This window comes from Zingiber officinale, chromosome 6A, assembly GCF_018446385.1.
Source record: "Zingiber officinale cultivar Zhangliang chromosome 6A, Zo_v1.1, whole genome shotgun sequence".
NCBI classification, from domain to species: Eukaryota; Viridiplantae; Streptophyta; class Magnoliopsida; order Zingiberales; family Zingiberaceae; genus Zingiber; species Zingiber officinale.
In genome coordinates this window covers 12,799,073-12,914,823 of record NC_055997.1, presented here as the reverse complement: position 1 = coordinate 12,914,823, position 115,751 = coordinate 12,799,073, and the positions used below count along the sequence as shown (strand labels likewise).

General features: G+C 38.2%; 5 protein-coding genes, 1 long non-coding RNA gene and 1 other non-coding gene across 7 annotated transcripts in view; 4 read left to right on the top strand and 3 right to left on the bottom strand.

Moving 5' to 3' along the window:
• Positions 1 to 22,293: 22,293 nt before the first annotated feature.
• On the top strand, positions 22,294 to 22,969 carry LOC121994621 (40S ribosomal protein S15-like). Its single transcript, XM_042548594.1, has 4 exons — positions 22,294 to 22,309; positions 22,511 to 22,575; positions 22,625 to 22,759; positions 22,832 to 22,969. The coding sequence occupies exons 1-4, from the start codon at positions 22,294 to 22,296 to the stop codon at positions 22,943 to 22,945; spliced, it is 330 nt and encodes a 109-aa protein (XP_042404528.1). The 3' UTR covers positions 22,946 to 22,969.
• Positions 22,970 to 23,327: 358 nt separating this feature from the next.
• On the top strand, positions 23,328 to 23,885 carry LOC121993731. The gene is made up of 3 exons (XR_006115379.1): positions 23,328 to 23,380; positions 23,558 to 23,703; positions 23,793 to 23,885. It is a non-coding gene; the product is annotated as an uncharacterized LOC121993731 (long non-coding RNA).
• An 8,965-nt stretch (positions 23,886 to 32,850) lies between these two features.
• Positions 32,851 to 32,937, bottom strand: TRNAM-CAU. The gene is given in 2 exon segments: positions 32,851 to 32,886; positions 32,900 to 32,937. It is a non-coding gene; the product is annotated as a tRNA-Met (tRNA).
• A 7,232-nt stretch (positions 32,938 to 40,169) lies between these two features.
• Positions 40,170 to 44,854, bottom strand: LOC121995857 (peroxisomal membrane protein PMP22-like). Its single transcript, XM_042549630.1, has 7 exons — positions 44,695 to 44,854; positions 44,516 to 44,614; positions 43,471 to 43,572; positions 43,301 to 43,376; positions 42,011 to 42,081; positions 41,832 to 41,917; positions 40,170 to 40,589 (listed from the first exon to the last, which is right to left on the bottom strand). The coding sequence occupies exons 1-7, from the start codon at positions 44,764 to 44,766 to the stop codon at positions 40,535 to 40,537; spliced, it is 561 nt and encodes a 186-aa protein (XP_042405564.1). The 5' UTR covers positions 44,767 to 44,854; the 3' UTR covers positions 40,170 to 40,534.
• Positions 44,855 to 45,746: 892 nt separating this feature from the next.
• LOC121995856 (50S ribosomal protein L28, chloroplastic-like) lies at positions 45,747 to 48,024 on the bottom strand. Its single transcript, XM_042549629.1, has 2 exons — positions 47,659 to 48,024; positions 45,747 to 46,370 (listed from the first exon to the last, which is right to left on the bottom strand). The coding sequence occupies exons 1-2, from the start codon at positions 47,927 to 47,929 to the stop codon at positions 46,138 to 46,140; spliced, it is 504 nt and encodes a 167-aa protein (XP_042405563.1). The 5' UTR covers positions 47,930 to 48,024; the 3' UTR covers positions 45,747 to 46,137.
• An 8,155-nt stretch (positions 48,025 to 56,179) lies between these two features.
• On the top strand, positions 56,180 to 64,690 carry LOC121995854. The gene is made up of 23 exons (XM_042549628.1): positions 56,180 to 56,732; positions 56,883 to 56,988; positions 57,093 to 57,194; positions 57,375 to 57,434; positions 57,508 to 57,586; positions 57,730 to 57,877; positions 58,576 to 58,699; positions 58,834 to 59,014; positions 59,257 to 59,285; positions 59,392 to 59,540; positions 59,892 to 59,994; positions 60,089 to 60,184; positions 60,272 to 60,312; positions 60,431 to 60,554; positions 60,688 to 60,750; positions 60,862 to 60,921; positions 60,999 to 61,160; positions 61,698 to 61,771; positions 61,836 to 61,929; positions 62,142 to 62,281; positions 62,352 to 62,432; positions 64,296 to 64,401; positions 64,496 to 64,690. Exons 1-23 carry the CDS (start codon positions 56,341 to 56,343, stop codon positions 64,568 to 64,570), a joined length of 2,589 nt encoding a protein of 862 aa, XP_042405562.1. The 5' UTR covers positions 56,180 to 56,340; the 3' UTR covers positions 64,571 to 64,690.
• A 47,809-nt stretch (positions 64,691 to 112,499) lies between these two features.
• Positions 112,500 to 115,751, top strand: part of LOC121995853 (DNA-directed RNA polymerase II subunit RPB2) — a 9,213-nt gene continuing 5,961 nt past the window's right edge. The window contains exons 1-7 of the mRNA XM_042549627.1: positions 112,500 to 113,048; positions 113,980 to 114,201; positions 114,296 to 114,586; positions 114,689 to 114,886; positions 115,367 to 115,431; positions 115,500 to 115,586; positions 115,661 to 115,751. The exon at positions 115,661 to 115,751 is cut by the window's right edge and continues 30 nt beyond it. Coding sequence (XP_042405561.1) covers positions 112,815 to 113,048; positions 113,980 to 114,201; positions 114,296 to 114,586; positions 114,689 to 114,886; positions 115,367 to 115,431; positions 115,500 to 115,586; positions 115,661 to 115,751 — 1,188 coding nt within the window. The 5' untranslated portion in view covers positions 112,500 to 112,814. The remainder of the gene's footprint in view (positions 113,049 to 113,979; positions 114,202 to 114,295; positions 114,587 to 114,688; positions 114,887 to 115,366; positions 115,432 to 115,499; positions 115,587 to 115,660) is intronic.

The window sequence follows — 115,751 nt, the reverse complement described above, 5'->3', positions numbered from 1 at the left end:
GCAGTAACCGGCGCAGGTATCTGGGGTGCCAAGTACGTAGTAGCAGGCGCGGCTAGAGGGGCTGCCGGGTATACTGCGGGTACTACTGCTGGGGGAGGTGCTGAATATGCCGACGGTGGTACCACTGGTGGTACAGTCGAGGTAGGTACCTCGGAAGTCGGAGCTATCGGGGTCTGATAAGCACCCGTACCCACAATGACCTGAGGAGTCTGCCCCTGACGGACAGGCTCAACCCTAACAGACCTCTCTGAAGACTCTGTCTCAGGAGAATCTAACGGCCTCTTACGTGGCCGCCCACGTCTCGGTGCCGGTACACGTGTAGGTGGCATATCTGTAAAGAAAATGTTACCCAGATATTACTACAGGTATAAGAACTGAAAAATTACCTAAATTACCTATTTGCCGTCTGGAGATATCCTGTCGCTGCTTAGCCCCAAATAGAACCTCGTCAAAATACCTCGGAATTCCGAAACGAGTAAGTCGACGAAAATCCATACAAATCCAAAATACCGAGAAATGCTCACGAAAGTAAGCCTCGTAAATCTGAAACCCGACAAGTAGGTATCGCAAAACTTTGCTCTGATACCAAATAAATTGTCACGCCCCAGGTAGTCCCTGTCCGAAGAAATTTCGGCAGCATCTCCCCTGTACGGGTGACAATATGAATCTCAGTATACATATATCAATACCTCGGCCACACTCGGCCGGAACAATACAGACAAATAGTAAAACAATCCACGCAGTTATATTCAATATTTCTACACAGATATAATATGAACAACCCACGCAGTTATATACAGAAAAGATGATATAGAAATCAACGAAGATATACGTACACATCCTACTCCACTACAACGAAGAAACGAAATCCACGAAGTAATGAAATATTCGCAGCGGAAAGCAAAAGTAGTAAACCCAATGTGCGTCATAAAGTCCACAATACAAAATCCACATCACGAGTATATAAGATGCAAAAACAAAACAGATCCCGATAACAGGCAAATCCTCGCGATAAAGGGGCTAGCGACTGGAATCTCTCCTGACGGCCTCAACCTGAAAAATAGTAACAACGGGGTGAGTTCAAAGAACTCAGCAGGTAATCCAATAGATATGTACAACAACATATAACTACTAGCAACATCCTATGGTACAGTACACTAAACCATAGAGCCTACAGTACAGTCTCCTAACAGTACAACCTACGGTACGGTCTCCTAACAGTATAACAGATATGCATAGCTGAAATAAACTGTAATAACCAGCAAAAGGCATAAAGTACAGTCTATAGCAAGAATGATAAGAAAATGCATAACTGAAATAAACTGTGCTCACCTGCGAGGCTTGGGCAACTGACTGTCAACATACAGAGATAAAAGTAGTCAGAGCAAAAGCATGTATCCTGTATGCATGTCAATCATATGCAATCACCAAAATGCATCAATCATAACGAATGCAATCCGTGCATATGATGCAATATGACATGGTCACCCCTGTCAACCAGTCAGCCATCTCACACACAATGGTGAGACCGAGTGGGTAGGGCTGTGACACCGTGCACTCTGCCGTCACTACCCCTGATGAGTGACCGAGTGGACGGGATGCTGTCGGAGTACACCTATCCTCCTACCTCAAACATAGTGAGGGAGCGCAATGCTCTCAACTCCCGATACGCGATGACGGGGAGGGATCCCGGCTGCAATCCTGCTGTATCGTGCTACCCATGAGCACCCCAGCGGTGCACCACCGAGCAACCTGCCATACACACCCTGAGTGCTGTGCCACTACCCATGCAGTGAAACACGTTGTGTGCAGGCCTATGTAGCCGGCCGACGAGCTCAACAATAATGGAGTCGTCAATCGCCCAGCATGCAATCATGCAGGATGGTGCATGATGCTACAGTATGTCATACCTGAACATAGCCTCCTCCATATATGTGTGTGCCCAAAAGGTAAACGCACATATATAACCATGATATAAACAGCATAAATCCAAAGACATCACATATAACAATGATGTAAGTATCATGAATCCAAGAGCATGTATCACACATGTAAAGCAACTAATCCAGTAGAGTAGAGCACTATAGATATGCATCTCTATGAACATATATACACATGGCAAGAGATAAAATATCCAATCCTAAAGTAAAGCAACTAGCAGATGAAGCATGTGATAGGTATCAACTAGCTAAGACCAAGAGAAAGAATAATCTACTATCTTTCACTAGTAAGTATATATAAGCTAAACATATCATAAGACATTATCAAAAGATAAGTCAAAGGGTACCCGCCTCCAATAGAAGGTACAGTCAATCCAAATCCGAAGCCGAGACGCCCGTCTCGAATCAGAGTCCTGTGTCAAACAATATATATATGTTTTATTTAGCTAAATCCAAATGAAATAGCTAAATAAAATTCCTAAAACTAAATTAGGGCAAAACCCTAATCAACACAACCTCAACTTACCAATTTAAATCTAATGGTCGATTAGGGTTAGTTACCTAATCCCTAATCACCAATTAGATTATAAGTCCAACGGTTGACTAGGGTTAATTACCCTAACCCTAACCATTCCATTAGATTTATTCTACACAATTAAATCTACATAATTTAACAACTAATTACAACATGTATCAACTAATGATATACTAACATATCATCTCCAATTTATTCCTACACATAAATGGCTAATCAATCACACTTAACCTAATCCATCTAGAACAATATCATCAAACTAATATTCAAATTCGAAACATGATCTACAACAAGATCAATTATCCTATCCCTTACCTCAAATCCAAGGTGATCACCAATAGATCACAATCAAAGGTGTTGCTGCCGGAAGGAGAGGTTGCTGGTTTGTAGGTTCTGCCGAAACCAATGAAGTTGCTGGAAGCCAAGATCGCCTTCACAAATCCTCACTGGATCGGATCAGTCGGATCAAGCAATGAATCAAGCAAGAAGATCACAGATCCAAACACCAACCGAATTAACAACCTAACCTTACCTCAATCGGTTGTCTCCAAAAGAAATTGCCCAATCCGTGACCTAAATCAACCTCAAGAAGAGGAGGATCAAGAACAGAGGAGGATCAGTCTATAGAGAAGAAGGTCTAAGCCCTAAAACAGCTGTCTGATGCTTCCTCTAATCCAACAAGAAGAATCAATGAAGAACATCACCCAATCGATCGAAATCTGGTAACACCTTACCTTAAGGATCGTTGCTAGGGCACGGCCCTGTTGCCGCAACGTCTGATCGGAGCCAACCGAAGAGACCTAGGGCACAGTTGCACAAGGAGAAAGGGCTCGGGTGAAGCCAGCCCCTCTCTCGAACCTCCGGAAGAAAACCCTCACCGGCGATCGGGTGGATCTCGCTCGATCCAGTGGCGTCGGCAGGTAGGCGTGAGAAGACGCGATGTTGTGAAGCGGCCCAGAGAGGAAGACACCGGTCGGACCTGAGCTCAATGGGCGTCGATGCCGGTGGAGAAAGATCGCCGGAGCTGGAGCCTAGCTTCCGTCGGCGTTGCTTGTCCGCGAGAGAACAGAGAGAGGAAGAGGGGAGATCGGGGAAGTGAGGAGGAAGCTCGGGTTCGGGATCGGCGTTTTAAGGGAAAAGAAATAAAAAAAAGGAAAGTATTTATATTTAAAACTTTTCCTCACTTAAACAGGTATCCCAAACAGGCTTTATCCGGACCCGGAGTTGATCCCCTCAAACCCCGTCTTACGAGCTCCGAAAAATTCCCAGAAAATTTCTAAAAATTCCAGAAAAATATTATAAGGCTATTTATGAAATAACCCTATTTATTTAAATTTTCCGAGATCTCACAGAAGAGGAAGTGCAAAGTGCGCCTACAAAGCGCCTATTGCGCACGTGCGCACGTGGCGGTTGGCGGGCTCACAGGTGCGAACACCTGCTCGCCCTGGGCTAATGGGTAACCTGTCCTTTTATTTTTGTGTTAATTCCATTAACACATCTTCATTAATAAATAGAGAATACACATCGAGAATTTCCGATGTGGGACTATTCTCCCATGCACTTTATTAATGAATAATAAATGTTATTTTGGGCTGACTTTAAACATTAATTTCTCATTCACCCTTAATCGGTTTTGAGCAAATTAATAGTCTAAATCTATCTACGCGAATCGTAGATTTCAATTTTGAAGTCAATTACGACTTTCAACAATTGATGGCTTCCTTCCTCTAAATCGTTTTGGTCCATTTAAGGCCCCAATATCCAACAATCCCCCACATGAATGGAAATTAATGCAATGCGTGTATGCATGCTGACATTTTACAAGAGTCCAATCGATAAGTCACTGCATCGGGAGAGGTAGCTTGTGGCTTTGAACCTTCCGTAGTGAAATGCTATCGAGTATACTAGGCTGCGTAGTGAACGTGATGTCTTGAACTGCTCAGCTGTTGGTGTATACTTAGACAATAACACCCACACAGAGATCTATCTCACCTACTTTAGGTTCTCATGGTTGGTTCCGTTTCGGCCATGGATACCATCTTGGATTCATGAGTGTTTCATTGAAGCGGCCTGTCTTCACACTCACATAGGTGACACTTCTATCAAGAGTATCCTACCATACTCCACCTTATCAGGTATAGAAGTCACTAAAAGCATAAGCTTAACCTCACTACATGAGGTAGGACAGCACAAATTCATCCTAGGATTGGGATAGAGATAAACTATCTAATGTGCTGGACCACAACTTCTGTAACTTCGTTGTCCCATTGAACCAAGATCTTGGGATCTCCAGTCAACAAGGTTGGGTTACCGCTACAGTCGTTTTTAGTTGTAGATTTTTTTAATCCCTCTTGATGAGCAGTATACTTGATCTCGACTCAACCCCTTCGTTAGAGGATCTGCCAAATTATCTTTGGACTTAACATAGTCGATTGGAATCACTCCATTCGAGATCAACTGCCTAATGGTATTATGTCTACGATGTATATGTCGTGACTTCCCATTATACATATTACTCTGTGCCCTTCCAATCGCCGATTGACTATCACAGTGGATTAGTACGGCAGGCACAGGTTTCACCTAGCTAGGAATATCTTCCAAGAAATTCCGCAGCCATTCAGCTTCCTCAGCTGCTTTGTCTAGTGCTATAAACTCGGATTCCATAGTTGACCGAGCAATGCAAGTCTGCTTAGTGGATTTCCAAGATACTGCTCCCCCACCGATCGTGAATACGTATCCACTAGTGGATTTGGAGTCTTTTGTATCTGATATCCAATTAGCATCACAATATCCTTCCAACACAGCGGGATATTTTCCATAATATAATCCATAGTTCATAGTATATTTCAAATATCTGAGAACTCGCATCAATGCTTTCCAATGGGTGTCGTTTGGATTACTCGTAAAACGACTCAGTTTGTTGACCGTACAGGCAATATCCGAACGTGTGCAGTTTGTGAGATACATCAAACTGGCTATTATCCGAGAATATTCCAACCGCGATAAGGTCTCACCATGGTTTTTCGCTAAGTGTTGACTTAGATCCATAGGTGTTTTTACTGTAGAGAGATCGTATGCATTAAATCTTTTCAATACTGACTCTACATAATGGGATTGTGTCAGAACTATCCCTTCTGATGTCCTGAGAATTTTAATTCCCAATATAACATCTGCTTGACCCATATATTTCATATCAAAATTTTTGGTCAACATTTTCTTTATAGTCATGATTATATCATGATTACTGCCCATTATCAGCATATCGTCTACGTATAGACAGATGATTACATAACCTTTAGGTGTGTCTTTGACATAAATGCATTTGTCACATTCATTTATTCTGAATTCGTTTAACAGGATTATTTTGTCAAATTTTTCGTACCATTGTTTAGGCGCTTGCTTAAGTCCGTACAACGACTTAACAAGTCGACACACCTTTTTCTCATTTCCTGGAGCCACGAACCCCTCGGGTAGCTCCATATAAATTTATTCTTCCAACTCACCATTTAAGAACGCAGTTTTAACATCCATTTGATGTATTTCAAGGTCATACAGTGCTGCAATGACTATTAGCACTCGTATGGACGTAATCCTTGTCACCGATGAGTAGGTATCGAAATAATCAAGGCCTTCCTCTTGCTTGTACCCCTTGGCTACAAGTCTGGCCTTATACTTGTCAATTGATCCATCAGCTTTATACTTGTGTTTTAGTATCCACTTACAACCTAATGCTTTATTACCAGAAGGAAGGTCTACTAATTCCCAAGTATGATTATTCATGATGGATTCGATTTCACTATTGACAGCTTCTTTCCACATTGGAGCATCGGGACTAGAGAGAGCTTCACTTAATGTTCTTGGGTCCATTTCCGACATGAAAGTCATGAAATCTGGGCCGAACGATTTCTCAGCTCTAGCCCGTTTGCTACAACGTGGCCCTTCGCTTTGATCGTCAATAGTCCTTTTATAACAGCTAAGTTCGGTAACATCATTTTTGTTTGAACTTTCGTTGTTATCACTTTCAACGTTTCCCTTTTTATTTGGGAATACGTTTTCAAAGAATATCGCATTTCGAGATTCTCTGGTTGTTCCTACATGTATATCAGGAATGTCTGATTTGTGAACTAGGAAACGATATGCACTACTATTATGGGCATATCCGACAAATATCGCATCGAACGTTTTAGGTCCGATCTTTACTTGCTTTGGTTTAGGTACTTCAACCTTTGCCAAACACCCCCACACTTTCAGGTATTTGTACGATGGCTCGCGGCCTTTCCATAGTTCATATGGAGTTTTATCATTTTTCTTATGAGGGATTCTGTTGAGAATGTGATTTGCCGATAATATTGCTTCCCCCCACAAGTTTTGAGGTAAGCCTGAATTTATCAACAAGGCATTCATCATTTCTTTTAGTGTCCGATTTTTACGTTCGGCAACACCGTTTGATTGAGGTGAGTAAGGTGCCATTGTTTGATGGATAATGCCAGATTCTGTACAAAATTCATCAAACGGTGCACCATATTCTCCACCTCTATCGCTTCGAATTATTTTAATTCGTTTGTCAAGTTAGTTTTCAACTTCTGTTTTATAGGTTCTGAACGCCTCTAGGGCTTCGTCTTTACTTCTTAAAAGAAAGACATAACAGAACTTTGTGCTGTCATCTATAAAAGTAATAAAATATTTTTTACCTCCTCTAGTTTGCACAAATTTCAAGTCACATAGATCACTATGTATTAACTCTAGAGGAGTTGTTGTCCTTTCCACCGAATAAAAAGGTAGTTTCGTCATTTTCGCTTCCACGCGCACTTCACATTTGTGTGTTCCGTCAACATTGACGTTTGATAATAAATTTAATTTGACGAGACGTTTGAGAGTATTATTATTCACATGTCCGAGTCGATCATGCCATAAATTAAAACACTCAACAACATAGCTGGAAGCATTTATTTTATTACCATCAAAATTTCGGAGTACAGGCATTACAACCATTTTGAATAGACCCTTTTCTAGGTACCCCTTTCCTACGAAGACACCATTCTTCGTAAGTACAAAGTTGTCTGACTGGAACACTAGCCTAAATCCGGCCTTGACCAATGCCGCTCCAGAAACTAGGTTCTTACTGATGTCGGGAACATGGAGTACATCAATGAGTGTTAGCTCCTTTCCGGACGTCATCTTCAGAACAACCTTTCCGAGTCCAACAATTGGCGACGTCGTGGAATTACCCATATAGAGCTTCCTGCCATTTATTGGAGTATACTTGGAGAACATCGCTTTATCGGAACAGATATGACGAGTTGCTCCAGTATCAATGAACCACTGCTTCAGGTTGGTATCCACCAAGTTGGCTTCAAATACAACCGCAGTGAGATCCAAGTCCTCAAGAGAGGTTGCGACATGATTCGCAACATCCTTTGGCCCCTTAGTTGGCTTCTTTGGGCGTCTGCAGTCCTTGGATAGGTGTCCTGCCTTTCCACAGTTGTAGCAGGAGCCTTTGAACTTCTTTGCTTGAGCCTTCTTTTTGAACTGCTTCGGCTTTTTGGCGTTCGGCTCGACCAGGTTGGACATTTCGTCTATAGTCCATTTGGTTCCTCTAGAGTCGGATAACTTTCGATTATCCTCCTCTATTCGTAGCCTCAGGATCAGGTCTTGCAGCCCTATTTCCTTTTGCTTGTGCTTTAGGTAATTCTTGAAATCCTTCCATGACGGAGGGAGCTTCTCAATTACCGTAGCAACTGCGAATGTCTCATTCAGCTTCATGCCTTCGGCGTCCAGATCATGCAGTATTAATTGCATATCTTGGACTTGAGATGAGACGCTTTTTGAGTCCACCATCTTGAAATCCAAAAACCGACCGACGATGAATTTCTTCAATCCAGCATTTTCGGTCTTGTATTTCTTCTCAAGGGATTCCCACAAAGATTTTGCCGTCTCCAGAGAATAATATACGTTATATAACGTGTTGTCCAAGGCGTTGAGTATATAATTGCGGCACAGAAAATCTCCGTGAGACCACGCATCGCTAGCAGCCTTACTACCTTCCGTAGCGGCTGGCGTGTCTTCGTGCAAAAACCGTACAAGGTTTAGCGTTGTTAGATAAAACAGCATCTTCTGCTGCCATCTTTTGAAGTCGGTTCCGGTGAATTTCTCCGGCTTTTCTCCGTGCAGAATGGTTGTCGGAATGGCGGTCAGAACGGCCGTCGGAATGTCGTTGGTAGCCATATCAGTTTGCAGGAAATATCGTTTACGACTGTTGATCCCCGGGTAGCTTCTGGAGTATGCAAACTGATCATCGAGGCTAGTGTTCGACACTATCTCCGTAAACGATATTGCTCCGCTACGGTGCTTAACGGATTGTTGCAATTCGTTCCCAAGATACAACGACGACGAATGTCTCGAAATCGTAGCACTTCGACTTCCGAGACCAGCGAACCTTCTAGTAGACTTCTTGGACTCTTGAATTCACAAGATGAGATGAATGCTTGAGGAAGAGAAGAGAGGATTGAGTGATTGAGTGATTGAGTGAATTTTCCATCTGGAGGGTTCTATTTATACTGAGTGAAGAGGTTGATTGTCCTTTGGGTGAGTGGATGTGTTCCTTGGGCTGGATCGATCTAGATCATCCATTCTGAAGGGTTGTAACCCTTCACCAAGCCCACTTCAATCTCATCCATCAGATCTGAGGAGTTGTGACCCTCAGATCCCGCCTATTGTCATCAGCCATCGGATCTGGATCCATTGATTCGATGCTTCAGATCAAGTCTCATCCCAAGCCGTCAGATCGTTACTCTTTGCGATCCAACGCTCTAGATCGCATCACAAGCAATCCATCATACCTATTTGATCAACGGTAGCCATCCATTCCCTAAGTCAACTGTCCAGTCATCTCCCTTTGCCCACGAGGATGCCGCATAGGTGCTGCCACGTCAGGTACGAGCCTGACACGTCACCCGAGTGCCACGTAGGCACTGTAATGTCACCTGGAGCATAAATTTAAGCTCCTCAATGCTCCTCGCGAATACGTGCAAAGTGCGCCTACAAAGCGCCCATTGCGCACGTGGCGGGTGGCGGGCCCACAGGTGCGAGCACCTGCTCGCCCTGGGCTAAGGGGTAACCTGTCCTTTTATTTTTGTGTTAACTCCATTAACACATCTTCATTAATAAGTAGAGAATACACATCGAGAATTTCCGATGTGGGACTATTCTCCCATGCACTTTATTAATGAATAATAAATGTTATTTTGGGCTGACTTTATACATTAATTTATCATTCACCCTTAATCGGTTTTGAGCAAATTAATAGTCTAAATCTATCTACGCGAATCGTAGATTTCAATTTTGAAGTCAATTACGACTTTCAACAATTGATGGCTTCCTTCCTCTAAATCGTTTTGGTCCATTTAAGGCCCCAATATCCAACAGGAAGTTGACCAAGGAAGAAGCATATACACACATATATAAATAAAATATTTTTTTTAAACAAATAGAGATAAGAATTTCAAGATGGGTGTGCAAATGAAACAAAAAATATTGATGTCCAAGTGAAATTAGATTTAGCTCCAATGTGTGGTTAAATAAGAGAGGGCACATTTATTGGTGAGGCTTCCAATAGGTTCTATAATTAAAAGAGTATAATCAATTAGAGTTGAAAGTATAAAAGGTAGAGATAGACTAGAGAAAACTTTTAGTTAATGGAACAAGGATGATTTGTTTAATTTGAATACTGATAGTGGTAAAATCCAATGGAAGGATATGGTCTACATAGACGACCCAAATTACTTGGGACAAACATGCCTTGATGATGGTTGCCAAACAAGAGTGCACTTGGTGTACATGCAAAATCATAATCATGACACTACATTAGGCAGTGGACAAATTGGTTTTGCAACTTATATATGCAAGCATAACCAACTAATGCAATTTCTGCATGCTAAGGCAACCCTGAAAACTAAGAGCTTTTTCTATCTCAGAACACCCTCACCGTTTGAAGAAAAAATTTAGTTAGGATTATTCTACTCAACTCCCTCTACTAATATTCAAGAAGGCCTCTAGGAACACCAGATCTTTAATCCAACCACATGTTTATTTATAATCAAGGAGGGTTCTGTTGGATATTGGGGCCTTAAATGGACCAAAACGATTTAGAGAAAGGAAGCCATCAATTGTTGAAAGTCGTAATTGACTTCAAAATTGAAATCTACGATTCGTGTAGATAGATTTAGACTATTAATTTGCTCAAAACCGATTAAGGGTGAATGAGAAATTAATGTTTAAAGTCAACCCAAAATAACATTTGTTATTCATTAATAAAGTGCATAGGAGAATAGTCCCACATCGGAAATTTTCGATGTGTATTCTCTATTTATTAATGAAGATGTGTTAATGGAGTTAACACAAAAAATAAAAGGACAGGTGACCCCTTAGCCCAGGGCGAGCAGGTGCTCGCACCTGTGAGCCCGCCACCCGCCACGTGCGCACGTGCGCACGTGCGCAATGGGCGCACGTGCGCAATGGGCGCACTTTGCACTTCGCACGTACGCATCGTCGCGAGGAGCATTGAGGAGATGACTGGACAATTGACTTAGGGAATGGATGGCTACCGTTGATCAACGTTGATCAAATAGATATGATGGATCGCTTGTGATGCGATCTAGAGCGTTGCATCGCAAAGAGTAACGATCTGACGGCCTGGGATGAGGCTTGATCTGAAGCATCGAATCAATGGATCCAGATCCGATGGCTGATGACAATAGGCGGGATCTGAGGGTCACAACTCCTCAGATCTAATGGATGAGATTGAAGTGGGCTTGGTGAAGGGTTACAACCCTTCAGAATAGATGATCTAGATCGATCCAGCCCAAGGAACACATCCACTCACCCAAAGGACACTCAACCTCTTCGTTCAGTATAAATAGAACCCTCCAGATGATGGAATACTCACTCAATCTTCTCTTCTCTTCCTCAAGCATTCATCACATCTTGTGCATTCAAGAGTCCAAGAAGTCTACAAAAGGTTCGCTGGTCTCGGAAGTCGGAGTGCTACGATTCCGAGACGTTCGTCGTCGTTGTATCTTGGGAACGAATTGCAACAATCCGTTAAGCACCGTAGCAGAGCAATATCGTTTACGGAGATAGTGTCGAACACTAGCCTCGACGATCAGTTTGCATACTCCAGAAGCTACGAGGAGACAACAGTCGTAAACGATATTTCCTGCAAACTGATATGGCTACCAACGACATTCCGACCGTCGTTCCGACCGCCATTCCGACAACCATTCCGCACGGAGAAAAGCCGGAGAAATTCACCGGAACCGACTTCAAAAGATGGCAACAGAAGATGTTGTTTTATCTAACAACGCTAAACCTTGTACGGTTTTTGCACGAAGACACGCCAGCCGCTACGGAAGGAAGTAAGGCTGCTAGCGATGCGTGGTCTCATGGAGATTTTCTGTGCCGCAATTATATACTCAACGCCTTGGACAACACGTTATATAACGTATATTGTTCTCTGGAGACGACAAATCTTTGTGGGAATCCCTTGAGAAGAAATACAAGACCGAAAATGCTGGATTGAAGAAATTCATCGTCGGTCGGTTTCTGGATTTCAAGATGGTGGACTCAAAAAGCGTCTCATCTCAAGTCCAAGATATGCAATTAATACTGCATGATCTGGACGCCGAAGGCATGAAGCTGAACGAGACATTCGCAGTTGCTGCGGTAATTGAGAAGCTCCCTCCGTCATGGAAGGATTTCAAGAATTACCTAAAGCACAAGCAAAAGGAAATAGGGCTGCAAGACCTAATACTGAGGTTACGAATAGAAGAGGATAATCGAAAGTTATCCGACTCCAGAGGAACCAAGCGGACTATAGACGAAATGTCCAACCTGGTCGAGCCGAACGCCAAAAAGCCGAAGCAGTTCAAAAGGAAGGCTCAAGCAAAGAAGTTCAAAGGCTCCTGCTACAACTGTGGAAAGGCAGGACACCTATCCAAAGACTGCAGACGCCCAAAGAAGCCAACCAAGGGGCCAAAGGATGTTGCGAATCATGTCGCAACCTCTCTTGAGGACTTGGATCTCACTGCGGTTGTATTTGAAGCCAACTTGGTGGATACCAACCTGAAGCAGTGGTTCATTGATACTGGAGCAACTCGTCATATCTGTTCCGATAAAGCGATGTTCTCCAAGTATACTCCGATAAATGGCAGGAAGCTCTATATGGGTAATTCTACGACGTCGCCAATTGTTGGACTCGGGAAAGTTGTTCTGAAGATGACGTCCGGAAAGGAGCTAACACTCATTGATGTACTCCATGTTCCCGACATCAGTAAGAATCTAGTTTCTGGAGCGGCATTGGTGAAGGCCGGATTTAGGCTAGTGTTCCAGTCAGACAACTTTGTACTTACGAAGAATGGTGTCTTCGTAGGAAAGGGGTTCCTAGAAAAGGGTCTATTCAAAATGGTTGTAATGCCTGTACTCCGAAATTTTGATGGTAATAAAATAAATGCTTCCAGCTATGTTGTTGAGTGTTTTAATTTATGGCATGATCGACTCGGACATGTGAATAATAATACTCTCAAACGTCTCGTCAAATTAAATTTATTACCAAACGCCAATGTTGACGGAACACTCAAATGTGAAGTGTGCGTGGAAGCGAAAATGACGAAACTACCTTTTCATTCGGTGGAAAGGACGACAACTCCTCTAGAGTTAATACATAGTGATCTATGTGACTTGAAATTTGTGCAAACTAGAGGAGGTAAAAAATATTTTATTACTTTTATCGATGACTGCACAAAGTTCTGTTATGTCTTTCTTTTAAGAAGTAAAGACGAAGCCCTAGAGGCGTTCAGAACCTATAAAACAGAAGTTGAAAACCAACTTGACAAACGAATTAAAATAATTCGAAGCGATAGAGGTAGAGAATATGGTGCACCGTTTGATGAATTTTGTACAGAATCTGGCATTATCCATCAAACAACGGCACCTTACTCACCTCAATCAAACGGTGTTGCCGGACGTAAAAATCGGACACTAAAAGAAATGATGAATGCCTTGTTGATAAATTCAGGCTTACCTCAAAACTTGTGGGGGGAAGCAATATTATCAGCAAATCACATTCTCAACAGAATCCCTTATAAAAAAAATGATAAAACTCCATATGAACTATGGAAAGACCGCGAGCCATCATACAAATACCTGAAAGTGTGGGGGTGCTTGGCAAAGGTCGAAGTACCTAAACCAAAGCAAGTAAAGATCGGACCTAAAACGTTCGATGCGATATTTGTCGGATATGCCCATAATAGTAGTGCATATCGTTTCCTAGTTCACAAATCAGATATTCCTGATATACATGTGGGAACAACCATAGAATCTCGAAATGCGATATTCTTTGAAAACGTATTCCCAAATAAAAAGGGAAACGTTGAAAGTGATAACAACGGAAGTTCAAACAAAAATGACGTTACCGAACTTAGCTGTTATAAAAGGACTATTGACGATCAAAGTGAAGAGACACGTCGTAGCAAACGGGCTAGAGTTGAGAAATCGTTCGGGCCAGATTTCATGGCTTTCATGTCAGAAATGGAACCAAGAACATTAAGTGAAGCTCTCTCTAGACCCGATGCTCCAATGTGGAAAGAAGCTGTCAATAGTGAAATTGAGTCTATCTTGAATAATCATACTTGGGAATTAGTAGACCTTCCTTCTGGTAATAAACCATTAGGTTGTACGTGGATACTAAAACGTAAGTATAAAGCTGATGGATCAATTGACAAGTATAAGGCCAGACTTGTAGCCAAGGGGTACAAGCAAGAGGAAGGCCTTAATTACTTCGATACATACTCACCGGTGACAAGGATTACGTCCATACGAGTGCTAATAGCCATTGCAACACTGTATGACCTTGAAATACATCAAATGGATGTTAAGACTGCGTTCTTAAATGGTGAGTTGGAAGAAGAAATTTATATGGAGCAACCCGAAGGGTTCATGGCTCCTGGAAATGAGAAAAAGGTGTGTCGACTTGTTAAGTCGTTGTACGGACTTAAGCAAGCGCCTAAACAATGGCACAAAAAATTTGACAAAGTAATGCTGTCAAACGAATTCAGAATAAATGAATGTGACAAATGCATTTATGTCAAAACACACTGAAGGCTATGTAATTGTCTGTCTATACGTAGACGCTAATAATGGGCAATAATCATGATGTAATCATGACTACAAAGAAAATGTTGACCAGAAATTTTGATATGAAAGAATGGGTTCAGCAGATGTTATATTGGGAATTAAAATTCTCAGGACATCAGAAGGGATAGTTTTAACACAATCCCATTATGTAGAATCTGTATTGAAAAAATTCAATGCGTACGATCTCTCTACAGTGAAAACACCTATGGATCTAAGTCAACACTTAGCAAAAAACCATGGTGAGACCATATTGCAGTTGGAATATTCTCGGATAATAGGCAATTTGATGTATCTCACAAACTACACACGTCCGGATATTGCCTGTACGGTCAACAAACTGAGTCGTTTTACGAGTAATCCAAACGACACCCATTGGAAAGCATTGATGCGAGTTCTCAGATATTTGAAATATACTATGAACTATGGATTACATTATGGAAAATATCCCGCTGTATTGGAAGGATATTGTGATGCTAATTGGATATCAGATACAAAAGACTCCAAATCCACTAGTGGATATGTATTCATGATCGGTGGGGAGCAATCTTGGAAATCCACTAAGCGGACTTGCATTGCTCGATCAACTATGGAATCCGAGTTTATAGCACTAGACAAAGCAGTGAGGAAGTGAATGCTGAATTTCTTGGAAGATATTCCTAGTTGGGTGAAACCTGTGCAGTACTAATCCATCGTGATAGTCAATCGGCGATTGGAAGGCGAGTAATATGTATAATGGGAAGTCACGACATATACGTCGTAGACATAATACCATTAGGCAGTTGATCTCGAATGGAGTGATTGCAATCGACTATGTTAAGTCCAAAGATAATTTGGCAGATCCTCTAACGAAGGGGTTAAGTCGAGATCAAGTATACTGCTCATCTAGAGGAATGGGATTAAAAATCTACAACTAAAAACGACTGTAGCGGTAACCCAACCTTGTTGACTGGAGATCCCAAGATCTTGGTTCAATGGGACAACGAAGTTACAGAAGTTGTGGTCCAGCACATTAGATAGTTTATCTCTATCCCAATCCTAGGATGAATTTGTGCTGTCCTACCTCATGTAGTGAGGTTAAGCTTATGCTTTTAGTGACTTCTATACCTGATAAGGTGGAGTATGGTAGGATACTCTTGATAGAAGTGTCACCTATGTGAGTGTGAAGACAGGCAGGCTGCTTCAATGAAACACTCATGAATCCAAGATGATATCCATGGCCGAAACGGAACCAACCATGAGAACCTAAAGTAGGTGAGATAGATCTCTGTGTGGGTGTTATTGTCTAAGTATACACCAACAGCTGAGCAGTTCAAGACATCACGTTCACTGCGCAGCCTAGTATACTCGATAGCATTTCACTACGGAAGGTTCAAAGCCACAAGCTACCTCTCCCGATGCAGTGACTTATCGATTGGACTCTTGTAAAATGTCAGCATGCATACACGCATTGCATTAATTTCCATTCATGTGGGGGATTGTTGGATATTGGGGCCTTAAATGAACCAAAACGATTTAGAGGAAGGAAGCCATCAATTGTTGAAAGTCGTAATTGACTTCAAAATTGAAATCTACGATTCGCGTAGATAGATTTAGACTATTAATTTGCTCAAAACCGATTAAGGGTGAATGAGAAATTAATGTTTAAAGTCAACCCAAAATAACATTTGTTATTCATTAATAAAGTGCATAGGAGAATAGTCCCACATCGGAAATTTTCGATGTGTATTCTCTACTTATTAATGAAGATGTGTTAATGGAGTTAACACAAAAAATAAAAGGACAGGTGACCCCTTAGCCCAGGGCGAGCAGGTGCTCGCACCTGTGAGCGGTGCGCAATGGGCGCTTTGTAGGCGCACGTGCGCACGTGCGCAATGGGCGCTTTGTAGGCGCACTTTGCACTTACGCATCGTCGCGAGGAGCATTGAGGAGCTTAAATTTATGCTCCAGGTGACATTGCAGTGCCTGCGTGGCACTCGGGTGACGTGTCAGGCTCTTACCTGACGTGGCAGCGCCTATGCGGCATCCTCGTGGGCAAAGGGAGATGACTGGACAGTTGACTTAGGGAATGGATGGCTACCGTTGATCAACGTTGATCAAATAGATATGATGGATCGCTTGTGATGCGATCTAGAGCGTTGGATCGCAAAGAGTAACGATCTGACGGCCTGGGATGAGGCTTGATCTGAAGCATCGAATCAATGGATCCAGATCCGATGGCTGATGACAATAGGCGGGATCTGAGGGTCACAACTCCTCAGATCTGATGGATGAGATTGAAGTGGGCTTGGTGAAGGGTTACAACCCTTCAGAATAGATGATCTAGATCGATCCAGCCCAAGGAACACATCCACTCACCCAAAGGACACTCAACCTCTTCGTTCAGTATAAATAGAACCCTCCAGATGATGGAATACTCACTCAATCTTCTCTTCTCTTCCTCAAGCATTCATCACATCTTGTGCATTCAAGAGTCCAAGAAGTCTACTAAAGGTTCGCTGGTCTCGGAAGTCGGAGTGCTACGATTCCGAGACGTTCGTCGTCGTTGTATCTTGGGAACGAATTGCAACAATCCGTTAAGCACCGTAGCGGAGCAATATCGTTTACGGAGATAGTGTCGAACACTAGCCTCGACGATCAGTTTGCATACTCCAGAAGCTACCCGGAGACAACAGGTTCTATGATCAGTCTGACTTGAAGATGGGTTTGATCTCAATTATTTAGTTATGAGATATCCAAAATATTTTTTTTTTCTATTGAGAAGATTTCGGAGTCATTCAATCTCTCTCGACTCATTATAATTTTCAAATAAGATTTCAATGAGTTTTAACTTTAAAATCTCCTTTCAACTAATATTACGGTCATAGAAATAGTCGGTAAAATTTGATAGACAATCATGTACATAAAGAAAACATCCATTTTCAATGCAAGTTTTAAAATTTTAATGACCCTAAATTTATGCGGGTATGTTTGCACTTTTCAAAAAAAAAAAAAAGATTTTTGGTCGATGAAAAATTATATAAGTATCCGGACCAGATTCAAGTGCCCCGAGCTACGAGGGTCACCCATCCTTGTCGCCTATATTCATTTTTTCAATTAAATTGGGCTGGATCCTAAAGTCAATTTTATTGTGCTATCTTAATTACTAATAATTTTTGACGAAGTATATTAAAATAAATTAATTAGAGTTCTACCCAAAGTGGAACTAAGTCAACTCATCATATTTATTTTAAAAAAAGTTACCATGCCAATCAGGATACAAACTGCACGTGGATATTTTAGGTCATTTCGAATAAAAAAACACAGGTATATTAAACGAGCATTATTGCAGTACTTGCACGCACCGTGATAGGCTTTCTGAGTTTGTTTATGTTTCTAATATTATTATTTTGAGGCATACAGCATCATTAGCAACTTTTTACCAAACGAAAGTAACCATTGTCAAAGATTTTAGATTTGTACTCCCTAGAATTTGAGATGCAACAGGAACGTCAAGCATGCAATAGTGTCTATTTGACACAGACTTAAAACCTCTAATATTATTGAAGTGAAATCGTCACCTTAACGACAGCTCATACTTTTAGAAGAGAATAAATAATGAGAGATATTTATGTTAATACAGTGATCCTTTGTAAAAGGGAGATCAGACATTCAACAAGATATTTTATTTCCATTGAAAATTGACTTCAAGATATATTGAAACAACTACTTATGTAGGTACCAACTACCTCACACTTTAAAATTATGATCCATGATGATGTGGTGGGAATGACAAGCGGCACGTATTAGTCCCAGGACTTGAATCAGGACCCAGTCAACTCATATCCCGATTAGCCCAATTCAAGATAGAGCTCAAGTCAGGGGCGCCCAGCTCATGGCAGAACTTGTGCCAAACTAGCTAGTGCCAATTGAGCTCAAAGGAAGGCCTAATTCGAAGGGTAGACGTAGGCAAACATGGCATAGGCATCTCCTCAAAATATGAGAGAACGTGGCTAGACGTGCTAGATGTGGCGTAAACACGATATGAGGATGTGTAGGACAAGCACATGATCTCTGCGAGATGCCCAATCAAGTCATTTCCTACTCAGTTCAAGTTGTATAAAAGGATGCTCGCTCTCATTAGTGGAGATAGACCGATAATATAATATATTTTTTACACTTTGTTTGTTCATCTTCTTCTAGTTGTTTGTTCCACTATTCATTTTTTATCATCAAAGGTTTACTTGAGTGTTAGATGGGTTTCACCAACACTACAAAAATAATAGCAAATAACGACTGAATTTTCCTTTGTAATTCTATCCATATGCGCTTACCAATAAAATAATTGTGAAATATGTGATATTGGAAATAATTGGGTCGAAAATATAATTTATCAACGGAAATGATATTCAGTTGGTATTCACCGACAAAATTTAAATTCCTATCAGTAAATTTTAATGACAGAACAACTATCTCATCAACATACACAAACGACGGGTAACAGAATTTACTGACTGATTCAAATTCAGTCAGTAAAATTACTGATTCAGTCAATAAATACCGACTGAATTACTGATTTAGTTAGTAAATACCGATTGAATTCGTATTTTAGTTGGCATTTACCGACTGAATAGGCAATTCAGTCGGTAAATAACGACTGAATCAATAATTCAGTCAGTAATTGACTGACTGAATGAGTAATTCAGTCGATATTTATCGACTAAATCTGTAATTTAGTCGGTATTATATACTGTGCAAATTTGATATTTTCCGACGGAATGGTGATTTTCGTCAAAATTCACTGACGAAATAATGATTCCGTTAGTAAAATTTACTAAAAATTTTAAAAACCCCACTTATATTTGCAACGTATCTTGTATACAATTTTCATATCAATAAAAAAATATCACAAACGATGGTAACACAAACACAATTCACACATAAAGCATAATCCATACAACATACTCACGAATACAACATACTCACTGTTGGTACAATCGACCTATGCTTGATCGATATGATCATGATTTTGATGTGTGTGTCAAAGAGTTTAAGTTAAACTTTCATATGTGTTTGATATGTGTGTTTGGGTCTTGGAGGACTTGGTGAAACACACATGAGAAGCTTGATGCAGCTAAGCTTGGGAAACTCATCTTAGGGCTCAGATCCTTGAGTCGGTGAAGGATGATGTGGAAGAAATTCGAGGGGCCGTCGGACGAGGAGCAACGGAGTGGAACCGAGGGAAGCGGACTTCAAGGCAACATGAAGGATGACACGGAGAGGAGCCACGGGCTCGGGTGCATCTGAGGGACGAAGGCCGAGGAAGAGGACTTCAAGGGCGACTCCGGAGAGGATGAGTGTGAGTGGGTAACAAGGTGCAGTCCAATCCGTTGCAACTTTTAGCAGTCGACTGCACCAGTCAGGTGCAGTCGACTGCATGTTTTAGCAATCGACTGCACCAGTTGACTGTATGTTTTAGCAGTCGACTGGCAACGATCAGAAGCATTATGTTCGCTCAATCGACAGCGACCAGTCGACTGCAAAAACTAGCAGTCGACTGGTAAATGATCGTTGGCTAACCGTTGGTGCTGCGAAGTAGCCGTTGGCTACCTCCAACGGTAGCACCAGTCGACTGATGGTTTCGCTAGTCAACTGGTGCCGAGATGAGTTGATATGATGATCAACTCTCTCCTCTTATTTATAGGAAACTTTGGGGCTTAAAGGAGGTTACTCATGCTTGTTGAATAACTCTCACTACAAGAAAAACCCTCATAGACATCGGTGGAACAACAACGATTTTAAGCAAAAACCGATGTCTTTGAGTATTTTACACCGATTTTTCCAAAAATCGGTGTCTATGAGTGCAAATTTTCGCTCATAGACATCGGTTTTTTAACCGATGTCTATGAGCGTCTTTTTTTTCATTAATAGACATCGATTTTAACCGCGGTTTTTAAAACCCGGTGTCTATGAACCAAAATTTTGGCAGACTTTCATAGCGCGATTTCTTTTGGGCTTCTTCTCGCCCACCATAAATCGAAACCCTAATCTTCTGCATCCTCCTTTTAGGAGTTACCATTTGAAAGACGAGCAATGGATCTCTCGACGGCGATGTGGACGGCGGCGGTCGTCGGCGCTGTCGCGGTCTACTGGTTCGTGTGGGTGATGGGCTCGACGGAAATGAAAGGCAAGCGGGCAGTGAACCTTAAGATGAGATTGATCATGCGGGATAAGGTGCAGGACAAGTACAAGCCTTCTTTCTCCGCTCCAAGGAGGGCCAAGCACCATTAAGTGAGAGCTAGATCCCCTCGTTTCCCCAATCCGATCGCCATCCGAACTCCTAGGGTTCGACGTCAGGCGGCTCCTTCTTGTTCCGGCGGCCTCTCCGACCCTTCCTCTCCCCCTGCGTATCTTCCATTCTTGATGCAGGACAAGGCGGCCGCGGAGGACGGCGAGAAGGAGACTTTTTCCTCTTTTCCGAAGCAGTCGCGCCACTGCGAAGTCGAGATGCCCCTTACTGATTCCGAGGAAGACTCTTTCCTCTTTCCCGTGGAGGAGATCGTCCAGTACCCTCTTACGGGATACGTCGCTCCCTCTTCCATCAGCTTCAGCCCCGATGGGCGCTTGATCTCCTATCTCTTCAGCCCCGATGGTACCCTCTACCGTAAAGTCTTTGCCTTTGATGTTGCCTCACGGCGGCAGGAGCTTGTGTTTTGCCTGCCTGATGGAGGCGGCCTCGATGAGAATAATCTCTCGGCTGAAGAGAAGCTGAGGCGAGAGAGGTCAAGGGAGAGGGGATTGGGAGTCACGAGGTACGAGTGGAAATCGAGGTCGACGTCCTCTTCTTGCTCCGCTCCAGGGAAGCCCACTATCATGGTGCCATTGCCAAATGGGGTCTGTGCTCTGCCCTATTTCCTGATTTAATGAGCAAGTGTTGACATTCAGCTAATAGGTCAATTGTATTTGAAGCAATTTCTGTTTTGAACATTAAAATACTTCATCACAAGTAGCTATTCTGCGTGCCTTTCTACCTGTTGATCTTAAACTTTCTTCTTTGATTATGATATATTAAGTGATCGCTATCTGTTTCATCAGGTATATTTCCAGGAAATATCAGGCTCAAAGCCAGAGCTCAAGCTTACATGTTGTCACCATCGGTGCTTTCTTTGTAAGCTTACAATTCAATTTTAATTATTATTCCTATTTTTCTTGCATATAAAAATATAAGAATCCAAAACACATCAACATACTAATTTTAGCTGGAAGTGTAAATTTGTTTTTTCTTGCATTTCTTGGTGGGAATATGAGCATTTATTTTGTTTAGTGAAATTTCTTATGAAAGTTTATTATCAACTTAAATGGTGCAATCATCAAGGTAGTTTTGCTAAGTGATACATTTTCTTGTTTAAATTAGGTCTTCTAAACCTTATTACATACATTAAAATATGCATAATGGTAGTTCCTTAAAAACTGCGAAAAGTGTAATTGCTTCTGAGATTATTCATATGCATACATATATTGTTTATGGAAGTGTGGTTATGTGTGTCTAGTTTTGTGGTGATACACATCTTTGGATAGGCTGCTTCAAAGTATTTACCATGTCACTGTTCCTGTAACACAGAGTTTGTCTGGTTACTAGAATTTACCAAAACCATGAAGTTGCCAAAAGGTATTTGTTATTTATCCTGTCTCTTAAGGTTTTAGATAGTATTAAACATTATTTCATTCTGACTCGTGTAATGGTTCTATAGCCTAAATGTGGCATCAAAACAACACAAGTTAAATAGCTGGGTGGTGTCTAAGGATTTCTATATATTAATATCTGAATTTAGCACAAATTTGTCATTCATATTAATATCTGAATTCTCAGTATCTGATTCTATAACCAATTTAACACAAAATTGCTGTTCATATCAATATCTGATTTCTCAGTATGTGATTCTATTAACTGAATCACCTTGTTTATTGTCGACACAATATTCAGAAGCGAGATGCACCTCCTGGTGAAAAGCCAGAGCCTGTGAGGACGCATCTTAGGAACATGATCATAGTCCCAGAGATGATCGGCAGCATCATTAGCGTATACAATGGAAAAACCTTCAATCAGGTTGAAATCAAGGTAACTATTTTACTAGGTTTAACTAGTGCATAATCAAGATTGTTATCTTATTTTTGATTTTTCTGACATCAGCCTGAGATGATTGGTCATTACTTGGCTGAATTCTCAATATCATACAAGCCCGTGAAGCATGGAAGGCCTGGTATTGGTGCTACTCACTCCTCCAGGTTCATCCCTCTCAAGTAAAAAAATCATGTTCGGAGGATAAAGATCATGTATGCCTCTCGATTATCTTGAGTTCTTGTATTCTGCAATAAACCATCGGTGCTTTCTTTGTAAGCTTACAATTCAATTTTAATTATTGTTTCTATTTTCCTGTGTTGGTAAGAATTCTATTGTAATGTTTATTCCTATTTTTCTAATTCTCTTTTCTCTGTTCTCATTCCTGAGTTGCATTTTTCTTTTTGCTGTTGGAACATCCATTAGCTATCTGATGTGTAATTGAGTATTGCTTTCCCCTATTTATATTAAAAGCATTTATATTAGTTTGTCACAGGCTTTTTAATGCACAGTAGCTTCTAATTGCCTTGTCCTTTTATTATTAGATATATGGGCACTGTCACAGGAATAAGTGATCTAGATCCTGTCCGATGGCCAAATTCATATTGGCGCTCTGTGAAGGTATATATACTGAAGTTTTCTGACTTTCTTCTTCAGCAAACCTGCCATGTGATAACCATTTTCTGACTTTTATAGTAACATGTAAAAGTGTTGCAATCCATTAATGTTTCTTGAATGTCACCGCTAAGTTCTTAATTTGCCACTTCCTCTTGAAACTGAATCTGGCTTTTCTTGTAGGTTGGCTGGGATGAGTCAACTTCTGGAGAGAGGCAGCCAAGAGTCTCTTTGGGAGATTGAGCCTTTAACAACGTTTCCAATGTATCCATCTTCCTTTCCACTTAGGCTCAAGCGCCCTTGGCCTTCAGACTTACCCTCACTACATGGTACTTATCATGTTTGCTTGCTGAATCTTAACTAAACAGGTATGAACTCCTTGTTACTGCCATCTCACTTCTGTCAACTATATGTTTAGGTGGGAGAGATGATCTTATGTGGCTTCGAGATGGAGACAGAGCAATCCAGTCTTTGAATTTCCAGGGATTCTGTAATCAGACGTTTACCGATGGCTATTTCAAAAGCTGGAAATGTGAGTGGCTGAAGGGGAAAATAACACTAGGGAAGATTTAGTTAAATCTTTGCACAGAGCAAGAAGGATAACGTTGGCACCAGTAAGAAGAATATTTGTGTACTATATATTACCTTTTGATGTTGTAAGAAGAATAGTTATATGTAATTTGTGGATACTGACTTGATGTGCACACTATTTATTATCTTTTTATGTTGTAAGAAGAATATTTATGTGTTGGTTATATGGATATTGACTTGGTATGTTTAGATACATCGGTGCATTTTTATTTGTGATTTTCTTAGTGAATTAATAATATTAACTTAATTTTATGATTTGCTTGGTGATAATATTGGTTTTTCACTATTTCGGAAATCAAATTTGTGTCGTTAAACAATATTGATATTACATCGGTTTTCCACCGCTGCAAAACCAGTGTCATTAACTAATATTACATCGGTCATATATTGCTGCCAAAACTGGTGTTATTAACATATAATATTACATTGGTTTTACACCCGATGTCGTTAAGTGATACTACACCGGTTTTAACCCGATGTCTAAAATGACAGATCTTTTACATCGCCTTCATAGACATCGGTCGAAAATCTAATAGACATCGGTGGAAAACCGATGTCTATGAGGGTTTTTGTTGTAGTGTCCTTAGCAATTGTCCAAAGCTTCCAAGTCATTCTCTTCCTCCTAATCTAAGTCTTCATCTTGTAAGAGGAAGAGAGCTTTGTGAGAGGTTGTACTCCACCGAGAAGGAGTAAGAGTTAGCCGGAGATTGCCGGGGATTGATCCACTGAAGGGTCAAGGGTTCGTCCACCTCAAAGACATGCCGTGGAGTAGGAGCAAGCAATCTCCGAACCACGTAAAGGAATCATGTTAGCGTTTGAATTCTTGTTTATATTCATTGTTTTAGTTTTCGTATTTCTACTACGCACTTACATCTTGTAGAGAAGAATTCAAATTGGAGGTGGCCTAGCTATCCAACCCCCCTTCAAGCCGGCCATCGATCCCTTACACTCACAACATACAAAAAATCAAACTATCCAAAATTCAATACAAAACACAATCATAACTATCCAAATATTCAAAATTTAGTACAAAACACAATTATAACTATCCAAATACAAAATACTCACAGAATCATAACTATCCAAAAGTGAATGATAAATATCTAATGTCAAAAATAAAATATCCAAAATACTTACCATGATACATCTCCTACACATATATCCAAATATAATTCTATAAAAGTCAAATACAAGAAATTATGATCAGAATGAATTGATGCAAATGTAATATATAATTCAAAGATTGTAATATATAACTAATTTTACATGTAAAAAAAAGTACTTAGATTATATTTTAGATATCCAATGATGATGATGTTAAATGTATCAACACATACTACTGAAAAAATGTAATACAATTGAAGATAAATATCTAATAATATCCAAATAGAATAAATATATTTCTCTAAACTTATGTATAATAAATAAAAACAATCAAGTTGTAGTTAAACATACCTCAGAATAATCTAATCATCAGTAGGATCTGATAGGTCTCGAGTCTCCTGTGACTCAATACCATGCTATGACTGGGGTTGCTGTGACTGGTCCTATCTAACAATGACTTCTTGCATCTGGGCTAATGTCTGCTCCTGAGCAGCCCACCTCTCCTCCCACCTTTGATTAATCGTAGTCATTTGAGTCTTCAATTCTTGATTTTCTTTTCTTAATGACTCCACCTCAAAAGAAGAAGAAGAAGAAGAGGAATTAGCATGACTCCTAGGAGTCCTCAACCGATCAAAAACCACCTTGGTCTGAGAGCCAAGGTCGTAGAGGGAGAAGTTCTTTGTCCTTCTACCCACAACATCATAATAAATATCATTTATTTTCTTGGTATGTTGACTAGTTCTTTTAATTTTTCACATGATTTTACAGTGTCCTTAGTTCATCCAGGCACATTCATCACAGTGTTGAAGATATTATCAAAGAATTTTTTTTCTCAACATGTATCACATCTATATTATGTTGAATGAATAGATACTTTCAATAAGGCAACTCCCAGAAAATGCTCCTTTTATTCCAACCATACTTGAACAACCTAACAAGATATTTATTTATCTCATCAGAATTAGGCTGAGAAATTGGGAGAAATTCATAACTATTTATTTGTTTAATGATTTCTTCACCTGAAGCATGGACTGTTGGGGGAGGTTTTCTGACTACAATATTCTTTAAAAAAAAAATTCTTATTTCGCCTAAAAGGGTGATCAACTAGTAAAATTTACAGTGATTATTAAACCAAGATACATTCCCACTATAAGGTAATAAAAATGCATCAGACTCTGTCATGCAATGTGGGCATGTTAATTTACGAGCTGTGCTCCATCTCGACAACATTGAGGATGCTGGAAAATCATTGATCGTTCATAATAAGGCAGCATGCAATGTAAAATTAGTTTTACTTGTAACATCATAAGTCACTAATTCTACATTCTATAATTCATTCAGCTTGGCAATCAGAGGTTGCAAGAAAATATCTATCTTATCTTTAGGATTGGTTAGACCAGAAATAAGCATGGTAAGAAACATAAATTCATCTTTCATGCACATCTATGACAGTAAATTATACGGTGTTAATATGACTGGCTAAGATGAATAATGTTGTTCCGATTGACCAAATGGTTGAAATCTATATGCAGAAAGTCTCAATCTCACATTACGTTGTTCCATTGCAAAGTAGGGAAATACAGTATCAAGATATTGTTGGTGCAGCGGGACTGACAATATGGGGGTGAATTGCCTGCAAACAAAAATTATACCCTCCTCAAGAACTTTTAACTCAAATATAAGCAATGATTAAGAAATTAAACAGAACTAAAATAGAATAGAAAAAGCAGATTCAGTGATTGACTTGGTTACAACCGAGACGGTTGTTAATCCAAGGCGGTTGGAAAGCACACTAACAAAGTCTCCTTCTCTGAAGGCGGAGAAGCCTTTTACACTTGGAGAGCACAGAACTATTGCTTGGAAAATGAGAGTACAAGAGTTGTACTGTTTAGCTGTTCGAGACCCGTTTATATAGGGTTTCCAAGACTTATCTGATCACCTGATCTTCGGGATCAGGTTTTGACTTCGAGAGGGATCGGTCGACCGATCCCCAGGTTCAGTCGACCTAACCTGCTGTACCTGCCTAGTCTTCCGTCCAGGTGCAGTCTTCTCTGGATCAAGCTTAGGTTCGGTCGACTGATCCTCGCGTTCGATCGACCGATCAACCAACGATCTCCACTCGATCTGACCCAATCAAATCGCTCGACCAAGTCTTTGATTATCTTCGGTTCGGTCGATCGATCAACCAACTGCTGGTTGCTGACGTGGCTGGAACGCCTAGCTGCTGAAGATAGGGGTTCGGTCAACCGATCATGGGGTTCGGTCGATCGAACACTTGTCAAGTTAACTCCCGATTGACTTGCTCTGGTTCGATTTGTTTGGGTGATTTCGCCAACCGGAATAGGGCTCACCCGAACCCAATTCCCAACCTTCTCCTCGAGCAGTCTTCCGTCCCGGCTTTACATCCCTCGAACGTTACGCACGTTCTTCACACACACCGGTGTACTCTTCCGCAGCTGTCTTGTCCTTCGGACGCACCGATCCCGTCCTTCTCGCTAGCTGTGTCTTCCTCTCGACTTCCTGCACTCCTAAGCTTCTATACACTTAGACGTAGGGATCAGACAAACAAGACCTGACCTAAACTTGGTTGATCACATCAAAACAACTACGTGGTCCAATAGATATTTTCATGCAGGGGAATCACAAGGATGACACATTATACCTCCTTCGTGCTCATGCTCATGATGCCACATCATGTGGCAAGCTGTAGCGGCAGATGCATACTAGCATTAAAGTCTAGCAATTAACGGAAAATAATACATCACTTTCCAAGTAATATTTTTCTTCTTCTTCCTTGGTATGCGAGTACGATGCTTAAAACGAGGGTAAGTACAGATTTTGCATTCATTCATATCGCTGTCATCGTTTCAAAATATCATGTAGTTGTTTATACAATAATCAATCTTCTCTACAAGCAAACCTAAACCTCTGATTAATTTCTTTATTTCATAGAAGCTATCAGTCATTATGTTATCAGCAGGGAGCAACTTTGACATCAATTGATAGATGTCATCGTAACATGTTTCAGAAAAATAATGTTCTACTTTCATATTCAATAACCTTGCAGTAGCTGATAGTTGAAAATGACCAGAAGGAATATTTTCCTACACTTATCTTTCATTAGCCTTTAACATTTTATATAGTTACTGATATTCAGGTATTGGTATTTCATATATATTGGAATAATCAACTGCATTCATCACATCGTGAACCATTGATTGCATTGCAATATCAATATTAGTTGATGCTTCAGGAGCGGAACAGTTGTCCTAGATGACGAACCACCAGAATGCCCAATTGATTCATATAAATAAGGTTCTCCGTGATAATATCAATTGTAGTAATTTGACATAAAATCATTTCTACATATATGTATTTTTACAATATCCTCATCATGAAAAGTTATATTTTAACATTTTTTATGATTGCACAGACACCGTAACTTGGCACCATTCATACATTCTGAATGACTTTTAGCAAAATTCACAAACTATTCAACTTCAGTAATAAAATCATCTCTGATAAATCTATTTTTTAATTGATTGTACATCCAAGCTTTGTTCATATATATTGTTACCTAATGAGAATATAATTTGAAACATTATTAATTAACTTGTATCATTTGAAATAAGCTTAAATAAAATATTATGAGTTTAATTTTGAAATAAGCTTAAATAAAATATTATGAGTTCAATTTCATCTCACGATCTTCGTAATACTACCAAAAATCCCCTCTACACTAAAGTAAATGAATGATAAACTTAGAATATAATGGTTTTGCTTATGGTATCATTATAAACTTAGAATTTTATGGTATTGCTTAGGGAATCAATATAAACTTAGAATTTCTAATAAATCCCTATTATTGCTTAGGGTATCATTATATGAAATAACAATACATATAATGAAATTAATTCTACTAAATAAAAGATAATGCAAGTAAAACAAATATAATCTATAAAACAATGGACTTGCAAACTGTCAAATCCATCTGAACATCACAGCTAAGGTGGTGTTGGTTCTCTCCTAAGAATCGGAATGAGAATGAGTATCATAATATTGTGGAATGGGAATGAGTATGAGCTTGAGTATCATTCTTAAAAATAATATTTGGTTAGTTGAAAATTTTCAATCGGAATGAACCTAAATTTTTTTTTTACCCTTAGAGGAAAATAAGAGAAAAAATTAGATGGAAGAGAAAGTTGAATGTGAGAGAAATATATGATGAGAGAGAGTGATGAGAGAGAAAATATAATGAGAGATAAAGCGTGATGGGAAAAAATTAAGAGAGGGAAAATGTGATGAGAGAAAATAAGGAGAGAGAGTGTGATAGAAGAGATTGAGAAGAGAAAAAAATATGATGAGAGAGAAAGTGTGCTGAGAGAGAAAAGTGATGGGAAAAAAATGAAAAGAGAGAAAATGAGAGATTGAAGAGAGAAAGTATTATGAGAAAATGTGATGAGAGAGAAAGTGTGATAAGAAAAAATGAAGAAAGGGAAAGTGTGATAAGAGAAAATGATAAGAGAGAGTGTGATAGAAGAGAATGAAGAGAGAGCAAGTGTGATGAGAGAAAATGTGGAGAGAGGGTATGGTAAGAGAGATTGAGGAGAGAAAATATGATGAGAGAGAAAGTTTGATGAAAAATGAGGGGAGAATGAAGAGAGAGAAAATGATGTGAGAGAGTGTGTGTGATGAGAGAGAATATAGAGAGAAAATGTAGAGAATGTGCGATGAGAGAATGAGGAGAGAAAAAGTATGATGATAGAATGAGAGGAGAGAAAGTATGATAATAGAATGAGAGGAGAGAAAGTATGATAAGAGAGAACAAGGAGGGATAGTGAAATGAAAGAAAAATTGAATAAATATACTAAGGGTATTTTTATCCAAAACTTAATTTTTATTCCCATTTCATCAAAACTCAAGGGAGAGAGTGGACTTCATCCATATCCAAGTTTTTGGATTTCATTCCAAAATCTTGATTCCATTCCCATCAACCAAATACAAAGTTTGGGAATCAATCCATTCCCTCATTCTCATACCTCTAAACCAAACAACACCTAAGTTTTGTTTATCTCAAATATTTGAGATCCTCTGCATGAGTTTAAAGAGGTTCAAACAAATAGATATTATCCATAAATATGCAATGAAACAATTAAGGACCTTTACAGCTAAGCAAGCGCCTATAGCCGGCATTGAGCAGGCCCCTGTGGCGGTCAATTATGGCCACGAGATGGCTCCTGCGGTAACTAGTCGATGCCGTGAACAGGCCCTGCGGCTAGCCATGAGCAGGACATTGCGGCCAGTTGACCGCGAGCAGGCCACTGCGGCGATCAGCCGGCCGCGAGCAGACACAGTGATGGTTGGTCGGCCGTGAGCAGGCCATTGCAATAGCCAGTCGGCCGCGAATAGGCTTGCGACAACTGACAGCGAGCAGGCCTGCGGTGACAGACCGCGAGCATGCCTGAGATTGGTTCGCATGCGTGTGAGAACTTCACAAGAAGAGTGGAAGGAGGAGGAGAGGAGCATATATACTCCGAGTTGCCGGTTGCTGGGAAGAGGAGAGGAGGTTGTCGATCGCCAAGAACGGGAGAGGAGAGGGGTTGCTGATCACCGAGAATGGGGAGAGAGGTTCGCCGATTGTGGAGATAGGAGAGGAGTTCGCGTTCGCGTGAGAAAGCAAGCCATGCCCTAATTTCTATTTGGGTTTTCCAACAAAATTTCAATTATGTTGGCAATTACCGACTGAATGTCAAATTTAGTTGGTAATTACCGACTAAAATTGATATTCAGTCGGTAATTTCCGACTGAAATTGATATTTAGTCGGTAATTTCTGACGAAATTTCAATTCTGTCGGAAAGCCCCGAAACCACGCCCACTGTATTATGGATTTGCCGACTGAATTTATTTCATCCGATAATTACCAACTAAAATTAAAATTCAGTCAGGGATCTCATCATTATTTACATGATTTTTTGTAGTGCAAGGTCCTCCCCGATCCCCCTCCTCTCTCCCTAATCTTTTCTTGATATTCTTAGGGTGTGTTTGGTTGGGGGTTATCCTTGATAACCTTGGTTATCCATCCAAGGTTATCAATGAAACCCCTGTTTGGTTTAGGTAATCAATGATTCTCGAGTAATGCTCAATGCCTGACACGCTAATAAAATAGGCATGTAACCCGGAATCAGAAAATCTCCGAAAACTAAGGTTTTTCTTAATTCTGGGGTTAACGAAATTTTTTTACGTAAAATATACTCAAATAAGAAAAAAATATGATAAAAAATAAAAATGTAAAGAAAAAAATATAAAATATAAAAAATAAAATAAAAAAACTTTTAAAAAATGTAACAAAATTGTAAAAAAACCATAAAATAATAAAAAATAAAAAATAATAAAAAAAGGAAAAAATACATAAAAATAGAAAAAAAACGTAAAAAATAATTATAAAAAACATAAAATATATATATATAAAAATATTTTTAAAAATTTAAAAAAATTTAAAAAAATTTAAAAAAATGAAAAAAAATAAAAAACACATAAAAATAAAGAAAAACATGAAAAAGAAAAAATAAAAATAAACTAGAGTTTAAAAATAATAATAATAATATATGATTGATTTTATAACTAAGGGTAATATAATAAAATATTAAACTAGATTATTAATTAAAAACTTTCAAATAAATAATTTTTTATTGCAGTTGAACCAAATAACATTTGATTATTTTTTATTTCCTATAATCTTAATTATGTGATTATTTAATAATTACATAATCAAAATTATACATGATAATTTAAATCAAACATACTCTTAGTGTTTAGAGACAACTCAACGTCACCGAAAATTCGCACCATAATCATTGGTTATTGTCGGAGTCTGGCCGATTCTATTATTATAATATTATCATGGACAAGATGTTTATTTTATATCTTAATATTATTAAATTGTAATTTATAAATTGTCAGATTAATTATTCTATTATTATAATTTTAATAGTTCTTATATTTTTTTGTAGGTTATCATGGATATTTAAACCAATTTAAATATATGTATATACCCATAAATGCCTGACGTATTTATACTCAAACTCCATTTGTCATAAGTAAGCACAGCTAAATTTAGTGTGTAAGTGAAAAATTTTGATTAAAAAAAAATCAAATGATAATCATAGTTAATTTTATTGACTATTTCTAAAAATGATCGGTCTGATCCTATGAAAATTTTTCAATCATCAGGATAAATCGAGAAACGCACGTGACGATCAATCCAGAAATCCAGCATCTTTTGATTACACTTTCCATTTAGAAGAAAATTTTCTGTAAATATGTTAATTACGCTTTTTATTTAGAAGAAAAATTTATACAAATACGTTATAGCTGAGGTTTGAACCATGAAAATAAGTAGAGGAGTATTTATGAAAACAATACGATAAATGAAATGGATTAAGTAGAGGAGTATTTGTGAAAACAATACGATAAATGAAATGGATTAAGTAGAGGGGTATTCGTGAAAATAAATCGGATACAGTAGAGTTTGGATGTCTCTGTTGTTTTCCTTCATCTTTTTATCCACTTTTGACCAAATTGGGTATTTTGACCAAATAAATCTAAACGCTTGGCATAAAAAATAAATAAATAAATAAATAAAAGTAAATCTTTGCTAATTAATTTTGTGACCTAAAACTCTCTACTTTCTGGCACAAAGTTATATTGGTAAAAAAAATATATATATATTCATTCTGGCTGACATAATTTCCCTACAAAAAAATTGACTAGTATAAAAAATTGGGGTGAGAGAGGCTCGAACTCTCGACCTCAGGATTTCTCAAATAAGCTATGAGACCTACGCGCTAGCCAACTGCGCCACCACCCCACTTGTGTGTAAGTGACAAGATGTTTTATTTTATATCTTAAATCAAATTAATTTGTGTCAGATTAATTATTATATTATTATAATTTTAATTGTTCTTAGATTTTTTTGTGAGTTATCATGGATATTTAAACCAATTTAAATATTTGTATATACCCATAAATGCCTAACGTATTTATACTCAAACTCCATTTGTCATAAGTAAGCACACCTAAATTTAGTCTGTCATTAAAAAAATTTGACTAACCAATCAGTTGAATATCTGATATCAATTAAAAAATATAAAATTGAGCATGTGATTGAATTGAGCCATGCCAAGTTCGAATCTAACACGAGCCCATGCCAAGTAAAAAGGTTGCAATTGATGGGTTATCTAATTATGTCAAAAATACATTTTTTCTAGAAAAAAACCAAATATGTACATTAATTTTGTATCTAAAAGTCTAAAATATTTTTTTTAAAAATAATGCTTTCAAATACAAATTAGTTACGAATATCAACAATGTTAGTATAATATTTACTTACATGGTTCAAATAATATTAGCATAAAAACTAATGCGTAAAATGAATTTTACTATAAATAGACTTGTATTATGAATATTAATTTGAAGAAATACAATAAAAAAATGTTTTATGAATGGTGAGATATTTGAGAATAAATCTTTATCGGTGAAACTCATAAATAAATTGAATTGTTGATGTTGAGAACAATAAAATAAACCATGTAACTAATTTGTTCACTAATAAAATTTTTGAAAAATATTAGACAAAAATCAAAATGACAACATCATATTAGCGTATTTTTTTAAAAAATAAATTAATTAAATGAATATTATAGAAGTTACGTACTCATTTTTATCTCAATCATAGTTAAATTATCTTCATTTAAATATCATAAAATCTCTATTGTTCATTTAGTAAAATTCGACAATTTATCAGCGCTTCTAAATTTTAAAATTTACTAAAAAGCGTACGATACTTTACTATTTATCAAAAAGTGCACCTTTTCAAGTGCAATTCTATTTTACCCTTCTGACAATCTGACTTTTTCTATCGTTTTTCTTTTCTCCCTCTTCTCTTTTTCACTAGCATGCAGAATATATTAATAACATTACATAAGATTTAGTCAATTTTTTAATAACATTTTAATACATATGAAGAAGCAAAAATAAACAATGGATAGTATATTTGAAATCCTTGTACTTTCAGAAATCCACTAGAACTGAAATGAGTGTAATCGGAGCTCTCTAGGTCCACCAGTGGATTTTGACCGAAATTCACTAATAGACCCAGAGAGCTCCAATTGCACTCATTTCAGTTTCTATGGATTTCTGATGTTGCAAGAAGTTCAAATATATTGTCCATTATTTATTTCAACTTTTTATAGATTTTAACATGTAAAATCAAAGAATTATCAAAAAAATCCATGTTGGGCCTGATATGATTCCATATCAGACCCAATGTGGATCTTTTTGACGATTCTTTGATTTTACATGTTAACATCTATGAAAAGTCGAAATAAATAATTAGTATCATATCTGAACTCCTTGCAACCTTAGAAATCCATAGAAACTGAAATGGATGCAATCAGAGCTCTTTAGGTCCATTAGTAAGCTTCGGATTTCAGTTCCTATGGATTTCTGATATTGCAAAGAGTTCAAATATGGTGTCTATTATTTATTTCGACTTTTCATAGATGTTAACATGTAAAATCAAAGAATCGTCAAAAAAGTCCATGTTGGACCTGATATGGAATCATATCAAGCTCAACGTGGGTCTGATATGATTTCATATCAGGCCCATGTCAGGCCTAATATGATTCCATATTAGGCCCAACGTGGTCATTTTTTATGATTCTTTTATTTTACATGTTAATATTTATGAAAAGTCGAAATAAATAATGGGCATCATATTTAAACTCCTTGCAACCTTAGAAATCTATAGGAACTCAAATGCGTGCAATCGGAGCTCTCTAGATCCATCAATGGATTTTGACTGAAACCCACTAATGGACCTAAAGAGCTCCTATTACACTCATTTCAGTTCAAGTGGATTTCTGATATTACAAGGAGTTCAAATATGTTATCCATTGTTGATTTTGATTTCTTCAAATGTATTAAAATATTATTAAAAAATTGACTAAATCTTATATAGTGTTATTCATATATTCTGCATACTGGTTAAAAAGTGAAGAGAGCGAAAAATATAGGAGAAAAGAAAAACGGAAGAAAAAAATCAAATTGTTAAGAGGGTAAAACAGGAATGACACTTAAAAATGTGTCCTCTTTGGTAAATTGTAAAGTAACGTATGTCTTTTAGTAAATTTAAAAATTTAGGTGCACACCAAGTAAAATTAGAATAATATAAAGTCATTATTATAAAAACTAGCAACTAGCTTTTAGTTATAAAAACTAACAACTTGTTGGACCCCGTGGTAGTTTTAATGTGATCAACCAAGTTGGTTAGGTCCTGCTGTATTTGATCCCTGCGTCTGAGTGTGCAGGAGCTTAGGAACACAGGAAGTCGAGCGGAAGACGCAGCTAGCGAGAAGGACGGCATGGGAAGGGAGCTGACGGGCTCGGTGCGTCCGAAGGACGAGGAGCTGCGGAAGAGTACTCCGGTAGGCGTGAAGAGCGTGCATGGCGTTCGAGGGACGTGAAGCCGGGACGGAAGGCTGCTCGAGGAGAAGGCCGGAAATTGAGTTCGGGTGAGCCCTATTTCGGTTGGCCGAAATCACCCAAACAAACGAAGCTTCGGAAGACAAAGTGAAGAAGAAAAGGAGTCAAAAGAGGCTGGAAGTTACTGTAGCAGAAATTACTGTAGCAGGAACATTGAAGGCGCCTTGAATGGATTGTTTAAGGCGCCTTGAGCAGGCCAGTTTGACCGTTTGCGCTGCGGATAAAGTTTTATCCGCAGATTGAGTTGGAGGCGCCTTAAACCCTGTTGGAGGCGCCTTGGACTCTCGGGATAAGATTTCTAGGGCCTATATAAAGGCCCCTGGAGCTAGGAATTCAACAAGAACTCAAGCAATCAACTGTGTAGTGTTTCCTAGCAATAGTTCTGTGCTTCCAAAGTGTAAAAGGCTTCTCCGCCTTCAGAGAAGGAGAATTTTTCTACTGCGCTTTTTCTACTGCCCTGGATTAACAACCTTCTTAGTTGTAACCAGGTTAAAATCCTGATCTTCTCTGTATTTCTTTATTTAGCTTTTATTGCTTTATTAATTTATCACTATTGCACTAATTGAGTTGAAAGTACGAGGAGTGTATAGTTTAATTTTTGTTTTCAGCAATTCACCCCCCTCTTGTCGGCCTCCGCTGCACCAACAAGTGGTATCAGATCCTGATCGCCTCAGAAGGACTAACCGCCAACTGAAGCACTACGATCAAAACGATGGCCGGAGCGAACATCTATCCCCCGAAGTTCGACGGAGACTTCGCCACCTGGAAGCGCAAAATGGAGGTATTTTTTAAAACCGATTTTGATATTCTTATTACAATGAAATATGGTTTTGCAGCGCCGAAAGACAAAGAAGAAAACACATGGAGCAAGAAGGAACAAGCCGATTTCGTCGCCAACAAAAAGGCAGAGTTCCACCTGCTCAGTGTGCTGCCGCTGCAGGAGGTAAATCGGATCGGAAGCTACGACTCAGCGAAAGATCTCTGGGAGAAATTCACGAAGGTACTTCCGAAGCGAAGCGCGACATCCTCCGGAACCAGTTAACGAACCTCCGGATGAACCAAGGCGAGAAGGTAGCGCAACTCCAAGCGAGAATCAAGGAGCTGATAACACAACTAACGAACCTTGGAGAAGAGGTAACCAACCGGGATTCTATCCAATATGCGCTCAATGCCTTCCCGAGAACTCCAGAGTAGGCCTCCTTAGTAGATGCATACTACATCTCTAAGGACCTCGAGGTAAGTACGTTAGAACAATTATTTTCAACTTTTGAACTTCATGAATCTCGAGTTTCAGAACCCAACGGAGCAGAGAAGACAAGTCAGAACATTACCTTAAAGGCAAAGATGAACAATTCTGACTCCGAAGCCTCAGTCGACGAATCTGAAGCGGCACTACTGGTAAGACGCTTCAATAAGTTTTTCAGTTCTAATAAATTTAAATCGCAGAGGCATCATCGAAAGAAGAGGACGGTTCGTTGCTACAACTGCAACTAAGAAGGGCACATCAAGGAGGACTGCCCAAAATTAAAGAGAAAGGAGAAAGAAAAGGAAAAGCCAAAATACAAGAAACCAGAACCCTCCAAGTACAAGAATCTGAAGGCTACTTGGTCAGATTCATCAACCTCTGAGTCGGACATCGAAGAATTCTCAGGGTTAGCGCTATTGGCGAACCATCAACCGGAAGAAGACTCAAGCTCAGAGATGAGCATCGATGAAGGGGGAGGAACATCAGAAGAAGAAAGCAGCAGTGAAGGGGGAGTGTCACCAGACCAGGTAAGTAAGGTACGCAATCTAACCCCAACTCAATCTTTTAAATTTATCAAGTCTCTTTCTAAAGAGTTAGATCAATTAGAAAAAGAGAATGCTGAACTAAAGTTGAACCTAGCAAGAGCATGCCCGTTAGAAATGTAGGATCATCTAAAATCAGAAAATAAAAATTTGAAATTAGAAATTGAAAAACTGAAATTTGATGCATGCTTAAATCAATTTCCAACTTCAAAATTAAAAATTTATAGTAAATTAAATTGGTATATAAGGAAGCATCAAGGTCAACTTAGAAAAATACCAAGAAACTATGTACCCCTAGATTTTTGAATAATCCTATAGGAAGGAACCTCTATTAGGTTCCAAAATCTGTGCTTAATTAATTTTTTTTAAAAAAAAATTAAAAGCTTACAGTGAGAAAATTAAACATTGAAATTCTTTATGGAAGCTTTGTTTAAGGAAGTGATTATTGCTCCAATAACCAAGAAGGCCTAGTGCCTCGCCACGACCTGGAAGCTAAAATATTGAAAGAAAATGTTTAATTAACTTTCTGAAAAAGCATTAAACAAGAATTAAATAATGCTTTGAAAGTTTATCAAATATTTGTTAAAATAAACAAAAATTCCTTAGAAATTTTTTTTAAAAAAATTCTAACTTAATTTTTTTTAATTAAAAATTTTCTTCTGGAAAATTCTAATAGTTCATTCACTTGACTTAGAAATTTTTTTTTAGGAACATTTGAACATTTACTTAGGATTTTTTTTTCTTAGAAATTTTTTTTAGAAAATTCATTTTAATTTAGCAATTTTTTGACAAATTCATTTTTAACTTAGAAAATTTTCAAAAATTTTTATCTTACTTGAAGATTTTTAAGACCCCATTTTTTGCTGTGATCAAAGGGGGAGAGAAAAGTACAAGTTCAGGGGGAGTTAGAGAAAACTTAAATTTTTTTTAAAAGGTGTTGCAATTTTACTAATTGCAAAAAATTATTCTTAACTTGTTAGTTTAGTAATTTTTCTTTAAAATTACTGTTTATGTCTGTTTTTAACCCTAACTTAAACTTGGGTTAATGCACATCAAAAAGGGGGAGATTGTTGGACCCCGTGGTAGTTTTGATGTGATCAACCAAGTTGGTTAGGTCCTGCTGTATTTGATCCCTGTGTCTGAGTGTGCAGGAACTTAGGAACACAGGAAGTCGAGCGGAAGACGCAGCTAGCGAGAAGACGGCACGGGAAGGGAGCCGACGGACTCGGTGCGTCCAAAGGACGAGAGAGCTGCGGAAGAGTACTCCGGTGGGCGTGAAGAGCGTGCACGGCGTTCGAGGGATGTGAAGCCGGGACGGAATGCTGCTCGAGGAGAAGGCCGGAAATTGGGTTCGGGTGAGTCCTATTTCGGTTGGCCGAAATCACCCAAACAAACGAAGCTTCGGAAGACAAAGTGAAGAAGAAAAGGAGTCAAAAGAGACTGGAAGTTACTGTAGCAGAAATTACTGTAGCAGGAACATTGAAGGCGCCTTAAACACATTGAAGGCGCCTTAAACATATTGAAGGCGCCTTGAATGGATTGTTTAAGGCGCCTTGAGTAGGCCAGTTTGACCGTTTGCGCTGCGGATAAAGTTTTATCCGCAGATTGAGTTGGAGGCGCCTTAAACCCTGTTGGAGGCGCCTTGGACTCTCGGGATAAGATTTTCAGGGCCTATATAAAGGCCCCTGGAGCTAAGAATTCATCAACAACTCAAGCAATCAACTGTGTAGTGTTTCCTAGCAATAGTTATGTGCTTCCAAAGTGTAAAAGACTTCTCCGCCTTCAGAGAAGGAGAATTTTTCTACTGCGCTTTTTCTACTGTCCTGGATTAACAACCTTCTTGGTTGTAACCAGGTTAAAATCCTGATCTTCTCTGTATTTCTTTATTTAGCTTTTATTGCTTTATTAATTTATCACTATTGCACTAATTGAGTTGAAAGTACGAGGAGGGTATAGTTTAATTTTTATTTTCAGCAATTCACCCCCCTCTTGCCGACCTCCACTGCACCAATACAATTAACTTTTACACGTTTTAGAAGTTATATGTTAATTTCTATACTGTGGATCATGATTAAATAATATTCATTTAAAAATTAGTAAAGGTTACGAAATCCAAATCATTTATTTTACCTGCTGAAATATTATTTTAATTAAAATATTATTTTAATTAAGTTATCACTCAAATAAATAAAATTTTATGATAAAACCAATGTTATTAAAAGTAACAACTAACTTCTAAGATGCTAACTTTTAATGGTCAAATGATTAAATAATCTATTATAGAAACTAGTTATTAATTTCTACCTAATTAAATGAACAAATAATATAAGGATATTTAGACGCATCATTTTAAATGAGACGTTATTTTAACTTTAATAAAAAATGGGACACACATAAAAAATGAGACGCCCATATAATAAAAACACAAATGATAAATGCCCATTTTATTTTTACCCAAATATATTTGAAAAGAAATAAGAAATTATTAGTAATAGAATCAGTACAGTTTTTACTTGAATAAATAATATAATAATATCTTTTAGAAGAAAGAAAAACGATACTGAAATCGAAAATATTCACTGAACAAAGATATCAAATTGTAATAATCCAAAATACTTGATACGAATGTTACCCATTTATGCAGGAAACAATATCGATAACAATTGTTCCTTGATGAAGGTCTCCAAAAAGGATCGTTATAATTAAATCCTGTTCAAATTTTACTAAACAAAATAAATTAGCTGACAATAATTTTATAATGATTGAATATGAGAAAATAAAATGAGAATCCACATGATATAAAGATCGAATACAATATCAAATACTAATAGCCCCGACCAAGAATGAAGCTAAATGAGTCTAAGTTGGGCCAAGTTTGATCGAATTATAGCTTAGTTGAGTTTAGCTTGACTGAACCACCCGAAGATATAGCGAGTCGCATCAGTTGTTTGAATCCTGTTCGGGAACTAAACTCCACTCAACCATTAGTCGACCGGAGTTCATCCGACTCAAACCCAATTTTCAATCAAGGTTAAAGGAAGATTACCTTAGCTTAGACATAACACAAGCTATTATAATTCTACAATAGATAGAAAATTAAGTTGTAAACAAGAAGTCGACCTTCTGATCCAATTTTATGCCTTCTTTACAGTAGCAGCTGATCGTGCTTTTAGGTTCAGAAAAACACCCCTGCAAAAACAGACATAAGAATAAAAATCAACCTCGATTATAATATGACATCAAAAATAGATAAGACAATTTTTATATTTTTTGCCAAAAGAAAGGTAGAAGAAACACAACAAAGGAGGCATGGTAAAACAATTTTATGATTTATAATCCCTGTGCTTTCAAGTAAATTAAAAGGCAAAACCCAGACAAGAATATGTTGAAATGAAGTTAAAGTCACAGGGGAGAGATTCAACAGCCAAGGCAAATGCAAAACTCTATAAGTAATGAAAGGAAACTTTCATGGGGAACTTTTTGGTGTCACATCCAGAATTGAATGGAGAATGAGATATTTATTAATAAATGTAATATAACTTTAAAGTTTTCATCAAATCTGTTACAATTTTTTTTCTAGCCTATCACAACATTTAAGTTTCATAATTAAATTTAGCATTTGTCGTTAATCCATCTAGTTTCGATCAAAACAGTGATTTAACATCCACATAGCACTTTGGCAACCCAGCAAGTTGCATATAAGTTCTTCAAAATCTAGCACATGACCAAAGTTATGTGAGGTGAGAGAGATAAATAACAAGAGAAGCAAACTGTGCTAGAGTTTTTCACATTATGTGAGAATTTGGAATATCTACATTATTTGATTTGATTATGTTTTCATCATAATTTAGGATTTTCCACTATGTCAACTGAAACTCCAAAGTTATACTAGTGTCATTTACCTCTAGCCATCAAAACTCTGTGAACAGATTTTTTTTTTTTCAAAACATAAGTTGAAGATTTCTAAGGTATCCAAATGATCCGTTTATTGTATTGATTAATATTTTGAATTAATTATATGAAAAATAACTTTTTGCTATTTCATTCATCTGTGCCTATTGTAGAGCTTGGAGGATGTGCATTCTTTGACTAAATTGACAAAATCATGTGTAATTGAGTACTGAAGGTATACACCAAAGACTTAAGGAGACCAAAATAGAACTGAACATACTAAAAGTGCAATCTCTTTGCTGACAATGCAAGTTGCAAAAGAACAAACAAATGTCACCATATCATAAAGTGAGTTGTGTGGGACTTCGGTTGCACACTATTAGTAGAAGCGAATTGAGCATTAAAGAAATGGCTACACGTTTTGGGATCTTTGATTGCTAGAGTTAATAAACCATCATTTTGATCCATGATGATCAAACATTTACAACAGGAACTCTTTAAGTAGATGTATATTAATTTTATGGATAAAGAAGCACAAACCAGCAGGAAGCAACAAAGCTGTGGAACAGGACGCGTAGCTGGAGAGGCATGTACTGATAGTTTATCCACCCAACTATTGGCCAAAACTGTACATATGCAAATAAAAAATCCAATAAGAAATACAGTAAGAGCATGAGACATGGCGGCATATTAAAGAATACAATTCTAAAGGATGATACCTTCCATGCAGTCAATTGGATGGATGGGTAATCATTCCTTATTTTCTTGCTCACTAGGCTAAATGACCTTCCTGCACTTGCAAAACATGTAAAAGCTTGACTAAGTTCATCTTTGAAATCACAAAGTACCTAATGTTCACAGAGGTTTCAATAGTAAACATCCAATAACGCTGCAGATGGATAATGAGAATATTCAAATAAAAACACCGACAAGAAATTTAGGTTGATATTGAATTGTAGCAAATGAAAAAGACTACTTGAAGTAAAAGAAAAACATGCATCCAAAAATCAAATAATCTGCATAAATTTGCACTTGAAACAGTTACAAGAATTGAAAGAAATAAAGAGAGTAGTTACGTTGACATCATGAAATAAAAGTGCTAGTGGATTATTCTTCTAAGTTATTTGTTTGTATGCTTGTAGTTTTCCAGCAATAACTATAGTTGGTAGATCTTCAACTGCTGGGGATTTCTTCTAACTGTAGGTAGATCCATTTGGTCACATTATTGATATGAAAATGATTCAATGTTGACATCATATAAGATAGATTCACTTTTATCACCTCATTGATATGAAAAAAAAATCACCACTTATCACCTAAATAGGTTGAATGTTCTTCCTGCACTCGCAGAACAAGAAATGGCTTGACTAAGTAATAGACTTCACAAAGTAGCAAATGTTTTCAGAAGTTTCAACAGTAAACGTCCAAAAAAGTAGTTAGTGTAAAACACCAAAAAGAACTTCAGGTTAATACTGAACTGTAGCAAATAAAAGGGCTCCTTGAAGCAAAAGAAAATCATGCATCCAAAAGTCAAATAATATGCATAAACTTGCTTTTGAAACAGTAATTTAAATTAAAAGGCATAAAGAGGGTAGTTATTATAACATCTTGAAATCAAAGTAGGTCCTAGTTGATTACTCTTGTAAATAGTTTTCCAGTATTAACTAGAGCTGGAAATTGTTCAACTGCAGAGAATTTGTGCTTAAAAGATAAATAATCTTTGTCACATTATTTATAACAAAAACATTCAATACGTATAAGCCAACTAGAAGTTTTTGATCCGGACAAAAAATTGAGAGTTATAGACACATGACCATCAGCTATCTGGGAAAAAGATGAAATAAGTTTATTAAGAGAATAAGATTCAAAAGTGAGTTAAAGGAAAACAGAGTAATTAGTAACAAGCATAGAAAATTATAACAAAAAAAGGTTTCAAACCAAGAGTAATTAATTTAATGGAAAAGTTATATGGCGATAACTTCACGTAGGGAAGGTCATAGAATGCAAACCTTCAACAACTAATCCATAGTATGCCATAAAAAACATGTTATTCCACGGTGAGGTTGTTAGTTGTTCCAAAATTACCTGATCAGATAAATTTCTTAATGAAAATCTAAAAAAACACAGATATATAATCAGGATATCAAATTACTTGATGAGAACATATACAATAAGCTACCTTTTTGGCAACAGTTTCATTTCCTTTCTTTCCCTTAAAAATTTTTTCCATAAGTTTGTGGAGGAAGTGGCCGAAAGGTCCAGCATAGATAAAACCATAGAGCTGCAAAATGTTTACAATTTGCATAAAGTGAAAGAACAAAAAAAAATGCTATCAAAATAAGATAAACTTCATTCGGGGAAAAAAAATCATAAACTTCTGCAGCTTAATCAAACAAAGATTATTGCTATAAGATACAATTGTGCATTTATTAAATATCAAGAAACATTAATCATGGTTGCACGACTTTAAATATGTTCAAGTAAAAGAAACTGATGAAGACAGTTAGGTTGGTTACAAATGCACTCTTAATGGTATTCAAATAAATTTAAAACTAACGGCCACTTTGAAGAATGTACAGCATATTTTGCAGGTTAAATTTGAAAAGCCATAGACAGTGACAAACAATCTTGCTCTTCACTTTCTACTGCTTTTTTCTACACATAGACGCAGTTCATTCCACTTTATCAATTGATCAACATTATAAAGAATGGACAATGAATAGCAAACACCAACTGAATAGATGCATTATAAATCTTCACTTTCCTCCTTCTTGTAAGTCATGAACAATCTAAAATGAAAAAATTGTGCATACTTTATTGTGTATTTCACAATAAATTAAAATAACGCCGACAAACTTATAGAAAGGAAACATACTCACTACAAAAATTGCAGCGCTGAATGCTTATAGCAGCACAATTGAACTTGTCCACAGAATTCATCCATCAGCAAATTAAAATTTGAGACAGATATAAACTACTCCCGACGAAACCAGCAGAGAGCAAAACTAGTAGATTTTGCAAAATGATATAAAACAAACAAGTTCTCACTTCTACTACTGATGGAACATAAGAGCACAGAATCAATAAAATGAGGTTTCAGGATGCCTATAGTTCAAAATGATATTAAATGATATATTTTTTCCCCTTTCTGAACAGAAGTCCCGAATTTACCAAAGAACAAAAACAAATCCAATGAAAAAAAGGGGGGAAAACAAATCATTTACCATGAGGAGAAGCAACCTTCTCAACTGGAGCTTCTTGACCCCGGATATCTTCTGCGCGATCGCGTCGCTACACCCGGCCAAGATCCCTGAAGTGATGGCCTGCCATGTATCAAACACGATGATAAGAAGAACAAAACCGATCAAAAAAAAGGAACAAAGTTTGAGACATCAACCCGTACCTTCGTTCTGAGGGGATGGAGCTGTAGTTGCCGAAGGTAACGCTGCCATGCCACGAGCACGATCTCCGACATGACTGCGATGGAGCGAAGCGAAGGGGAAGAACGGCAAAGTCAAGGAAAGAGAGGAATTTTAAAAGACTTGTGAAAATTATAGAAAGGGAAAATTTTAATTTGCCCCTCTAAGTTCGCTTCTCTCGGTCAAAATGATCCTTGTCATTTCATGCTAAACATTAACGCTTTTAATTTGTCTAATGAAATAATAAATATGTACTCATAAAAAAAAAATCAAATCACATATTAAATTAGGAATCATCTTCCATAATCTAACTTGTTGGCAGTGACTATCAAATGGATCAAATTTTCTTTATAAGTACAATTAGTACAAGGATGAATTCATAATTTATTTATAAATTGACTTTCAATCAAGATTTGATTCCCTCAAAAATCAAAATAATAAAGATCCATCTCCAAAGTCATTATTTTTCTTTCTTTCTATTCATGTATGGAAACTATATGTTAAACTAAATTCAGTGTTAATGGTAGGGTGTGAAAATTGAAGGGAGGTAATTTTTTGATATTGTGAAATGGTAAATTACTTGGACTGAAATGAAATTTGAGGCAAGGACGGTTGTAAAAAGAAATAAAATATTAAAACGGACAGGTGAGATTGAGAAGGTTAGGCGATATTATTATTTATTTGCATATATAATATCAAAAAATTGAAGGATTGATTTGTTACCATTATGGTTATTTAGAAAAAAATAAAAATTGAGATAATTAATTTTATAGCTATTTAGAAACTTTTAATAGAATTTTTAAATATTAAATTATATATTTTGATAAGTACACTATAACTTAATCAGTATTAGTCAAACAAATATTAAAGATACACACACAAGCAGAGAAATACGCCATCAATTTACAAGATCTTTTTCCTTGATCCTTCTGATGGATATCAGACCTATTGTATATACAAACACACACAAACAGATACATCAATAACTATACTCCTACAACAACAATATCAACAAATACAACAATAAAAGAAAACATAAAAAAAACATCTATTTTGATGTTTTATTTAATTGCCAAGAAAAATACCCTACACAAACCAAGCAGCACTGAACTCATCCTTGTACAGTGATGTCATTTGAACTACAATGTAAAACATGCTTCGACAAATTTATTCCAGACATGTTTCAGTAGCTGAATCTGAATTAGACTATTTGTACTTGTGTGGAACAATCTCTGGAGAGATAATGTCTATCCTAATTAGTAAGACATGCATCACACAAAGCATTTTGAAATCTTTTTGTCCTGGTAAATTTACAGCCAGTTGGAAGTAGAAATGACAATAGCCAATGAACTAAGAAGTGAAAATCACCTCGACGATTTTATTAAGCGATAAAAGGGAGTAAAGGCATGGCCATTGGTAATTCAGGTTCATTCTTTTCGGAGGTCAATTCCAGCCTTCTTAGCAACAGCATCCAGACCATTCTTCTCAATGGTCTTCAGTGCCTTTGTTGACAAGCGTAGTTTTACGTATCGTTTCCCTGCTTCCCACCAGATCCTCTTGTACTGCAAATTGACAAACTGGAGCTTCTTTGTCTTGTGGTTTGAGAAGGAGACTTTATTTGCTCTGTTAGCCTTCTTCCCGGTAAAAGGGCACACCCGGCCTGAAAGCACAAGGAAGATTCATTTGTCATCTGAATGTAGGGCCAAATTATCCACGAGGAATACCAGGTTAAGGTGCCACAGTAACACTTGGCTTTTGTAATTCACTTTTGGCTCGAAGAAATGACTTCAATTGCAGTGTTAAATAGAGAAAATTAATAACTCGCGCTCGTATTAGTTTGTAAAATAAATCACATGGGATAGACTAAAAGACGAATTTGAAAGAAATGTGCTTATATAACCAACATGTAAATGATAGCAGGATATAATTATCTAGACAACAATTTTCGTTCAAATAAACCAACAAACTAACAACTTCAAAGTAAATCGCCTAACCAGATAGGGATCTGATCAAAGCTCTTGGAATGGCTTGAGACTGACTGTATTGATCTGAATCTAGCGAAACTCATCGGATAAGACAATGGTATTCCCACAAACTTTGTCAGTGAGTCTCTTTCCAACAACATAATTAGTAGATTAGTAGCAGATGTGGTCAAAACATGACAAAAGTCAATTCAAATTATTTAAGATACTGACTGACCATGGAAGTCACTTGTGAAAAAGACCTAAAAAGGATCCAAGAGTGGTCTATAGTTATGGATCATTGAATGCAATGATCGATCAAACTCATGCACATAACATGTGACAAGAAGGGACACATCTATTAATCTAACTTGATTGTTGGAGTGTGACCCTGCTGGGCAATTCTGGGCATCCCTTTGTTTCATCTCTTTCAAGTGCAAGCTTGGAGGCAAATACAATCCCATCAGACCTTCAAAGAAGGGTCGAACCAATGCATACAAAACTTCAACCATCATCACTCTCTGTCTTAAGCATTAGATATGTTGAAGTATTCAAGATTAAGAAGAGTAAAGCAAGATGCAATGCTATATGAATACCTTAAGAACAATGTGATCTAAGAGATAGAAAATTCAACAATTACAATTGGGAATAAAAACAGTCACCATTTGCAAATATTTGCTCATGAATCGACTAAGATGTTGCTTATAGGCATTGTAAACAAAGCCAACGTTAGGTTTGAGGTTGCGTACTAAACAGAGAGGGAAAGCAAAAAGCCATTCAACGAGACAAATCTTATATAAATCTGAAACAGGGTGCTACTTCAACTCCTAAGTTGGCTCTCGAGGGCGTAGTCTATTAAATGGCATGCCACAAGCTTCACGTCTTAACCAAATGTTCGTCCTTTATCCATGGATATCTATAATGTTAGGAATTCGAAACGAATCGCCCAAATAAAACTATAACTAATCGGAAGAGGCGAGTCATTACGAGCAACAACGGGGCCAATTGGAAGCTTGTGAGGAGCCCGAAGTGAAGGGAGACTGGTGGTGAAGATGACAGGGAAGCCGACCAACTGGGACCTGCCGAAACCTAGTGCTCCAGCGGAAAAAGTCGTGGCGGGAGAGAAGCTTCCGGAGGAAACCCTAAGCTTGGAGGCGGACGAGGAAGGAGGAAGCAGTGTGTGCCGGTGCGCCCTGGCGAAGAAAAGCGCCGTCGGAGGCGCCGCCATGGGCGCCGCCGCCATGGGCGCCGCCGCCATGCGTTGCGGTTGTCCCGGCGGAGGAAACCCGAGGAGAGGCGAGTGGAGGAGGGAGGAGCCGAGGCAATGGAATGGAATGGAATGGATGGACAAGAGCGAGACGAGATAACTGATAAGGGGTTGTCCCATGGGCCGATGGACAACGGCCCAATTTAAGTCCATTTCCCGCGTTATTTAAGCTTTTATACATAAGATGGCGGATATGATTTTAATAAGAGAGAATGATGAGAGGGGTAAGTGTGATGAGAGAAAAAGTATGATAGGAAAAAAAGAAAGTGTGAAAGTGTGGTGAGAGAAAATGAGGAGAGAGAGTGTGATAGGAGAGATTGGTGGAAGAAAAAGTACAATGAAAAAAGAAAATATGATGGGAAAAAATGAAGAGAAAAAAATATGATAAGAGAAAATGATGAGAGATTGAGGAGAGAGAAAGTGTGATGGAAAAATGAAAAGAGTGAAGGTATGATGAAAGAAAATAAGAAAAAAGAGTTTGATGGGAGAGACTGAAGAGAGAGAAAGTGTGATGAAAGAAAATAAAGAGAGAAAGTATGGTAGAAGAGATTGAGAAGAGAGAAAGTGTGATGAAAAAAATAAGGAAAGAGTGTGTAATGAGAGAGAAAGTATGATGAAATAGAATGAAGAGAAAGAGTGTGTGATGGTAAAGAATGCAGGGAAAAAATGATAGAGAATGTGTGATGAGAGAAAAAATATATTGAGAGAAAAAATATAATGAGAGAATGAGGAGAGAAAAAGTATAATGAGCGATAATAAGGAGAGAGAAAGTGAAATAAAAGAAAATTTGAATAAATATATTAAGAGTATTTTTGTTCAAAACTTAATTTTCATTCTCATTCCTATCAAAACTCAAGAGAAGAGGTGAGTTTCATTAATACCCAAATTTTTGGATTTCATTTCAAAATCTTGATTCTATTCCTATTAACCAAATACAAGATTTAGGAATGAATCAATTCTTTTATTTTTAAACTCCTTAGTCAAACGTCACCTAAGTCTTTTTTTTTTTTTTGATAATCCCAGTTAGTCGCACTGACTATCTCTGGGGGTGATTGACCCAGTCCTATGGAATTTTCTGACCAATAATCAGGATAAATCGAGAAGCGCACGCGACGATCAACCCTAAACCCTAAACGCCACTTAAGTCTTGTTAATACTTGTGATGGATAAGGATGATTTACTTTTTAAATTAAATGTCCTTCCACTTTCTTCATTTGATTATGGGGAGAAACACTTCAAGTGAGCAAATTGGCTGAGGGTTTCATATTGATGAAAGTTATTGGATTTTATAATACAATATTGGTGTTAAAGTAGATCTGTTATATTAACAACCCCTTAGTGTTGGCTCTACGGATATAGAGGGAGGTACATGCAGGTACACAGGCATCAGGCGTATAGTGGGATAAATCTCAGGTCGTCAGTTCCTGAGAATCGACCCTTGACCATTACGTCAGAGATGTCATGTGTCCATCGTCTGTGCTATGCCTTGGGAACTACGGTATTTGTGTTAAAACTAATATATGATGGTGTTAATGCCAACGAGACATTGAACGTATTCAGGTAATTGAACACGTTCAAAGGTTGTTTTATAAAAAATAAAATAAAATTCTCACGTGGTGTGTGAATTGAATTGAACGCGTTCAAAAATTGTTTCATAAGACTTGTATGCGTGCACTAGGTGAGAGAAATATGAGAGGGACACATGGGTGCCCTCCCATATTTTTTTTATTAAAAAAAAAAAATTTAAAATTAAAAACCAACAAATGAAATTATTTTATGCAATAAATATATTTAAAAATATTGTTATTATTTATTTTAAATAATAATCATTTAAATTGGATAAATAAAATAAAATTTATATTTATTTAATATAAAATAAGAATAAAGATAAATGAATGCACAATGAGATCTACAAATAATAAGTGTTAATGTTCAAATTAACATAGAAAATGAATATGTTAATATAATTTGTATGTGTCATGTGGATCCCCATAATAATGAGTGTTAATGATAAAATTTATGAGAGACTGAAGATATTAATATAATATGTATGCGACATATTCTTACACTTTTTAATAGAGACTAGATTCTCTGGTCAATAAAAAAATGAACAAGGGGATGAATCACTTACAATTTAAATCATATTGTGGTCGCGATCCAACTGTAATTAGTTGTGATTCCTCTATGGGTTTATCGTCCCCCAAGTTATAGTTTGGGTCGGGATGAGTGACCGGAGGCTGCTCGAAAGCCGTCCCCTGTTGGGCGCTCGGCAGTCTGGTCACTTGCCTACTATTGACGGCCTCAGGACGGCCTCTAACCATCCATCTCGACCCAAACTATATTATGGGAGATAGTAAATCCAGAAAAGGATTGCAATTAATTACGATTGGATCATGATTACAATTTGATTGTAATTATAAATGGTTCATCTTTTAATATTTTTTTTTTATAAACAAAGAGATCTGACATCCTTTTAATGAGATAATGGGTATTATAACCCCATTAATGTGGGTGTTATTTCTGTTTATCTCTATTGTTAAGTTATATATTTTTTAACCCCACTAATACGGTGTTATTTATGTTTATCTCTATTGCTAAGTTATATATATATATATATATTGTTGGTGCAATATCCTTTAGGTCAAGATTGACCTGGTTGACCAAGCTTGAGTCTTGATTTGGGTTTTGATGTTTGACAATATATTGGGCTTAGATGATATGGACAATGTAGGTGCAGTTGTTCATTTGGAGAGATTGTTGATACAATTCTCGTTTGGTCAAGGTTGACCAGTTGAGATGTAAAGGAGAGTCAAGTAGGTCAAGGTTGACTGGATACTTGACTGGAAGTCCTGGTGAGTGAAGCTAGGTGAAAGACCTAGTGAGTGAAGCTAGGCAGAAGGAAAATCCTGGTGAGTGAAGCCAGGTGAAAGACCTAGTGAGTGAAGCTAGGCATAAGGGAAGTCCTGGTGAGTGAAACCAGGCACGAGGAAATCCATATGGATCAAGGTTGATCGGGCATCTGGTATTGGGAAGTCCAAGTGGGTAATGGAGGACCGGACACTTGGCACAAAGAGAAAGTCCAGATGAGTCAAAAGTTGACCGAAGTCTTAACGGTCGTAAGTCCAATAGGGAGTTGGCATGGAACTAGGAAGTTCGGACGTAGTAAACTTCCGAAGACCATAACTTTTGACTCGGATATCGGAATGAGGTGATCTCGGATGCAAAACGAAGCTAATTTCAAGCTCTGCACAGATTTCTGCTTCCCAATCGATTGGCTAATCGATTGGGGGGTTCAATCGATCAGTGGATCGATTGGTTGACGCAAATTCATGCAGAAATGGGCTGAATCGATTGGGTAATTGATTGAAACTTCCCCAATCAATCGATCGATCGATTGGGAGAGTTTCCGAGCAAACAATAAGCTTCTGAATCGATCAATTGATCGATTGGAGCGCTGGAAATCGCTCGAGAAGCCTTGAATCGATCGGGCAATCGATTCAAGGTGATTCCAGAGAGCACAGAGGCACTCTGGATCGATCGGTCAATCGATCCAAAGTCTCCCCAATCGATTGGGAGCAATCCAATCGATTGGGATTCGACCGTTGATGCAAATATAGACGTTGGTGAACGTTTTCTTCGACACGGCTTCCTCTCTTCTCCACAGACGAACACAAAACTTCTCCACAGCGATCTTTACTTCCTCACCGCCAGTTCTTGAAGGTTCTTGGAGGCTCATCCAAGTCAAGAGACGATTTGCAACAAGAAGAAGAAGAAGTTAGGGTTTTCATTATAATCTTGTAAGATTCATTTGTATTTTGCTTCTTTCTTTCTCATTGTTGTATTGTGAGGTTGTAAGGTTTCTCCGCCTTCGGTAGTTACTGAGAAAAAGTGTTTTCATAGTGGAGGGTGCGTGAGTGTGTGGATCCTTGGATTAGTCACCTCTTGTGAGATGGATGTTGGGACCTTGATGTTCGCTAGAGGGGGGTGAATAGTGTCTCACCCTAAATCGATTGCTTCCTTCACTATTGTTAGCTTTGCAGCGGAATACAAACAAAAACAAACAAGATAAACTAAAAGCAAGACAAAGAAAGGAAATGCAAACCAAGCTACACGTTTATTTAACGTGGTTCGGAGATTAGGGCTCCTACTCCACGGCTGTCCGTAAGGTGGACGATCCCTATCCATCGGTGGATTAGCCCCCGGTGAACTCCGGCTATCTCAAGTCGCTCCTTGTGGGTGGAGAAACCTCACCACAACACCAACCAAGACTCTTGAGACTAGTAGACTACTAATTAGGGTTTACCACCACTAATTTCGTCAACCTTAACCAAGCTTCCAATGCTTAGTTATATAGGCCACAAGTTAGAAAACCCCACCTACCAGTCGACTGCCAAAATATGCAGTCGACTGTCCTTCGTGAAAATTCGACCGTTGCAGCCCAACGGCTCGATACTAACTCTCTTTTCGCTCCCAGTTGACTGCCCCAGTTGACTGCACCAGTCGACTGATGAAACCATCAGTCGACTGGTACAGTGCTGCTACAGTGCCGCTACAGTACTGTTACAGTACCCCCTAATTCTATGATTTTGCCCCGAGTACATTCACTCAACACTCGTTCTCGTCCGACTAACCTAGACCTAGCCTTCTAGCCTCCTTCATCAGCCTTGCGTCCCTCGGATGCCTCCCCATCCTTCACATCTTGCCTTCTAGAGCTTCCATCGGCCTTGTCATTGTTGTCGGGTCTTCCTTTGCCAAGAGGTCGCGCCTCCGGGACTTCATCCATTGCCAAGTCACACTTGGACTTACGTTGCCAAGACTACATGCTTGGACTTACACCGCCAAGACTTATCCTTGGACTTTACTCCTTTGCCAAGATCACACTTGGACTTTCCTTGTTGTACCTGTATCCTGTACACTCACAATGCATATCAAATACAACAATAAACCTAACTTAAACCTTTGCCCAAACATCAAAACTTAGGGTACCCAGATTGCTCCAACAGTGGATACCAAGTAAAATCCATTTGTTAGCATTGTTGTAGTGTTTCTTGTATTTTCGCTGCACATCTTTGAAGAAACAAGCAACGTCAAGCACGAAGATCGCACCGAGCTATTCACCCCCCCTCTCTAGCTACATTTTGGTCCTAACATATATATATATAGAGGAGTGATCTCCTGCGCGCTTGCACAGTGCGCGACTGTGCGAGTGCGCAGGAGATCACTCTTTGTTTTTTAAAATATTTTTATTTTTTAAATATTTTAAATTTAAAAAATCAATTAAAAAAATTAACATTTTCTTATATAAATTTCTAATGCATTAATATATCCCCTCAACATATTACAATACTCAATAAATACTTAAATTTATTTTATTTTATTTTTTTTTAAAACCAAACACTATAACCTAATTAGAAAACCTGAACCCTAGAGATAAAATCTAAAAAAAATAGCTTAAAAATTATAATTCAATTGGGAAGTTTGAAGTATTGTAATATGTTGAGGGGATATATTAATGTATTAGAAATTTATATAAGAAAATGTTAATTATTTTAATTGATTTTTTAAATTTAAAATATTAAAAAAAAATTTAAAAAATGAGTGATCTCCTGCGCACGCGCACAGTCGCGCATGTGCAGGCGCGTAGGAGATCACTCCTCTCTCTCTATATATATATACAGAGTTGTTCTGCTGCGGAACAACTCCTGCGGACCGTTGCGGACTGCGGACGTGGCAGCTATCGCGTCATAAGGCAGGGCGATAAAGAATTATTTCGCCTAAGCCCTAACTTCGTCTCGACAACTCCACAGGGTTACTTCCTCCTCGCGTCGTGCCGGCACACGAACCAGGCCCTCGTGCCCTCCCTCGCGCCTAGCTTCTCGCGACCGCTGGCACCTGACTCCTTGTCGTTGCGGACCTTCTCGTTGCCGCCGCGACCAGCCCTCGGCTTCCCTCCCTCGCAAGCTCTGCTCGCAGCCGCCGCCCTCGCGACAGACGACCTCGTGCCGCAACAAGGCTTACAAACAAGCTGTGAGGCTCGGTGAGACGAAGCTAGGCTGCCCAAGCTCTCGGCCTATCTAGGGTTTCAGGCGCCTCCCTCACACGTCCACCCAAAGAATCTAGGGTTTCTCTTGCAGGTACAATCTCATTTGTTTCTTTCTATTTCTATTGCAGGTTTGATCTTATAAGAAATCAGTAGTTTAATTGATGTTCGATCGCAGTGTTTTGTTCCGTTCGACTCATCAAATTAGATTTTGTTTAGTTTGGCAATCTTGATTTTATACGACATATCATTGTGGTTTTTGTTTGGTCTTCGAATGTTATTGCTCTTCGAAGTAACAGCATCAGTTGCTATAAAAAATTTGGTCTTCAAAGTTTCTTTTGAAACTTGCAGTTTCTAATGCAGTTTTTAACACTTATGTAAAATGTTATTGTTTAGCGTAATTTTATTAAATTTTTACTGTTTAGGTTGTTAGTTTCTTTTAACATCAATACCCTTTTGTTCATCCCTTAGATTTCTTTTAAAATTTCAAATATCTCTTTCTGTGCAACCTACACCCTCAGGCCCTCCATACTCTATCTCTAATAATCGCATTTGTTAACAAGTTGGCACATTAGCCTCTGCAAATTGTTGTGTTAAAGCTTTCTTTGCTGCAGAAACATTACGATGTGAGCGTAGCAAATGCACCTTTGATGGAGTTGCGAGTGGATGATTATGGGTTTCTATAAAGTTACTGACAACCCAATTAGGTCCACTTTGTTTTTTGACAAATGCAATATTTGACTTACATCCTGTTCTAACTGACCCACGTGCTCTTTCCCTTGTCAGTTGATCAACTTTTGCATGTTTATTCCACCGTATTAAATATGTATGGCCTTCTTTAAAGCATACAATTTGTTTCCACGTTACTTCGTTTGTTATCTTATTTTTCTTGCTTGTGTGTATCCTTGAACTAAATCCAGCTTCTCGTGCATATTGGTTGTAGAACGAATATGCATCCTCTAGTGATGAGAATTCCATTCCAATGTGTGGCTTTCGATTATCTGAAACTTAGGGAATGTATTCCTGATCATCAACTCTATTGTCTTCCATTTCTAGGCGCCCTCATATTATAATTGACAATAGATAATTAGACAAAAACCACAACTTATTTCTTATAAAATAAAAACTGCAAGTTAATTTAAAAACATTATCCAAATCTAATCGGATGAGTCAAGATTTACATAACATTTTGCATAAGTGTTAAAAGAAACTAACAACCTAAACAGTAAAATTTAATAAAAGTACGCTAAACAATAACATTTTATATAAGTGTTAAAAACTGCATTAGAAACTACAAGTTTCAAAAGAAACTTTGAAGACTAATTTTTTTATAGCAACTGAAGCTGTTACTTCGAAGAGCAATAGCATTCGAAGACCAAACAAAAACCACAATGATATGTCGTATAAAATCAAGACTGCCAAACTGAACAAAATCTAATTTGATAAGTCGAACGGAACAAAACATTGCGATCGAACACCAATTAAACTACTGATTTCTTATAAGATCAAACCTGCAATAGAAATAGAAAGAAACAAATGAGGTTTTACCTGCAAGAGAAACCCTAGATTCTTTGGGTGGACGTGTGAGGGAGGCGCCTGAAACCCTAGATAGGCTGAGAGCTTGGGCAGCCTAGCTTCGTCTCGCCAAGCCTCACAGCCTGTTTGTAAGCCTTGTCGCAGCACGGGGTCGTCTGTCGCGAGGGCGGCGGTCGCGAGTAGAGCTTGCGAGGGAGGGAAGCCGAGGGCTGGTCGCGGCGGCAACGAGAAGGTCCGCAACGGCGAGGAGTCAAGTGCCAGCAGTCGCGAGAAGATAGGCACGAGGGAGGGCACGAGGGCCTGGTTCGTGTGACGGCGCGGCGCGAGGAGGAAGTAGCCTTGCGGAGTTGTCGAGACGAAATTATGGCTATATATATGATTGAACGATTAATAATTAATTGAGATGGATCTCGAGTTTAAAATTATTATTATTATTATTATTTTAAAAATTTACTAATTATTAATTTGACGGTAACTAGAGACTCGTCCAATCTAATCAGCTACTGCTACGAAACAGTTCAAAATAATTGCTCCAATAATGGAGACCTGGTCCATATGAAACACGAGAAAAAGGGAAAAAAATAAAAAAAAATAAAAAAATATATATATATACGAGCTCGTTTTTTTTTCTCCTACAAAAAAGAAGAAAAACGAGCTCATATTTATCTTATTCACTCCTCAGCCCAATGTCCATTATTTTTAACCATCTCCTTCCCAGAGTTCATCAGTTGCTTTATTCGGGCTCTTTGCTCCCTTCTCCACTCACTCCAATCGGGGGCTCTCACGTCGATCGGCGGCAGCTGCCCGAGGCAACATTCCGGTCGCTATGCGGGTAGCCGTGGTGGGCGCGGGGATCACTGGGCTGGCTGCGGCCTACACATTGGCGAAGGCCGGTGCGGAGGTAGTGGTCTACGAGAAGGAAGGCTACTTGGGCGGCCATGCTAAGACGGTCTCTTTCGATGGCATTCTCCTTGACTTTGGCTTCATGGTCTTCAATCGAGTGACGTATCCCAATATGATGGAGTTGTTCGAGAGCCTTGGCGTGGAGACGGAGGTTTCAGACATGTCGTTTGCTATAAGCTTGGACGACGGCAAAGGATATGAATGGGGAGGTCGGAATGGTTTCTCTAGCTTATTTTCGCAAAAGGCCAATCTTCTTAATCCATACTTTTGGCGAATGATTCAAGAACTTCTCAAATTTAAGGGAGATGTCCTCAAGTAAGCTTTTATTTGATTTATTTTATTATTTTTTTATTTTTATGCTTTCTCACAGTCACAGCATGCAATCGATTTCCTCCTAGAAAAGGTTTGCTAAACCCTTACTATTGTTCTCGATATGTTTGGAAAACCAACCATTAATTCTGAAAGGTACCTCGAGAAGCTGGAAGGCGATCCAGATGTAGATCGCAATGAGACGCTGGAGCACTTCATCAAATCTCATGGTTATTCTGAGTTGTTCCAGAAGGGTCATCTTGTGAGCTTAATCACTGTTCATTTGGTCCGAGAATTTGTATTCTTTTTCAATGTTATTGTAGTAACTTGTGTTTGGTTTGTACAAACAATTTTGTGAGGTTACAGATTCCAATTTGTGCCACTTTCTGGTCATGCCCTCCCAATGCAGTACTGCATTTCCCAGCTTATTATGTCCTTTCCTTTTTCCGTAATAGTCACCTTCTTCAGGTTAATATTCTTCTGCCTTAACTTTGCTGTTATTTCTACTTTGTTTGTGATCATCCATCTTGTTATTCATTCTAACTAGTGCGCTACAAGCCTCTTTAGTATTATTAAGTTAACACTTTTCACTCCATACCACATTTTTTTATCTTCTTTATCTTTATGATGCTCTCAAACACATGTCAGCTATCTGGTGGCCCACAGTGGCATACTGTCAAGTCACGTTCACAGAATTATATTGGCAGGGTAACCTTGTAAACTTGTGTATCTATAAATTTGGTCAGAGCTATATTTTTAACTCGATGCTTATTATAAGCAGGTAAGAGAAGAACTGGAGAGAAGATCATGCACAATCAGAACAGGATATGCTGTGCAATCAGTTTTTAGTACTGATGGAGGTAAAGTGCTTTCCTGTATATGATTGCTGATCATTGACCAGAGGTATCAATTGGATCCTCTTGATCAAATTTATTTTGATAAACTCACAGATCAAGATTTTTTATGATCATCTTTGGTTAAATACAATATGGCTTTTTGGCAGGATGCTGTGTGGTAGGAGCAGATTGCTCGAAAGAGATGTATGATCAGTGCATAATTAGCGCCCATGCCCCGGATGCTTTGAAGCTTTTAGGAGAACAAGCAACCTTCGAGGAGGCAAGGATACTTGGTGCCTTCCAATATGTATATAGGTATGTTGCTGTTGTTGAAAGCAGACATGCTAAACAGAGGAGGAAGTAAGATGGAGACATGAAATTCCACCTTTAAGTCTTGCATTGTTAAGTGAGACTTATTAATCGTATTTAAATACCAAGATGTCGCTCATTGGAGTGCCTTGGCATTTTGGGTAGGATTGGACTTCGATGATGACTTTAACATGATATTTGAATCAATGTTGAGCGTAACAAGTGAGAAAGAGAATATTAAACTCTACCTCTTAGTTTAAGAGATTAGTACATATAGATGACAGTTATTAGTTTTAACTAAGTATGATTTCAATTATGACTTTTGATTATTTGGGTTATCATTTAAATGCATCTAACCAATTCATAGATGTCACATCTGATTATATGCTCAAGAGTCATTAAATCAGGCTTATCTCTACATAATACTTCTTGTTCATTTGATATAGAGCAGCTGAATTAGATCTTTAATTTGCCACTAAGTTGTAAGAAAATGAGGTCTATATTTAGCTGAGAGTGAAGCTTCTTGAACATGAAACAACCTTTCCTTTAGTTTTTCATGGATATGGTCTTGCTGGATAATAATGTTATCAAATTTAATTCAAATATTAAACTTGAGGAAAGCTCACACATACATGTCATTATAATATTACTTTACATTTTCTCATTCCCTCACCAACTGAAGTATAGTGTGTTTCTGTGTACAGTGATATTTATCTTCATCATGACAAAAGTTTGATGCCTAAAAATCCAGCAGCATGGAGTGCTTGTAATTATCTTGGGGCAACACACGATGGAGTGTGTGTCACATATTGGCTAAATGTGTTGCAGGTTTGCTGTGCCTTTTAGTTTTTAAGCACATATCATTAATTTAACATCATGCATTCTTTGAATTTGGTTTGTTAGGAAGAATATCTCTTGAAAGATTACTAACTGTCAATGATATGGTGCAAATATGTCTGCAGAATCTAGGTTCAACCAAGCTACCATTTCTCGTAACTCTGAACCCTCCGCGTGTTCCAAAACACACCTTGCTTAAATGGTGCACCAGCCATTCTTTTCCATCTGTTGCTGCCTCCAAAGCAGCCTTGGAGCTAGAAGATATACAGGGGAAAAGAGCAATATGGTTTTCTGGAGCATACCAAGGTAAGCTGTGGAAGTTGTAGTAATCAAGAGTTTGGTGTCAAATTGAGAGTCTTCTTCTGGTACCATTTCATTCCAACATTTTAGCGAGTGTTGCGCGAAAAGGGCTAACTGAAACCAAAAAACATGAATTGACAAAACCAAGTTAAGAAAAATTTAACTGAAAGGTCTAAATTTCGAATTGAATCAAACTTCAACTAGAAATTGAAATTGAAATTCTCACTTATTTGGATGGTGATTCACAGGTTATGGCTCCCATGAGGATGGACTGAAGGTGATAGAACTACTTCTTGCATTTGGATTTAAACACAGAATGCTTTACAATCATTAAACATCAACGAAATGAAATGCTTGATGTGCAAATCACAATTCTTTTACAGGCAGGCATTATGGCTGCCAACAGTGTGCTTGGAAAAGATACTGTTCTATTGAGAAACCCAATACATATGGTACCATCATTAATGGAACGTGGAGCAAGACATTTTGTGATTAGATTTCTTGAGAGTTATATCTCAACTGGTTACTTAACGTTAGTGCATTGATTTGCTTGCATATTTAGATTCACCTTGGAAAAGGTCATTTGCTTATTGGTGCTTGTAAAACTGTAAGTTGTGATCATAGTACAATGGCAACAATGTGGAGTACATTATAGACATCAAAATTAAAAGAAATGGTATAAATCACACAATTACCAATACTTGCAAGTTAGAACATCATTTTTTTTCAGGAATTAACTAATACATGGTTTAATATAACCTGAGAGCAAGCAATTGAGATGGATATCTGTCAAGCATTAGGCTCTCTAGAAACTATCCAGTGTCTGCAATTTTAGGCTTCACATGCAACATTCCTTTGAATCCATGCTACATCATAATTGCAGATTGCTAGAAGAAGGTGGCAATATATACGAGTTCAAGGGAACGAGAAAGCAAAACACGAAAAAGGCTATTCTTAGAGTTCATAATCCTTTGTTCTATTGGAAGGTCCATTTGTTTGCCTTTTATGAACAGTCCTAGTTTGAATACCAATTACAAGTGCACCAGGCCAAAAACTTACCCATCATATCTATCTTGACAGATTGCCACTGAAGCTGATTTAGGTCTTGCAGATGCATATATAAATGGTTACTTTTCATTTGTTGATAAAGAAAAAGGTCTTCTGGATTTTCTTTTGGTAAGTGCACAAGCTGAAAGATTAGATACCAGTTTCTGTCACTCAACTTGCAATTTTAATTAATGTTTTCCTTTTTTTTTTTGGTAGATTCTTATAGCTAACAGGGAACTGAGGAACTTTTTTGGAAGGTATTTTAGGTGTCTCCTTTCATTGATTTTTTTTTGGTTTTGCTGAATGCATTACTGATACTATGCACAAATATGAAACTTGTTTCTACTGCTAAAAATTTTCTGACAAAATAACCAGAGGTTGGTGGACACCAATGTTTGCAACAGCAGGATTTGCATCAGCAAGATACTTTTTTAAGCATATGTGGAGACAAAACACTATAAAACAAGCAATTCAGAACATCTCCAATCATTATGATCTGGTTAGACTTTAGCTGCTATGCAAACTCCTTGTAAACTTTTTCATTATTGTAACTCTAATAATTGAATGAAAATCTATATTAAGTGGAATCTCTTTTTTGGTTTAATCTGGTAATTAACTTCATCTCATGACAGAGTAATGATTTCTTTTCTCTGATTTTGGATGAGACAATGAGCTACTCCTGTGCCATTTTCAAGGTTCAGAACTTCTATTTTGCTTGGTTTGCGTTGCATTATTCTTTCTAACATTATATACAACTTGTGGTTCATTTATTAGATTCTAAAATTCCTTCCCAAACAAATTTTCAGACACTGAATGAGGACCTGAAAACAGCACAGCTTCACAAAATCTCTCTTTTAATTAAAAAGGTGAGCATGTTGTTGGAGCACTTTGGTGTCTCATTTCATTGTTAGCTCAATTCTTATCGTTCTACTTTAACATTAAGGCTCAAATTGATGGAACACATGAAGTTTTGGAGATTGGTTGTGGTTGGGGAGGTTTTGCAATCGAGGTTGTTAAGCAAACTGGCTGCAGATACACAGGAATCACCCTATCTGTGAAACAACTGGAGTTTGCAAAGAAAAGATCTAAAGACGAAGGACTCGAGGTTTGTATTCTTCATCTGGGCACTTATAAATATTTGACACGAGATTTGTATTGGGGTATCATGGCATTCTGCTTGGGAGATGAGATAAGCTAAGGTTCACAAAGGCAACCAATAAAATGGTAAATGGTTCACAGCATCAACTTGTACTACAGTGTATGCTTTGTTCAGTTACTAGTCCAGGATGATATGATTTTTATAGTAAAGCTTCTCAAATGAACACTAGGTGTAAATGTAATTAAGGAAGAGGAAAACCAGAGTAGACAATAGTCCCAAAGTATAAACCGAAAAGTATTCATGGCATAAGAGGTATTTTATGGAATTAATGGGTGTTTGCTTTAATACAAAATCTTGTAGTCTTAGTTGTAACTTGTTAATTCATTTATGATGAAGGCTTTCTCTACAGGAAAAAATGTGAAGATTATAGAACATGTTCTTTTAGTCAAACAATAATGATTCCTGTCTTTGTTAGAACTCTATAGCATATAGATTCCTTTGAACAAATACATATTCTTTACCAAAGCAGTGGCCTACTTTCAGGATTCCATTACTTTCATGCTGATGGATTATCGTCATCTGCCAAAAATTCACAAATATGACCGTATCATCTCTTGGTATTGTTCACTCAGAACTTATTATCTTGACATATCGTATTACTCCTACTAATACTAGTTACAGTGAGACGGTTGAAGCAGTAGGTCACGAATTCATGGATGAGTTTTTCAGCTGCTGTGATTCAGTTCTGGCTGAAGATGGCATATTTGTGCTCCAGGTTCACTGAATGGCTATTATTTTTAGTAATATTTTTTATCTTGTGCAAGAATGATCATTTGACTGTTTAGTTATCCTCACTGTTAGACATTTTTATTTTTGTTCTAGTTTATCAAGCTCATCATATAAAAAATAGATCAACAATAATAATTTTTATCGAGCTAATCATATAAAATAGATCAACTCATTTTTGATATAATGGTCGCACTGCAGTTCAGCAGTATTCCAGATCAACGCTACGATGAATACAGGAGAAGCTCTGATTTCCTCAAGGAGTACATGTTTCCTGGACTATGTGTTCCTAGTTTGAGCAGAATAACAGCTATGAATATGATGGCTTCATCTAAATTCTGGTAACAAGTTTTTGTGTATATAGCGATTTCCATATCCTTTTGGGTTTTCATGTGTGCCTTCATCGCATAGCATCGAACAACTTGAGAACATTGGCAACCAGTACTATCAAACACTCACAAGCTGGAGGAACAATTTACTTGCGAATAAGGAGTAAGTGCCTATCGTTTATCAGTGTTAACAATACCTTTACTATATCTCAAGCTTATGGGAGAATTGGTTAGCCAACTGACTTATATTGAAGTAAAAACGAGATAAAGGAAGCTGTAATTAGCAGGAAGGGCTTTTTTTTTCTCAACTTTGTTGAGATTTGAACCCTTGCTCTATGGTAGCAATTCTACTCTGTACTACCCTGAGAGCATCCAATTGACTTAAACATATGGCAAAAAGGTGATTCGTTCGTCCCAACACCCCCACTAATCTGTCCCTAGGCCAACATAGAGAAGGTAAATCACGGGTGGTCACTAGCCATTAGTGCAGATGGCTAAGACATGGGGGAAGCCATGTTCGGACACATCGAGTTTCAACTCCAAGACCTCATGTCGCAACACCCTATGCCTTAATCACCGCACCGCCCCAAGGGGACACCTAATTGATTTAAACATGGTGGGAAAAGGCGACTACGCTTGTCCCCAGCGCCACCGTCAACCTGTCCTAGGGCCAACACGAAGGAGGTAAATTACAGGTGGCTATTAGCTTTTGGAATAGTGACTGATGCATAAGGGAGACATTTACCTCGGCTATGTCGAGATTCGAACCCCAGACTTTATGGTGGCAGCACCTCATGCGCTAGCCCTAGATCGTCCTGAGGAGACCCCAATTGACTTAAACATGGTGGCAATATGAACCAATTGACTTAAACATGGTGACAAAAGACGAATACGCTCGCCCCAGCGCCCCCGTCAACCCGCTTCATGGCCAACATGGATGAGGTAAATCATGGACGACTACTAGCCTTTGGAATAGTGACTAGCACATAAGGGAGGCATTTACCTAGGTTTTGCCAAGATTCGACCCCAGACCTTATGGTGGCAATATCTCATGTGCTAGCCACTAGACCATCCCAAGGGGACATCAATTGACTTAAACATTGTGGCAAAAGGCGAAACGCTCGCCCCTAGCACCCCCGTCGTATCCGACCCAAGGCCATCATGAGGGAGGTAAATCGCAGCATCCGAGCGAGCATGTGACGGATAGGGTGTAATACGGGGATAGGGGATTTATTCCCCAGCTGCCCTGAGGATCGACCCTGTGACCTCATTGTGGCAACACCCGCCACATACCAACTCGGATGACCCGCAGGGTCATCAATTGACTTAAACATTGTGTAAAAGGCGGGTCCCGCCGCCCAGCGGCCCCCTAGGCCTAGCCCCACAGGGATCCTAGGAGGAGGTAAATCAGCGGTGAATGCTGGCCCGGGTAAAGCGTGGTGTCTCCGGAATTTAACACAGCCGGCCCAGATTATTCATCCAGTGCGCGTCCGTTCAATTGACTTAAACATGGTATTAGAGTAAGAGGTCCAGAATATAATTTCACAAGTACCCCACCTACATACTTTAACAATCACTAGTGTATTACCATATATTGTGAGGAGCAAAATCTTATAACTGATTCTATCATCAAAGCCAAAATGGAGATGGATTAGTTGCTTCATATGAACCGGAAAGCCGAAACACTAGTAACAAAGGATGAATAAAAGCACTAATGCTCATTTACTCCGGAGGATAGATCATTCAAAGGGTGAAAATTACCGAAGAATGAAGGATAGATTATCATTTTCAGTTACTTTTTGGCCTAAAATCTTGACCTTCACCGCCCGCTACCCTCCCCTAAGTATGATTCAGCCCTTTATTATCTGTTATCCAGAGTAAACTAAACATAACTATTCAATCGCCGAAAACACACGGTAGAGGACAAAGTTCTGGATTCATCAGATAGCTTGCTAGTTTTTTCTTCTATCTAATCTTAGCGGCATATAATTTACTATAGATACTTTCCTGGCACTCTATTTTTCAGCAAAATTATTGCTCTGGGATTCGACGAGAAGTTCGTGCGTACCTGGGAGTACTATTTCATCTACTGTGCTGCTGGTTTTCAATCGTGCACGTTGGAACTCTATCAGGTATTTGAAATCATATATACAAATGCTTGGAAACTAAAAAAGAGTCACTTTAAGTTACAAATCACTGATTCTTGTTCATGTTTGAATGATGCAGATTGTGCTCTCTCGTCCCGGCAACGTTGGAGCTTTTGGCGACCCATTCAAGCTCCCCCACCGCCATTATGTTTGAGCTTTTATTATAGTTGCATGAACTTTTGAATCGCATGGTTGGATTGACAACAGACTTGCTATCGTATCTAGTATTTGCTGTATCTTTTTGCTACCTCAATAAATCTGCTGAAATTGCATATCTTCAAAAGCTAACAAAAACATTCAATACGTATTAGCCAACTAGAGGTTTTTGATCTGACAAAAAATTGAGAGTTACAGACACAGCATGACCATCAGCTATCTAGGAAAAAGATAGAAATAAGTTTATTAAGAAAATAATATTCAAAAGTGAGTTAAAGGAAAACAGAGTAATTAGTTACAAGCATATAAAATTCTAACAAAAAAGGGTTTAAAACCAAGAGCAATTAATTTCTATGGAAAAGTTCTATGGCATAACTTCACATAGGGAAGGTCATAGAATGCAAACCTTCAACAACTAATCCACAGTATGCCATAAAAAACATGTTATTCCACAGTGAGGCCATTAGTTGTTCCAAAATTACCTGATCGGATAAGTTTCTTAATGAAAATCCAGAAAAGCTCAGATAAATAATCAGGATATCAAATTGCTTGATGAGAACATATAAAATAAGCCACCTTTTTGGCAACAGTTTCCTTTCCTTTCTTTCCCTTAAATTTGTTTCCATAAGTATATGGAGAAAGTGGCCTGAAGGTCCAGCATAGATAAAACCATAGAGCTACAAAATGTTTACAATTTGCATAAAGTGAAACAATAACAACAACTAAATAAATTTACATAAAGTGAAAGAACAAAAAAGAAAATTGTCATCAAAATAAGATAAACTTCATTCGGGAAAACAAAATCATAAACTTCTGCAGCTTAACCAAACAAAGATTATTGCTATAAAATAGGATTGTGCATTTGTTAAATATCAAAAAACATTAATCATGGTTACACGACTTTATATATGTTCAAGTAAAAGAAACCGATGGGTTCAAATTTTGAGAAAGTCGAGATAAATACTTTCTTTATGTGTTAGTCATTATTCCAAAGGCTAGTAGCCGTCCGTGATTTACCTCCTCCATGTTAGTCCTGGGACGAATTGATGGAGACGCTGGGAGCGAGTATATTTACCTTTTGCCATCAAGTAAAAGAAACCGATGAAGACAGTTAGCTTGGCTACAAATGCGCTCTTAATGGTATTCAAATAAATTTAAAACTAATGACCGATTCGAAGAATGTACACCATATTTTGCAGATTAAATTTGAAAAGCCATAGACAGGGACAAACAATCTCGCTCTTCATTCCACTTTATCAGTTGATCAACATTATAAAGAATGGACAGGGAATAACAAACAGCAACCGAATAGATGCATTCTAAATCCTCACTTTTCTCCTTCTCGTAAGTCATGAACAATCTAAAATGAAAGAATTGCACATACTTTATTGTGTATTTCACAATAAATTAAAATAACGCCGACAAACTTATTGAAAGGAAACATACTCACTACAAAAAAAAAATGCAGCGCTGAATGCTGATAGCAACACGATTGATGCAGCGGCAGCGCACCAGATATCTACGATTCAATCCCCAACTATGATGGATTTATAGAAATTTTTCTTCTAAATAGGACATGTAACTAAAAAATATTGAACTTCTTGATCAATATCCGTCATGAACATTTTTTGATTTATCCTACTAATCAATGAAAAAATTCCATCAGAATAGATGGATCACTCAGGACTAATCAATAACATTAATTGGATTTATTCTTTTTTTTTTATAACTTCTCATGGTTCAGTCAAACTAAACTCCACTAAGCTGTAATTCGATCTAACTCTGCCCAACTTAGACTCATTTAGCTTCATTCTTGGTCAGAGCTATTAGTATTTGATATTGTATTCAATCTTTATATCATATGGATTCTCATTTTATTTTCTCATATTCAATCATTATAAAATTATTTGCAGCTAATTTATTTTGTTTAGTAAAATTTAAACAGGATTTAATTGTAAGTAAAGATCCTTTTTGGAGACTCCATCGAGGAACAATTTTTATCGATATGATTTCCGTCATAAATGAGGAACATTCGTATTAAGTATGACAATTTACTAAAAGATATATAGATTTCTGAATTTATCAGTATGTTATTTTGGTATTTATAAAAAAAACACATATTTTCAAGTGCATGTCTATAAATCTTATTTTCTTTCTTTTTCTCTATTGTTTCTCACATTTTTTTTAATTTCTTCTCTCTTATACATGCAACCAATTTTATTTTTCTCTCTTCGCCTCTCTTTCCTTTTTTTTTTTTTTAATTTTTTTAATTTTTTTTTATATACATGCATGCATAACATAGGTATGATATGCAAATTATATCAGGCCCATGAAATTTATAGTTTAGTTGATTTTTTTAATAATATTTTAATATATTTGGAGAAGTTAAAATAATCCATAGATAGTATATTTGTACTCTTTGCAATCTCAGAAATCAATAGAAATTGATTTATTATTTAATTCGATGTCTACGGAGGTGTAAAAATATAATAAGGAAATCAACAAAAAATCCTCATACGTGAGCCTGATATAACATTGGGTCTAATATGATTCATATCAGGCCAGCACGATAGTTTAAGATATTATGGTGTTAAAGAGATTAATGGAATTCTAGTATTAAGGGGCTATTTCAATTTAATTAATATAATAAAATAATCTAATTAATCTAATAAACCAAACTAACCTAATTAATCTAACTATTCTAATTAATTCAATTTAATTAATCTAAATAATCTAACTAATCTAATTTAACTCATTAATTTACTGTAATTAATGTAATTATCCAAATTAAGATAACTAATCTAATTAATTCAATTTATTTAATCTAATTAATCTAAATAATCTAATTCATATAATTATACCTTAACTAACCTAATTAATCTAATTAATTCAATATAATTAATCTAATTAACCTAATTAACCTAATCAACCTAATCAATCTAACTATTTTAATTAATCTAATTCAATTATTCTAATTAATGAAATTAAACTTATCATTTTAACCTATCTAATTAAACGAATTAACCTAACTAATATAATTAATTGAATTAAACTAACTAATCTAAATAATCTAACTAATTTTGTTTAATTAATCTAAGTATTATATTAGTTGAATTAAATTAATTAGTTGACTTAGATAAGTAAATTGAATTGATTAGATTAGTTAAATTAAACCCTAAACCTATACTCTATACCCTATGTACTCTATTTCATATCATGCATACATTAGCCTCATATCTTACTCAACGTAGAGATTTTTATCGATTCTTTCTTATTACATTTAACACCTCCGATAAATCGAAATAACCAATGGATAGCATTTTTGAACTCTTTATAACTCAAAAATTCATAGGAATTGAAATGAGTGTTGATCTTGTTCGAGAGTCGAGGCGGTAGGTGCTTGGGACGTGGCACTCCTATTGAATGTGTGTGGGGCTCCGACGGGATGAGTCTGCAACCATAAGACGTCAGTGCCGAGCCAGGGAGAGGTTCCCCGGCGTTGACCCTCCGACGCTCAAGTCAGTTACCGACAATAGCAATAAGCAAGCAATGAAGAGAAGTGAAAGCAACAACGTAACAGTAGCTACAGTAGAGATCCCCTTCCCTCCGTCGAAGCTCGGGAGTCCTTATATAGGGCTCCAGGAAAGTGCATGCACGCTTCTCGAGGCGTGCACACTTCTCAAAGCATATCCTGAAAAGACGTGTCGGAAAGCGTCTTTGACACCATACCTTAACAGCCCGAACATATCCCTGACAAGATAGTGGAAGCTTCCGTCTGATGATCCTCTGCCTGACCATGCTATCAACCATGCTGCTTGTCAGTGGCACTGGTTCCCAGAAGGATATCACCATCTACTCCCTTTGTCTATTTTTGGGTCGAGCGGGAGAGCCACTCGGCCGATCCTCGTCCATTCGGACGACTGCCCCTCCTGGGGTCGAGTGGGAGAGTCGCTCGGCCTGCCCTCATTCATCTGGGCAACCTTGCCCTTGGACCGAGCGGGAGAGCCGGTCGGTCATCCCTCCACTGTCCGCTCGGCATCTGGATTCGCTGATACTTGATCTTCTGAGCATCGGAAGCTCGGTCTAGAGCTGAGCTGTATTGATATCCGGTCGGGTTCTCTTACTTCTGATCGGACGATGACTATCGGGGTGTTGATCGTCTTGACTTTCACCACCATCATGTCATTGACCCTTCTGCTGAGTGGGCTCGGCCTTACCACCGGATCACATGCCTCCCCCTCAAGTCTAGTCGAAGGAGATTATAAGTTCGACTGACTGGACAAGTAGTCTGAGTTAGATTGGTTGATCAACAGTGATGCTGGTCTGGACTCCGATCGATTTGTCGTAGGGTGTCGGACGACCCTGAGACTGCTCCTTAGGGATGTAAATGAGCCGAACCGAGCCGAACAATATTAGGCTCAAGTTCGGCTCGTTTAAGTTATATTCGGGCTTGAGCTTGGCTCGAGCTCGAATCAAGCTTGGCTCAAGCTCGAATCGAGCTTTTATCACAAGGCTCGAGCTTGGCTTGTTTTAGAATTATCAAGCTCGCGAACAGTTCGAGCTCGGCTCGTTATTAGCTCGATTATCAAAGTTAACGAGCCTAACTCGTTAAGCGAGCTCGGGCTCGTTTAGAACTCGTTTTTGACTCATTTTAGAGCTCATTTTTTGGCTTATTTTAAAGCTCATTTTAAGGCTCGTTTTAGAGCTCGGTTTAAGGCTTATTTTTTTGGCTCGCGAGCCTATAAACGAACATGTTCGCGAGCTCACGAGCCGAATATCCTTAAGCTTGAGCTCGGCTCGATAAAATTGTCGAGCTCGAAATCGAGCTCGAGCTCGGCTCGATAAGATAAACGAACGAACTCGAACTAGCTTTTTACCGAATCGAGCTCTGAATAGCTCGCGAATCGTTTGGTTCATTTACATCCCTACTGCTCCTTGACGCTGATCGACGGTCCGCATATTTGCACTTCAAGAAATTCAATTTGTATCGTTGGCCGAGAGTGGTCAACGTTGACGTCACCCAAATCCCCTCGGAATTTGTGTAAATTAGGATCATTAAAACTGAGCACGCGCCCACGCCTGTTAATGGTGCCCATTAAATGCCGCCCTGTAGGCGTGTGCCACGTGTCACTACCACTGTCACCGCACGTCTGAAGCGACGGACGTTGATGTGACATTCGGCGGTTTGAATTCAACGACTGGATCTGCACTCTGGCTTCCGTGCCTTAGATCAAACGCCTCCGATCGGTCGAACCCAATCTTTATAAAGTTGTCGCGTTACCTCCATTTTCTCGCCTCGCGTCTTCATCTCCGATAGCTGCAGGCAGTTCCTTGTGCGACCAGTGCTCCGGCAACCCATTATTTTCCTCAGCGGCGACCTCCTCTCCTCTTTCTGTAAGCTTTTTGTGACTTTCTACTGTTCCTTCATATTCTCGCATCCTTCCAGTGTCCTCTGCGTTTTCCGTCCATCTCTTCCGTCGATCCTCTTGTTTTTCGTTTTCTAGCAATGGCGAGCTCTTCCCGGTCGTCCGACCCCGCTCCTAGTCTATGGTATACTACCATGGAAATCAAGTTTGACAAGGGTGACGTCGAGAGCCTCCGAAACGCTTTCGAAATCCCCCTGACCATAAAATCATTTTGGCCTCTTCGTCCGACCGGCCCAATGATCCGTCGATCGACACAATATGTCTGTTTAGAGACCAATTTGTGATCGGTCTCCGCTTCCCAATCCATCCTTTCATCCTTGAAGTTTGTAACTATGTTCGCGTTCCTCTCCCCTAACTAGTACCAAATTCTTTTTGCCTACTGTGTGTCGTTATTGTCTTGTTCCGGCTGTACGACATCTCTTTGACCCCTCAAGTCTTTCATTATTTCTACTACCCCAAGCAGTCTGAGCTGGGGACCTATCTCTTTCAGTCTCGGGTGGGACTAGTATTTTTTGATAAGATGCATTCTTCCAATAAGTATTGGAAAGAGTTTTTTTTTCTTTCTACAACTTCCTAAACGGTCGAGCTTTCAGACGCGCTGGCAGGTCGGACTACCCCCTCAGTCAGATCTGAAGAAGCATAAGAGCCGACCGGATTACCTTCATGCAGCGAACATGCTAGTTGGCAAGAAATACGACATCCATAAGCTACTCCTGGAGGGTGTTATGTATATCTTCGGGTTGAGTCTGATTTGCGCGAGGCTCTCGATCGGCTTAGGTATGGGATTTCTTACCCTTTTCCCTAGAATCTAACTGATTTCTTCTTTTATTTTGCAGCTAAAATCATGATGCAAGCACGTGCAACCGGTCTAACCAAACTCAAGGATGCTGAAATCGAGGTTGCTACGGCAAAGGAAATGGCAAACCTCGGCTTGACGCCGGTCGGCTAACACGAGGGCACGCTGGCGGAGAGCGGGGGCACGCCTACCATGGGCGAAGGCGACACCGGCCATACGACCAACATAGAGGTGGTAGGAAATTCACACCCCTCCGGAGCGCAACTTGCCGCCTAGGCCGGAGGCTCGGAGTCTTCCGGCAATGGTGAGCCGCTCGTCAGGCGCAAGAGACGCCGCACGACCACGCCTTCCCGATTCGCCTGGTTTCATGTAATTCAAGAGTAGAGAACAATTCTTCTAAAGTACTTACCTCCAGGTCTTTTGAAATATAGTAGGCGTCGATGATTGATGTCCATTCTAGGGTTCTAGGAAACGCATTGAGTGTGTAGCGTATGGTGTCCCGGTTTGTTACCGTTTCACCAAGGTTCTCGAGACCAGTAATCAATTCCTTTACCTTCGCGTGTAGATCGGCTACCTTCTCACCTTTTTCAAGACGAATGTTCGTCAGTTTGTTTCAGAGGATGTCTCTTCTTGCTAGTTTTGCTTCGGATGTCCCTTCGTGGAGTTCCAGGAACTTTTCCCAGAGTTCTTTGGCCGACGAGTAACTTCCGATGCGGTTGACTTCCTGAGGCGGCATCACGCTCAGTAGGTGATATTCCGCACGGTTGTTCGCTACGGAATCATTCTGCTCCTTCTTTGTTCACTAGCTCTCTTCTTTTCCTTCTCCATTCTGATTCGTCGGAGCTACAAAAGCATACTTTATAATTAACCGAATTTCGAAATCAGTTTTTAGGAATACCTCCATACGACGCTTCCAGTGTGTGAAGTCCCCCTCGAATTTTGGTGGAACAATGCTTGGTCCGGCCATCTCGTTGCTTCGATCGGCGGTTAGTCCTCCTGAAGCGCCTTGCTCTGATACCACTTGTTGGCCCCTTTGGAGGCCGGTAAAAGGGGAGGGGTGAATTGCCCTACAAAAATAAATCTAACCTTTTTCGGATTTTCAACTAATTAATAAAACTTGTAATAAAAAAAATAGAGACTAATTAAAAGCAGACACACAAGAGTTACTTGGTTTGTAATCAGGGGATTGCTAATTCAAGGAAATTATAGCTCAATATCTGACGATCTCCTCTGGGCGGAGTAACCTCTTTACAGCATTGACAGCACAAAAGAATAGAAGATTACAGAGAAAATGAAATACAAGTTGAATAAATTATCTGTGCAAATCAGTGTTATATTTATAGCACTGGTCGGGGCGCCCTGAAGGGTCCGTGCGCCCTGGCGGGATAAAATTTTATCCCCCAACGTTCAGATCGAGTCAAAACTTGATCTGGTCAAAATCCACTTCCGGGCGCCCGGACCACTTAAGTCAACCCAGTTGACTTTTTGTGGTCTGGTTCCACTGCTCTGGTTCAGCTCGTCTCGGTCCAGGTCTTCTGTTTCGGCTCCGCTAACTTGGGTGATCTCGGCCATCCGGAATAGGGCTCACCCGAACCCAAGTTCCGGCCTTCTCCTCGAGCAGCCTTCCTTCCCGATTTCTCGTCACTCGAACGTCGCGTACGTTCTTCTCGTCCACCGGTGTACTCTTCCGCAGTCACCTCGTCCCTCGGACGCACCGAGTCCGTCGTCTCTCTCTCGTGTCGTCCTTCTCGCTAGCCGCGTCTTCCGCTCGACTTCCTATGTTCCTAAGCTCCTGTACACTTAGATACAAGGGTTAGATAAAACAGAACCTAACTTAACTTGTTTGATCACATCAAAACACCTTAGGGTTCCAACATTTCCAAGTAAGGGGGTGCATTGTCTCTTGCGGCCATTCCCGAAACAGTGGAGTCCACTTCATCCGATCGGACACCCTCCTTGCCCGATCTGCCGACGGATCCTATCGCCACGCGCTCGATCACGTCTCTGCCTCCATCTCGAACATAACGAAGGCTACTAAGGTCCAGGATCGACCCAGCGTCGACTACTGCTTCTTCCGACTCGGCGATTTCCTCCTCATCGGACCCAAGCGACCGGTGATCGGTGACTGCGACCCTCAACCTTCCAACAGAAGACTACCTGGAGCAGTGCATCCGTCCGACTATCCCTGAGCATAAGATCCTGATCCGCGAGCCACTTGCCGGTATTTGGGAGGAAATGCGGGCCCGAGTGGTGACGATGTCGCCCGAAGCACTTGGAAACAGTCATCTGTAGATGTCCATTGGGGTACGTATTTCATCACTTCATAATTTTCCTCCGCTCGGCGTTAATATTTTTCTATTACCTTGTAGTACTGAGTGGAGAGCGTGACCGTGTGCCAATGACTCGCCTTTGTGGAGGAAGAGTTGAAGAAGCTCAAGCTTTCAGGCGGCGCGTCCTCTTCCCAGGGGCCTTCTCTCGCCGAGTTGCAGGCCAATTTAGACAAGGCCAACCAACTCTTGGAGGCTAAGCGGAAGAAGTCTACTGATCAAGCTATCATGTTGGGTCAGCTCGAAGGGCAGGTTAAGACCTATGACAGGAAGATCGAGCTGGCCACAACCAGAAAAAACCGTGTCATTGCCGACCTGGAGTTGAAAAATCAGGAGGCCCAGTCCTTCGCTCAGAAGCTCAAGGAGGCAGAAGACTTACTGGCCACTGAGCAAGACGGTTGTTCGGCTGGGGAAGCTACTCTTCGAGGGCAAGTGCAGACCCTTGAAGAAGCTCTGGAGACTTCCCGCGCTGCTCTGAAGACCTACCAGGAGGCTAAGCCGAGTCGGTTTGAAATGATGAAGCAAAAGTACCTCCGCTCGGACACATTTACCGAGAAAGTCATCCATCGGATCGTCTGGGCCTTCGAGTTGGCGATCGACGGAACGCTTGGTCAGCTGAAGGCGAGCGACCACCTCCCCGAAGCCCTGACGGATGACATCATCAACCGTAGCCAGCTGAACAATTTGATGCCCGACGACGTTTTCGATTATCTTGAGTGAGGTAGTCCTGTAAAAGTTTTTCTTTTTCAAGTCTGAATGTATGTCAGCTGCTCGGCGATGCTCCTTTTTTGGTTAATGGATATTTGCCTATTCGATGAGCTATCTTTTTTATAATTCTTATATGCTTGCCCTTGCTCCTTCTGGTCAACGATAAGTGCTAATCTCCCATTGCCTTTAGCGAAGCCTTTAACAACTTGGCCCCGAGCGGGCAGAACATTCAGCTACTCTCTTGGGTTTAAGGCTGCTGCTCGATCGTCGGTGGAGACCGGGGTTTAACGTCGCCACTTGACGATTTGATTAAGACTGGGGTTTAAGGTCGCCGCTCGACTGTCAGTGGAGACTAGGGTTTAACGTCGTCACTCGACGATTTGATAAAGACAAGGATTTAACGTCACCGCTTGACGATTTGGTGAAGACAGGGATTTAACGTTGTCACTCGACGATTTGGTGAAGACAGGGGTTTAACATCGCCGCTCGACGATTTGACGAAGACAGGGGTTTAACGTCGCCGCTCGACGATTTAGTGAAGACAGGGGTTTAACGTCGCCGCTCGACGATTTGATGAAGACAGGGGTTTAACGTCGCCACTCGACGATTTGGTGAAGACAGAGGTTTAACGTCCCCGCTCGACGATTTGACGAAAATAGGGATTTAATGTCGCCGCTAGACGATTTGACGAAGACAGGGGTTTAACGTCGTCACTCCATGATTTAGCATGTCGTTCGACACAAAGCTTGGAAGCTTAATCTTTTATTTCCTTTCCTGCATTCAAGGAACATAGGGATATAAAGGTACATTGATCACACCTGCGCACCTCTCATCAGGCTCGGTAAGGTTAGAGATGGTTCGCGCTCCACGGATGTTCTAGTCGCCGTCCGTCCTTGTCCTCTAAGTAGTAGGCGCCCGAGCGAAGCTTTTCTATGACCTTGAAGGGTCCGGCCCAGGGAGCTTCCAACTTAGTGACGTCGCCGGCCGACTTCACTTTCTTCCATACCAATACGCTTCGTCTACCAAGTCCAGTTCCAGAAACCTCCGCTCAGAGTTATCTTCGTTGTAGTGCTGTATCCGGTCAGATTCAACTCTGACTTCGACGGGGATGATCGCCTCGCCGCCATATACCAGGTGGAAGGGTGTTGCTCTGGTCCCTTCCTTGGGAGTCGTGTGGATCGTCCATAGCACGTTAGGGAGTTCATCTACCCAGCTCCCTCTAATGTGGTCGAGCCGAACGCGTAGGATCCGAAGTATTTCGTGGTTGGCAACCTCCACCTGCCCGTTGCTCTAAGGATAGGTTACCGAAGTGAAGACTTACTGAATGTCATACCCTTCACACCACTTCTTGAGCTTCTGACCCATGAATTGTCTCCCATTATTGGAGACGAGCCGGCGCGGGATCCCGAACCGATAAATGATGTACTTCCAAATGAACTTCATGGTCATCTGCTCGGTTATCCTCGCTAGCGGCTCGGCTTCAACCCATTTGGAGAAAATAGTCAACCGCGACAAGTAGGAACTTCCTCTAACCCATCGCCATGGGAAAGGACCTCATGATGTCCATACCCCACTGGTTGAACGGACAAGCCACTGTGAACGCCTTCATCTTCTCGGTCGGCCGGTGCGAGAGGTTGTGATACTTCTAGCAGGACAAGCAGGTGACAACCGTTCGAGCGGCGTCCTCTTGGAGGGTTGGCCAGAAGTATCCGGCAAGTAAAATCTTCCCTACCAATGAGCGGCCATCTGGGTGTCCTCCATAGGACCCTTGGTGTACCTCCTGCAGTATGTAGTCAGCATCCTCCGACCCGACGCATTTAAGTAGGGGCCTAGAGAAAGCCTTCTTGTAGAGCTGATCTTCGATCAGGGTGAACCGACCAACCCTCTTTCTTAATAAGCGGGTCTCCTCCCGATCGGACGGTGTAGCTCCCGATCGTAGAAACTTTGTCAGCGCCATCCTCCAATCATCTAGGAAGGTAAGTCCCTCCATTCAGTCAATGTGGGCCACTAAAGACACCTGCTCGATCGGCTGTGATATGACGATCGGCAATAACGAGCTGGCGAGTTTGGCCAATTCGTCTACAGCTTGGTTCTGCGCTCAGGGGATATTCTGTATTACGACCTCCCGAAAGTTGGCCTTCAGCTTTTCGAAAGCCTCAGCGTAGAGCCTGAGCCGTGTGTTGCTAATCTCGAACATCCCGGCCAGCTGCTGAGCGCCCAACTGCGAGTCCGAGTGGAAGAGGACCCTGACAGCTTCGATGTGCCGGGCAACTTGTAGGCCAGCTATAAGTGTTTCATATTCGACTTCATTGTTGGTTGCCCGGTAGCCTAGCTGAACGGACAGCTGCATCTGCTCCTCTTGGGGGGAGATGAGTAGTATTCCAATCCCGTTACCCTGCCGAGTGGTCGAATCATCTACATATATTTTTCAAACGGTTTTTGGTTCAGAATTCTGTACCTTAGTGATGAAATCCGCCAAGTATTGCACTTTGATGGTCGTTCGGGGCTGGTATTGGATATCAAACTTGCTGAGCTTCGTCATCCATTTGATTAGATGTCCGGACGCTTCTGGATTGAGAAGGACCCTCGCCAAAGGACTGTTGGTCATCACGATGATGGAATACACGAGGAAGTAGGGGCGAAGCCTCCGAGCGGCGAGCACCAATGCAAAATTCAGTTTCTCGAGACCGGTGTAGCGGGATTCAACATCTTTCAATATATACTTAGGAAATACACCGGTTGTTCCTCGCCATTTTGTTTTACTAGCGCCGAGCCGACCACATGCTCGGTTGAGGACAGATAAATTCGGAGTGGCTCACCAACACTCAACTTAGATAGTACAGGCAACGAATTGAGGTACTCCTTAAGCTCTTCGAACGCTCGGTCGCATTCCTCATCCCATTGAAACTTGGTAGCTCGGCATAAAATTTTGAAGAAAAGCAAGCTCCGGTCGGACGATTTAGAGATGAACCGAGACAAGGTTGTTATCCGACCTGTGAGCTTCCCTCAAATTCCTCGGTGGTGGCATATCTTGTAGCGCCTTTACTTTGTTGGGGTTCGCCTCGATGCCTCATTCTATGACAATGTAGCCCAGGAAACACCCGCTCCTTGCGCCGAACAGACACTTGTTTGGATTTAGCTTGATTCCATATGTCCTGAGTGTCTGGCAGGTCTACTTGATATCTGCACATAAGTCAGCATCTCGGAGGGACTTAATCAGTATGTTGTCGACATATACCTCCATGTTGCGGCCAATCTACCATCGGAACACCCTATTCATCAACCTTTGATAAGTAGCGCAACGTTCTTCAGTCCGAACGACATGACATTGTAGCAGTAGATTCCATCGGTTGTGATGGAACTAACCTTCTCTTGATCTTCTAGGGCGAGCAACACTTAGTGGTACCCTTGATACGTATCTAGCATACATATAAACTCGCATCCAGCAGTGGAGTCTATCATCTGATCAATCTGAGGTAGCGGGTAAAAGTCCTTAGGGCATGCCTTGTTGAGGTCCCAGAAGTCGATGCAGACCCGCCATTTGTTACTTGGCTTGGAGACCAACACCACATTTGCAAGCCAGCTCAGGAATTGAACCTCATGTATGTGGTTGGCTTCCAAGAGCTTCTCTTTTTTCACTCGGATGATCACATTTTGTTCTGCGCTGAAGTCGCTCTTTCTCTGCTTTACTGGCCGAGTGTTTGGTCGGACGTGGAGCTTGTGCTGCGTGACGCTCAGGGAGATCCTGGGGAGCTCGTGCGTCAACCATGCGAATATATCGTGGTTTTGTTGGAGATAGGCGACCAGCTTCGCCTTCTGCTCAGCTCCCAGGTCGGATGTGATGAAAGTTGTTGCTTCCGCTCGGCTAAGATAGATTTGCACTTCCTCTTTCTCTTCATAAACTAGAGTATGCGGTTTTTCAGTGATGGCGCTTACCTCTAGTCTGGGAGCCTTTCGAGTAGATCTAGCCTCGGTCTTGACCATCTCAACGTAGCAGCGCCGAGCGACCAGCTGGTCCCCTTTTACTTCTCCCACCCGGTCGTCCACCGGAAACTTGATTTTTTGGCAGTAGGTTGAAACTACCGCTTGGAATTCATTGAGGGCCGGTCGGCCTAGGATGACATTGTAGGCTGAGGGGGCATCCACCACGATGAAATTTATGGTCCGGGTCCTCCTAAGTGGCTCCTCCCTGAGCGATATAGCCAACTTAGTTTGGTCGATCGGCTGCACCTCGTTGCCAGTGAACCCATATAGTGGGGTTGTCATTGGCAGCAGCTCGCCCCGATCGATTTGGAGCTAGTCGAACGCCTTCTTAAAAATTATATTCACCGAGTTGCCTGTGTCAATGAAAATTCGATGAATAGTATAATTGGCGATCACCGCTCGGATGATGAGGGTGGCGTCGTGAGGAACTTCTATTCCCTCAAGATCCCTGGGTCCGAAGCTCATTTTGAGCCCACTCACATTCTCCCAGCTACAGCCCATGACATGGATCTCTAGCCGTCGAGCGTATGATTTTCTGGCTCGGTTGGAGTCTCCGCTGGTCGATTCACCGGCGATGATGTTTATCTCTCCCCGAACTGCATTGCTTCTGTTTTCCTCCTCCTGAGCAGACTGCCTGTGTCGCTCATGTGACGCTCGGGGATGGTCATTGCTCCTTGATGCTGCTGCTCGGGTGACCGCCTGGCATCTTCTCGTCGCCTGGCGGTTTGATGCCCATGTCACCGGTCGGGTGAAGGCGATCGACGATGATAACCACTTGGTGTCGGTCGGGCGATTGGCGTTAACCCACGACAGTCGCGGGTGTTGTGGGACGTCGATTGGTGGAAAGAACAAAACATGTGAGTCCATACCTTGCCCTTCAATGCCTTTGGTCGGTCGGAGGGCGCATGCCGTGCTGCACGGCATGCACCCTCGCCTCTTGATGTGGCCATGCTCCTTCGGCCCTCGGTCCCCTGGGTGGTTATAGGCCACCCGGTGGCCTGCGTTCGGTCGGTGTCGAGGGCTCGGTTGATGCCTCCTTCCTTCTTGTTGCCTAGACCTCTTCCACATTTATATATTCACTAGCTTTCTTGAGCATGTGGTCATAGTCTCAGGGTGGCTTCCGGATGAGCGACCAGAAGAAGTCTCATTCAACTAGGCCCTGAGTAAACGCATTCATCATGGTCTCAGATGAGACTGAAGAGATATCCATGGCTACCTGGTTGAAACGTTTAATGTAAGCTCGGAGGGCCTCCCTGGGTCCTTGCTTCATGGAAAATAAGCTGGCGCTCGTCTTTTGGTAGCGTATGCTGCTTGCGAAATGGTGTAAGAAGGTCGTTCGGAAGTCCTTGAAGCTTCGAATCGACCCGTCCAATAACCTTCTGAACCACCGTTGCGCCGAGCCAGACAGTGTGTTGAGGAAGACTTGGCACTTCACGCCATCTGTATACTGATGAAGAGTAGCGGTGTTGTCGAACTTACCCAAATGGTCGTCCAGATCAGTCGACCCATTATACTCTCAGATCGTCATAGGAGCATAGTGCCTTGGTAGTGGGTCTTACAGTATCGTCTCAAAGAACTGACGATTGATCCGCTTGGGAGATACGCCAGCTCGGGGCACTTTGCCTTTCCTCACGTCCCGAACGGGCGTTTCGTCTGAAGAAGATCCTTTCTCATGATTCGCCTAAGCAATCTCCGAGGGCGTTTAGAACAGAGCCCGGTGGAATTGTATTTGGGGCGGACAACGCCTCCCCATGCGTGCCGGTCGACCCTTTGTTCTGCCCCCAGACGGAGATTTGCTCTGGTCGGTCTTCATCCGCCGCTTGGCCTCCTAAGGCCGACGTTGCTTGTTGTGACAGTCGATTAGCTAGTGCCTTTTGCTACTGCTGCTCTACTATCTTCTGTGCTCGAGCCTGTACGAGCATGTCGAGTTCCTCTTGGGTGAGTGTCACGGTGTGAAGTCGTCCAGCGTCTTCCATCTTCTTGGCTCGGATGCAGGTGATTTCCCACAGACGGCGCCAAATTTGATCCTGATCGAGAGTTGAGGCAATGGGTGCTGGGAACGTGGCACTCCTGTTGAATGTGTGTGGGCCTCTGACGGGATGAGCCTGCAACCACAAGACGTCAGTGCTGAGCTAGGGAGGAGTTCCCCGGCGTTGGCCCTCTGACGCTCAAGTCAGTCATTAGTAGTAGCAATAAGCAAGCAAAGAAGAGAAGTGAAAGCAACAACATAACAATAGCTACAGTAGAGATCCCCTTCCCTCTGTCAAATCTTGAGGGTCCTTATATAGGGCTCCAGGAGAGCGCGTGCACGCTTCTCAAGATATGCACACTTCTCAAAGCATAGCCTGAAAAGACGTGTCAGAAAAGCGTCTCTGACACCTTACCTTAATAGCCCGAACATATCCCTGACAAGATAGTGGAAGCTTCCGTCTGATGATCCTCTGTCTGATCATGTCGTCAACCATGCCGCCTGTCAGTGGCACTGGTTCCCAGAAGGATATCACCATCTACTCCCTTTGTCTGTTTCTAGGTCGAGCGGGAGAGCCACTCGGCCGATACTCGTCCATTCGGATGGCTACCCCTCTTGGGGCCGAGTGGGAGAGTCGCTTGGCCTGCCCTCATTCATCCGGGCGACCTTGCCCTTGGGCCGAATGGGAGAGTTGCTCAGTCATCCCTCCGCTGTCCGCTCAGCATCTGGATTTGTTGATACTTGATCTTCTGAGCGTCGGAAGCTCGGTCTGGAGCCGAGCTGTATTGATATCCGATCGGGTTCTCTTACTTCCAATCAGACGATGACTATTGGGGTGTTGACCGTCTTGACTTTGACCACCATCGTGTCATTGACCCTTCTGCTGAGCGGGCCCGGCCTTACCACCGGATCAGGTGTAATTGGAGCTCTCTATGTTCATCAGTGAGTTTTGACCGAAATCCACTAATGGACCTAGAGAACTCCGATTTTGTTCATTTTAGTTTGTGTGGATTTCTGATGTTGCAAGGACTTTAAATATGTTATTCATTATTAATTTTAGCTTCTATAAGATGTTAAAATATAATAAGAAATAATTGGTAAAAATGCGACCTAATATGTATTGGGCTTGATATGGAATCATATCAGGCCCATGTATGGAGATTTTTGTCGATTCTTCCTTATTAAATTTTAAGATCTTATAGAAGCCAAAATATTATGTTGCTATAGGAAAATATTTTTTTTAAAAAAAAAAATCAAATCTCAGTAACAATTAAGACAATTCACACAAACTACAACTCCAGTTATATAAAAAAAATCCTTTGCATAAAAGTTAGACATACCTATTAGCACCTTTGCAAAGAAGAAAAATTTTTCCACTTGCATCACGCAGGGTCGGCCCTAAGGCATATCACTGGGGGCGACGGTCTAAGCCCCTGATTTTTAGGGGATATATAATTAGATTGTTTTAATAAAAATCTAAAAAAATATACTTTATTAGATTTTTTTAATAATGGTCTAAAAATATATATATTGTTAGATTATTTCAATAAAGGTCCAAAAAAAATATTTTATTAGATTATTTTATTAAAGGTCCAAAAATATATATATTGTTGGATTGTTTTAATAAAGGCCCCAAAAAATATATTTTCCATTAAAAATCTAAAAAAGAAAGGAAAGAAAAAAAGAAGAAGAAATGTAAACGATCTTTTTTTTTCCTTTCCAATATTTTATTCCCTGTACAACTCTTTCTTCATTAATTCATTTACAGAAGTCGGAATACTCTGAAGAGTAAAGTTTGAATCATGAATGTTAATTTTCTCCCTTCTTCTCCTTTGAATCTCTTCTAATTAAATCAAAAAGTCTATTCTCCAATTGAAATTTTAGTTTCATCACTATATAAATTTACAATATAAGTTACCTACTTATCTATATTTTTTATTATTGTCAATATTCAATATTAATTTTTAATATTGTACTTGAGTACAATATTTTATAATTTTTCTTGTAAATTTGAAAGAGTTAAAATAAATCATCCAAATTTTAATTATTATAGACTTGATTATATCGATTGCTTCAAGCATAAAATAGACTTTATTGCTCTGTTACTATTATTTTCACTGCTTGTGTTTGTTTCATTGCTAGCTTTGTTGCTAGTTTTGTGTGTTTTATTTTTACATTTGAAATTTGTAATACAAACATATTTCCAAAGAAATATCAATCTGGGAGTCATAAAAAAAAAAGAGTAGAACATATTATTAAAATTCACAAAGGTATTTTTCATAAGTTTTTTAAAGTTGACTCTTTAATTGAAGATTAAGTTGATGAATTACAAGAAGAAAGTCAAGAAGAACTAAATGAGCAACAATTGAGTAATCAAGAAGAACTAAATGAGCAACAATTGAGAAATCAAGAAGAACTAAATAATCATGCAATTAATAAGTGAGAAGAATTGAAAGAAAATGATGATCATAATCATGCAACAAATGAGCACGAAGAATTGAGAGAAAATAATGATAATGATTTGAATATAAATGACTTGACAATTTTATGCATCAAAGATTAAGTATTAGAAAAACATGATTTTGAAGAACTTATTGTTGATTTTGCTTCTCAAAATGCTAAAGATCTAGATTTTTTCAATGATTATTTTATATTTTTTTGTATTTGTAGGTATTGCACTTTTTGGAGAAACTTGGGAAACATACTTTATATGGTGTTGCACTTTTTAAAGAATCTTGAGAAATATATATTTTATATAGAGTTTATCATATTTTAAATGAAATATATTGATTTTCAAGTTTTCTATTAAACTCTATTCAAATTGTACGTTAATAAAAAAATTTTCCTATAGAGATCCCTTTTCTCTTTTCGCCAAGGGACCCTAAAAGTCACGGTCGGCCTTGATCATGCACAATTATAGACATTCTCTTCCTTTTGCTATTGAATTCCAACAGATTGAGACTCTTGAACTCCCTATATCAGAATAAAATATTAAGTTGCCAAGATCTTCATAAAAAAAGAACACCTGCTGATTAAAACATGTAAACTAAATTGTTACCTCTCAATAAGATCTTCAAAAGATGAATATTTCTCCCTAATGAATACAACATATTGAGTCTTCTTACAAAACTCAAAGCCAAATTTCGTGGCAGCAACAAGAAATGCTGCTTCATTTGGTGATTCTGCTTCATAAGTAAAGCTACCAGTTTTCTCATTTGGTTCAGGAATTGCACACAATGCAAGGATCCTGGAGAACAGAAGAATGATATCAACTGTGGGTTCCTTTGCCCAATTTCCATGCATAAGTCTGTCATCTTCAAAACTAAAACCTTTAATCATAGGTTTTCTTGTATTATCACTTTTGAAATTTATTAGGCCCGTGTTGGACTTAATATGGAATCATATAAGCCCCATGTTGGATTTGATATGATTCATATCAGTCTTATGTTAGACTTGATATGATTCATATCAGGCCCAACATATGACGATTATCACCTTTAATCGTAGGTTTTCTAAAGTTGCAAGGAGTTCAAATATGATATCCATTTCTATTTTGGCTTCTAAAAAATGTTAAAATATAATAAGAAAGATTTGACAAAAAAACACCTCCACATTAGGCCTAATATGAATGAGTTGTTGGTGTTGGGATTTCGTTTTGTTTAAACTTTCCTGTACAAAAATTGTACAAGTACAAAACTTCTCCTAGCAACCCGCATGTTCGATAAAAGATGTGTTCGATCAATCAAGCAAGTTCTTAAATGATCAAAGCACGCCTTGATCGAAATACAAGATCGTTGGCCTCTTGTGTTGGTATACAAAATCGATACGCAAAATCGATACGAAGAAAACAAAACTAGATACGTAGTGGAATTAAAGAACTAGTTGTACCTTTCTTCGTAGTTATAGACCTCTTGATCTTCTGCCGTATTCCTCTCCTCTTCTTGGACGTCGTGTGAGCGACGATCTACCAAGACATCACCACCCTAATTTTCTTCTCTTCCAAACCGCCGGCCACAAAGGGAGTCTCTAGGATGAGGCACCTTTTAATCTTCTTCCTCTTCTTGCTTTTCTTCCTCTTCTTCCCTTTCTTCAAGCCGCCGACCATAAGGAGGAGAAAAGGCCGCCGGCCATAAAGAAGATGGAGGAGAAAGGGGTGCCGACCCTAGGAGGAGGAGAGGGGGCAACAACCACTAGAAGAGAAGGAATTGTGGAATAATAGAAAGTTAGGTTTTAGGTGTAACACCCACGAAAACTAGTAGTTATACATATGTGAGTATCCTTTGTTTTGTAGAATAAAAAGGAAGATAGAACCAAAAAGATATAAAAAAAGAAAAGAGGTGAAGTCAAGGATTGAACCTTGAATCTTTTTATTAAATGGCAACTTTTAGGAGTTATGGAATGACCACTAGGCCATTATGGATTATTGTTGAAAAGGGGATGGAAATTTTAGATAAAGTAAGGATATGGTTAAGAGAAGGAAACAAGAAAATATCAAGTAGCTTTCTTCCTCCTTCTCTTGATTAAGAACAAGCAAAAAGACAATTGTCTTTCTCTTCTCTCCCTTCCATTTTCGTGGGATGAAGGAGGAGATAGGATTAGAAGAAATTAAGGGGACGAATGGGGATATATTCTCATTAGGGAATGATATGAATGAGTTAAGGAGAAAGGGGAGGCAAAGTTCATCTTTGTTTTTTCCTCCCACTTAGCATAAAGAAGAAAGAAAGAAAGGGATTTCATTTTTCTTCTTTCTTTCCTCTTCCTCACCATTGCCGAAACCTAAAGCTCTCCCTCTCTTAATTTCGAAATCCACCTAAGGTCTTTCTTCCTAAGAATACTAATCCACAAGGAGGAGCCTTCAAGATCTACCCCTTCCAAGCAAGAGAAGAAAAAGGGAGTGCTAGAAGGAGAAGCTCTCTTCTTCCTCCTCACAAGGGTATCATTTTCATTAGGAACCACAAGCGAAAGGATGTGAGTATTCCCTCACTTGTGGTACAAGTAGCTCATGATTTTTCCATAGATTTAAATGGCTTAAAAACCTAGGAAGTTGTCTTACAACTTTCGTCCATGCCAAGTTTAAAAGCCTAGGAAAGCTTAAACTCAAATCTAACATGTTTATGATTTTTCTAATGACATGATATGAATAATTCCTTGGTGTTTCATGTTTGTATGTTACTTGGAATTAGATGAACCCCACCTTAGGGTTTCGGCCAAGCCAAGTTTAAAAGCCTAGGAAAGCTTAAACTCAAATCTAACATGTTTATGATTTTTCTAATGACATGATATGAATAATTCCTTGGTGTTTCATGTTTGTATGTTACTTGGAATTAGATGAACCCCACCTTAGGGTTTCGGCTAAGCCAAGTTTAAAAGCCTAGGAAAGCTTAAACTCAAATCTAACATGTTTATGATTTTTCTAATGACATGATATGAATAATTCCTTGGTGTTTCATGTTTGTATGTTACTTGGAATTAGATGAACCCCACCTTAGGGTTTCGGCCAAGCCAAGTTTAAAAGCCTAGGAAAGCTTAAACCCAAATCTAACATGTTTATGATTTTTCTAATGACATGATATGAATAATTCCTTGGTGTTTCATGTTTGTATGTTACTTGGAATTAGATGAACCCCACCTTAGGGTTTCGGCCAAGCCAAGTTTAAAAGCCTAGGAAAGCTTAAACTCAAATATAACATGTTTATGATTTTTCTAATGACATGATATGAATATATCCTTGGTGTTTCATGTTTGTATGTTACTTGGAATTAGATGAACCCCACCTTAGGGATTTGGCCATGCCAAGTTTAAAAGCCTAGGAAAGCTTAAATTCAAATCCAACATGTTTATGATTTTTCTAATGACATGATATGAATATATCTTTGGTGTTTCATGGTTGTATGTTACTTGGAATTAGATGAACCCCACCTTAGGGTTTCGGCCATGCCAAGTTTAAAAAGCCTAGAAAAAGTTAAACACAAATCCAACTTACTCATGATCTCCCTCATGATATGGTAGGAAGATAACTTGATGTACTTATGATTTTATGTTGGTTAGAACTAGGTATTCATGCTTAGAACTTTCGGCCAAGCTAGGATTAAAAGGGCTAGGCAAGCTTAACTCAACCCTAACATGCTCATGTTTTTCCCTATGATATGATATGAAGATAACATGATATTCTTATGCTTGTCTTTGGTTTAGAACTTAATTTCACACTTCATGACTTTCGGCCACATCTTGGTTTGTAGACCTAGGGCATCTTGGTTTGTAGACCTCGGAAGCTTAGAACCTAAACCAAATATGCTCATGATGTTCCTTAGGATAAATAATATGGAATTGGTTTAAGGTTCACATGTTTATATGCTATTTGAAACCTAGGTTTAGGCCTTGTATGTTTCGGCCACAACATGTTTGTAGACCTAGGAAACTTAGAACCTAAACCAAATATGCTCATGATGTTCCTTAGGATAAATAATATGGAATTGGTTTAGGGTTCACATGTTTATATGCTATTTGAAACCTAGGTTTAGGCCTTGTATGTTTCGGCCACAACATGTTTGTAGACCTAGGAAGGTTAGAACCTAAACTAAAAATGCTCATGATGTTCCTTATGATAAATGATATGAAATTTGTTTAGGGTTCATATGCTTGTATGTTGCTTTCAACCTAGGTGATTCCTTACATGTTTCGGCCACCTATGATAGGTTGATGATTGAGACCTAAATTATGACTCATTATGTGCTTTACATGCCATGATATGAATTAGGAGATGTTAACTTATGTTCCATGCATGATTATGTTCCCATGATATCATCTATGTACGCTTGTGAATCATGCATTTGAAATGTCTCCTATGATGTGATATATGCTCAAGCACGTATGTTTATGATATGCTAAGTGAAAGGCCTAAGAGTTGCTTCCCTATTTGTTGGGACTAAGAGCACTCTTTATGATATGCTAAGTGAAAGGCCTAAGAGTTGCTTCCCTATCAAGTGGGACTAAGAGCACTCTCATGCTAAGTTAAATTATGAATGACATGAAAATGATGAATGATGAAAGACATGAACATTATATGCTATGAATGACATGAACATGATATACTATGATTATATGACATGTTATTTTACTTTGTATGGCTTGTACCAAGGGTGGGCTCCATAAGCGCCCCTAGACCGACGGACTATGAACGGGTCTAGTAAAGGGATGAGCTCCTTAGTACGCCCCTAGGTCGACGGACTATGAACGGACCTAGATCCCTAGTAGGTTCGGGGCTAGCTATCATGTCCTAGGGATTGCACGCATTTATGTATGTATGTGGTACAAGCCGGGCCCTCATGATGATATTATGTTCAAGTATTATATGATATGTTTTGTTTTTTTTCTTAAAAGCATCTTGCACATGTTATTACCCATGTTTTAAAGGACATTTTTCATTGCATACATGATTATGTTATGATGTGATATGATATGATGTTCTTTATGCTATGATGTGATGTTCCTTATGCTATGATATGATATGTCATGATGCTTACTTTTACGTGATGATATGATATGATGCCTTCAATTGTGTTATGACATGATATGACATGATGTTTCTTTTATGATATAACATGACATGATGTTCTTTTCTGTTATGATATGGTATGATATAATGTTCTCTCTTATGCTATGTTAAAATGTGATATGATACTCTTGCATGATATGTTGGTTAGATGCTCATGTGTCCATGCTATATGTTGTATGATTTCGCTATGACATGTTTTATTTGTGAGTAGGAAAGAATCTTACTAAGCCTCGTGTGCTTATAGTTATTTTCCTTGTACCACAGATAAAGGTAAAGGATGGATAAACTAAAGGAGCAGCAAGAGGGGCAGGAGATGTGTGTGGTGGTGGCTTGGCTAGGAAAGAAAGACCTGCTTACGTTGATTTAGGATTGATATGAACTTTGCTTAATTTATGTTGATGTCTTGCATGATCATTTCACTTATGCTTATGTTAGAAATGGGTATTATGACTCTTTAAGTTCATAACTATGCTAAGCATGCTCGTATGATTAGTTGTGCTTTAAATGAAAAAAAAATAATTACTTCCACTGTTTTCTTTTTTTTTTATGAAATTTATGTACGTATGTATGAGAAAGTAACCCCGCCTCTACTAGAAGGAGGGGCGGGCGTTACATTAGGGGTCATATCCTACTCCTTTTTATAGACTAGCCGTTGGTTACAAGGAAAGAAAAATTAACAAAATTTTGTTTAGAAAAAATCTAAACAAATTATGTTAAACTAAACCAAGTAAGTTAAACTAAACCAAGTTAAGTTAAACCAAACCAAGTAAGTTAAACTAAACCAAGTTAAGTTAAACCAAACCGAGTTAAGTTAAACCAAACAAAGTTAGGTTAACCTGTTGGTGCAGTGAGCACCAGATGATCGAACCTGAGTTTTGATTATGACAAAGGGTTCAAAGTTAAGCTGTGGTGTTATCTAACAAGGTTCATGGAGCTTGCAGGAAAGTCCTAAGTGATGCTTAGGCAAAAGTCCTAGCTGCGGTTAGGCAAGGTGAAAACCTAAGGTGGGGGGGGGGGGGTAACCTTATGTCCTAGGGGGTGGTAACCCTAGGTGGCGGAAAACCCTAAAGGGGGGTAACCTTATGTCCTAGGGGGTGGTAACCCTAGGTGACGGAAAACCCTAAGGGGGGGTAACCTTAGGTCCTAGGGGGTGGTAATCCTAGGTGGAGAAAAACCCTAGGGGGCGGTAACCCTAGGTCCTAGGGGGTGGTAACCCTAGGCAGAAAGTTCAGTCGGTCTGGAGGACCGGACTGACATCAGGTAAATCTCCTGAGTGGAGTAGGTGAGGACGCGTTTCCCGTAGAGGGAACAGTAGGCGTCGGGTCGACCTAGGGTTTCCGGTCGGAAACCTGAAGTCAGACCCAGACAGTCCGAAGGCTGTCAATTCATTTGTTTACAAATTATCTATTTTGCTCTAACTCTGTTTTGTAGGAGACTAACCTTTTTGTGCAGGGTTAGAAGTGATCGGGATCCGTCGACCGAACCTTGGGATCGGTCGACCGAACCCACAAGCCAGCAGATCAGATCTCCAGAGGTTGGATCGGGCTCGACCAGGGGATCGGTCACCGGACCTCGTGATCGGTCGACCGAACCTGAGTTTGGTGTCAACTGGATCAAACTGACTGGGCTGAGTCAGAACAGCTGATCGGTCGACCGAAAACGGTGATCAGTCAACCGAACCTCAGATAGAGTTTGACCAGCGGAGCGAGAGGATCGGGCGGATCGGATGGGAGAAGATCGCCTGATCGGTCGACCGAACATTGGGATCGGTCGACCGATCCGCGTCGGGTCAAACTTGATCCCGAAGCTTGGGGATCTGGATCAGACTTTGCAGAGCTATAAAAGGAGGCCCCAAGGTGCAGCTCAGATCATCGATTTCCGAATAGAAAACTCTGCTATTCCGTGTGCTACTGTTAACGCCTCAACAACGCTCTACTACTCCAACGAATCAACTCCAAAGTTCTCTGTTCTCTTTTTCATTGGTATAGTTCCTTTATTTCACTAATTGTACTCCAACTTGTAATCATCTTTCTGACATATAGTTGTTGCCCACCGAAAGCGGTCAAGGACCGTGGGCCTTCGAGTAGGAGTCGAGATAGGCTCCGAACGAAGTAAACCACTTGCGTCTCTGTGTGTTTGCATTTACTTTCCGCTGCGTTTCTACTCTTAGTTTTAAATCGCTAAAATAGCCACGAGCGCTATTCACCCCCCCCCCCCCCCCTCCCTCTAGCGCTTTTGATCCTACAATTGGTATCAGAGCGGGGTAGCTTTGATCTGGTGCAACCACCAATCAAGCATCTTTCGTGGCATTTTTTTTTTTGTTTTAGGAGTCGATTGGAATCGGTACTCTTACCATTTTCCAATTTATTTTTTAGATTTCTTGCTCGAGGTTGGTGCAACACTACCCGAGTTCGTGTTCTATTTTTTCCCGCACTACTAATCCAAGACCAAGTCTTGAACAAGTTTTTTTTGTTTATATTGTGTGCTAGGTTTTTAAATGGCCTATGAAGATGGATACAACACAACAAGCCTACCACTCTTGTCCAGCGAAAATTTTGGTTACTGGAAAGACCAGATGGATCACCAACTGAAAACCCAAGTGGAGACATGGACCATAGTCCAGATCATACTCATTCTCCCAACTGAAGAAGGTGTATCCATCACCTGGGACAAGTGGGATGCACAAACAATAAGAAACTTCGAGACAAATGCAAAGGCAACATGTATTCTCCTAGGCGGACTATCAAATTCAGAGCTTGATCGAGTCGGAAGGTTCGACACTGCTAAAGAGCTTTGGGAGAAACTACTCAAACTTTATGAGGTTCCTTCAGAGTCAGAAATTGAACAAGACTGCCAACCCAAATACGAATCTCCAGAGTCAACATCCGAACCAGACTCGGAAGAATCAGATTAGACCGATTTCATAGCACTAATGGCCAGAGAGGAAATTGCTGAATTTGAGTCTGAACTCGAGGTGGCAATAGTCAAGGGGGAGGATCCTATCATGAATTTGAGAGGTAAGATTGTAAATTCAAAATGCAAATGTCACATAACTTGTTTTAAGTGTAGGGAGAGAGGGCACTATAAAAACGAGTGTTCTACTCATAAGACTCGGTCAGTACAATCGAAGGAGAAGGAGAAAATGATCAAAAGAGGGAAGGAACAAATTAAATGCTCCAAATGCAAACAAATGGGTCACTGCAAAAGACAATGCCCAGAAAGAAGATCTAATAATCCAGAGGGAGAAATCAAGGTAAATAAATTTACATTATATGAAAATCCAGTTTTTACAACACATGATTGCAGTAGTTCAACTAATCTTGCTTGCTCAAGTATAGATTTTTCTTCAAAATTAGATACACATGCTAATAATACCATGATTAAATTTGATTCATATATAAACAAGAATAACTCAAAATTATTAAGTAAAAATAAGAAATTAACTTTAAGAAAATTAGGAATACAAAATAATATTTTAAAAGATAAAATTGATAAATCAGAGAAGATTGTTAATAATTTAGTCAAATCACAAAATCTAGACTTAGATTTCAAGTCTAAAGTAAAACTTAAACACTATGAAACAAGCTAAAAAGGAAATCAGATTAAATAAACTTCGAATTAAATTAAATTAAAATCAAATTAAATCAAATTAAAATCCAAAGGAAGACTCCAGAATAGCTGGCACCTCCGAACTTAATCCACCCCATAAGGGTAACCAAGAGTAGACTACCCGGCAGGGTAATTAAGGATAGATTAAAATGAGCTAGGTTTAACTTGACCGACGGTACTGGTGAAGTATTGGATGATAGTACGTTGGGGAAACTTAGTCATCGCATGTCTAGAAAGATATGGCTTCGACCTGGTGCATTTGGCTAAGTGGAACTGACTGAAGCTACCATTTATGGATCCTAACTAGTTAGACCAAGGTTTTGTATTAAGTTTAATGGGTAGGACTATTTGGAAAACTTCGAAGGCATGGTTACTTTAATGATGTCTAAGTGACTTACCATAGCCCAGAAGTTTATCCAAAGAATGCCTATTTGTTGAGCCCAAAGCTAAACCTGAATCTAACACAAAGTTAAACCAAACCCTATAATTAAACCTCAATTCATCTCACAACAATTATAGGATTACCTGATTGAAAATCGGGTGAGATGACTAAGTATAATTAAAGTTAATTCAATTCATAATTAATTTTTTAAACTTAATTAACTTAAATTATTTTTCAAACTTAATTAACTTAAACTTAATTAACTTAAATTATTTTTAAACTTAATCAACTTAAATTATTTTTTTAAACTTAATTAACTTAAATTATTTTTCAAACTTATTTGAAAAATATTTTAAATTATTTAAAAATCTTTTAAAACTTAATTTCAAAACTATTTAAAAAATCTTTTAAACAACTATTTAAAAATCTTTTAAAACTTAATTTCAAAAATTATTTAAAAAATCTGTTAAAATCATTTAAAACTTAATTTCAAAACTATTTGAAAAATATTTTAAACAATTATTTAAAAATCTTTGGAAACTTAATTTCAAAACTATTTGAAAAATCTTTTAAACAATTATTTAAAAAACCTTTAAAACTAAATTTCAAAATTATTTGAAAAATCTTTTAAAAATTATTTGAAAAATCTTTTAAATATTATTTTAAAAATCTTTTAAAACTTAATTTCAAAACTATTTGAAAAATCTTTTAAACAATTATTTAAAAATAATTTAAAACTTAATTTCAAAATTATTTGAAAAATCTTTTAAATATTATTTTAAAAATCTTTTAAAACTTATTTTCAAAATTATTTGAAAAATCTTTTAAAAATTATTTGAAAAATATTTTAAATATTATTTTAAATATCATTTAAAACTTGATTTCAAAACTATTTGAAAAATATTTTAAACAATTATTTAAAAATCTTTTAAAACTTAATTAACTTAAACTTAATTAACTTAAATTATTTTTCAAACTTAATTAACTTAAATTATTTTTTAAACTTAATTAACTTAAATTATTTTTTTCAAACTTAATTAACTTAAATTAAATTTCCAAACTTAATTAACTTAAATTATTTTTTAAACTTAATTAACTTAAATTATTTTTTCAAACTTAAAACTTAATTTCAAAACTATTTGAAAAATATTTTAAACAATTATTTAAAAATCTTTTAAAACTTAATTTCAAAACTATTTGAAAAATATTTTAAACAATTATTTAAAAATCTTTTAAAACTTAATTTCAAAATTATTTGAAAAATATTTTAAAAATTATTTAAAAATCTTTTAAAACTTAATTTCAAAACTATTTGAAAAATATTTTAAACAATTATTTAAAAATCTTTTAAAACTTAATTTCAAAACTATTTGAAAAATCTTTGAAATTATTTAAAAATCTTTTAAAACTTAATTTCAAAATTATTTAAAAAATCTTTTAGAAATTATTTGAAAAATCTTTTAAAACTTAATTTCAAAACTATTTGAAAAATCTTTTAAACAATTATTTAAAAAACTTTTAAAACTTAATTTCAAAATTATTTGAAAAATCTTTTAAAAATTATTTGAAAAATCCTTTAAAAATTTATTTGAAGATCATTTTAAAAATTCATTTAAAAATCCTTTAAAAATTATTCAAAATCATTTTAAAATAGACTTTATTTTAAATATCTGAAAATCATTAGGAAATCATCTTGACAAGGTTATTAGCAAAGTTATTTTAAAATATTTTTACTATAGTCTCAAAGTTTAATATTTACTATTTGAAATTCAAACTTATATTTTCAATAGTTTCACTGACAAAGTTAACTCCATCTCTCACTCACTCATAAGCTACACATGCCTGAAAACCCAGAATGAGTGAGATGGAAAATTAGGCAATAAGCAAGTAGCTAAAGGTTAAACAGTTGGTGAAGGAAATGAAGATTGTAAGATTGAGCATGCTTGTACTTTAGGGCTCTGATACCTGTTCAAAATAATTTGAATAACTGAACATCAATTTAACCACTCATGCTTGGACTCTAGGACCCTAAGAATTTATTAAGGCATTAATTAAGATGGAGTGATTTTGAGTTGGTCTTAAAGTTAGTTTTTCATTAAAATAAATTTTTCTTCTTGGTTTTTAAAATAAAAATTATCTTTGACTTGACTTAAAAAAAATTAAAAACTATTTTCAAAAATTTAGGTTATTTTTAAACTTAGCTTTAAAGTTAAAATTATTTATGACCTGACTTTTAAATTATAACTCCTCTAGAAGCTAAATGTTTTCAAAGCTAAGTACTTAATTAAGTTTTCTCTAACTAAACTTAATTAAATTATTTTCTAAACTTAGCTACTTGGCAAGATATTTTCTCAACGCAATCATTTTTAAGCTGAAAACATAGCTAAACATTTCAAATGTAGCTAAGTATTTTTCAAAACAATTCTTTTTGAAAAGTTAAGTCTTTTTAAGACTAAATACGTGACAAAACTATTATTTTCAAAAGCCTTATAAATTAAGCTAAGTACTTAACCAATTTTTTTTTCAAAGTCTAAGTACTTAACTATGCTACCCTTTAGGGGAAGCTTAAAATTAAATAGACTATTTCTCTCTTTTGTTAACTCTTTTTGATTTATGTCAAAGTTAAGAAATCATGAAATTAAACATAATGAAAGGGGAGCATAAACTTTAAATTGCATTGATGCTCATGGTTAATTTCCATTATTTATTCCTTTATTTAATGTTATGGTTTACTTAACTTTGAACCAAGGTTGCCATAATCAAAAAGGAGGAGATTGTTGGTGCAGTGAGCACCAGATGATCGAACCTGAGTTTTGATTATGACAAAGGGTTCAAAATTAAGCTGTAGTGTTATCTAACAAGGTTCATGGAGCTTGCAGGAAAGTCCTAAGTGATGCTTAGGCAAAAGTCCTAGCTGCGGTTAGGCAAGGTGAAAACCTAAGGGGGGGGGGGGGGGGGGGAACCTTAGGTCCTAGGGGGTGGTAACCCTAGGTGGCGGAAAACCCTAAGGGGGGGTAACCTTAGGTCCTAGGGGGTGGTAACCCTAGGTGGAGAAAAACCCTAGGGGGTGGTAACCCTAGGCGGAAAGTTCAGTCGGTCTGGAGGACCGAACTGACATCAGGTAAATCTCCTAAGTGGAGTAGGTGAGGACGCGTTTCCCGTAGAGGGAACAGTAGGCGTCGGGTCGACCTAGGGTTTCCGGTTGGAAACCTGAAGTCAGACCCGGACAGTCCGAAGGCTGTCAATTCATTTGTTTACAAATTATCTATTTTGCTCTAACTCTGTTTTGCAGGAGACTAACCTTTTTGTGCAGGGTTAGAAGTGATCGGGATCCGTCGACCGAACCTTGGGATCGGTCGACCGAACCCACAAGCCAGCAGATCAGATCTCCAGAGGTTGGACCGGGCTCGACCAGGGGATCGGTTGACCGGACCTCGTGATCGGTCGACCGAACTTGAGTTTGGTGTCGATTGGATCAAGTTGACTGGGCTGAGTCAGAACAGTTGATCGGTCGACCGAACCTCAGATAGAGTTTGACCAACGGTGCGAGAGGATCGGGCGGATCGGATGGGAGAAGATCGCTTGATCGATCGACCGATCCGCGTCGGGTCAAACTTGATCTCGAAGCTTGGGGATCTGGATCAGACTTTGCAGAGCTATAAAAGGAGGCCCCGAGGTGCAGCTCAGATCTGTTAGAGTGTATACTAAAAGCCTAGCTTTTGGTATAAACATTTATCTAGAAATAAGAATCACATTGGTCAAATGTCTACATTTATGATAAATGTAGTTGTTCAATTAATTTATATTGTAGATAACATGGTGTGTGGTGTCACACACAGAAGATCATGTTATCGGTTTCCTTATAAATTATAAACAGTAGCTCATGACTAAGATGGAAAGGAACAAACCATTGGAAAGTCGTAGTGTAATTAGGTATTAGTTTATCTTAACTATATAATTACACTAATACACTTAGAGTGTATTGAGTAGGACCATTTGAGGTCGTTCCTTTTATACTGACTTTATGAAGGAACAAAAACCTCAGTTATTATGGAAGTATGTGCTCTTAATCCTAATATAATAACAAGCACATATATTTGATATTTATTTCTTTAATTTATCAATGGGTGAGATTTAGTTCGATAAATCAATAAGCCCGATAAGTTGGGAAATGATATCACTTATAGTGTGTGTTGTTGATTATAGAAGGAAACTGTGTCCTAGTGATCTAGGTTGAGAATGTCCCCAAGAGGAGCTCATAAGGATTGTTATGTTAAACACTGCAGGTGGACTTAGTCCAACATGACGATGAAGTTGAGTGGTACTACTCTTGGACTAAGATATTAATTAAGTGAGTTGTCAGTAACTCATTTAATTAGTGGACATTCGACATCTTAAACACAGGGAGACTAACACACTCATAATAAGAAGGAGCCCAAAATGTAATTTGGGATTGGTGCGGTAGTTCAATAATAGTTCTTTAGTGGAATGAATTATTATTGATGAAATTAAGTTGTGTGTTCGGGGCGAACACGGGATGCTTAATTTCATCGGGAGACCAAAACCAATTCCTCCTCTCGGTCCCTATCGTAGCCTCTAGTATATAGAGATTTATACCCACCGCATACCCACCTTCTTACCCATCTAATGGGGCCGGCCAAGCTAGCTTGGAACCCAAGCTAGGGCCGGCCAAGACCAAGTAGATGAGTCAGTTGGTGGTCGGCCAAAGCTTGGGTCCCAAGCTTAGGTGGCCGACCACTAGAATATTAAAAAGGATTTTTATTAAAATTATTTCTTATGTGGATATCATGATTTTAAAAGAGGGTTTAAAAATTAAAAATTTCCTTTTATAACTTTCTACAAAAGATTAAGAGAAGAGATTAATCTCTTTCCTTATTTGTAGTTTAAAAGGATGGTTTTAATTTTTTGGTAAAAACTTTCCTTATTTGTAAATCATCTACATGTTAAAAGAGAGTTTAAAATTTGAAATCTTTCCTTATTTGTTGATTAAAGGAGGATTTTAAATTTTAAGAAAACTTTCATTTTTAATCATGTTCATGATTTAAAAGAGAGTTTAAAATTAAATATTCTCTTTTATAAGTTTCTACAAAAGATTAAGAAAATATTTGATATCTTTCCTTATTTGTAGATTAAAAGAGATTTTATTTTTTTAGAGATAACTTTCTTTTTATCCACATGTTTAAAAGAAATATTTTAATTTATAAAATTTCCTTTTTATTAACCACCATGAAGGGAAAAATTATTTGAGAAATTTTTATAAATTTCTGGAAGCAAATTAGGAAGTTTTAATTCTTGTGTGAATTAAAATTTCCTTGATTAAAGGGATTAAGGTGGTCGGCCATTAACATGATGAAAAGAAAATTATTTTTAATTAAATAAATTTTCCTTTTCAATGGCAAAAGAATTAAGGAAGTTTTTATTAAATTTTCCTTATTTGCCAAGACCAAGGATTATAAAAGAGGAGGTAGAGGAGGCTTCATGGTGAATGTCTCTATTATTTTTTCTCCCTCTTTTCTTCTTTGGGTGTGGCCGGCCCTTTCTTTTCTCTCCTCTCCTTTGTGTGGCCGAAACTTTCTCATGGTGGAGATAGCTTTGGTGGCCGGATCTAAGAAGGAGAAGAAGGAGAGAAAAGAAGCCTCTTTTCTAGCATCCCTTGGAGCATGGTGGTGGTGGCCGAACCTCTTCATCCGAGAAGAAGTTTTGATGGCCGAAACTTGCAAGGAAGAAGAAGGTGCTTGGTGGTTCTCATCTCGGAAGATCGTTGCACACACAACGTCCGAGGTTAGAAGAGGAATACGGTAGAAGATCAAGAGGTTTTTCTAAAAGGTATAACTAGTATTTTTCTTTCCGCATCATACTAGTTATTTTTGGAAATAATACTAAATACAAGAGGCATACGATTCTAGTGTTTCGAATTTGTTTTCGATATAGTGTTCTTTTGTTTTTCTTTTCCTTGTGATTTGATTATTCTTTTCGGTTAACCTAAAGTTATTTTAGGAAATTAAATATTAGCTTTCCATAAAAGGTTTTGTCTAGTCGGTGGTGGTTGCTCCTATATCCAAGAAGGCCATGTACCTCGCCACGTCAGTACTGGGAACCAATTATGGAAATTAATATTTAATGGAATTAATAACTTAAGGTGATTTGGGTCGAACGTGTTAAGTTCCGCAGGAGATCCAAGTCTAAACCTAAAAGAACAAATAGATTAAGTTTTGGATCAAACGTGTTAAGTTCCGCAGGAGATCCAAAATTTAATTTAAAAGAACACATGGTAGCTTGGAAAAGGTTCAGACCTTTGTACAAAATTTTTGTACAGTGGAACCTCTAGGTTTTCCGAGTAGCAACCAACAATTGGTATCAGAGCTAGGGTTTTGCCTCTGTGTATTTGGTATTAGTTTAATTATGCACATGTCATACATAATTTAAGCAGGATAATAGTAGGATGTGCTAACTTTGTGAATGCAGGATCCAACTATTATGGCTTATAGTTATTATGTGTGTGATTGGACCCTTGGACATGTCAAGGGCATTTTATTGTGTGTGCATGATTGTATTATAAAATACAGCAGGAGCTGTATTTAATTTTATTAGGATTTTATTTTTTGATCTAGTTACATGTACATTCCTTTTATGGAATATAGGATCGATGGATGTAAATTTTATTTTATGTTCGATCTAGTTTACATGTACATTCCTTCGAGGAATATAGGATCAAAATGTAAAATTTTATTTATGTCGCGGATCGAATCTTGCAAAGAGTGGAACCTTCTAAGGACCAGAGGCGTAGCGAAACTAGGAGCAAGATGGATGCGACAGCTAGACCCGGTGGCAGTGGCCAAATATGGCAGCAGCTTGGGATGACAACACACGGAGGACAATAAGAGATAAAAAGCCATAATAGTTGAAAAATTAGATTTTTTATTTATTGCTTTTATATTGTGCTGTGTGTGCATGTTAGTAGGCTAGCATAGTTAAAATTCCTCATTTATAAATAACTAAGTGGGAGAGGGATGTTTAAGTAAATCCCATGATCTCCATTACTAGTTTGTAAGTGATGCAAACAAGCTTGCGCGTTGGCTCTGAGTGCCTTCCTCCATAATGGATGAGCTTGTTTGTGGATCACTAGAACATACTTCCATTTTTGGATGACTATAGGAAGTTAATTAAGAGCGTGCGATCTTCCCCAACGGAAGGGGCATAATCTTATTAATGGACTTAGTGTCAAGTAATGGTATACACTTAGACACATCTAATAGTATCCTCCCCATCGGAGTCACTGCTATTATTTGTGTGACCAAATGATACCAACTATTAATTTTATTTGTCAAAAAGTTAGGTTGACAAGATAATAAAATTAATGGGTTAAACCCTCCTTTTACAAATGTTGAATTTGTATACGTCCACACTAACGTGGCATGCAAAATTCATGGTGTTTGAGGTGTTGGTGAATTTAAATAATATTGTTTGAGGAATCAATATTTTTTTTAAAATTCAAAAGTTTTTGACCAAATATTTGATCAAAGACAGATCAACTATTAATTTTATTCGTCATAAAGTAAAGTTGACGAGATAATAAAATTAATGGATAAAATCTCCTCTTTGATTTTGTATACGTCCACACTATCGTGGCATATAAAATTCATGGGGATTTTAAGGAATTGATCTTGATCAAATATTTTTGTGATTCTTAGGATTTAAAATGTTTGTCAATTCCCTAGTTGTTATACTATAGAAAAGACTTAGTAGTCCCAATTGTAATGATTGGAAATAGGACTTGGACATTAAGGTAGACTGTCTTCTAAGAACTAAGAACAATTTAGGTGTATTTAATTCATTAGTTGAAACATGTCTAGTGGTGTTATCTACCAGAACCTGGAGTGTAGATACAAGATGTCATTAATCATGTCTACAATTCATTGCAGGGTTCCAGGAAACCCGACAACTAAATGAAAGGTAAATCACCGTCCACATGGGCACTACTGTAAAAGTGGTAGCTGTTGCAGTGGGAGATGTTTATCCTTTGATAAGAATAAAATATGGATTTTAAGTAATTGTCTTTACGTACCAAGTTTAGAAAGAACCTGATTTCAGTTTCTAAACTATTATAAATATTGTGTCTATTTTGATAACAAAGTTGTTATCAAGAAAAATAGGGAAGTTATCTATTCTGGTACGATGGTTGATAATTTATAGTCCAATAACTCCCACAATGCAACAAATGGAAATTAGTAACACATCTTCTAATTTTAAGAGAAAGCAACCTTCGGAAATGAACCAATTATATCTTTGGCATCTAAAGCTAGGTTATACTTGAGTAGGATTCATTGGTGGCTGATGAACTTTTGGGTTCATTGGTAGTGGAAATCTTTCCAACCTGCGAGTCTTACTTGGAAGGAAAATAACCAAGAAGCTTTTAAGTCCAAGGGGTATGGAATCAAAGATATGTTGAAATCGGTTCATTCTGATTTGTGTGATCCTATAACTATCCAGACAAGAGGTAGTATTGAATATTTTGTCTATTTTATAGACAACTATTCAAGATACAAATAAATTTACTTAATGTACCGCAAGACTAAGTACTTTGATTAGTTCAAAGTGTACAAGGTTGATGCGGAGAAATGTTAAAGTAAAAAGTCACTATGGAAGATCGTAGTGGCAAGTAACTCTTGAGAGATTTTAGGAGTCACTTATCAGAAGTTGGATTTCAATCCCAACTAACTGCATCTGGTACACCCCAACAGAATGGTGTAGTAGAAAGAAGGTAAAGGACTCTTATGGAATAATTAGATAGATGATGAGTTATTCAGAAAATTACCAAATTTGTTTTAAGGATAAACTCTGAAAACGAAAGTGAACATAGTACCTTCCAAGTTAGAACTCTCTACTCATATAGAATTGCTGAATAGGTGAAAACCTATTTTGAAGCATATTCGGATTCGGGTAATCCAGCACATATGTTAAAGAGAGACAATGATAAGTTGGATAGGAGTTCACTTGTTTGTAAGTTATCCTAGATAAACAAAAGTAGGATTATAGTCTTAAAATCAGAAGGTCATTGTTAGCATCAATGACTGATTTTTAGAAAAGGACTATATAATGAACCACGTGCTCATAAGTAAATTTGTTCTTAAGGAAATAATAAAGGACATGTCTAACATAGTACCAACTGTACAAGATGAGATACCACAAGAAAACTGCAACACGTATCACAAATGATACACAATTGCAGAAAGTGCCTTGTCGTAGTGGGAGGGTTGTTAGGCAACCTAAATAGGTTCATGTTTTGGGAGAGTTTTTGGATTCGATCCCTAGAGGACATGTACCTGATCTCCGGTCATATGATGAAGTACTCCAAGATAAAGATGCAGTATCTTGGCAAAGAGTAATGAATAACAGAATTAGAATATATGTATTCTAATAAAATCTGAAAGCTTGTAGAATCACCAAATGGTGTAAAAACCGTTAGGTGTAAAAAGGTCTATAATAGGAAAAGAGGGATAGACAGGAAGGTAGTAACTTTCAAAGCAAGGCTTGATGAAAAAGGAAACTTTTTCACTGGTAGCCATGCTTAAGTCTATCCGGATTCTTTTATCTATTTGGCAAGTGGATGACAAGACAGCATTCCTTAATGGAAGTCTTGAAGAAAGCATCCATATAAAGCAACCAGAAGGGTTCATTACAAAGGGCTAAGAGCATCTTGTGTGAAAGCTCAATCAGTCTATGGACTGAGGCAAAGCTTCAAGGTCTTGGAACATCTGGTTTATCAAAGTAATCCAGATCTATGGATTTAGTAACCGGATAAGTCTTGTGTATACAAAAGGTGTGATGGAAGCGTGGTGGTATTTCTTGTACTATACGTAGATAACATTTTTGGTAGTTGGAAACAATATCAAAATGTTGTCAGAAGTAAGGGTATGGTTATCCAAACAATTCGATATAAAGGACTTGGGAGAATGTATATATTCTTGAGATCAAAGTAATAAGGGATCGCAAGGAAAGAATATTTTACTTATCCCAAGCTTCATACATCGGAAAAATCCTTGCTCGTTTTAAAGCATGCAAAACTCCAAGAAAGATTTCTTACCTTTTCAGCATGGAGAAACTTTATCTAAAGATATGTCTCTGTAGACATCAAAGGAGATAAAGGAAATAAAGGCAGTTCTTTATGCTTCGGTTGTCGGAAGCCTAATGTATGCTATGCACGAGATCAGAAATCTGTTTTGCCAAGGGCATAGTTAGCAGATATCAAAGTAACCCAGGACAAGGACAGTGGACTGCAGTAAAGCATATATTGAAGTACCTTAGAGGCACTAGAGATTATATGCTAGCTTACAAGGCAGTTAATTTGGTCCTTGTGAGTTGCATGGATTTTGACTTCCAATCGGATAGGGACAATAATAAGTCAACCTCGGGATTTTGTGTTTACTTTAGGAGGTAAAGTCATAACTATGGAAGAGTGATAAGCATAGGTGTTTTTCTGGACTCTACCATAGAAGCTTAGTATATGGCAAGCCTCTGAGGTAGCCATAAAAGCTGAATGACTCAATAACCTCAAGATAGACTTAGATATGATTTCTGGTTTGTCCAAAGATTATTACAATTTATTGTAATAAAATTGGTGCAGTAGCAAACTCGAAGAAACTATAAGTCTATAAGGCAAGTAAACACAATAGAGCGCAAGTATCACCCAATATGAGAAATCGTATAAGCGAGGAGAAGTTGTTGCCGCCTAGATTGCATCAGGTGATGACCTATAGATCCTTTCACTAAGGTCCTTAAGGCAAGAGCTTTTGATGGGCATGTTGAAGGGTTGGGAATCGGATGTATGGCAGGGATATGGCAGCTTAGTCTTTTAGTATAAGTGGGAGATTGTTAGAGTGTATACTAAAAGCCTAGCTTTTGGTATAAACATTTATCTAGAAATAAGAATCACATTGGTCAAATGTCTACATTTATGATAAATGTAGTTGTTCAATTAATTTATATTGTAGATAACATGGTGTGTGGTGTCACACACAGAAGATCATGTTATCGGTTTCCTTATAAATTATAAACAGTAGCTCATGACTAAGATGGAAAGGAACAAACCATTGGAAAGTCGTAGTGTAATTAGGTATTAGTTTATCTTAACTATATAATTACACTAATACACTTAGAGTGTATTGAGTAGGACCATTTGAGGTCGTTCCTTTTATACTGACTTTATGAAGGAACAAACACCTCAGTTATTATGGAAGTATGTGCTCTTAATCCTAATATAATAACAAGCACATATATTTGATATTTATTTCTTTAATTTATCAATGGGTGAGATTTAGTTCGATAAATCAATAAGCCCGATAAGTTGGGAAATGATATCACTTATAGTGTGTGTTGTTGATTATAGAAGGAAACTGTGTCCTAGTGATCTAGGTTGAGAATGTCCCCAAGAGAAGCTCATAAGGATTGTCATGTTAAACCCTGCAGGTGGACTTAGTCCAACATGACGATGAAGTTGAGTGGTACTACTCTTGGAGCTAGATATTAATTAAGTGAGTTGTCAGTAACTTACTTAATTAGTGGACATTTGTTATCTTAAACACAGGGAGACTAACACACTCATAATAAGAAGGAGCCCAAAATGTAATTTGGGATTGGTGCGTTAGTTCAATAATAGTTCTTTAGTGGAATGAATTATTATTGATGAAATTAAGTTGTGTGTTCAGGCGAACACGGGATGCTTAATTTCATCGGAGACCAAAACCAATTCCTCCTCTCGGTCCCTATCGTAGCCTCTAGTATATAGAGATTTATACCCACCGATACCCACCTTCTTACCCATCCATGGGGCGGCCAAGCTAGCTTGGAACCCAAGCTAGCCGACCAAGACCAAGTGGATGAGTCATGTAGGTGGCCGACCAAAGCTTGGGTCCCAAGCTTAGGTGGTACCACTAGAATATTAAAAAGGATTTTATTAAAATTATTTCTTATATGGATATCATGATTTTAAAGAGAGTTTAAAATTAAAATTTCCTTTTATAACTTTCTACAAAAGATTAAGAGAAGAGATTAATCTCTTTCCTTATTTGTAGTTTAAAAGGATGGTTTTAATTTTTTGGTAAAAACTTTCCTTATTTGTAAATCATCTACATGTTTAAAAGAGAGTTTAAAATTTAAAATCTTTCCTTATTTGTTGATTAAAGGAGGATTTTAAATTTTAAGAAAACTTTCATTTTTAATCATGTTCATGATTTAAAAGAGAGTTTAAAATTAAATATTCTCTTTTATAAGTTTCTACAAAAAAGATTAAGAAAAGATTTGATATCTTTCCTTATTTGTAGATTAAAAGAGATTTTATTTTTTTAGAGATAACTTTCTTTTTATCCACATGTTTAAAAGAAATATTTTAATTTATAAAATTTCCTTTTTATTAACCACCATGAAGGGAAAAATTATTTGAGAAATTTTTATAAATTTCCGGAAGCAAATTAAGAAGTTTTAATTCTTGTGTGAATTAAAATTTCCTTGATTAAAGGGATTAAGGTGGCCGGCCATTAACATGATGAAAAGAAAATTATTTTTAATTAAATAAATTTTCCTTTTCAATGGCAAAAGAATTAAGGAAGTTTTTTATTAAATTTTTCTTATTTGCCAAGACCAAGGATTATAAAAGAGGAGGTAGAGGAGGTTTCATGGTGAATGTCTCTATTATTTTTTCTCCCTCTTTTCTTCTTTGGGTGTGGCCGGCCCTTTCTTTTCTCTCCTCTCCTTTGTGTGGCCGAAACTTTCTCATGGTGGAGATAGCTTTGGTGGCCGGATCTAAGAAGGGGAAGAAGGAGAGAAAAGAAGCCTCTTTTCTAGCATCCCTTGGAGCATGGTGGTGGTGGTCGAACCTCTTCATCCGAGAAGAAGTTTTGATGGCCAAAACTTGCAAGGAAGAAGAAGGTGCTTGGTGGTTCTCATCTCGGAAGATCGTTGCCCACACAACGTCCGAGGTTAGAAGAGGAATACGGTAGAAGATCAAGAGGTTTTTGTAAAAGGTATAACTAGTATTTTTCTTTCCGCATCATACTAGTTATTTTTGGAAATAATACTAAATACAAGAGGCATACGATTCTAGTGTTTCAAATTTGTTTTCGATATAGTGTTCTTTTGTTTTTTTTTCCTTGTGATTTGATTGTTTTTTTCGGTTAACCTAAAGTTATTTTAGGAAATTAAATATTAGCTTTCCATAAAAGGTTTTGTCTAGTCGGTGGTGGTTGCTCCCATATCCAAGAAGATCATGTGCCTCGCCACGTCAGTACTGGGAACCAATTATGGAAATTAATATTTAATGGAATTAATAACTTAAGGTGATTTGGGTCGAACGTGTTAAGTTCTGCAGGAGATCCAAGTCTAAACCTAAAAGAACAAATAGATTAAGTTTTGGATCAAACGTGTTAAGTTCCGCAGGCGATCCAAAATTTAATTTAAAAGAACACATGGTAGCTAGGAAAAGGTTCAGACCTTTATACAAAATTTTTGTACAGTGGAACCTTTAGGTTTTCCGAGTAGCAACCAACAAGATCATCGATTTCCGAACAGAAAACTCTGTTATTCCGTGTGCTGCTGCTAATGCCTCAATAACGCTCTGCTACTCCAACGAATCAACTCCAAAGTTCTTTGTTTTCTTTTTCGTTGGTATAGTTCCTTTATTGCACTAATTGTACTCCAACTTGTAATCATCTTTCCGACATATAGTTGTTGCCCACCGAAAGCGGTCAAGGACCGCGGGGCTTCGAGTAGGAGTCGAGATAGGCTCCGAACGAAGTAAACCACTTGCGTCTCTGTATGTTTGCATTTACTTTCCACTGCGTTTCTACTCTTAGTTTTAAATCGCTAAAATAGCCACGAGCGCTATTCCCCCCCCCCCCCCCCTCTAGCGCTTTCGATACTACAAAACCAAACCAAGTTAAACCAAACCCGGTTATCGAAGGGTGGATGTGAGGCTTTATATATATATAGGCTACAATAGGGACCGAGAGAAGGAATTGGTTTTGGCCTCCTGATAGACTTGAGCTTCATGTGTTCGACCTGAACACTCAACTCAAGTTCATCAATAATAACTCATACCACTAAAGGGTTATAATTGAACTACCACACCAATCCTATATTACAATATGGGCTCCTACTTATCATGAGTGTGTTAATCTCCCTATGTTTAAGATATCGTATGACCGTTAATTAAATAAGTTATTGACAACTCATTTAATTAACATATGACTCCAAGAGTAGTACCACTTAACTTTATTATCATGTCGGACTAAGTCCACCTACAGGGTTTACATGATAATCCTTATGAGCTCCTCAAGGAGGCATCATCAACCTAAATAAATAGGACACAGTTTTCCTTTATAATCAACAACACACCATACAAATGGTACTATTTCCCAACTTATCGGGCATATTGATTTAACGAATAAATCTCACACATTGATAAGTTAAAGAAATAAATGCTAAGTATATGTGTTTGTTATTATATCGGGATTAAGAGTACGCACATCCATAATAATAGAGGTTCTGTTCTTTTATATAGTCAGTATAAATCGAACAACCTCAAATGGTTCTGCTCAATACACACATAGTGTACTAGTGTAATTATATAGTCAAGACAAACTAATACCAAATTACACTACAACTGTTCCAATGGTTTGTCTCAATCCATCTTGGTCGTGGGCTACTATTTATAATTTATAAGAAACCGATAACATGATCTTCTGTGTGGCATCACACACCATATTATCTACAATCTAAATTAAATGGACAACTACATCGACATATATATAAATATAAAATATAGACATTTGACCAAAGTGATTCTCATTTCAAAATATCTCAAAAACAGATGTTCCTAGAAAATCTAGGCTTATAGTATACATCCCAACATGAGTCTTATATGATTTCATATTAGGCCCAACATGGGCTTGATATGATTTATATCAGGCCCACCCATGAGGATTTTTGCCACTTCATCCTTATTATATTTTTTATATCTCCGTAGAAGCCAAAATAAATAATGGATCAGTTTCTGTCGATTTTTAAAGTTGCAAAAAGTTTAAATATGTTATCTATTGATTATGTCGACTTATCTAAATGTATTAAAATATTATCAAAACATCAACTAAACTCTAAATATCATGGTTCTGATATGATTTGCATATTAGGCCTATGTTATGCATGTATAGATGCAAAAAAAAAAAAAAAAGAGAAAAGAGAAGAGAGGAGAGGAAAAATAAGATTGGTTGCATGTATAGGACAGAAATAAAAGAGAGTGTGAGAAATAACAGAGAAAAGAAAAAAAATAAATTTGTTAGAAGGATAAAATTGGACATGCACTTAAAAAGGAGGGCGGATCCTCTGGTCTGTAAATTGCGGACCAGAAGATGATCCACTTTTTTAGACCCTTGATTTGGATGGACCCCACCTATTTAAAGGTGGAGTCTATCCAAATCAAGGGTCCTCATGTAATGGACCATCTCTTGGTCCACAATTTACGGACCAGAGGATCTCTACTGCTTAAAAAGATGCTTCCTTTGTAAATATCAAAATAGTATGTACCTTTTAGTAAATTTAGAAATTTGCATAGACTTTTTGATAAATTGGCGTATTAAGTATTTTGGATTATTATAATTTGATAGCTTTATTCAGTAAATATTTTTTATTTTAGTATCAATTTTTTTTCTTCTAAAATTTATTATTATATTATCTATTCATGTAAAAACTGTACTCATTCTGTTACTAAAAATTTCTTATTTATTTTCAAATATATTTGGGAAAAAATCAAATGGACATTCATCATTCACTACAAAAATATTTTGATTTACCGACAGAATTTTCCCTCATAATTACGTCGGTATATTGAGTCATCGATAGAGTTTTGACAGAAAATCATTTGTTGGGAGATGATTTGTCGGAAATGGCTTTTCCGACGAAATTTAAACTATCGTCGTTAAAGTATCCGACGGAATACATATTCCGTCGGTAAATTCCAAAAATATTTGCTGACGAAAATAGTGTCTCCATCGTATACACTACCGAAAATACTGTTCCTGTCATTTGAACAACCAACATTTACTGACGGAAATAGTGCATTCCCTTGGTAAATTCTAAAAATATTTATCGACGAAAACATTATCTCTATCGATAGATACTGTCGAAAATATTTTTCCCAGTGTTTGAACAACCAACATTTACCGATAGAAACAATGCATGCTGTTGGTAATTATCGATGGAAACAGAGCATTCCATTGATAATTATTTATGGAAATAGTATTTCCGTCGGTACCCAATAAACGGGTATACCGATGGAAACTTCTATTGTTATAGGTAATTACCAACGAAAATCACTATTCTGTCAGTAATTACTAACAGCAATCACTATTCCATCGGTAATTATCGACTGAAATAGTAGTTTTCGTTGAAAAATATCAACAAATAATAACAATATGGAACGCGGAATACCGACCGAAACACTCCATTGGTAAAAAAAATAAATTAAAATGACTATTTTGTATTCGGGATCTACCCTATTTATAATTTACATATTTATATAAAATCATCACAAGCGATGATATATTTCATACATACAAATATCACATTTTATAATTCATACATGCAATCACATTTTACACATCCTAACAATCCATACATACAAACAAACACAATTCTAACAATTCCCACATCCTAACAAATCATATATCACAAACACAAATAAACTTGTACAAACACAAATAAACTTATACAAATAAATAGTTTTGTGGATAGAAACAAATAAAAACAAACACAATCTAAATAATACATAATCCTGTCTGAAATATGCGAAGTGGTGTGCTGGCTCCGGTGAACGACGATCCTTGATGAAGATAGCCTCTTGGAGACCTACAAGAACCTCTCCATGATCCTGCGCACAGCGACACAAACCAATAAAGCGTTAATGACCTAAGATCGGGGTGGAGATCCCTGGCTAGGCCCTTCGACGCTCAAGTCAGTTTCTCTCTCAAGGGTGGAAGAAGAGGAAGAAGAAAAGAACAACAACTGAAGTACTTTGAAATAGAGTTTAGATGCTAGAACTTGCGTACCTTGCCAACGGAGAGGATCTCCCTTTTTATACGACCTCATGTGACCTCCGTAGTCGTGAAGTAGTCCCCGGTTCGTTAGGGTTTGTTAGGAGATGAAGTCATCTCTCGAGCTTCGTGCAATAATCTTTTTTTACCCCAAATGCACCTCTTTTTGTCATTTGTGACTCATATTTGTGATGAGATATGCATATGAATACGTCATTATAACTGAAGAAGCTTTTAGAAGATATTTTCAGCCAAGTTTGCTGGGCTGTCATACTCATATACTTCTGTTAAATATATTTCAACTGATCGTTCAAGTCGGTCGTATATATATTGAGAATACCTTCTGCTGAGCATGTTTCGACTGAGAATGTTTATGAACTTTAGGAGGCTGAGTGCCCTTACACTCAGTCAGACTTTATCCAGCCGAACACATACTGACCATAAGTTGCCAACCGGTCATATACCATAAGCTGCTATAAAGTTAAGTACTTTTACGCTCGGTCGGGCTTTGCCTGAGCGCGTGCAGACACACATTGGTACCTGCTCGACTTTCCTTCGGTCGATAATATACTAAGAGTTTCCATAAGACTAATGTCTTTACGCTCGGTTAGACTTTGCCAGACCGAGAGTGTGAAGATGCATCGATGTTCACTCGACCTTCACTTGGCCGGTAATATACTAAGAGTTTCTATAAGGCTAAATGTCTTTATGCTCAGTCGGACTTTGCCTAACCAAGCACGTGCAGACACTCATTGGTGCTCACTCGGCTTTCACTCGATCGGTAATATACTAAGAGTTTTCATAAGGCTAAATGTCTTTACGCTTGATCGGATATTGTTTGACCAAGCGCGTGCAGACACTCATTGGTGCCCACTCGGCCTTCACTCGACTGGTAATATACTAAGAGCTTCTATAAGGCTAAATGTCTCTACGACCGATCGGGTTTTGTCTGACCGAGCGCGTGCAGGCACTCATTGGTGCCCACTCAACCGGTAATATACTAAGAGTTTCCATAAGACTAAATGGCTTTACGCTCGGTCAGGCTTTGCCTGACCAAGCGCGTACAGGCATTCATTGATGTCCACTCGTCCTTCACTCGGCCGGTAATATACTAAGAGCTTCTATAAGACTAAATGCCTCGAATATGTTGACTGTTGTAGCTGTGATCCATCCGTTTGCTGAAATGCTAGTTTACTTCCTGCTCTTCACAAGCCCTTTAGTAGCCCTGGTTTCAACTGGAACAGCTTCCTTGGCAGCAGGATTTGGGTATTTCATTTATATCGATTTCATGAACTACATAGGGCACTGCAACTTTGAGATGGTGCCAAAGTGGTTATTCAATGCCTTTCCCCCTCTGAAGTACTTCATGTACACTCCCTCGTAAGTATATAGTAGTATATATATACTAATGCTAGCTCAGTGGGGTTTAAGTGAATTGTTGGCTTCTGCAGGTTTCACTCCCTTCATCACACCAAATTTCGAACTAACTACTCTTTGTTCATCCTCATATATGACTACATATATGGGACAATGGAGGAGTCTTCGGAAGAGTTATATGAAAAGTCCATGATAAAAAAGGACGAAATTGTCGATGCTGTTCATCTGACCCATTTGACCACTCTGCAATCCGTGTACCATTCACGAACTGGCTTTGCCTCAGTAGCTTCTAAGCCATACAGCAACCAGTTCTACTTGTGGATTCTGTTCCCCTTCTCATACGCATTGGTGCTTGTAGCTTCGATATTTGGGACTACCCTCACCGTAGAGAGGAATAAGTTAAAGAAACTGCATACGGAGACATGGCTAGTGCCGAGATTCACCTTCCAAATAAGAATTCCCAATTGCATCTCATTTTGTATGTCAATAACTGGAGATTCTATTTCTGACACAAGTCATTTGTTTGCTTCCAGTATTTATCAGCCATTGGAAAAGAGAAAATAAATGACATGATTGAAAATTCTATATTGGAAGCAGATAAGATGGGCGCCAGAGTTATAAGTTTAGGTCTGCTAAACCAAGTAATTATGTCTAAATCCTCTCTTAGCACATCACATTTGTTTAGTTTAATTCATCTTGCAATATAGCGAATTAAAGCTGTACTGCAAATTAAATCATGATTCCAGGATGATGAACTGAATGGATATGGTAGGCTTTATGTTAAAAGGAATCCCATGCTGAAGGTAAAAATAGTTGACGGAATTAGCTTAGCAACGGCAGTGCTTCTGAACCAGATCCCGGAAGAAGCAGAGAGTGTTCTTCTTGTAGGAAGAGTTTCTATGTTGGCTCTCGCTTTGGGCTTGACTTTGGGCGTCCGGAACTCTTCCGGGTGTCCGGACCACTATTTTTTCCAACCTTATTTCCTTATATATAAAAAAAAAAGTTAGCCCAAGTATATTTTCCTTTAAAAAAGAGTTAGTACAAGCAATAAATAATATATAAAATATGAATTGGATAACTTCTAGACTCTTTGGTACTAACTTTGAGTTTTGTTAAAATTCTAAGTTTGATCAATGTCTACTCTTCCTTCTTCGGGGAATGCATCCTCACCTATTTCTCTCATGAGAAATTACCTTTTGTTAGATCGGTCCTCCAGACCGTCTGGATTTTTGCTCAAAGTATAAGACGTTAGGACTTCATGCTAGACATCTGATCCCGACCCATCTAATCTTCCACCTTGTGTCCATGACCTCCAGGATTTTTTACTTAGCGTCTCGACTCTAGAATTTCGCCCAACGTTCTCAATCCGTCAAGACTTTATTAGTTCCCCGAATTAGGACTTCATTGTCTAATCACAGCTAGGATTTTTCACCTGTCTAGCCTCAACTAGGACTTTTCTTTTGTCTAAAATCACTTAGGACTTTCCTACAAAGTCAGTTATATTTGTTAGATCACAAGACAACTTAACTTTTAAGTTCTTTGCCTTTATTAAAGCACAGGTTCGATCGTCTGGTGCTCCCTACATCAAAAAAATATAATTTTTCGTCGACTGAAAATCCTATTTCTTCGAAATGTGAAAAAAAAATACCTACATAAATTTAGACCATTAAAATTTTACAGTTTGTATTTAAAATAGATGTGTTTCTTGTAGTCGTGGTTGTCTATCAAATGTTACTGACTATTTTTATTACTGTAGTATCAATTAAAAGGAGCTTTTTAAAGTTAAAATTATTAAAATCTTATTTGAAAACTACAATAAATTAAGAGAGATTGAATAACTTGATGATGCTCTACGTAGAAAAAGACATAGGAGAATATCTCATAATGACATAATTAATAGACTTTCTAAAAGAAGAATGCATTGTTGAATAAGTTATTTTGAGAAATTATTTAAAATGTTATTTAATGTGTGGTTTCTTCGTATTTTGGTTTACTTTGATTAGGATATGTAATTAGTTTTTTTAATATATATTTGACTTTTCAAGTTTATACAGGAGAGAGAGTCTAAATGGCCAAATCTATAACTTTACTCAGGGCCTAATTTTTCTTAGGATTGGTGTGCCACAAACCTGGGGCTATGCTTATATCGTGCTTATATCGACCAATATGACAATATCATGTCGACGAAATCGTCATGAGTTATTTCTAATTATGTAGCCGGGGGAGGGGGGAGCGTATTTTTAGCATCACTTCAAATTTCTTCTCCCCCCTCTAGTCAACGAGTGCATGGTTCACTGGAACAAATGTGACCACCGTTGCATATTCTACCATTCCAGTTCTAATATTATTCACGAAACGAACACGACGCAGCACGAATATATATATATATATATATATATATATATATATATATATATATATATATATATATATATATAATTTTTCATTTAAAATTCTATTTAAATAAGTTTAATAATCAAATTAATAATAATAATAATAATAATAATAATAATTTGATTAATAATCATAAGTTAATTAAAATAAATAAATATGAATATATAGAATTTATTTAGAAATTTTCAAATTTTAAACAGATTTTATAGAATATTCGTAAGTTGATTAGACTTTATTAAATTATTGATGGGAATTAATTTGATTTATTAATATCTAATTTATATTAAAAACTAGGTTTCAACTGCGCACAGCGCCGCCGCGTCCAAGTCGAGTCGCTCGCTAGTAGCGGACGGGAATCATTACCGGCCGCCGCAAACAATTTCCCAGTTTGTTTTCCTCCTTCCTGGCGCACCGCAGGTTTCACCGTCGGCTGGCACTTCTCGTTCTTTCCCATCGCGGCAGCCTACCGCCGTGAGTCGCCGCTGGACAAAAGGGCTGCCGTTCTGTTCTGGCCGTTTCCGAGCCGTTCTTTTGCCGTTAAAACGTCCGAGAACAGAGCCAAGTTATTTTCCGGAATTTTGGAACGGCGTGAGAGTCGAGGTCAGACGGCGATATGGAGGACGACTATGCAATGATGGACAACGACGATGACGACGATATCACCCAGGAGGACGCCTGGGCGGTGATCAGCGCCTACTTCGAGGAGAAGGGTCTTGTGCGGCAGCAGCTGGACTCCTTCGACGAGTTCATCCAGAACACTATGCAGGAGATCGTGGATGAGTCCTCGGACATTGAGATCCGCCCCGAGTCCCAGCATAACCCGGGCCGCCAGTCTGACTTCGTCGAGGTCTACCCTCGTTTCGCCGTTCGATTGCTTCTTGGTTCCTCTAAGTAGCTCAATTAACAGGATAAGTGGGTGTAGTAGCTGATCGATATCAGGGCTCAAGAAGTAAACATGTGGTTGGATTAAAGATCTGGTGTTCTTAGAGGCCTTCAGAATTGGATTGAATATTAGCAGAGGGAGTTGAGTAGAAGATCTGGTTGGATTAAAGATCTGGTGTTCTTATTTAACCACACATTGGAGCTAAATCTAATTTCTCTTGGACATCAATATTTTTTGTTTCATGTGCACGCCCGTCTTGAAATTCTCATCATTATTTGTTTTAAAAATTATTTTATTTATATATGTGTGTATATGTTTCTTCCTTGGACAACATCCATTCTATAAAGTATGACATGCCATTTCACAATCGCTTTCCTTTTAAGCACAAAACTCAACAAGCGCCTTCCATTTCAACCACCTACCTTAATTTTCCTAATGACTGTGTCATCAATATCTTCTTATCAAATAATATTTTCTAGGATATCTTGAACTCTTGCTGAGAAGAATTTCATGTTCATTCATCATAAGTATTCTCAGAATTATTTTTGTATGATTGGAAATACATTTCTGATTTATTCAGTTTTAGTTCTACTAAATTGAAATCTTTACTTTTTGAAAGCTTCTCTACAATTCAAGCATTGAATTTGATCTATTTATTCTCATCAAATTATACAATATCATGAGCAGATAACATGCACTAATGAGATTTATCTTGAATATGATTTAGATAGCATCTCGGTTCAAAATCATACATGACTAAGTTGCTTTAAGCAAACTGCAATTGGATATATCTCTTCTGGTTGTTATCTTCTGGATTATTAGTCTATCTCTGGAAATTAGTGAGTTCTTAGGCCTTTTTCAATTTGCTGAGCTATGTTATGTTTTTTTTTTGCAGACTATTTATAAGATAAGCTTCGGGCAGATATATTTGAGCAGGCCTATGATGACAGAGTCTGATGGTGAAACTGCTACATTATTCCCAAAAGCAGCAAGATTGAGGAACTTGACTTATTCTGCTCCATTGTATGTTGACGTCACTAAAAGAATTATAAAGAAGGGTCATGATTGTGAAGAAGTGACAGAGACTCAAGATTTTGCAAAAGTGTTTATCGGAAAGGTAAAAGATATTCATTGATCAAAACATTTTGTTTCATATTTTTTTCCATGGGCGTTGATTATTTTATTCATCTTGTCTATTATTTTTCTTGCAGGTGCCTATAATGCTCCGGTCCAGTTATTGCACTTTGTATCAGAACTCTGAGAAGGATCTCACTGAACTTGGGGAGTGTCCTTATGATCAAGGAGGATATTTCATCATCAATGGAAGTGAAAAGGTGCTTATTGCACAGGAAAAGATGAGCACCAATCATGTATATGTATTTAAGAAAAGGCAGCCAAACAAGTTTGCTTATGTAGCTGAAGTTAGGTCTATGGCTGAGAACCAAAACAGGCCAGCAAGCAGCATGTTTGTCCGCATGCTTTCTCGTGCAAGTGCAAAAGGGGTAACTCTTTTACATGTATTTCCTTTTTTTTTTTTCCTGCATTTGTATTTTTTTTTCATTTTACTTAAAACTGCATGTTGATTCTTATGTTTTGTCCAACAGGGTTCATCTGGACAATACATTCGAGCTACTCTCCCCTATATCCGAGCTGATATCCCTATAATAATTATCTTCCGGGCATTAGGTTTTGTTGCTGATAAGGATATACTCGAACACATATGCTATGAATTTTCTGATTCTCAAATGATGGAATTGCTGAGACCCTCCCTCGAGGAAGCATTTGTTATTCAGAACCAACAGGTAATTTGTCAAGTTCCAATCTCTTTTTGTTTGTTTTGGTAATTGATTTTGTGTCCCTGCTTTATTAGATTAATGCTAGTTTCTTTTTATCCATGTATATGCTAACGTCTGGTATTTGGTTACAAATGAAGGGCTTAGCTAATCCTGAAGGATATATTTATTCCTTTTGCTGACATCATACTCTTGTGTAGTAGATGCAATTATACTTTTACAGTGGAAAGAAAGTTCTTTCACCAACAAAAATTTTCTGGAGTTTGAATTGTTTATTATTATCTCCAAGAAATGAGGGGCTGATGTGAAAGTTGGTACTTTCGTAGCTGAACTAAACTGTTTCACATGTATGTAACATTATGGCAACAAACCAGCAGTCACCTTGTATTTTGCGAGTTTAGGATCAATCTTACAGTATTTGTTTGTTTGTTTGCTTGTGTAATGTAATTCTGTAGGGTGCAATTTAAGAGTTTTACTTCCTTTGTGTAGGTGGCACTGGACTATATTGGTAAAAGAGGAGCAACAGTTGGTGTCACAAGGGACAAGCGGATCAAGTAATATATGTTAGTTTCTTGGTTCTTTTTGGTTGTGCTTCTCTAAATATGTGATTCACGTGTTGTAGATATGCCAAAGAAATTCTTCAAAAAGAAATGTTGCCTCATGTTGGTGTTGGTGAATACTGTGAAACAAAAAAAGCCTATTACTTTGGGTGGGGTTTCTTACCTTTGTTCTTCTTTGCAATTGTGATAAAATAGGGATATTGATACTTTCTCTTTCTTATAGATATATCATTCATCGTCTATTGTTGTGCGCCCTTGGACGAAGACCAGAAGATGATAGGGATCACTATGGCAACAAAAGGCTGGATCTTGCT

Excerpts from the sequence above, each read along its gene's own strand:
- LOC121995854 (XM_042549628.1), top strand. The coding sequence starts at position 56,341 with ATGCGGGTAGCCGTGGTGGGCGCGGGGATCACTGGGCTGGCTGCGGCC. Across the intron at positions 59,286-59,391 it reads CCCATGAGGATGGACTGAAG|GCAGGCATTATGGCTGCCAA; the intron begins GTGATAGAACTA and ends ATTCTTTTACAG. Across the intron at positions 61,772-61,835 it reads TATGACCGTATCATCTCTTG|TGAGACGGTTGAAGCAGTAG; the intron begins GTATTGTTCACT and ends TACTAGTTACAG.
- LOC121995857 (XM_042549630.1), bottom strand. The coding sequence starts at position 44,766 with ATGTCGGAGATCGTGCTCGTGGCATGGCAGCGTTACCTTCGGCAACTA. Across the intron at positions 44,615-44,694 it reads TCCATCCCCTCAGAACGAAG|GCCATCACTTCAGGGATCTT; the intron begins GTACGGGTTGAT and ends GATACATGGCAG. Across the intron at positions 40,590-41,831 it reads AGCTTTGTTGCTTCCTGCTG|GGGTGTTTTTCTGAACCTAA; the intron begins GTTTGTGCTTCT and ends CTGTTTTTGCAG.
- LOC121995856 (XM_042549629.1), bottom strand. The coding sequence starts at position 47,929 with ATGGCGGCGGCGCCCATGGCGGCGGCGCCCATGGCGGCGCCTCCGACG. Across the intron at positions 46,371-47,658 it reads AATTGGCCCCGTTGTTGCTC|GCCGGGTGTGCCCTTTTACC; the intron begins GTAATGACTCGC and ends TTGTGCTTTCAG.
- LOC121994621 (XM_042548594.1), top strand. Across the intron at positions 22,576-22,624 it reads AATATCTGATTTCTCAGTAT|AAGCGAGATGCACCTCCTGG; the intron begins GTGATTCTATTA and ends CACAATATTCAG. Across the intron at positions 22,760-22,831 it reads TCAATCAGGTTGAAATCAAG|CCTGAGATGATTGGTCATTA; the intron begins GTAACTATTTTA and ends TTCTGACATCAG.